Source organism: Gymnoscopelus braueri, assembly GCF_963280865.1.
Source record: "Gymnoscopelus braueri genome assembly, chromosome: 4".
Classification (NCBI taxonomy): Eukaryota; Metazoa; Chordata; class Actinopteri; order Myctophiformes; family Myctophidae; genus Gymnoscopelus; species Gymnoscopelus braueri.
Window position 1 is genome coordinate 25,159,031 of NC_137605.1, and position 109,041 is coordinate 25,268,071.

General features: G+C 42.1%; 1 protein-coding gene across 4 annotated transcripts; it reads right to left on the reverse strand.

Moving 5' to 3' along the window:
* Window positions 1–46,863: 46,863 nt before the first annotated feature.
* Window positions 46,864–100,143, reverse strand: map7d1a (MAP7 domain containing 1a). Of its 4 annotated transcripts, XM_080427596.1 has the most exons (19): window positions 99,751–100,143; window positions 80,685–80,876; window positions 76,144–76,212; window positions 75,392–75,412; window positions 71,015–71,178; window positions 70,447–70,552; window positions 66,921–67,025; window positions 65,188–65,310; window positions 64,641–64,786; window positions 64,042–64,172; window positions 61,859–62,109; window positions 59,793–60,075; window positions 58,131–58,311; window positions 56,016–56,120; window positions 53,825–53,872; window positions 53,681–53,741; window positions 51,471–51,552; window positions 50,868–51,103; window positions 46,864–48,281 (listed from the first exon to the last, which is right to left on the reverse strand). In XM_080427596.1, exons 1-19 carry the CDS (start codon window positions 99,818–99,820, stop codon window positions 48,271–48,273), a joined length of 2,385 nt encoding a protein of 794 aa, XP_080283722.1. In that variant the 5' UTR covers window positions 99,821–100,143; the 3' UTR covers window positions 46,864–48,270. The 4 variants fall into 4 exon arrangements, with proteins under 4 accessions (XP_080283722.1, XP_080283723.1, XP_080283724.1 ...); XM_080427597.1 differs by lacking the exon at window positions 75,392–75,412; XM_080427598.1 differs by lacking the exon at window positions 66,921–67,025.
* Between the last annotated feature and the right edge of the window lie 8,898 nt (window positions 100,144–109,041).

Genomic DNA, 109,041 nt, shown 5'->3' on the forward strand with positions numbered 1-109,041 from the left:
TACTTTCGTATCTACGATAGTCCTGACTGCTCCTGGCTAGCACCCCCCCCCCCCCCCCCGTGCGTCCTGCACTTTCACCAGTAAAGCCCGTACTTCTCCGTAGCCTATATATTTTATATATATTTTTTGTACATGTAGGCCTATATAAGGTGCTTACCCGGTTGACCCAAATATTAACTCTCGCTTCGGAGTCTTTGCGCAATGTATTTGTACGTATTTTTCAGTAAAGAAGTGTTTTAATACTATCTGTGTCGGATTCTGTCGGAAGTTCACTGTTCCTCAATGGGCGGTAGTGACGGGGCGCATGCGGTGAAAGCCGGAATTACACTCAAATGGCGTTTGGCGACAGACGGGATTAAAACGCTTCTTTATTGAAACATACGAACTAATACATTGCGCAAGACCCTGAAGCGTGAGTTAACATTTGGGGCAACCGGGTAAGCACCTTATATATTTTCTTTGTACATGTACGGAGAAGTACGGTGTTGGAATTTAATTTCACCTCATGACCCACACAAAGTACAGATACTTGTAGCACGGAGACAATAAGGAAAAAACCAAACTCAGACAGGCAGCCATTGGGTATAATGAAACAATTGATTGTATTCAGATCAGAGAGACAATAGAAGGTTTACAGTATCACAGGTGTCCGCAACATCGGCCGTCCGTCTCTCCGCCGTGTAACAGAGCAAGCACGAGCTTTTAACATTGTCCAGTAACATAAACATATGACATCATAGGATGTGACATCGATGAGGTTCCGGTCTAAGGTGGACTTCTCGGATTGGATGAGACTGATGGTTACGTCGTCGTCTGATGATGGTAGATGATGGTAGATGATGATTGTGTGACAGTTTATCTCTGGACAACAGCGTCCCCATGTCTGGGTCAAACACGTTTGACATCTGACTGCTCTGACCTGTCACTGGTCAGATGATGATTTGGTGACACTAAGGGAGACAGCTGTAGAAGAGAAGAGAACACCCAGATACCGTGTTCCCAAAACAAGATTGCCACAGAAAGGCTGTAGCATGGATTTGACCTTGGTTGGCAGACAGAGAGACTGCTAGTAGAGAGTACAGAGTACTTTTACCATGACTGAGGTACAGGCCCATATGGGACCATTAATAGGACATTTTAACCAGGTTAAGGACCCTAGACACATTATGATAATTAAGATAAGAGATCAAATGAAATGACTCTATCAAGCCTACATCTTATCATGATTTGGATAGGGTCAAAGGTCAAGTTGATTGTACCTTGTGACATTATTCAAAATCAAATCAGACAGGCAAAGATTTAAATGACTTAAGGGTAAAAATAAATGGTTATGGTTAGATAACATACACATTTATACTTCTTCAAAAGGACTGTATAATTTATTTATTCAAATAGGAAGCAAAACAGGGTTTATAGTTCATGAATTCCCAAGACACTCCACACGTGTCCAAGTTTTCCCTTACTTATAACTTTATTATAATTCAAAAAAATCTCAGCTAATGTCTCCGTCCCAAACAAATCTTTTCAACATGTTTTGTTTAACTAAGACAGACAATTTTAGCACAGTTTAAAGACCCATGGCAGCAGAGAGATTGTAGGGAGGGACAACTTACTAATCTGCAAGTTTTCACGTTCAGAAATAGAAAAGTTACCTTCCTCATTGTGGAGCTGCAGTCCTTGTGCTTTATCAAGATACAAGTATTTAAAATGGAACGGGACACTTCTGTACCCTATGTAAATTTGTACACTTTACACTTTACTTTGGGAAAAAACTTACGTGATATCGTCTTAAAACTCAAGAAATACTTCCTGATTGCATGTAGGCATGTGGCATCAAACATCTGTCTATCCAAGACATGAGTTGAAATCTGTAGGATGAATGGAAATCAAATTTACTGTTGGGCAGAGTTTAAAACAGTTTGTAACCAGATATAAAATTAAAGTTTAGCCCTGTATGTACAATTGTATGTACAATTGGCAGGTAATGTGACCTTATAGTTGTCCAGGAATTGGTTAATGGGGTGGTTTACATTCTCGTTCTAAAATGAAACACAAAATGAAAATGAAACACAAAACACAGCAATTAAACATTAAATCAAATCATATTTAAATCAAATATTCATCAAACTCCCCTCTATTTGACACCCATATATCTATAATATAGTGTGTGTCAGATGATTTGTTGATGAGAAAGGGGATGAGAAAAAAATTATGAAAAAATTAAAATTAATTTTTCCCTTTAAAAAAAAAAATTTAAAACGTTATAATTAAAACTTTTAAAATTAAAATATAATAATGAAAAATAAGGAATAAACATCTTTGTTCTGAAGAGTATATTGAAATGATATCAGTACAGAAAAATAGCTTCTGAAAATTAGCAAATCTACAAGCTCTTAAAAAATCTTAAGTTAAAATGATAAAATATTTTCAAAACTTTTTAAAATAAATCAAAAATGACTTTATAATAAACTTAATATTATAGTTAATGTTTCCCAATATTGATATAGAACAAATTGAATCTTATTAGGGTAAATTTAACGGATCTATGTTTTGAATGGAATTCAATAGAGACTGTAACCGGTAGGATCACGTTGTCATGGAAACGTGTCTAACGTACCACAAAGCTAACACTTTCTGCTGAAGGAATTATGGGAAATGGAGTCTCAGACCAGAAGGAATTATGGGAAATGGAGTTTTAAGAGACCAGAGTGACTTTGTTCTAACTGACTGGAGAATGACTAAAATTTTGACTAAAATGGTTAGAACTAGCGAGACAGACACACGCATTCATTCACGCATGCCTTGCATAGCTGAAATCGTTCATACATAGATAGTAGAAGGGACAAAGATAAACAGATAGACTTTCACTCCTTAGCTCTCTCGCTCGCTCGGACACTCACACACCGTAGACGACAGCTGGCGGACCCATAGAGAGAGAGAGAGATAGAGAGAGAAATCGTTCATTAATACACACAGACATACGAACATACCGAACATAGATATCTTCCAGCAACAAACTAATTTTGGAATGAAAAAGATTTTAACCTGACTGGGTTCAGTATTTCTTACTAGTTTAAATTATAAAAATATTTAAAAGAAATTAAAACTTATTATTAAGGCTAAATATATTTACTGGTTGAATGAACTAGAACAGAAGGTTCAAGTAAAGGAATATAAAATGTATTGTTTAAGGCATTTAAAACTTATTGTTAAAGCTCAATATATTAAATGGATGGATGATTTAAATCTACAGTGGTCAAAATAAAACAAACCATATAAGACAACAGGCCCCCACCCGTCAAACAAAGCCCTCTCAGTGGAGTATCGGACGAATTGGTAGAACACGTGCAGGCCCCTACCCGTCCCTCTTAGTGGAGTATCGGACGAATTGGTAGAACAGGCCCCTACCCGTCCCTCAATGGAGTAATTTGGATTGAATAATTGGTGGATGGAGGGGTTGATTTAACTACAGTGGTCAATTGTAAGGATATATTCATGCAGGCACACAGACAAACCCCCAGCACCTAGTGTAAAACTAATATTAGATAAATTCACCCGCACCGAAAACCAAAGCGTGAAAAAGTGGTATTTCGAGGTACAAAAAAATAAATCCATATATTTATATATATAGCCATGCATTGCTCGAACACCCAAGTTGAATTGTGGGTTATTCTAGACGCCTTGACATAAATATATATATATAAATAAAGACAAATAACTGTAAGGAACAGCTGATAGTCAAACATCAGTGTAAAAAACGTCGGGGTGTCTCCGGTGGTCTCATAAACATATACAGAGACAAAGACAAACTATATAATGACCAAGGTAGATAAGAGAATTTATGAGACATTCAGGAATGTTCTCCCAGGGATAAAAGTTGATAAAACATTTTTACTTGACTCACTCCCTAGCGGAGTTATGTTAAACAGTAATTTACAAACAGGCTGATAATTATGAGACACATGGTTCGGTAAAGACAATACAATAAAATAAAGAAAAAGGTATACTCATCAGAAGGTTCACAGGGAGAAGTTGTAGGTCCCAATCACTGGACCATGGTACAATAAAAATAAAAATATATACTCATCAAATCTGATGTTGGTTCAGGGATCCCGACCCCGATGGCTGGACCATGTGGAATTTGAGACATGTCCAGTCCAAAGGTCCAGCGATCGCGTCCAGGTCCAAAACAAAATAAATTGTGATACTGTTCAAAGTTAACCTTCATCTGAATAGAAGTGATAAGTCGTTACACCCAAGGCTGGTTCGTTTGATACGTATTAAAACATGGTCTGCCGGGGAGAGTCTGACAATAGCAGTTCCCCCCCGTACACCATATTTCAAACATATCCTGGCTCGTGGGACCAATTGTTGGAATTTAATTTCACCTCATGACCCACACAAAGTACAGATACTTGTAGCACGGAGACAATAAGGAAAAAACCAAACTCAGACAGGCAGCCATTGGGTATAATGAAACAATTGATTGTATTCAGATCAGAGAGACAATAGAAGGTTTACAGTATCACAGGTGTCCGCAACATCGGCCGTCCGTCTCTCCGCCGTGTAACAGAGCAAGCACGAGCTTTTAACATTGTCCAGTAACATAAACATATGACATCATAGGATGTGACATCGATGAGGTTCCGGTCTAAGGTGGACTTCTCGGATTGGATGAGACTGATGGTTACGTCGTCGTCTGATGATGGTAGATGATGGTAGATGATGATTGTGTGACAGTTTATCTCTGGACAACAGCGTCCCCATGTCTGGGTCAAACACGTTTGACATCTGACTGCTCTGACCTGTCACTGGTCAGATGATGATTTGGTGACACTAAGGGAGACAGCTGTAGAAGAGAAGAGAACACCCAGATACCGTGTTCCCAAAACAAGATTGCCACAGAAAGGCTGTAGCATGGATTTGACCTTGGTTGGCAGACAGAGAGACTGCTAGTAGAGAGTACAGAGTACTTTTACCATGACTGAGGTACAGGCCCATATGGGACCATTAATAGGACATTTTAACCAGGTTAAGGACCCTAGACACATTATGATAATTAAGATAAGAGATCAAATGAAATGACTCTATCATACGGGCTTTACTGGTGAAAGTGCAGGACGCACTGGGGGTGCCAAGACTATCGTAGATACGAAAGTAAAAGTCAGACTCGATAAATAATAGTCTTGATCCAAGGGTAGGATACTTGCTATAGTGTGAAAACTTGTTTTTTGTTTTTCGTGTAAGTGTTCCTTTTGATATTCCATAATACATTGTGTGTGTGTGTGTGTGTGTGTGTGTGTGTGTGTGTGTGTGTGTGTGTGTGTGTGTGTGTGTGTGTGTGTGTGTGTGTGTTTGTTAAATATCTCTAGGCTATTCGTTTCTCCAGCTCTTTAGTAAACATAATATACATTTTCTAGTCGAGATACGAATATCATCCAATCGAGAGAGATAATTCATACAGGATCCAAAATTGGAAATGGAACACTATAACATTGAACAGATAAATGGGATCTATCTCCTGATTGGATTAACTTGTTGTCCCATCTGAAAATGTATTTTCTGTTTAAAGAGATGTGAGACGGAGACCCCTGTTATTGAACAAACTATCAGAACAGAGCTTTAACTTTTTAACAAAAAAATGATTTTTGTTTAACCAAAAAATATAATCTACAGCACCTGTAATGCCACCAATCATGCAGGGAGGAGCCATGCTCAGAATGAGTAGTTCCGGTTGCCATTTTCTTGGGGTACTGTAAATAAATAATAAAGCAGCCCACAACAACATTGACAGTTACTAATTACTTTGCAGATTTGAATTATTATAAACAAAACATACATTAACCACTTCAGCCCTATTTTAAGTCCACGATCATCTCCTTGGTCTTACTGACGTTCAGGAAGAGCCTGTTTTCCTGGCACCACTGCGATAGGCCTGCCACCTCCTCCAGATAGGCCCCCTCGTCATCATCTGAGATTTGGCCCACCACCACTCTGTTGTCACAGCAAACTTTACGATGGTGTTCATTTCAAACTGTTCCTTGGCTGGACACACAATTGTGGGTGTACAGGGAGTATGGCAGAAGACTCAGTACTCAACTTTGGGGCGCTCCTGTGTTAAGGGTGAGTGTGTGGATGATGTGTGGTTGCTCCCCACTTGAGGTCTGTTAGATAGGAAGTCCTGGACTCAGTCATACACTGTACGGGTTCAGTCCCAGGTCAGCCACTTTGCTAGCCAGCCTGGACTGTGGTGTTAATCTGAGCTGTAATAAATAAATAAGGGCCTATAACATATACCACTTCTCTGTTGTTATTGAGGTGGGAGATGGCATCGACGCCGGTGGTTCTATTTGGACGGTAGGCAGACTGCAGTGGAGCCAGGGTGTTGGGGAGAGAGGAGCAGATGTGATCTTTTACTTGCCTCTCGAAGTACTTCATGACCACCATGTGCAGCGAAACCGGGCTAAGCATATTTATATCTACTAATTGTTCATACATTATGCAACCCGACCAGCCCAAGTGCAGATGGTCAGGCCAGACTTTAGTCTTCTTTTCTTTTATATTCTTATATATTTGTACCTTATTTTGATTAGTTTGATGATTACCATCATATCTGTCTTCACTTACTTGTATCTGTGTTTCATGCTTACTGTTTCATGCGTATGACAACTGAATTTCTCTCAGGATCAATAAAGGTCTATCTATCTGTCAATGAGTGCGTAACGTGATTTATATTTACCTTACACCCTGGCTGACATGTGTAGCTGCAGTAGGCACCCCCTCATGCAGTAAAATTAGATAATTGAAAAACATGAAACAACATTAGCCAACACATTAATCCCCATTACACAATAAAACATAATACAATCCCCATAATGCATTCCCAATACAAATAATAACACAATATAAAAGCAATAACAACTTACTGCGCCCTAGTGGGGCATTGCATTTTGGGAAATCTAATAGCCTGGTGTTTTAGGGGTTAAAATAAAGGGTGCAGTAATGAGGACATTCCATTGCATGTGACCCTGCATGGTCCATGTTTGCCATGAATCTTTACTTAGACCAGACAATGTTTACACTGTGATAACATTCATGAAGGTCTTGTTTTCAAAGTTTTATTTTTGCAAGGCCAAATAAAACCAATGAACTAATTTCTAGTCTTCCCCCTGGCAAGCAACCCAGCTGCTTGTGTGCATTTTGCAAGTTTGCTAACAATAATTGTATCTACAGTAGCCTACGGAAGAGATTAATACAATACTGTTACTGTAGCTTGGAGTGGTGTCCATAACAGTACTTCATACTGTACATGCATAGCAGGCTGCTACTCATTATATCTATGTTCCAAGGCCCTGTCTGTCTGTATGTTCCCTCAGCAAAAAATAAAGGGTATGTTCCTTTATATAGTATAACTTCGGCAAAAAAATAAAAGGATCTATCTTTCCTCAGCTCTATGCAAATTAAAAGACTCATTTAATTCCACAAATGGAAATGTTCAGCATTACAGATGGTTAACTTTGTATACAATATTTAATCGTGCTCAAGGCCTTAGGTTAGAGATGTTTTAAAATACTCCACTTGGGGTTGCTCAGTGGTAGATAGGCAAATGCTGGTGGTTACTCTTTGATTTTGATTGTAGGTGGATACAATGTCCTTATTAGAAGCTCCTATAGTTGGCTACAAGGTGATAACTAGGGGTTCTCAGGTGGTTACTTGCTGTTTCTAACTTGCTGGTGGATTACTTGTGGGTAGGCTATCTTCTGATTGTTGGGGTTACCAAGGTGCTACTACTGTAGGTGGTTATTAATTTCTACTAATTACTACCTGTGACCTTAGAAAAGGTACACAGAAACCGAGTATTGGGTGTGTATGATCAGTGTATGCATATGACTTCTGAATAATAGTAATATTACGACGACGACTACTACTACTACTACTGCTACTGCTACTGCTACTACTACTACTACTACTACTACTACTAATAATAATAATAATAATAATTCATATACAGTAACTACTAGAAACATGCGCTGAGTAGGGTGCAAGTATCCACAGGAGGCATGCCCTGTTAATATGCAGTTACTACCTGCAAGTACAGCCATGAAAGATAAGCGAAGCATGTGATTATATTAGCAGCAGAACATAATCTGTTCTGTCTTCCTTCTGCGATCACATTCATTGTCAACCTCTCTCCATCTTTTTCTCTGACTTAAGACAGCTCAGACAGAGTTGAATGTGTGCAGACATTCATGAAAGAGTGGCATGTTATTACCAGTTGTACATCATCTCTACCAGTGTTGGGTAAGCTACTTGGAAAGTGTGAGCTAAGATATTATTCTATGTTAAATGAAGTACACTACACTAGACTGAAGCTACTCCCCAGTAAGTTAAGCTACAGTAACATGGCAAAAGTAGCCTGCTACGTTTAAACTAGTTTTTTATTCATTTAACAAACTTCACTCCAAGTCAATGCTACTGTATCTCAGTGATCAATATAACTTTCAGTCAAACAGATAGGCAGGCAAAAAAGGTTCAGTTCAATTGTTTATTCTACAATGACCTGTGCTCCAAAAAAATAAAAAGGTATCAAGAGAGTAAGTGCACGTGTGTGTGTGTGTGTGTGTGTGTGTGTGTGTGTGTGTGTGTGTGTGTGTGTGTGTGTGCGTGCGTGCGCAACTGCGCATGTGCATGGTGTGCGCATGTGTATAAGTTTCCTCCTCACTAGAGAATGAAGTGGATGCTGATCTTTCTCACAAGTGGTGTTTGTTCACACGACACAAGAGAAGCCTTTCAAAATCTGAATCGGAAATACTTCTCTTTGGCCTGAAATGTCTTTTCCTACACTGAGTTGTTCACAAGCTCGTGTGCCGGCATTCCCCTGGCTGCAGCAGACAAGTATCAGGCATCAGCCCAAGAATTGGTAGGCCTACGTGATGTCACCATCATAAGGAAGTGCTTCTGTCACATCGGCTACTGAGAAATGTAGTTAAACAAGTAAAGGGCTGTCCATACCAAGCACTACTGTATAACTGTAATTATAACTACGTATACATATGTATATCGTTCATCATATTGGTTTAAACAAATGATACATTTTTCTTTTAAAATATGAAAGAATTGAGGTCCATGGCTTGCTGTTAACAGCCTAGTATATGTGCGAGATTAGATCAGACACACGCACACGCACACACACACACACACACACACATACACACATACAGTACACACGTGTGCGTGTGCGTGCACACACATGCACGCGTGTACACGCACACAGATACACAGATCAGATAATAACTAGAAAAAGGAGGTCTCCGCCAGGTCAGGTAGGTTATTGTGGGCCAGCAAAGTTCAGAATTCGCCAATCAGGATGGAATATGAAAAATCGGACGGAGCCATCTTGTTATACTATCACTTGACTATAGAGATAATGTGTACCGATTTGCATGATGTTTGGACAAAATTTGTCCAAACAGTAATATAAAAAGAAAAGTGTTGCAAAAATCGGCCTCCTGGTGGCGCTATAATAGGGCAATGTTAAAGGGTAGCATTTGTTTGTCAACGTAGTGCAAAGTTTGACCGCAATCGGACACTGCGTTCATGATTTGCGGCATTTTGTTCAAAACAAGCCACTACTGCAAACTTTAGATGTAAATCTTAGCCAATCAGGATGGAATATAAAAAATCAAACACATCCGTCTTGATCACATGACTATAGAGATCATGTGTACCGATGTGCGTGAAATTTGGATAAAATCGGTAGGAGTAATATAAAAAAAATTGTTTTACATAAGTCGGCCTCCTGGTGGCGCTATAAAAGGCAGATGTGAAAAATGCAGGGCAAAGGTTTTTCCTTGACCTCTAGGGAGTGCGCTTACAAAGCTTTACACAGATCGGTGCAGTTATAGGTAAAAACACGAATCGGCCTGTTATAGCGCCACCATGAGGCTGATTTGAAAATGTTCAAGTGGCATTTCTTCCTGGGCATAGTGGAAATATGCGTGGAAAATTTCAAGGAAATTGCATGCTGTGTTCATGATTTGAGGCATTTTTTTCAAAACGGAGCACTCCTACAAACTTTGGAAGACATTTTTAGCCAATCAGGATGGAATATGAAAAATGTGAAAGACCCGTTTCGTTTAATGACTATAGAGATACTGTGTACCGATTTGCGGGATTTTTGGACAAAATCTGTAGGAGTACTGTCAAAAAATATGTTTTGCACAAATCGGCCTCCTTAATGGCGCTATAAAATGCCCAAGTGAAAAATTTGGGGCAGAGGTTCTGCTGTGGCATCCAGGGAGTATGTGTGCACAGTTTCACTGCGAGCAAGCCAACGGTGTCGGAGATTAGCTGTACACAGACAGAATGACGGACACACGGACGGACACACGGACGGACACACGGACGGACGGACGGACGGACAGGGGGTAAAACATACTCTCTCGCCATGCCTTTCGGCCTGGCGGAGACAATAAAACAACATAAGATTAAGTGAACATAAAGTGAGCATAGAACTGAGGGAATATAGAGGTGAGGGAACATACATGCTGCCGCTACTGTATGTATATGGGGATAGCTTATACTAATTAAAAGATAACCTACCAATAAAATGTGTGGTGCTTCATAACAATGATTAAAGAACATACAGTACCTGCTAATGTACCGTACATACTGTACTGTATGTACATATCCCTGCCATACATGCAAGCACACTAACTAGACAAGACAGAAATTGTTTATTTTACATATAATAAAATATATTCAACCCTAAAAGCAAATGCTTCTGCAACCACCACTGGTAGATCCTGGAAGATGTACCAATACTATTTGCTTAATTCAAATTATGGCTTCCAGGAAAATGACATAGGTGACACACACAGCTACCATTTTAGGCATAGGGTATCAACAAAGAATGTTTCAGTCATGAAGAGGTGAAGGACTATTGTGTTTTTACTCCCTGCCAAAATACAGTGGTAGCTACAATGATTGGTCTACAAGGAATTTGAATTGGTAGGTTCTCTATGTTCACACAGCAAACCCAAACCAAGAAATAGACAGAAAATCAATACATCTGAAACGAAAAAACGATTAATAAAGAATAAGAGTTCTCAGAAAGTGAGTTATATGCTATCCTATATTAAAATTGGCTAATGGGAGGGCAGACCGGCGGGTGGGCGGACCACGGCCACCTCACTCTGACTCATAACCATAAACAAACCCGATACGCCCATATATAGGCAGGACCACGGCCATGTTACTATGACTCAGACATACCCATAAACAAACCCGATACGCCCATATAGGCATGTCACTATGACTCAGACATAACCATAAATAAACTCGATACCCCTATATACATATATGGAGATCCGGTTGTCCAGAGCCACAGATCGACCGCTCTCGACCGATCTCCATATATGGGCATAAAAGGGACAATGACTGACAGATACAGAGATATCCATATATGGCCATGAAAGAGACACAGGTAGACAGACAGATACAGATATCTCCATATATGGGCATAAAAGGGACACAGACAGACGGGTACAAAACCCCAAATACTCGACATATCTGTTGTATTGGCGGTGCGACGTAGGTGTTCGGGCCGCGTTATAGTAACACTATAAGGGCCTGTCTATGTGCTTTAGCTTGCAGTGTGCTTGAGTATACCTATTTACAGAGTCAACACAGTCAATACTGCATATACTGTAACTGTAGGATATGTGCAGAACGGGAAATTCCACTTCATTGCAGAGTTTACAGGATAAACAAGTAGTGCATTTTTCACGTCGTTGGCAAAAAAGCCAACGCACGTTCAGGGCCGGCGCGACCCAGGCGCCTGCATGGGTGTATAATTCTGAAATGAATGATGACACTTGAGCGATCGGTATTCTATCTCTTGTTTGTCGTTTGCAAGTCACATCACTGTTTGCATGAGTGAATTAACCTTGTGATACTGCTTGTCTGTCGTCTGCTGCTTGGAACTGGTAGAGTTGAGGAGGGGGGAGGGGGAGGGGCGGATATTAAACTGACGACACTCACAGCTCCGCTCCGCTCTCCCCTATTGTTGAACAGTTATGCAAGTAAAACCAGTCAGTCACACACTACAAAATGCTACCAAATAATCCACCATCAAATGGTGCAGTTTAGAGGAAAGAAGGTGAGAAATGCGTGCTATCTTTTGTTATATGTACAGTAGCTGTTGATATTTTATGAAGGCAAAAAAAAGAAAACATGTCATGCGCGCGAGCTTGCCTAGGGCGGCAATTGGGTCAGAACCGGCCCTGCGCACGATGAGACACAGACCAGCAATGAAAAAACACTGCCCAACACAGCACTCAATAAAGTGGTGTCCTAGGAAGGGGTGTGCACAAATATAAACATAGGCCTACCACTAACGCAAACAAATGATCAAAAGTGACTCAGTACAAATTTAACAAATGAAGATACTGGAAAAAAAATACCAATGAAGTTTTCCACAAAAATATAGCCTACAATTAATTAATTAAGGTGGACAAAATAACTCCAAATCTTCAAAATAGGTAAATGAGCACACCAACAAAATGTTACTGATTTCAATCAAAAGGGAGAGAAAACAATGAAAGGAAAAAGTAGAACTACTGGCCATTTCCAAGCCAAACTAACTAAAATGAGTTAACTGAAAAGGAAAGCCTCTCTAGGACTATTAACAGTGGGATTGAGGTTGTTGCTGGCTTTGTGTCTGACATGGAATTGAGCTGGCTGGTAATTGGGGCTGCAGCAATTGAAGATCTGCTGCAGGTGTGCCAGCCTGGTGGGAAGGGAGACAGTGGGGGTTAGGCTTAGGCACAGGGAACTATTATACAATCTTATTATACAATTGGGAATAAGGCGCATGCGCGACCTGGTGTGGACCTGGTGTGGACTTGGTGTGCCTCTGTAGGTCAAAGTTGCATCGGCAGAACTGCCCATGCGCCTGCCTGGATGCGCGCAGCAACCGCCGCTATTGAAATCTCCCCACAACAACAACAACACACGCGACCACTTCGCTTCACTTTAGTCATGTCTCTATCACACCACACTCACGGTAATATGTCCATCATTCACGTGCCATGTACATCCCAAAGACAACCAACACCACGGCACGCAGCCGCTTTTGTAATCTCCCCACAACAACACACAACTCGGCATCTGGGTTGCCACGTTGGGAAAAGACAAGCAGAGGTCAGTGTTACCAGATGTGCGCCAGAAACAAGCAACCACCTTCATGAAAAAAAAAAACCCAGCCGAAGGGGTCCGCGATGTTTCACGAGGGTCCGCGGGGGTCCCAACACTCCCAGGGGGTCCCCCATGTTTTTGTTTTGTTTTTGATTAAAAGAGCCCCGTGCGCGGCTAGCGGCCCGGGCGCCCGGACCTCTAGTTTTATACATTTGAAAACATTCTGCATAATGACTACATTTTGATACCAATACTTTTGTACTTTTACTCAAGTAAATTTTGAATTCCGGACTTTGCCATAGCTGAGTGGTTAGTGAGTCCGCCTGGGAATACTACATTACAGTATTAATACTTTTACTCAAGTGAAAACATTTTGTACTTTTTTCACCACTGGTCGTATGATGCAGCATAAATTGGCCACTCCTGGGGTGTCAGCTCTCCACTGTCCCCTCTGGTGCGTGTGGCCACTATAGGTGCCCAGACAAACTTAAAGAGTTATTTTTGGCGACCCCTCCCTCGAAAACACTACTTTCTCCTCTCAGCGCCGGGAGCTCTGCTTTAACTCCCCTACATCCTGCCCACCTGTTAGAGCCCTCTGCCACTGTCTGCTCCTCTGTGACAGGTCAGTACAGACAGAGTTTGGAGGGCGCTGGGGTATTCCAATGCCCCCCCCCCCTGCTATTTTTGCAATGATTCCACTGTCCGATGACTTGGTTTCAGATTCAGTGTTAATATGTTCTCTGATATTGTATGTGAGGCTACGCCGAAACCACCTCATCTGCTCCACCCCAGAAACATCAGCACGGGATTGGCACATTCCTGATTGCACATGAAGTGATTTTTGCTTTTTTTGTTCACTCACACAGACATTGAATTAGACTCGTCAAGTCTGAATGTATTGAAGTTGAAGACATCATTCTTTTTTAATGTCTTTTATTTGAATTTAATTGTTTAAGGATTGCTTTGAATCCATGTGAACCATATTAACTTAAGACTATAATTAAATAGTAAAGTATAACTGAAAGGAGTATGGTTTTGATTAGAGGAGATTTGAGAATGGATTATTACACAATTGACCTGTTGCCAAAGTTAAAACTAAAACTCTGGGATAAAGGTATTAGTGGATGAACAGTGGGCCTGGCGTTAGCAGAGGCGGGGTCATTCCTATGTTCCCCGGGTTCTATGTTCCCTGGGTTCTATGTTCCCCGCTTACCTTAGGGTTACGGTTAGGATTAGGGTTAGGAGTTGTAAGCGGGGAACAGTGTCACTGTATGCAATGTGCTGTCTTAACCAGACCATTTTTTCCAGCTCTCCACTGCACCGATATCGACCCGACTTGGCCTCCGAAAGCTTTGGAAAGCGTCTCCTGCCGACAACCTGCCGACAACCAGATAGTGCCGTGTCGTCGGACTTCTAGATTACCGTCGATGAACGACGAGCAGGTTCGGTCGTGTCCCGACCGGCAGAGCACCAAAGGTATAAGCTATGCAAATATCCAAAAGCATTTTCCTCAATACCCACAGCACTACAGTCACTTAGAGAACATGGATGAACTCAATTTAGCTTTTTTCCTGCCTGGTAACAATTGTGTGTAGTAAATAAGATGCAAACTATCCTCAAGTACGACGTCAGTCACAAATCCAGCCCCCTGCTAACTTTCCTACACCACCCAGCCTCAGCACCTGTTTCACCCGCTACAAAGCACCGATATTCAATTACCGGCCTTTTTATGTGAGCCCCCATGCAACCCACAAGCTCCAAAGGTCAACTTAAAAAGAGAAGATGAGAATCCCCCTGGTATTGTGAGGACTGCAGCAGACGATACTAGTAATAGTCTCCTAGTAATACTGGTAATAGCTTTACTGGAGTGTTTCATTGTTCTGAGATTAAGGTGGGTGTTTGTCACTTTATGTGTATAGAGAAATCAATTAATTAAATATAAATGCCAGGCCACTGCTCATATCATTATCAAAGCAAGTACACATACTGTTTACGATTGATATATTTTAGAGTTTATTGTGAGGTTATGTGAGTGCGCAGACTTTGTGATCCAACTTTCCCACCTTGTAAATGCTCATGTTGGGCTATAAAATGAAAAGTGACACATTGCAGTTTACCATCAGCACTATCCTTTCTAATAACCTAATAAAAGTCTGGTCAGTATTTTGTCACTGCACCAGGCTAAGCTGGATGTCTCTCTTGTCCTCTTTGTTGGTGGGAGAGAACAGCTGACCCAAACTCAACGTTAAAAGCACATGAAAGCGTCAGTAAGACAGCTGTCCGTGACTCCAGGGGGGTTCTGTGACCCAAACTGGACCCACCTATTATCACCTTCTTGAGGTTTCCACACGGCGCACCAGTCCCTATCAAACCCCAAGCCTGTGTCAGCACTCAGGGGGAAATGGGTTGAAACCCTAGAAGGTGCCACCTGTCAATGTTTTATCAAGGCTCTGATGATGATGGGTACCCTAATGGGATTAGTAGACTAATAAAGACACAGGAAAAGTCATGAAATGGACTCAAATATTTACAACTGAGCTGCAGTTTGCCACCAAATGGGGATCACAAAGTGAGTCCTTAAAATGATACTGTAGGAGTTTAGGGATTGGGTTTGAACTCATGTTTTTAATGTGGTTTCAGTTTACAAAGTGTGACGTATAATGCAACTACTGTAGTAGGTCTGTTGGTAGGACCCTGGGGAGCAGGGGAGGCTATAAAAAGTGAAGTAGAGGTTTGAGGTCTTCCTTTCTGCCACAAGTCTGGCTTGGGTGTTTGTTGAAGGGAGTCCATGTGCCTTGCAATCCACATGTCTGCCATCTTGTAAATAAAATATTGCGTCTGGTTTACGATACGTCAGCCTCTGGCCTGATTTATTCTGGTCCCTCATCTGTGCGGAGGTAAGTAATTATGTAGCCTTGGGAACCAATGGTTCCCGAGCCATGTGGCTCATAAGTCAGGAGCCTATCTCCTGTTTCCTTTGCCTGAGGCAGCTTGATGTACAAGTACACCCGCTGGACATGACGCTAGTATGTTGCAGGGACTTAACCCCAATCCAACCCTTGATGCTGAGCGCCAGGCAGGGAGGCTTTGCATACCATTTTATAGTCTTTAAAACTACGACTCGTCCGGGGATTGAACCCCCCAACCTCCAAATCTCATGCCGGACAGCGCCGAACACTCTAGCCACAAGGCCACTGCACAGGGTACCAGTGGTAATAGAAACTCATGGGAGGCCCTTTCACTGTACAGTATGTGTGGGAAGCTTATCCAACTACATGGTAATACGTAGGGATGTAACAATAGTTGTGATAGCATTAGCAATAACAAAAATTTCGAACAAAAATATTATCGTGAGCCCCTTAATAATTTATTGTGTCTGTGACAGCATCTACCATAGGATTTCAGACCACTAATTGTATTATTTAGTTTGAACTTTGAACAGCAGCAGAAAAACGAGAGTGAAACAGCCTGCCTCTGCTTTACAGCGACTCTCTCGCTGATGATCGCTTGGCTATTTAGCTAAACGTCTAACTCTTTGTTGTTGGCTGAGCAACATAGCCTTGCCATTTAGCTTAGAATAGCAGCTAACTTAGCTTCAGTCAAACAGTGCTGCCAGCTCTCTACCAAGAGACACAAGCTCCAACCATAGCATCATCCCTATTCATAAATCGATTGAAATTGATTTATTTTATGTTTATTATTTAAAAAATGTTGATAATTATTGATTGTTATTATCGTGATATTATCGTATCGTGAGTTTTTGATTTTTTTGAAGTTAATTAAAGGTTCTGTTAGTTATATAAATTATTTGTTTTCTATTTTGTTTGATGGTTAGTAGTGTGTGTGATCATAGGAAAGATATGGATGGGATTGTGTACTGGGCACTGATAAGTGTAACATGACCATTATTAAAACAAATTAATTGTGTCTTCAAAATTGAGCAGTGCCTTTTAACCACTTAACCCCCTGGGGTCTGTACTTGGCACCCTCCTTTTTCCCCTCTACATCAAATGTCCTAGGATGGTGCCGGTGTCATTGACTACAAACTTTATGTCTAAATTTCAAGCCACAAAAGAGGGTATATATAATTTGATAAAAGAGAGCTACTGATAACCTAGCCTCGCGAGGCTAGGTTATCAGTAGCTCTCTTTTATCAAATTATGGCCAGGGCAACTTTTCTTTTGCACTGGCAGATTCGTCTGGTCCCAGGCTACTGATAACCTAGTTAAGGCCCCTGCATGCTACCAAATGAGGTGATCACCCTCTCACCTTTTAGGTGAGAGGGTGATCACTATGAGCGCCTAGTATGAGGGTGATCACCTCATTTGGTAGCATGCAGGGGCCTTTACTGATAGCGCCATGCGACGCCCGGCACAAACGGCAAGTGACGCCTGGCTTGTCTCACGAAGCCCTGCCTATCACTCAAGGAGTGTGATAGACCTAGGTCTATCACACTCCTTGAGTGATAGAGAATCCCTGCCTATCACAACTTGACCCTATCACAACTTGACCCGTTGTGAGCTGATTGGATATTTTCCAATCGAATGTTGGGCTATTTTCAACAAATATGTACCTATTATGACATGCCAAGAATAGGTGACGATAGGATTCATGTGGTTAATAATTACTTTGTTTCTCTCAAAACTAGACTTAAAACTCAAAACTAGACTTAAAGAATAGCTGACCTCAAAATATAAGTAAGCATAGTTTAACTCAGTAAACACCACGGTAGTAGCATCCTCTAGCTAGCCCCCTAGCCCCCACCCCTCCTTTCTCTGTAAATATACCTGGTGATGGCGCTACCGAGTTTTCTACCTATATATTTTGCATTATAGTATGTATTACTGATGAATTGAGTACAATGGACCACAATGGAAACATGCCCCCTAGGGCTTTTTGTGTTATCCTTATAGCATAACCTTTGACTGTAAAGTATTCAATCAATCAATCAAAAGTTATCAAGACTGAACTATAGCAAATTTGTACTCTGCAACCTATTTCTGAAATAAGTTGTTCAATGGCATTGGCTTGATATCAACTTTGATTTTAATAAATGATGTCTTTCATGTGGAACAGCTGAAGAAATGCCATCACTTTTTTTGTACTATTTGACCAAGTAGGCTAATGTATTTTCCCAAACCTATTGCATTAGAAGCACATGTCAGACATTTCTTTCTTTCTTTTCTTTTTTTCATCTTTCAGTATTCCAGCAAGATACTCAATAGGATGGGTATTTTATCCACATTTCTTTCATTTCCTTGCTGGACTCGATGCACATTTGAAACATTTATCAATGTACCATGTAGCTGGATCATGGAGGCTAGGAGCAAGTAGAGTTACTTATTATGATAAATCTTTTGATTACCATAACAACCATAGATGATTGGAAAAGAAATTCTTGGGAGTTGTTCAACTTTCCCATTGCTGAGTCACCCATGCCTTGCAAGCTTCCCATCACAGCACATCAAGCACCACACAGTGGAAAATGACTTTCTAATATACAGTACTGTACATATTGATGAGCCAAGTCTTTCAGTAAGTTCTAAGATGACAGAAAACACAATAGCATAGTACAACTGAAGCCAGATCAATGACCCATTTTTGGATCCTAGACCAAAAAAAAAAGCTTTTAACATTTAACTCAAGCAAACAAATAAATAGAAATAAACACAACATTTTAATAGATATAACTATAATATATAATATATACTGTACAACCAATTATGAAGAAAAAAAAAGTAAATACAAAATGCACACATAAACTGTCTATTTTATTTGAGCTCACGTTATGAGCTTGCCAATCTGCTATTTTCGATCATTTTTTAAACTGTTTGAAAAATGTTTGCCTATAAAGACATGCCCAAATTAGAGACAGCAGGTTGAAAGTGGTTAAAAATTGAGACACATCGTGCCGATGCCGATATATGTACAAGTACAACCTTTTAAATACTTTCTGTCCTTCTCTCTCAAATCCTCAGCATTAACTTTAACTCTAGGAGCTTACCCATAATGGTACATTTTTACACTCTTTGAGTTAAATTAACACAAAGGATTTTACTGTGTAACGATCAGTTCAACCCAGCCAAACTTCTCTTTCTCCTCTAAGGTTGGTTCGTAAGCCCCTACTTAGAGGTCTCTGCCAGCAGCCCAGACTTAAATAGCCTACCCTCCATATGATGTGCCACAGCACCAGTCATAAAAGTGGAACTCTTTTATGACGTGTTGCTCATAGACCTTCAGCAGCAGCAGCAGCAGCAGCAGCAGCAGCTAGGGTCAGGTGAAGTTACTGTTAAAGAGCAGCCTTTACATCAATTTGGGGGGGCAAAGTTCCCTCATATGGGATTCTGATGAATCAGTACCTAAGGGACTTTGAGGGGAATGCCCTGTGCTAAAAGTGTATGACAAATGTGTGACAGGTCAGAGGAGCGGAATTGGATTCTAATGTTATTCAAACAGCCGCTAATGGCCAATAAATGATCGGAAAGTGAACTAAGCAGGGGTCCGAGCAAGGCACATGACACGCCCCTGGATAGGAGGCTATTTACTTGTCGATTGCCTTCCATTGCAGGGTACCGTAACCACACACGCACGCACGCACGCACGCACGCACGCACGCACGCACGCACGCACGCACGCACGCACGCACGCACGCACGCACGCACGCACGCACGCACGCACGCACACACACACACACACACACACACACACACACACACACACACACACACACACACACACACACACACACACACACACACACACACACACAGTCATGATCTGTATACTGTAAGTAATGTCCTCGCGTGGTTCCTGTTGTACTATGTAGCTGTAGCCTTTCTTGTCTGTCTACCCTGTGGCTTTTGGATAATGTTCACCTGTGTCCTGTTAGTCTCAACCTATCCAGTGTTGATTGTCTATAGTGTTGTTCACTGTGTCTGGTTAGTTTCCCAGTGTGTATAAATATACCTGTGTGTTTTTCGGATTGTCTGTTTTCGTTGCCTGTTTTGCCAGCCTATGAATGTTTGCCTGTGAGTACTGAAGAAGTAAACCGTGTTTTCCACTCCAAGTTTTTGCCAGCATCTTTCTGCATTAAGGTCTGACTAGAGAACCCCTGAGACACGCACGCATGCACACATGTACGCACGCACACACACGTCTGCACAACATTCACTCAAAAGTGAACGTTAACAACAGAGGCCTACATACAGTATGCCATTGTGACTATGGTAACATGTAATTTTGCCACGCAATATGTGAATAACACTGGACAGATGTGCAGGGTGATTCCACCCTTGCAGTAGCTGACACATGAAGTTTCCATCCATGTGCTGAAGACAGACATTCTGCAGCGCATGACGGTAGAGAAAAAAAACATCTAGCAGCTGATCTTTATTAAACTTCCACAACCAAACATCTTGCAGCTGATCTTTATTAAACTCTAATACAACCAATTAGAATAGATGATGCTGGCATACTTTTTTCATTGGTAAATAAAGGCTTCTGCAGCAGCCTCCAGCCTCCAGGCCCCAATGTCTGTCTGATGTTACTATACTTCTACTTGCATCTTGGAAATCCCCAAAGCTTTGCATTTCAACAAATGCCCTTTTGGTGAGATTCGAGGAGAAGAGCTTCAGCTTCTGGGGAGAAGCACAGCCTGTACAGTTACAGGGATAGTGTGCATGGTGCTTCTGTTAAAGGGAAAGTAATGATAAGAGAGCTAAGAAGAGTGTGCTCATGAGACGTACATTTGACTGTGTGTGTGTGTGTGTGTGTGTGTGTGTGTGTGTGTGTGTGTGTGTGTGTGTGTGTGTGTGTGTGTGTGTGTGTGTGTGTGTCTGTGTGTGTGTGTGTGTGTGTGTGTGTGTGTGTGTGTGTGTGTGTGTGTGTGTGTGTGTGTGAAGGCACAGGGGAGAGCATGTCGGCGCATAAGGAAAACACTTCAGCCTTGAAGCCAGCTGCACATCTCATCTCAGTCCCAGGAAGTCTCCCTGAGGGCAGCTTTGGTACCCAGAGGATGGTCTTTATTGGGCGGACAGCAGCTGAGACTTCAATTCTCAACTGAACAATCCATGTGCTCAGCTCAAGTCCGTAGTGAGGGAGTTGGTGAGTGTCCGTGTGTGTTTGTTCGTGCGCGTGTGTGTGTGTATGGGGTGGCAAGGAGAGAGGTGTGATCTGTTAAAGTGATACAAAACATCACATGCTCACCTTTTCTTCCACCACAGTAAACAGGACTGTTTATGCTTAAGGTGAAAATAGACATAGAGTTGGCAGCAGGGGAAGCCTCATCCACTTTCAAACCACGCATGGACTGTACACACAGAGGGATCCCAACACAGCTGCATATGTTAACCCTTATCTCCTTGTACCATGGGTAAAATTAGCGCCCGTGCAAATCCACCTAACCCTGGACGCCCTGCCTCCCTGGTCTGTCCGTCATTCTTACAGGCTGTTAATGGTCTCACTTACAGTTAGCGTTCCGGTGTATCACTGGTAACCTAAGAGCGCTACCAAGAGCTGGACCCACCAGTCGGTTCTATCATAAAAGGTACATATGGCTTCTGCTGTCACCCGAGAGGCCTTTCTGGCTCTCTCACCGAGTGCCTCTAATTCCCCTCTAAAACCCCTCTACTTACAACAAAAGGCAGCTCCATAGAGAAGATAGTGCCTGGAGTCAGGCTTTATGCAGTAACCCCTCATAGGGTTCATGTAAAGTTCAAATTTAACCTACAGTAACCATATTTTGTTACTGCCTTGTGTGTGCATGTGGTTTGGTTTTCATTATAGGTAATTTGTATTGATTTTTTTCAGAATTTTCACCACAGATCTTGTACAACAGATCTCATACATTCCTAGATGAGAAAACTTCTGGCCATCGTTTTTAACAACTGTGAATTCACACTAGGGTGTGGAGGTCAGATAAATCATGTTTATTTGTTGATCTTTCCACCCTAGCATTTATTTTTTTAAGGGGCTGCATTTCTCCCACAGACCATCTCCTCCACTGTAACTTAATCATAGCCATTATATATGACACCATATTTTATGTACTGTATGCCAGTCTTAGAAGTGAAGGTTTTACAGCCACACATTACACCCTGGCCAGTGAAGATCGTCATTGTAGACAAATGGGTGAATCAAAAAAATTGTGTCCTGTCGCAGTCCCATCTGTTATGTTTTCCAGACTGAAAAAGCAAAATATTGTTTTGCAATAGTCGATGTGGTCCTTCCCCGCCACAATTTGGAATAGTTTGGCTTGAATCTGTACAGTAAAAAAGTGAACCGGCCTTAAAGACATAACGTTTATTGCCAAACAAGCATTCTCTCTCTTATGAGCATTCTCTAAAAAGTGCAAAGACTCTTGAAGAATTTCAAATAAAACATGTTATGATGGGAGCACTAATGGGAAGATAGTGTGTCTTTAGTTTGCGGTTGTTTAATAGGAAAATGCATTGAGCTATTTGGTGTGCGGATGTCTCTGTTCAATCTAATACCGAATTAGACGTGATACAATTTCCTGTTATCTGCCTCTGTTTTTCGCCATCTGACAATGGTGTACCTTAATCCCTGCTGTTCTGAATTGTTCTGAACATGTTGTCCTAGAAAAGCATCACTCAGAGAAGCAAAAGGAAACCTTTGGTTGATTAAGTGGAGGCAGATGCCAGTTACCGCGTTTTGTCTTGCCCCCATCAGCAGCAGGAAATACACAAATAAAGACTAGGATAAAAGCATGGTACTCACAAACAGAAGAAAAAAAATAAAAAAATCCATGCAATAAAATAAATGCAACAAATAAGATGCAGCTGCTTTTAACAGCCATTGGCACAAAATCTATGGCGTCTGATATGCCTAGAACAATTGCAAATGTTTTTTTTTTTTTGGGGGGGGGGGGGGGGGTGATAGCAAAAAACATATTGCACAGTGGTTTCTCCCTTCTACAAAGATAGTGGCTTTTTGAAAAATAATAATGCTGGTCCCTTCAGGACATGCAGGGTAACAGAGGAATGTTTTGGGGAGACCACAATGAGTCATTTATAGTCAGCTATGCCTCTAACACCACTTTTAGAGAAAATGATGAAACTGTAGATGTGTCCTACTGTATATAGGAATGCTTCTCAGGCAATGAATATCTGCGTCTAACATTATGAGACCTTGCTTATACTGTAATCAAGAGAGCTTTCTGATTGTTCCAGCACTGCACATCTAATGCCTTGTGTGCATCCATTTTAGCCTGTGGCCAAAGTGGCCACAATACTTGTGGCCTGACGTGCCTTTGGAATGTTTTGACTCATAAGTCACAAGGCTGTGTTTCTGCCTCTCATCGACAGTGGCTGGCGAAGAATGCTCCACTGAAGACGTTTACAGGCTGCTAACTGACCGATGCTACAGAACCATCATCTACAGTTTCTACACGGATAATAGCCAAGCAGCTCTTATAAGTGCACAAATATCCACACTACAGTTTCTACATGGATAATAGCCAGGCAGCTCTGATCAGTGCAAACTTATCCACAATTTACATAACATTGGCAGCTGAAGACCTCAAAGCACACTTGCTAGCAGGTCTTAATTACCCCACAGAGGCTTAAAATTACTCAGCTACCCATTGCTTTCTGTTATACTCAAGGTCGACTGGGAATCACCAAAGCCTTCACAGTGGAGTATGCAGTTGCATGTTAACTTCAAAATAACAGCTCCATCCAAGAAGCTAAAAGTGACCATCAAGAGAGTTAAAACATCTGTTCAGAGAGGGCATTCAAAATACTTAGCCCAAGTTCATTTTGACACTATTCCATCCTCATTAGTATTCATTGCTGATTCTGTTTAATTTACTTTGGCTATAAAAAATTTTTATGTGGCCGGCTTACACTAAGGACAGGATGTGACCAGAAGATAGAACAGAGGCTTGCTTCACTCAGTAGCTAATTCACTGCCAAAGTAAAGTAGGTTCACCAGTAGATGCCAACTTCACCTCTGCTTATGCAAGTGAGTGACTTTTTTCTTTCTTTCTTTCTTTTTGGCCACACGGTTAACTTGTGTTTCCACAACATCTACAACCACCAGAGGAGCACTTGGAATGGTGGTATGATATCTTTGTAAGAGTGACTCTCATCAACATCCTTATACCACATGCAGTGAGTGTTCTTTGGCTATTCAACTTAGGATAGCGTGCTTCACACACATGCTCCTTTTCCCTAGCACCTTGCCCCACAATAATACAGCTACACACAAGTGATGCCCAGTCTTTCAGAATTGGTCACTGTGCAGCTCAGCTGAACAGTTGTTCGGGCAGGTGTTAAGTGTTTTCAAGGGTACCCCAATATATATATATATTTACTAAGGGGAGAGCATTGCCGACTCACCCAATTTTGAACAGTCAGACTAGATTTGAAATTGTGACCAACTAGTTCTAATGGCCAATTGTATAGATTGTAGGGCTTCCACCCTGAATGGTATTGTGGTTCAAATATAAAAGATTGTGAAAGACAGAAGCCTAATTTCTTTAGTATGTCAGTGATTCCTCTTTGACTGAGCGGTAGCAGTGGTTTTACATGCAGGACAACTTTGTTTCAATCCAGGTGGTTACACAAACATATTATATCAGATTGTGACCTATGACTGCAACCAAGGCGACATTAGTTTCAGCTGAGTGAAGTTGTTTAGAGTGTTAGCCTCAGGTCTTTTATATCCTCCACAGGCACCCAATGGAAACTGAGAGCCACCTCTTCGCTCTCTCTGATTATTTTTGAGTGCCCTCTGAAGAATTCCTTAGTAGTCAATAGCCCTCGTGTACCTAAATATCAGCTGGTGTGCCTGAGGCAGGGAGAGCTAACTGTACTACTGGGTACAAACGCTCGTGGCTACACATGCCTAGCTTCACTAGAAAATTGCCTGTGGCCCTGTTAGCTTAGGGATGTATGTGAACAACAACCATATAGTGCAAGCAACAAAGCAAGGAAGCAAGGTTCTAAGCCGGCCAGGAGCAGAGGGACTGATACAGTATGAATAATACTGTGTTGGACGAGGTATCCAAAACGTTTCCCCATTCGTTTTTGAGGCAAGAAAACTGAACCACATGGGTGATACTTTTTGAAAGCTCTCCATTTTTCTTGAATTGAGTTGTAGAAACCTACAGTACATCCTATAGTGTACCCTATATTATAAAAAATAAAAAATAACTGCTGCTGATCTAACAGACATGCTAGACACCTTTTGTGGTTCATTATTTAAACAGAGGACAACTATGACTAATTAGACTCATATGGCAACAGGGGAAAGAGTAGCAGAGCGTAGCAGCCACTTTAGGTACTGGCACTAAATTATATCCATGAAGAGGATTGATGCTATAGTCTAGCAGTTGGTAAATCTTCACAAGCATAATCATTTGCTTAAGTGGTTGTTGATAATTCCTTCTATAGTGAACGAATAATTTCTGTGGTAGGGAATTTCAACTGACAATCAAAGGAAGGGGGTGAAAAAAACCATTGTTTTGTATCTCAATCCAATGTTGAGCATCACTGTATAGAAAGAGGCAGCAGGTAATGTGACTCACCGTGTAGAGACAGTCAATAGAAACCAGTACAGACAGTCGCACGTCTCCAACACCCAAATGTGACAGTAACTCTGCACAGGAGACAAATAGGAAAGGAAATCATCAACATGAAGCACATGCAGACATCATAAATATCCAGATTAAAGCTGAAACGGTGCTGGCGCACTCTGTGGCACATTTGTAAGTAGACAAGCCTGGGAAAGAGATTCATGATGGTTCGAGGCAGATTTGATACAATACAACACTGGTAAACAAGTGGTAAACAGCACAGTGTGTTGATAGTTTTGCATTGATTATCAACTAGGATGTGATAGAGTTGATATTTTTTTAAAGTGAAGTCAGATTTTTATATATACTGTACTGCACAAGTACTACTGTGCAGTACCACTATCACTTGGTACTATATGTACTATGACGTCATGTCAGTGCCCGTTGTAAGTACTTTAAGGCCAGTCTATGATGTCAGTACTGTGACGTCAGTCTGATGTCAGTACTGTGACATCAGTCCCGTGATTGACACACACACACACAAACACAAACACAAACACAAACACACACACACACACACACACACACACACACACACACACACACACACACACACACACACACACACACACACACACACACACACACACACACACACACACACACACACACACACACACAGACACACATATTCCTGGAATTTTAGATACTGTTGATGTCCACAGAAATACAGCATACTATGCTATATTGTCAAAAGAATGTCTTAGTATTACATTTGTTTGCATTTAAACCTTCATTTATGTTTGAGAGGCAGAGGTTACCCTTATTTGCAGTGATGACGAATGAACAATACACAAACAACAACAGCAAACAATAAGACAAACACAGACGGGAGGACATATAAAAACAGTAACTTATCCAAACGCCTACATAAAAACTAAAATATTCAGTTGTAAAAATGCATACGTACTTACTGCCCTTTATATGCCGGCTGGGATGTAGGGCAGCATCCAATGACCCTGGAAGCCCGTCCCGTACTGTAGTGTAAATTTCCTCTGTTGCTGTTTCCGTAAGTATTTTTTACGGTACTGGTTTGTTAGCCCTGTGCCCAATCCCCAACCTGGAGGACCAGTGGATCGCTCTTTGACAGGCCTCTACCCTTCAACCTGTCCAGACCCTACCAGGAGGCCGCGGCAAGGTGACGATCCTCCGAGAGGTAAGAGTAAAAATACAGAATAGGCTAAAAACAGGCACAATGGTGCTTATCATATAAGATCTGCAAAAGATGGCATTGAATCAAATCTTAAACGTACAGTATTGGAGGAAATTCCAGCAGTCAGAGGCGTTAAAATGTAGTGAATGTGTCACTGTGTGATTGTGAACCAGGCCGTTGCTGAAAAAGAGCATTCTACCCTGGATAAATAAAGGAAAAATAAAAAGATTTGTCAATGTCAGTGTAAAACCACATTGTAAAGCACATTGGATAAAGGCGCTATAAAAAAGCATCACAAAATACACACACACACACACACACACACACACACACACACACACACACACACACACACACACACACACACACACACACACACACACACACACACACAATTAGGTCTGTTGCGCCTCTCTGTAAGAGAAGGCCAAACAACCATATCATAAAGTACACAGTGATGAGTGTCATATTTAGCACCCGTAATAAATCTCTAATAGCAGTGTGACAGACCGAAACCAGAGGCTTTAGGGTTGAGGCTGCAGCATTCCTATAGATGTCACCATAATCCAAAAATGATAAGACCACTGCCTCCACAACCGTTTTCCTACAACCTAAGGGGGAACTGAAATGTGTACACAGAGATGATTTTCCAGCGCAGCTTGGAGGCAAGGTTATCAATATGGAATGTTTTTCACTGATCCACACACCAAGGTACTTTCGTAGAATTAAATTGCTGTTCGTTCCGTGAAAAAATGCCACAATTTAAAGATTAGATAAAAGAAATATATAAATGATATGTACTTGTATAAGTATCCATAAATAATATTTACAAAATACTATAAGTCTAAAAAGATGACCAGGAGATATTACCCATAATATATCTCTTTACATGATAAATTGCATTATAGCACTCTATTACGCATTTAGCCCATGACCTAATACATTGCACATGAAACCCTAGACCTATAAGATTTCACATATAGTAATATTGCACAATTTTCGGTTTTAGGTGTATGTATTTTCAAATGTGAATAAATCAGAGATTGATTATTTTGTTCAGCAGTCTGATGGCCGTCAGATAATGGCTCTTATTGAACCTGGCCATGAGACTACGCAGACTCCTGTATCTCCTGCCAGAGAGCACTGGGCAGAAGGGAGAACAGGCTGTGAACAGGGATGAGTGTGTCACCGTCACCGATGATGATGCTGCTAGCTCTGGACTCTCTCAATACCAGACTCAACAGAAGAAGAGATATTGCATTGGCAATTTAAGGGACACAATAACTGCTGTGTCATTATTATCTGTTCTTTGGGGAGACTGCCATGGAGACTGAATTTCCCTTGTGGGATCAATAAAGGTCTATCGATCTATAGTAAAATATTTAAATATGAAAAGTCATACACTGTCGCCATACACTAAATAAAAAATTTAGTGCTAAACTGTGTCATTACAAATTCCAGATACAGTCATAATGTAACGTCGTCAAAAGATATCTGTATATGTATGTACACAATACACAATGGCAATGACAGTGTGTTGTGTATTGTGTAGGAAAACTGTACCTTTGTTGTCAAAGGCCATACTACAGTATGTTACCAACAAAGGCGTATGTCGTCCAAAACACATGATATAATACTGTCATCAAATCATGCAATACATCATCCAAGACAGGTCATGCTATGCTATGTGTTCAAAAAGTCTAAATAAAGTCTCTTATGAAGTAGAGACCTACATGGATATATGCCTTAAATATGCTCTGGGCATCACGACACACAACAGGATATAACCGTTTTAACATTAGAATGTTAGAAGGCATAATTATTGTTCAGTGCCCAAATAGTTTGTAAGCTTACTGCATCTCCTGTATTTCCTACTCATATTCAAACCCAGAGTGGTTGTGACAATCAGACAAGATTATTAAAGGTAGGGTAAGTGATATTTTTTGGTTAAAACAAAAAGTATTTTTTTAAAAGGTTAAAATACTATATTCTGATAGTAATCATTGCTATAGAGTGTTTTTTCAGTAACAGATGTCTCCCTGTCTCTCCAGCTCTTTAATAAACAGAAAATACATTTTTCGGTAGGTGTCAAAATCTCAGCCAATCAGGAGAAAGTACCCATTTTTAAGCTTAATTTGTATAGTTTTCAGTTCAAATTTTGCATGCTCATTTCTTAGTGTCATCACTTCCAATTTCACTTGTTTAATCTGTGTCCTGATTGAGTTCTCTGTCCTGGTTGGATAAAATTGGAAATGAAACTACAAAAAAAAAAAAAAAAACTACAAAATACATTTTCTGTTTTATAAAGAGCTGGAGAGACATGGAGACTCCTTACATGGACAGGACACCCTATAGTAACGAGTACTATCAGAACATATACCCATTTTGCAATTATTTGAAACTTTGCAAATCACTTACACTACCTTTAATTTAATACCATTCACTGGTCAAAGTCTTATTTAATTAAAACCAGGCAAGACATTTAAGATATGCAGAAAAGGAACCTAAAGTATTCACTTTGGAAATCTGTTCCTTTCCTGGAAGTGCTCCGACCCTGAGTGGAGAGCCAGGCAGTCCCATCTGGGTTTGATTCCTGTCCACATTTTGTTAGGCTACTTAGCTGAAAATTGCCATTTCCCATAGACACACAGTTCTAGCACAAAGAGTACACAGTAAAATTTTACATTCCAGATTTGACCTATCGGAGTCAAATTAACACTCCAGATTTGACTGTGTACTGTATGTCCTAACAAGGTAGCGATGGATGTTCGTCGGAGTCAAACACCTCATTAGGCAGATGGGGCCTCTCTGATGGATAGGCTCAAGTTCAAAGACAACAGTGAGAATGTTTAGTGGTTGTCTTTTGGGATCTTTGCCTTAGTGTGGTTTGTGAAGAGCAAGTCCAATATGGTCCACAAGCCATTGTTTTCTCTCATGGGGATCATTGAAGCAGGCAGGTTGACAAAAAACAACAAAAGAAAAACAACCACATCGTCGTATAAGGCACGGCCTGCTGAGTTATTCCTAGGGGAGGGATTGTCACGTAGTGCAGTGTTTCCCAAACTGGGGGTTTGATTAGCTAAATGTGCAACATTGTTTTCTCACTCAACAGTAAACAAACCAACATACGGTATAAGTGTATACAATCTGCACATTTCAAAAGTTACAATTTAACTAGTCCATACCCGGGGATATGCACACTCAAAGTATTTGCAGACTTTGTGTTATGCACTGTGTACATAGCATTTGTATTGCTTAACATCCATAACAAAGTAGTAGTAGCAACTATTAGCACCATTTAGGTGAATGTTTTTTTTGTTTTTGTTTTTTAGGCCCCCAGACCCCCAGCGAATGCTGCATTACCCGGGCGGGGATGTGCGGGGATGTGCGCAGTCAAAGTATTTGCAGACTTTTAATTATGTATGGGCAAGGCGTGTGTTCCAATGGGTCGATGTCTGCTTAGCTACGACAGTCACAACACACACACAAACAAACACACAAACACAGTTCACATCCACTGAAGTTTTTCTCTGCAGCCGTGAGGCAGGTCGTTGACTCGTTGCGGAGTCGAGGACCCCAGCGAATGCTTTGGGGTCCGCGGACCCGGAGTCGCAGACCCCCAGCGAATGCTTTGGGGGTCTGTGGACCCGGAATTGCGGACCCCCAGTGAATGCTTCACAGACCACTTGGGGGTCCGTTGACCCAACGCTCTGCTACATGTCGTCACGGACCCGACGCTCTGCTCCGTTGCGCTGTGCTCCGTTGTATCAATGTCAATGAGTACAACAACACAGCGCTAACGCTGTTAGCAGCGCCAAGAGTTAACAGAGTACATCCCATAGCCTGGGGGAACCGTAACCGTGACAACAGACCCCGCATGGGGTCACCAACATGTCCGTACACGGACAGACGTGTCCGTACACGGTCCGTACACGGACAGACGTGTCCGTACACGGACAGACGTGTCCGTGGCAAGACTTGTCCATGTCCGTGGCAATGTTTTGATTTTGAGAAAGAAATTATGAAAAATATATACATTTATTTAATTATAATGTAAATAAATGTTCACAATCTAATATTTCCTGAATGTGTATGAATTAATTTGGTAAAGTGTCGGGATGACGTATTACATTCTAGTAATTAATTACCCCGCACCAACATCAAAGCACTGAATTGTGTGCCCCCATACCATATGTGCTGGTAACCGGAAGACTCGCCCCAAAACACGCTCACCCCCATTTTTTCGGGGACCAGCGGTTCTTGTATGGTTGTATTTGTTTTACTGAGGATAAGGTTGGAAATACGTTTAGGGTTAGGTATAGTTTTACTGAGGTTACGTTTAGGAACAAGGCTAGGTTTATGAATAGTTTACTGAGGTTAAGTTTAGGAATAAGGCTAAGTTTAGGCATAGTTTACTGAGGGGCGAGCGTTTTGGTAGTCACTGGAGGAAGTGGAGAGAATGATGTCTGACTTAATGTGTGGGAAAGTTAAATGTCAAATGGATATGAAACTAGGACAATTAGCTGACCCCAAGTTCATTATCGCATTACAACTTTTAATGTAGTCAGCACGAGTCACGACTGCTTTGCTCGCTCTTTGTGGTAGAGAGAGAGAGAGAGAGAGAGAGAGAGAGAGAGAGAGAGAGAGAGAGAGAGAGAGAGAGAGAGAGAGAACAGAGAGAGAAATAGACAGAAAAATGGAGAGAGAGAGAAGAGAGGGGGGGGTGGAGAGGGCAAACAGGTAACTTTAGTTTGCATCATTAGCTGTGCATTATTGTTTACAGTCAATGCATTAATTGCTGTTATTTAGCCTACATCATAACATTGACCATGTGGTCCTTAAAACTAATTGCCTATAATAGTTGGTCAAATAGACGGTAATAGGTTGGCACCAAGGAAGAGTGGGCACCTTGGTGTTAAACTGGCAATTTTTTCCAAAATGGAAAAAAAAAAGAGGAAATTATTTTTGTAAATTAAAATATGATTAGAACATGCTTAAACATTCGACAATTAAGGTCTATTTCTAGCCTGGTAAAGCCCCTCCCTCCGGAAATCTCAAATGGAAATGAGATTTCTGGAGGGAGGGGCTTTACCAGGCTAAAAAAATGCTACAAAACCTGTATATCTAGTCATTTTGGGGCATAAAAATAAGTTGAAGGATACTGATAAGGATGTACCGTGCATGTTCACATGGATTTTCTTTTGGACAAAATAGACAATTTTACATGGAGGTGCCCAGATGTCCCTAGTGCCCACCTATCCTGTATCCAAATAGACTATTAGCCTTCCCCATTCTCTGCCTATGGTTTTTGGTTTTGTATGTCCGTGGCAAAAATACAATTTTGAGAAAATGTCCACCACAAGCTGGCATGGTGCTGACCCCTGCCCAAGAGCTAACAGAGTACATCCCATAGCCTGGGGGAACCGTAACCGTGACAACAGACCCTGTGGCCAAAACTCCAGCCTTAGAGTTAAATAGTTTCCCAAAAAAGGCTAATAAACAGCTTGAATTTAGGAAAAGTGAAAAATTGTGTCTGCACATGGTAATCATGTTCATAATCATTGCCCATGTGCAAGTTCAGATCAATTGCTGAACGCACTGAGGAGAAAAACCTGGTCAGACAGAAGGAATGCGGTTTAGACAGAAGGATAGAGGTTTGGAGAATTAAAGACCTTTTTAATACCAAATTGGCCAAATTGTTAAATATTACGTAAGAAAGAGGCAAACATTGTGAAAATAGCCGATCTACAAGCTCACAACGCCTCGCAATGTGAGGCGTTGTGAGCTTGTAGTTCGGCTATTTTGTATGGAACCGAGTCAAACTAAATGTAATCTCTCAAGAACAGATTCTGCTCTGCGTTTGAATCTGTCGGGGGGGTTCGTCATATCGCGTACGCACTGGCCTACAAGTGGGCGTGCCTTCAGATCAGGAAGCAGGCCGCGCTTTACCCAATCAAATGTAGTGGGCGGGATTTACGTCTCTGCCGATCCTTCCCCACTAGAAACAAACCGAAACTCATTTAACAATAGCGTCCTCGGAGCAGACAAAACCACGGAAAGATATTCACATTTTAACTTGCTCTTTCATCATAGAAAGAAGTGGGCTTATAACCAAAACGATCCATGTTCTCTGGGAGAAGTGGTGTTAGTGTTCTGTGTAGAAATATTGTTAGTGGGAATGAAAACATAGTCGCACCACCGGAAGTGAAAGGCTGAAGGCAGACCAAAACCCTGGTTTCCTTGCGCACGTATGCTACGTCGACTTCCTCCCAGAGCCAAGTGAGATAGTAAAAAACAGCAGAGGGCGCTGTTTTTCCTTTTCATTTGGCGATGGGTTCCCAGATTGAACTAAATGTAATGCCTACAATTCCAAGTGCTTGTCAGGGTGGGAGGTCCCCAGTTCAAATATGATTATTTTGGGGGGTCACGGCCTGAAATGTTTGGTAACCCTTGACTAATAGGCTAGCACAGTACATGCACACCTGGGCAATGTTACACAGAAATGTCACTAACCATGCACATCCAAAAGGTCAAATCCCAGATGTTGGACAAAGAACACATTTAAAATAGAACTGTAGAGTCTGCACTCAGCACTCTGCACACTGGATCATGCTCCGAGTGTATTTATTTAATAAAAGGCAATCTGGGAACCCATCGTCAAATAAAAAGGAAAAACGACACACGTTTCGAGCGTCTCCGCTCTTGCTGGCCTGAGGAAAAGTGGAAAGGGGCGGAAAGATTTGATGACACATCTTGCACAAGAGGGCGTACACTTGTACTTTGGGGTCCAATGAAATATTTGTATTGCATTTTTATTGAATATTTATGTCCCGCTCCCATTTATAATACACACCACACCACACCAAAACCAGGAAATAGACCTTTACCTCTACATCGTTTACTCCACCACTCTGGTTGACTCTTTTTAGTTGTTAATCTAGGTAAATAAAATATATTTCTCAACAAATTTCTTAGTTACACCAACACAGTTCTTGCTTATGTGTTCAGTATTATTATACAAATCCCTAGTGTTATTTTGCAGCTCCATGCTGAGCATGTCAGACAGCTGTTCAGGCAAAGAGCTTCACTCGGACAGTCATCTCTCACTGCATGCACTAGCAGTCAGACAGACAGACAACTAAACAACATACATAAACATTCTGCCCGGTGTTGTAGCAGGGACCGGTGATTCACAAGACCTTCTTGTTGCAAGCCTGCTCCTTTAACTACAGCAAAAAGTGGTGTGACAGATGGAACCGGGGTAAGAGAGGGTCGAAAGGAAGTCATATAGACGGGAGAATTTATCCTGTCACTCCCTGCTCCGGTGAGGAAAACACTTGGTGTCTCCTCCACTTCCAAAAAGAAACAACCAGCAAATTAGGAGGCCCTGTCAGGGTCACATCAGTGATTTACTGTACAAGAAAATGAAACCGGCTCTTGTTTCTCTTTCTCCGTTTAACTGTATGGTTTTTACTAGCGTCAAGAAGACACAATAGCTATGCCTACAGCTGCTGCTCTGGAGGACGGAAAAAAACTTTTCCATTTTCCTTTTGAGTTTGCTTTGACGTTTCTCTCAGTGAAAAGAAAAAGCTGTGATCTCATTTTATATACCCATTCAAAGTCATGCCAGGGAAAATGGTTTGGTTTGAATAGAACCACTGTTCTGTTCTGCTCTGTCCTGCTCCACATCGCAACAGGACTGTGTGGATCCAGAGCGAGCTGCTTCTTGTGGCTGTTGGGTAGAGTCCAAAGCTCAGTTAAGCAGCGTTACCCCACCTCCCGTTTCAGTCTGAGTTGCAGACGCATGTCTGCACATCCAGTCTCTTTACAAACACATAATGTAAAGTACATATGTGCCTGTTTCACTGGCTTTTTCTCAGTCTTAACGCGCATGCTCACAAGCACACTCCCTCTGCTCGTGCTCGTGTGTGTTTGACACATTAAGCCAACAGACATTCAGAGTTTCCTCCAGCCCTTTGCTGAGAGGCGCGAGCATCGGGGGCCAGAGCTTCTCTGGGCCTGTGGGCAATGTCAACATCCCATCCAAGTCTGTGGGCCTCAGAAAGCCTTTTGGAATTTTAGGACTAGTGGTGGCGACATGCAACACGGTCCTAAATTCACCTTTTGAAGTCTCTCCACTCGTAAACATTCTAAAGCTCTGAATGACGAAATCATGTGAGGTTCAGCAGAAGGGCAGATACTTTACCCCGTCCTACATTTTCTCCCCCCCTAGCACTACTTCAATACTTCATTTTTCCTATATCCTCAAAGCAATACATGGTCAGCTCCTCAGATACAGTCCTGTAGACCTCATAACTGTCAGCAACAAATGTTTATGTGTGTGTATGTGTGTGAAGTCAAAAGTATAGCCAATGACTCCAACACTTGCAGCTAACATAATAACACATACTGTACAGGCATTGCGCAACAATCTGATCCCCCTCTCAAGTGTTTAACTCTTATCCCTTGGTCCTAATGAAATACACAATGTTGGATACTGTAAGTTGGACATCTCTCTGGCCTAACAAACGTGTCCTTATTCAGGTCTTTTACGCAATATTGCAGTTTAATGGTCATTGTGTGCAAAAATACTTGGCTTTGTGGTGGGAAATTGGGAATGCTATAATGTCGAAGCACCCTGGCACTGAACCTACAGTTCTCATCCTCATCTAACTACTTGCATCGAGTGGTTTGATGTTTTTTTCCCTCTAAGGTTTATTTCAAGTCTCAAAGGTTATTGAGATCCTCCTCAGTACAGAATGCTGATTTAGTGGCTCTTTCACACCAGATGAGGAACACATGTCGAGGACTGTCGATTCCGGATTTACTCTTTCCACTACTCCTCCTTTTTTTGGATAGAAAAGACAAACAGAACAATTCTCTCTTGTGCAGAGTGGCACGCTTGGAACGTACTCATGGCCGTTTCTCAACTCAGAGTAAATAAACGTTGATTTAGGCTGTTACAATTGCTTCCGCAGAAACTTATCAGGCTGCCACACATAAATTGTCCTGTCTCATGAACTAGAACTGGACTAGGCACTATTGGGTTTGATGTGCCACTTAGCTATGGTCAGCTCAGACGGATCCTTTCCAAAGAATAATGAACTTTTATCTTCCCAAGACATGGCTGGCGACATTGTAAACCTTTATGGGCAACTTAGTCTACTGCTACAGGTCTCATCAGAATTCATTACCAGTTGTATACATGGTAGTTTATTTTAAGGCCAGCTTCCAACAATGCAAGCCATCAAATAAAAGCTCTACAAACCTCCCTTAACCCATAATCAGCCTCCTCTTGTTGCATGTCGTTTTCTGTTTGCTGTGTTAGGACAGTCAGATACACATGTGGAACACACTGTGCTGCTCTTTGTGATCTACCGTAAATTTCTGACTATAAGCCGCGACTTTTTTCCCATTTTTCGACCCTGCGGCTTATATAACGGTGCGGCTTATCTATGGATTTTTACAGCTAACGGCCACTAGGGGACCTCCTAAATCTATGGATTTTACACCCGCGGCTTATAGTCCAGTGCGGCTTATATATGTTCCAAACATTCAATTTAGCTGCTGCGGCTTATAGTCAGGTGCGGCTTATAGTGCGAAAATTACGGTACTGTAATGCCATGCTGAACTCAGTTCAAGCTTACTGAGAACCCGTTTTTTATTAACAAATGCCCTTCTACCAACATGGGGTGAGCCAACCATAGATATATATAAAGGCTAGATGGCTCAAGGGGGCGTCGCAAGCGTAGCTCAACCGCGGCCATCTTGCAACAGTCATTCATAACATTATGTCTATGGTGCATGTACTATTGAAATAACCATAGCGTGCTCAATTTTCATCCGATTTTCAAACGGTTTGGTTTGTTGTAAACACCAAATATGTAGTTATGATACTGTATGCTTATAATTATAATCATGGATTTTATATGAAAATAACATTAAGTGTGCAGTATCATAACTACGTCTTACAACAAACCAAACCGTTTGAAAATCGGATGAAAATTGAGCACGCTATGGTTATTTCAATAATACATGGCCATAGACATAATGTTATGAATGACTGTTGCAAGATGGCCGCCATGTGGCAACGTCGTTCTCCATTGGCCAGCAGCGCGGGTGAGTCATCTAGCCTTTATATATATCTATGGAGCCAACACCAGGGATCAAATCTGAGCACCAATGTGTGTGTCTGTGTGTGCGTGCGTGCGTGTGTGCGTGCGTGCGTGCGTGCACAAGCACAAGCACAATGTGAGACACCATTGTTCAGTGCTCTAGACTGGCTTACTGTGACTTCTGTTGGCCGCTGCCACTGCTTTTGGTTGTGAGCCATGCCAGTTCATGGAGTAAATTAGGTCCAGAGTGATTTCAAATAATAAGAGCCAGTTTATTGTAGGATTACTGTAGCAGTCCATGCCAACCACACTGCCTTACTGGTGGCAACCAAAATAATTTCTTAGCCTGGCAGTACCAGCCATAGAATTTATTATAGGCAAGTTTGAACCCTCACACTTTGTTATGTAAGTTACTGTTGACGCAGGGTCAGCTGGCAAGTTGCTGAACAAACATTGCTAAAATGAGAATTTGAGGACATAGGTGTTTGTGTGTGTTGGTGGGGGGGGGGGGGTATCGGTTGCTGACAGAATTGAAAAACAAAATAGATGGCTCTGGGTTGAACCCCTGGAGTGGAGGCCCTTGCGGCATCTCTATGGAGTTTTTGGCATCGACCAATACCCCTTGGAATATAAAATAAGAAGGCAGCCATTTTTGCCAAACCCGGCTGCAGGAATTTTGTGACTAGTGGCCCCAGGAGTCTCCTGAGAGCAGCTGCTGTTTATTTTTAATTAGGTTCGGTCTGCCAGTATGAGGGATAAAATGGCTTAAAGTGCTGCTCAGATGGCGTATGGTGTGGACAGGGCTTTTCAATGAGCAGTCAATTTAGCCCTCCAAGACAAAGTGTTTAGATTTCTACAACCAATGGTTTACCTGAGGACGTCATCCAGCTGGCCTAATGAAAGATAGATGGAAGAACAGATAGCAGTGTATATATAGTACGTATAATGTATGCCATTCTGCACACAGCACAGTACCATATACTGTACAGGTCTCTTTATGTACAGAGTAGTGTCCATGATGTTCAGTGAATGTATTGTGTGGAGACATCAAATCCGTGGCCCTTGTTTCTCTTTCCCTGTTTAACTGTGTGGTTTTTACTAACATCAAGATTACTGTGGGACTACTGCAGTACCCGTTGTCAGAGTACTTAGTGCAGTACCCTTTATCAGAATACTTGGATGCCAGTCTATAACGTCAGTACTAAGACAGCGGCATAAATGTCACATGTAGACACACACAGGCACACTGGCACAGAGATTCCTGGAATTTATAGATAGATAGCGGTGAGTCAGCGACAGATACCTCTATAAATCTTCTGTCCTCTTCAGTCATCTGGACAGGGCCATATGACAAAGAGCCCCAGCCACGTCACACACCAAGTGTCACACCGCCACACCAACGAGCCAGCCAGACGGTCTCCTCTCCATCAGTGAGCCGTTTCCTCTCACATGTCAGAAAGAGAGAGGAGCAAGAAACCAAGAAAAGGATGAATGCAGAGGTGCTAGAGGGACTTTCCATCTCAAGAGTGAAAACCATCTGTGTCTCGTAACTGTCCCCATAGGGAAGAAAACTGAAAATGTAAATCAGGGAGAAGGACAGAGACTGAGACTGAGACTCCATTGATCGGTGGAGGAACATGACAAGGTTTAACCTGGTTTGAAACTCTGTTTTCCCCATGAAATAAATTCTTGTTTTATTAACGGTTGCGGTACATTTTACAAGCTGGAATATTCAAAACTAAATTAAAAACACGATTAGAATCTTCAGCGTTCATGTAAATAAAGACAGATAACTGTGATTCAGGAGAATCCATCTGTGCTGCATTACCGAAATGTGGTTTGATTAGATAAGAACCGTTTATTGTCCATTATATTTACTGTACATTAAATGGATATTTATTTTTGGTATTCTGGGATTCATCTCAATATCAATCAGAGGTTGTGTGTAATAAACATTCTACACTCTCTTACCAACACCTAGGGATCCTTCAAGCACTTACTGTATCTTTCCATAAGCTCTACTGTCCACTGAATTTGATCTGTGGTCAGTAGTATACTGAGTTTGCACTGGACAAAACTTGGGTGTGAATGTGAATTTGAATATGAAGCAGCACATGGCAATATGAATAGAAAATAAATGAATGAATAAAAACATGATTTATGTACAACGTACTTAATTTTGTTATTTTGTATTTGGAAGTGATTTATACCAACGTTATTTGGATCTTTACTAGTGTTATATGGATTCTCAGTGTTCATGGGAATCTAGTGTGCATTTCTGATTTGTGAGAGGAAACTCATGCATTCTGGCATTCTTCCAAACAGCAAAAACGGTTGTTTGTCTCAGACTTGTCACGCTACGGTACAGTATGTCATGCGCATACAGTATACAGTATACATGTGCACACAAAAGCATGCACGCACGCACACAAACAAACCCAGATCAAATCTTTCCTATTAGCCCTGCAGCAGCACAACTGCAACAACTTCCTGCTTATCAGACACATCGGTCAGAATCAGTGAAGAAGCAAAAATAATACCAGCCATTGAGCTAAAACACCCACAATTCTCCATGAGACCTGAGTTGACCGAGTAGCTAAACCGGTGAAGAATTTGGAACAACAGTTTAAAAAGCATTTAGTTCAAAGGCCGTCCACACCAGAGTGCAGATGCTTTAGCTGGGAGCTTTTTGTAATCTTGTGATCCACTTCAGTAAACGCTCACCTTGAGTTTTATGGTAACTCAAGCAAATGTTCTTTGACTTTCATTCTCTTTTCTCACCTCTTCCCCTAAATAGTGTCGGACATTCACCTGTGGTTATAACCTTCAGAATGGTTCACGCTCGCTTTGCTCCCTGATTGCACACTGTATACACGTGGTACAGTATGTAAAAGCTATCTCTATTGCATTGTCACTGTCTCATTGTATGCAATGTGAGATCAATACCGACATGCCCTTGTGCAGTCCCTGACCTGGTCTGGTGTGAAACAATAAGGATCACAGTAAAATCCAGTGTGTTGCGGGTTGATTTTTACACTCCCAGAGATCAATCAACACTCGTGATTTTCCTGTGCATGTCATTCGTTCTTTCAGTATCACAGGTGCTTTCACTCTGAATGTATAGTTGACAGCTCAGGGCCACTTTGACCAGATCGCCGGCTGTTAGTTTCGACCACCCACCTTCTGTTCTCACGTCCTCCCCGGGGGTCCCACAGTGGTGCAGTTTGTCACCCAATTAAACTGCACATACACATACATTTACACATGCATGCACGCCCGCCAGCCCGCGCACACACACACACACAGAGAAACGAATGCACAACACTGACTATTTTACATAAGCAGACATCTGCACGTTTAAAAATACACATGGGCAATACAGTACACATATCCCAAAAGGTATACTATAGATATAGATACATTCAAAGGAAAAAATTCACACACTTTCCTTAACCCTTTTACAGTAAATGAATGCAACCGTAAGATGGCAGGCAATCTATTTTGTGGCTCATGGTAAGAGCAACATCAGCTAAGCTCTCAAGTGTGTTGTGGGACCATCATTTTAAAACAAATGATCATTACTCTCCCAACAAGGTCATATTTTGCTGTGATGTGGGCTGAGAGGTCACATTCTATTTTCAAACAACGGCTTAAATTGTCACACAACTGCACAACAATTGTTCCAAATAGAAAATATCTGAATGATTCAGCGTGTTCTTTAGCGATTAGCACCGTGGTTGAGTGAAATGTTCCATGGCGTCACTGAAACCGAAACCGAAGTTACTCTACAGGTGCAAACTATAAAACAGAAAATCTCTTCGAGCCTCATGAAATAGAGCTCCTACAGTAGAGCTCAGACAATATCTATCCAATAATAACACAGACCCATGCCATGGAGGATCTCCTTTCTACTTTACATGCATTTGGCTGCTGCCGTTATTTTTCATAATCCCCCTTCCTAGTCTTTTTCTTCCGAATGGAAAAAAATTAAGGAGAATAAGCGAGATCCAAGAGGGTTCAGCTGTAGCTGGCTACTGGTGTCGTGCAGCAGGGATTAACTCTCAGATATCCCTTGAACTGAAAATAACCAGGTTTGCAAGCTGGCAAAATTGAAGCCTCTGTGTGCTGCACTGATGGTCGGAGAGGCCTAGGTCATAAAACACGTCCACTGTCAGCTCAGAGATGAAGAGACTATGCAGAGGATCAGGCAAATGGCGGCTGTGACATTATATGAATGTGAGACCTTTGAATACCATGGTATGGAATCCTAGGAACATAATTTGGCACCCGGTCTGCACACAAACCTCTGACCTCTATGTTTACTCAAGACCATGGAGACAAAATGTTCCCAACACGACCACTTCCTTTTTCTTTTCCCCACAACAATTTGAGTCTCTTTTCATCCCTTTTCAGACTCTAGGCAGGACATTTAGGAAGGATGTTTGTTGAATTGTCCAAATAAAAGTTATGATCCTGGTATCAAATATCTGTGACTGGTGTAATAGAAGAAATATGGCGTCTAATAGCGGAGTGGCTGTAGTTCTTGGATGTCATGTAGCCTGGCCAGTCTATGACGTCACTCATCTGATGATGTCATCACTATGAAGTCAGTATTAAAAAATGAATAAATAAAAAACTAGAAAATGTGCTCCTCGGAGCACAAGTCTCCGCCAGCAGACTATAGCAATTATATTATCATAGCAATAACTAATGAGATACAGTAGAGTAAAAGATATATACTGTAGTTAAATAAAAAGGTGTATGTTAAAGAAATATTTATTAAAAAAAAAATGATTTAAAAATCATATTTTGTCTTCTAATGTTTAAAAATATGTTTTGAACAGTTTCAGCAGTTGATTGGTGTGTTTGATCAGCTTTGGCCTTCTGCGCCTTTGTTTGACCAATGTTAGGTGTTCTCAGAGGGACACACACACGCACGGACGGGTGATTTGGACTAGAAGATACTGTTCCAATCAAGACTGATTGATCCTGTCTTACCTCGCTTCAAAAACGTAAACGGTTTTTTGAAGTGACACACCTATTTATAGAATTGTATTTCGTCATGCATTCCTCTAGCCAATCAAAGGCATTGGTGTCAACATATTAATACGTATTAAGATTTCGGTCTTGTTGTGGGATCAATTCAACTCTAGTCCTCTTCTGTGTTACTGTTGTAGATGAGTATGCTTTCTTAGCTTTGGCCTTCTGCGCCTTTGCTTGACCAATGTCAGGTGTTCTCAAAGGGACACACACACGCACGGACGGGTGATTTGGACTAGAAGATACTGTTCCAATCAAGACTGATTGATCCTGTCTTACCTCGCTTCAAAAACGTAAACGGCTTTTTGAAGTGACACACCTTTTTATTATAGGATTGTATTTCGTCATGCGTCCCTCTAGCCAATCAGAGACATTGATGTCAACATATTGACACGTATTAAGAGTTCGGCTTTGTTGTGGGATCATTTCAACTCTAGTCCTCTTCTACGTTACAATTGTAGATGAGTATGCTTTCTTAGCTTTGGCCTTCTGCGCCTTTGCTTGACCAATGTTAGGTGTTCTCAGAGGGAAACACACACGCACAGACGGGTGACTTGGACTTACTGAAGGTACTGTTCCAATCAAGTCTGATTGATCCTGTTTTACCTCACTTCAAAAAGTAGGAGCTTTTTGAAGTGACACACCTATTTATAGAATTTTATTTCGTCACGCGTCCCTCTAGCCAATCAGAGGCATTGGTGTCAACAAATTGACACGTGTCACGTGGAGCTTGCCCAATGTTAGCTTGGCTAACAATGTTTGCTCACACAAAGCGAAAACATATTCTCCACCTTCGGCGGAGACAATAAAAAAGCTCATTAGCAGGACAGAGCCAACATCTGTGGATGCCAGTTTAACAATAGTCATTAACAAATCAATGTCAACGCCAGAAAACTGTCAGATAACAGATGAACTAATAAAGCCGTCTTCCCTAATAAATCTGTTCCCAATTTCCTTCAAGCATGCTCTTATTCACATTCACCCAAAAAGAGACATTCCATGTGCTCAGCTCACAACAACGTTCAACCCAAAGGGCTAAATGTTGCTTGATGTCAAGAGTGCTTTAATACTCAAGGGTTTCATGCAACATCAAACACCTCAGAAGGGATCTTCCTCAAAGAGCGCTGCTTGTCCACATGGGTATCCAAGATGTTGTGACCCAGGCCCAGCTGCTGACCATTAGACTCAGCTGCTCTTTGTCCTTGGGCAACCTCTCAGTATCACCATCACCACCGGATATGTGGTCCCTGAGTCAGAGTTATGGACTCACGACTTGAATGACCATTTTGGTGACTTCAGACTTGTAAAAACAAAAATGACGTGAGACTTGCATGCATGTCTATGACATGGACTTTAGGTGGATGACTAAACAGATTTGTTTAGCTGCACATACAACTATAATAATGGGTAATGGCCCATATACATTTAGGTGGGTGGAAAACGCAAATGCTCTGCTCTAATTAAAGATATCATCATGTCTCTCAAGTTTCAATCCTAAGATCAGGACCTTGCCTTTTACAGAAAAAACATAACCTGAAATGTTACATTTATGTATTGTATGAGGAATTGATTGTGGGTATGAAATAAAAAATGTTGTTAAAACATGCTAGCGTTCGTCCTAGGATATGAGGCAGAACCTGACCCAGTAATGTCAGTGTTGGGGGTTCCGTGAGATAACAGTCCTCTCAGAGGACGGAACTATGGCAAGATTTGTGACCCTCTTGGCACGTAGACTAATTCTATTGAACTGTAAACCGGTCAATGATGTTATGCAACACCTTAAATTGTAAAAACGTAAGATTTACATTACGGGGTTCCATTGAAAAATTCTTTAAAACTTGGCAGCCCTTCATTGACTATGTAGAGGCCAGGCGATGAATGTCCTCTGGTTTATTGTGGTTTTAATCTTTCAGCCACCAAAAAAAAACTAAAACAAAACAAAACAACAAAACAGCCTTTGTGTGTTGGTTTTATTTCTGTATTTTTTGTATTCTTATGTTTTAAAAATATGTATATTTAAATGTTTGTATTGTCTGTCTAATGATGTATTGTAAGGGTGAAGGTTGGGGTGTGGGATTGTGTGGTGTACACATATTTACAATAATTTGTCATTTATAATCATACATATTTTTTTCATCTGGACACCACAGTGATGTCATTGATTTCTGATATTATGTGTGCCTCTATTTTATTTAATGTCTATTAAAATTGTAGCATTAAGACTTGACACCTGAAATGTGAGACTTCACCTGAACATGGTGACTTGGCACTTTACTTGATACTTGCCCTTACGACTCGAAATGTAAGACTTGGGAGTTATACTTATGACTTGCATAACAGTGACTTCGTAACAACTCTGCCTTGAGATGTGTTGGTCACTCCACAGGGCAGCTCCATGTCCACTTACTCACACACAGACCCATGCACACGCACACGCACACAGGCACTGCATGGGTCCTGTGTAGCAGCTATTAGATCTCACATCTCTCACCAGAATAGTCAAGAGCTTGGCTGCTGGGACAGCTCCGACAGGGGGATCAGGAAACAGGGCGCGCTCTGAGTGCCTGCCATTCTCTGGCCCCCAACTAATGTGTTGCCATCAGATAGCAACTAGAGTAGAAGTCCTGTTGCCGAGCAGATAAACAGTAGTTCAACGTGAGAGTGCCCGTTGGGGGCTGCGTGTGTGAGTATAAACACTAAACAGAGGCTGGCCTCGCACTCTTTGATGGCTGTGATGTGCACATACTGTATCTGTTGCCACGGTGGTTTCTCTGCTGAGTGTCAATTTATGGTGTGACCCTGACCACTGCACTGACCTTATGTTGACCCAAACGCCTTGTTAAAAGTGGTGGGGCAGGCGGCACACTTTCCATAGCATACATCGTTCCATGAGGCCAGGAAGACCAAACTGTGTAAACTGTAAAATCCTTCAGGTTATTTAACTCTGGAGGTGTACAAATATTTGGTTACAAAGGTTACACTCCGAGATAAATTAACTTTATACCATGAACCAATAGCACAAAGTCATCCGTCCTCACCCAGGCAGCGAGTAACCCAAGAATAGGGTTAAGTTGGCAACTGCTCCAACACACCTATCAGCACGCTTCCAGGATCTGACTGAGAAGATAATACACCCATCAATCAAAGTGACGTGAACGCGGGGCGCTACCACGCCAGCAATTTCAGAGCAGTCTGATTGACAGCCACCATTATTCTCATCCACGTCTATCAGAGACTCATCAGTTACAGACCTTCCGGTCCCCTATTCTTCATTTCACTCTTCATTCTTTGTGAATTAATTCAGTGGATTGGCCCCAGCCAGCCTGCCATTGCTCACTGCCCCGCCGACACCTTCCTAAAAATAGTGCCCACTAAACCCTACAAGTCCCATCTGGGAACTACACACAAGGAGGCCTTTTCAAGCAGATCAACTGGGTCAAGCACGAAGGCAAGAACATGAATTTTTAAAAAGGAAATAAAGAACTGCAGAAACGCTGTCAGATTTTATGAGGGCACTTGGACTTGCATCTGAGAAATCTCTTTGTCAGGCTTGAGCATGGATGTAGGGCTTGAGTGGGAGGGATATGGTCCAAGGAAATTTGATATGACACCTCAATGCTACAGTAGTGCCCCCTCCTGGAGTGGATGAGTACAGCTCCTAAAAGGTTTTATAGAGGCTATTCTAATAAGGGCAGCTGAGACGCCCACATGTTAAACCAGTGAGATCAGGTTAATCATGTTCGTATGAGCACATGGAGAGGCAAATCTTTCCATTTGATACTATAAAGGGTAAAGTTCTATTAGTCTTCAAAATCTTGGTTGTGTAAAGTTTGAGGTTAACAAAAAAAATGTCACAGTAATCAAATTTCACAGTAATAAAATGCAATGCAGCATATAAAGAGGAAAATGACATGGGTGCATTAAGTCTAATTTATGCTCTTATGTACAACGCATCTGCGACGTGCTGTGAGCTTGTAGGTCTGCTATTTTTAGTGCGCGACAGCATCGTACAGCGAAGTATAAATGAGGATATACAGGTAGTAAGTCATACGGTTCCATAACCGTCCAGTAGGTTCCGTCATATATCATATAGTCACACCGCATGACAACTTAATCAAATGAGTTACACACCATCACTAAAGCATGCTTTTGCTTTAGGGAGAAGGCGTACATAAACTGTTTGTAATGGACTGCAGCTGGCTTGAAGAACTGACAAGCAAGCTGCTTCATGCAAGTGCCAGAAACACCCCCCCCCCCTCCTTCCACCAATTGGCCACCAGAATGAATGTGGCGACAGTTTATGTGGGTAGATAGTTCAGCACGGACCTCCTGCTGGGTTTTTGGAAAAGGAGACCCAATCAGGAAAGGACAGCTGAGGGCAGGTCTTTTGCCTCTATAGTATCTTCAGAATGTTGGGCCCCTCTGGAACCATTGCTAAATCGGTTTTCTGGTGGTTAGGTTGCCCTCCGTCTCTAATGCAGCAGCCGATGGGATAGACAATCTAAATACCTTTGGCCGAGCCCAAAAGCCTCGTGGGTAAACACGACGGAGTCAATGTTCAATCCCATTTCCCAACTGTCCTACTTTGTCAAATGAGTCACACTCCAAGTTCAATTTCTCTGTTTTATGAATGACCGGAGACTGAGAATCACAGTGAGTTCAACAAAAACATCCTATTCTGAACACATGTGACTCTCTCTCTCCATTCCCAGCGACCACCATCCTCAAATCGATTGACGACAAACAGATGAGACCACAGATTAATTGGACAGCTTTGTCTTTAATCAGACTCAAGATACTCCCGTTGACCCTTAAACACACATCAAAATATTTATAGCATATACACGCGCCAGCATTTTCAAATACATAATGAGTCTGTGGAATTTCGATGCAAGTGACAGCAAACTGAATCATGCTTGCACAGGTTTAGGGAAAAAAAACAACTGCATAAGGTAGTGGGGGAGAAACCCCCCTAGTTTACATTCTATTTCCAACATTAACACATGATGACTGGATCTGTTTGGTGGGCAGTGTCTCAGGAGATAAGAGCAGTTGTCTGGGAATCAGAAGGTTCTCAGTTCTATCACCACTCCTCCTTGCATCATCTCAAAGGGTCCTTGGAGATGATGCAGGTTGGTGCCTTGTATGGCTGCCTCTGCCGTCGGTGTGTGTATGTGTGTGTGAACGGGGGAATGCATACATTGTCATGCGCTTTGGAAAAAGTCGCAATATAAATGGAAACCACTTATCTCCCACTTGATCGTAGTTTTAATCCGAGTTAGGGAATTGTTTTCTTTCTTTTTTCCCCTCATTTATCATGACATCCACAATCAATCACGATTGAAGAAGGGATGAGTTTCAACAAATGAAGCGAGCACACACAGTAGCAATCCACTGGAACTTCAATTTCATCGGTCAAATGTTTGAGATTTTAAATGGTGCACATGGTACAAAAAAAAAACAGGTAGCTTTACACAGACCAGGTTGCAACAGATATGTATTACCTGGACTTGGAAAAAGGCCATCTCAGAGCAGAGTTGCCTCAATGTCGACTCCCTTTCATATCAGCTCTATTCCACAGACCCCCTCCCTCGTTTGTCAAACACACAGGTTTCATTTACATTATTCACATAGAACACTGTACCCAGTCGTTACATTTCTCTTCAAGTTAAATAACTAAATGTAAGAACAGTAGAAGAGCCCACTCAATTCTTTTTTTTCAGCTTCGTCATAATAACAGTTACAGTAACTGTCCAATAGTGTACTCGTGTCCTCTTCCATTCAGCTGTACTGGGTTTGTACAAAGGATGGTAGTGTGGCGTCTTAAGGTGCATGGAACTGCTGCCATGATAATCTTCACGCACAGTATGTTATCACTGTTATGCCGTGCACATGGCAGGTGTCAATGTCTTTCGTCCTGTTTTGTGTTTTGCTTGCCTATTGTTGCTGATTGCAGAGTTGCTTCTTCTTTTGCAGTTTATTTTTTTCAGCCCCTTTTTTGGGGGTGGTGAAAGTTCTAGAAAGCAGTCAGTGATAGTTTGGCACAGGTCACACAGGGGCTGTGGGTGTTGGTCTCCCCCAATGCGAGCATCGGCTGTACCTGGGATGGTCGTGGAGATGGGGGGGGGGTGATGCTCATCGTCCTCACTGGAATGGCCTGGAACATCTCACAGGACCTCTAGGGAAGAAACATGGCGCACGGTAGGGGTTAGGGGTCAGGCATTTCTTGTCGACACTCAACATCAGCCACCACGTAACAAAAACACAGACAAAATGCTGTCTGGTCATATTGGAGGCCACCCTTGTTGACCTGAGTAATGTCATAGCCTCGTAAACCTCTGACCCAGTGACAATACTAAGTTCCAAAGGTCTTTGGCACGTTGCCACGGGCAGGAACCCATAAACCTTCACTTGTTTGTGTAAGGAAAACAAAACGCTGCCTTATCAGACAACAGGCACTCGTAGGGAAAAATCCCTACGAGGATTCGTACCAGGATTACAAAGCTACAGTGACAAATAATCCAACATGGTGAATCGGCAGGTGATTGATGATGCAGCACCCGAATTTAGACTGACAGCAACACATGTTAGCCAGTCTACGGGGTGAGGGCAGGGGGGTTCAGTGTCGTTATACGTATCAACATTCGTATTAGCCCTGACGGTATGCTTCAAAATAACATCCACCATCTCGCCTTATCGTCAGCAAATCAGATCATTCAAGTCGGTTTCAAGATAAAACCATGATCACGTGCCAAGAGTGTGAAGTTTTCCAGACATAGTTACTATGATGGCATATGATCCGCTGGAATGTTCATGTTTTCAGTGACTGAGGCAAGGTGGAGAGGAGCGAAACTACATTTGTGATGTTTGTTTTGTGTGATTTTAGCTGAGACAACGGCGGAGGTTCTGACATGGCAGGGCCATCCCCAGTTTGCTTTAGATATTATTTATGACCAGTGACCTGTCTGCAGGCTGGCAGATGAGGGCTGAACCCTGGCAATAAGAGAGAGAACGGGTGAGACGGGTAGCGCTGCTGATGTCATGGCAAGGGTGGCAAGGAGGGGCGGGTTGTGTGGGCTGCATAACTGTGACGGAGTCCTGTTTCTATCCACCGGCAGACCAACACCTGTGGATATGGGCCTCCTCCTCACCGCCTTGGCTTCCACCATTCGAGGAATTTGACACTGGGCGCGGGGCCCACGTCAGCGGGGCCGCTGAGTAAAAGCTGTCATCGGTGTCAAAAGATACCGACTACCCCCTTCTCTCCTCTCCATTCCTTCCTGGCACTTTTTTCCTACCATGTTTCCTGCCATCTTTGCTCTATAGTCCCTCTGGGAGTGACAGATCAGTTCTCTCACTTCATTCCCCAGCCTCGCATGTCTCTCTCCCCAGGGGGGTACTCCCGTACACAAGTGATAACCGGCACCCGAGACGGGAATTACACCCCACAGTTGAGCTTGGCAGGGTTTCTATTTGGATTAACCAATGGCGCCTCACCCTGCGATTTTTATATAGCGCAAACAAACCGTGCTGCTAGCCTGCTAATATGAAAAGTCAAATGATAAACCAGATGGGCTCATTACTCTCGTTGTAAATGAACCAAGGCTGTGCTGCGAAAAGGGTCAATAAATTACTGGTTTTCTTCTGCTGGAAGACCAATTGGTTCAATACAGCAGTGGTTTTCAAACTTTTTGTGCCCAATACAAGGCACACCAATGGGCAACTACAAACTCACAATGTGTTTATAGAGTGGCTATTTTTGGACATTACCTAAAAATATGAATTTCAATTGAAAAAGTTCCTCAATAATGAATGACATGCCTAAAATAGGGACACCAGGTTGAGAAGTGGTTCAAATATATAGAATTTGTCTCTGTAATGGGAAACAAAGTACTGATTGTTATTGTAATTTAATATTATGAATAATTTACTATAACAATGTGTGGTTGTCACAAAATCCCACAGTACTCCAAGACTTGTCTCATATACTGCAATACAGTATACAGTCACAAGCCATATTATAGCTGGAGTTGAGGTGAGACTCAGATGACACACAGAAGTTATTTTTGTTTTTGTTAAGCCTCTTTCACACATGCACTGTATTATGGAAGTTTCCCAGACTTTATACAGTGTGGCTGTATGCATGAAAACAAGTGTCCAACTCAGTCTAGGACCCGACATGCAACAGAATTTATGTTGCCAGCTCCCTTGAGTTAAGTCGGGGTAATGCCCGATTGCGCCCAAAACGGTTCAATGTGTGAATGGACGCGGTGATTGTCCGATGAATTTACATTTAGCGAGTGGACGTGTTGATGTCGCTTCTATTGTTGACGAGTGAGGAGTCTCCCCTCCTCCCGAGGCGTTTGGAGAGAGAGGCATAACTGAAAACCAGTTTAATCATTCCGATTTTTATTAGTGTTTGAGTTGGAAATATTCGCAAATCGAACATAAATGTCACTTTACTACTGCAGTAATTATAGACAACGAACTACACCTGACGGTTCCCTGCACAGTGCGCCTGTACAGACCAACGTTCTCTGAGTTGAGTTGAGACTCTCCAGACTTTCCAGCTAGTTTTGATGAAATGTCTACATTAGGCCTACTATGGTAGGAAAGAGGTCTTGTTTGTGTTTTGCATGGGTACATCAATGGGAGACCGAATGTCGAGAAATTCAATGTATCGGTCATGTTCTGTGGAAGGAAATAAAAATCTCCCTCATTTTCCAGAGTAATCATATTACAAAGTGGCTTTACTCCTATGTACCTGCAACGTGCTGAGGCTTCATCGGACCTGCTTTTTTCATGAAAGGCTCCTCATTTTCGAAAGCGAGAATTGGCTCGGCGGGCATATCACTCTCCGACTTGTCCCGCCCTCCATTGGTGCTGTTGCCGTGATTAGTTAGCTGGATGATCTCTTCGAAGTGACTGCCATCTCCCTTGGTGGAAAGGCCGTTCTCATGTCTGGCAGGCTGGATGCCATTAACCAGAGGTACGGAAGGGCTGTGGAGGGGAGGTGCAGGGTAGGATGTGGTCAAGACAGGTCTGAAGATCAGTCGTATTACTGTGAATCATACCGCTAAGATCCCATTTAAGAGACTCTTTTCTAAATCCACCCTCAGAAGCTTAAAATTCTGGGTAAACACTTTGCAACAAACAAATAAAGTCTAGTGGTAACAATTGTTTATAACCGGCCTGAGCCTTCTGGCTCCTGTGTTTGACTATGAGGTTTGAAAGCATGTAGTTTTCCTTCAGCCTTGATTAGAAGGCGACGCTTTTTATAGCATACAGGATTTATACTGTTCATGGTGGTCTTGCATCAGCACAAGCATAGTGTACGAACTAAAACGGAAAAAGCTTTATACTGTACCTTTCTATCTCACCACTCTGTCCATTTTCCATCTTGTTGTCGGACGCGCTGACCTCTGTCTGTGGCTGATAGTCAGCAGATGCTTGAGGAAACGAGGTGAAACAGATGTTAATCAGGTATGAAACTCTACTGTTCCCCACCGCAATATCCACTGGTGTCATTTCGAGCAATGGTTATTGCTTTTCAACCTGAGGGATATTGTGTTTGACTGATGGAACCCTTGCTTTGTGTGGTCAATGCAAATGTGAAACGGGTGAAAAAAAAAACAGATTTAGAGCATGTCATCCAACCTTTTTTTGCTTGTAATCCTTTCTATATGTTGCTCGTTTGTAACTTTCTGAGGTAATATGTTTTAAAAACTCTAGAGAACGATTGTTCACAATTTGGTTTTCTTTTATAATCATGCAAAATGCTGATTATAAACTACATTAAGCTAATGAACACAGGAATAAGCACCCTCCCGCCTACCCGTTCCTCTCATTGCTGCACCATCACCCACAAAGTATGACTCACACCACCACCGCCAAGCAGCGTGGGATTTAAAACAATGCCCACCCTAGAGCTGAGTCAGGATGAAGTGCAACATACAGAGGCGGGGATGCTGAACTCAGTTTTCCTATATGGGGCATCCTTCCTCTGTGGTTAAACTACCCCCTGCCCCCGCCTCAACCCAACAAGGGCTGGGGACGTGGCTGTGGATGAGACTGCTCTCCTCTTCCCCTGATTGGAAAGGAGGCACGCCTGCCAATTGCCTCTGGCCTCTGCGACCACATCAGTGGCGGGGCTAATGGCTTCCACCATGCTTGGGGAGCACGCCACAAACACCCACATATCTCTCTGACCACACAGATCCATATGGTTCCCCTTCGTCTCTCATCAACATGAGATGGAAGCTGGGCCGGGGAGTTTACATGATATCTCCTTGTTTAGGGGAGTGGAATATATTTATTTCATAATTGGAGGTGATGGGGGTGCGGGTTTAGAAATGGATAATATGTGGGTAGTGAGTGATATTGGGCAGGCAAGTTATCTGGAGTCACGCATATTTCTATTTCACAATGGCTCGTGCATTGGAGGCTCTCCCGCTGTGATTTGGCACAAGCAGAGTCTTCCTCTGCAGTCTCAGGGCCTGAATAACAAACAAGGGTCCTATTGTTGTTGAGAGGAACCCCTCAAACTACAGCTGTAAGTGATATGAGGCAGAGATATAATCTAATAGCCAGCTTTATTGAAAACATTCTAATGTGAATCCGACTCAGATGGCCTGGCTCAAACAACAAACGCACACCAAATACGTGTTGTTGTTTTTCTGTTAACCACATTATTCCTGGTATCCCTACTGGGCATGTCATTGTAGGCAATGTTTTTGTTTTATTTTTTAAGTGTCCGGGTGGCACAGGGGTAAAGTTTCTGCCAACCACCATGGAGTCTGGGTTAAGAATCCTCGCCGTATTCACGGGTGGGGAGGGTGATCTCTGTTGCTGCATTAGCGACTGTTCAGCAGAGCGGAACTGAGAGGGACAGCGTGTTCCTCCCAGTTAAACTTTTTATTGCATTTATTTTGGCTTATTCTTTCATTCTATTCCCTTAACTATTTTTAAACGTATTCAAACAACTTTTTCACAATTCATTTGCTTTGCACTTTGCCTTAATGCTTTGTGTAAAGCACATTTAACTGTATTGTTGAAATGTGCTAAACAAATACACAAATAGACTGCTACTGGAACAATTAAGATACACAGTGTCCACAAATCTATCCAACCCCACAAATCTACCCCCCACAAAGCTAATTGAAACGGTCTGTGTTATTAAAATACAATCTGATAAACAACTGGTAACAAAGAATAGCAGTTGTTTTAGATCCCTGCCCTGATATCACAATAACAAGGGATCAATACTTCACTATTTCTACAAGATGGTAGAGCTTGTAGATCAGCTATTTTTGGCAATCTTTTGTGAAAAACTGTCCGTAGAGAAGGAGACGAGATGGCGTGAGATTGTGAGGTTCGCCACTATTACTACAACACAGAGTGACGTCACGTTCTCTTTCTTGATAATGACATGCACAAAATAGGGACGCCAGGTTTAAAGTGGTTAAGCCTCTAATCACCAAAAAGGATTGACTGAGATGAATTGGACGGAGGGAGCAGCAAGTTCACTGTAATGCATCAGGTGATGACGGATGCAGTCCAGACTGATTCTCTGCTTACCTTTGCTGCTCTCTGCCTCTTTGCCATTGACCTGGGTGGGTGTGGAGGATTTGGTCTCTTTCTGTGGAGAGAAATAGAGTTTATTCTTAACATAATATAAAGTCACGGTCCAATGTTTCGGTTAAAACAGAACAGTAAGTGTACCTTGTCTCCTTCTGTTTTGCGTGTCCTCTTCATGATCTCTTCAAGGCGCTGGGGAACAGAGGGAAACAAAAAGGTCAGAGAACCAAAAGGCCTGGTTTTCACTCTTTAAACCTGCTTGTGAACTGAGGAGGATCACATACAAGGTCTATCTATCAATAAAACCTAGCCCTCATCAGCTCTCAAGTATGCCAAACCCAGCCAGCAAAATGCCTGAATACACCAGGAATCGTTTCAAATTTTGCCCTACAAGGCAACAGAGACCAGAATGGGGAATAGAGCTGAATGAATACAGAATACACAATGTTTGCTGTTAGAGAGTTGTTAAAGAACTGATTCACGATAGATTCATAAGGCAAGACCAGCTCACACACTGAGAAGCTTACACCTTCTGTGCTGGTTTTCACAGAAGACTTCACTATACTGTTAGAAATGGAGGCCTCAAGGCACATTGTTCATCAATTCTTGTCATCCCTGAACAAATGGAGTTTTTGTATACGTTCTTTAGTAGTAGTGTAGTTTGAGACCGGCTTTAAGCTTCAAGTGGATGCACACAGCCTCGCAGAGGTACTGTTGTCCCAAGGCAGACAGCACTGTCAGTAATTGTTAAGCAACACAGCACTTGTGCTTGCTGCTGGAACAATGAATTTAGGACGGTCAAAAGGTTAACTGTAGAATTACTTCGTAGCTCACATTGTCAAAACCGACAGAAGTGCATGCACTGTATTATTTTGGTGAACGTATACCGAGCTTGGTTTCTTTCTCTTAAAGTCAATTCTCTGAATGGCTTTTTGGATGCACAGTTTAGCAAAAATCGAGGCAACCTTATTCTGAGGACACAAAGCTAGCACAAGATAGGGAAACTCACGTCAATAGCAGCTGTCCATCATAAATGTGAAGTGTTTATAAGAGCCAGTATGGCGTATCCATGAAAAGAAAATGAAAAACTCACTTTGGTATTTAACTTGGCTGAACATTTCCCATCATATTATGCGACTGAAAAGTTTTATATCAATTGGTCTGTCCACAGGCCGTCAGGCCCCCAGAGTTTTTAAGCCACCAATGCATATCTATTTCTTCATCGTTCAACACATATTTTTGTGCTCTTAGATTACTACTTGTTAAAGTTCTTCAACCAATGGAATAAATGGAGCCAATGCAGGTACATAGAGAGGAGTGGTGCACTGGGCCTAAGCTGGAGCCTTTGGGGTAGAGGACACACTGTTCTAGCAGGCTGATTCCAGTGCAGAGCCAGGCTTTGGCCAGCTGAGCCAGGCCTGGCAAGCCTAGATAAGAGCCTTTCACACATGGAGAGAAGATGAGGGGAGGGAAAGAAAGGCTTCAAGCTTGGTGTACAATGGCACAGTTTTACTGTGGGGGGTACGCTTACTGCAGATAGCAAGTCACCAGTCACATAATTAAGCTTAAGTGCACACGCACACACATAAAGACATCTGCACACACACACACTTGGCTCAGCTACGGCTCCATCATTATGGTTTATATATAGTCCGACCTCCCTACACACACACAGGCTGTAAGCCCTATTTAATCATAACACACAGACGGCCTATTTGGGACAGGCTAAGCCAAAAACATCATTCATCTTGGCTGCAAGGACCAAACTTGCTTTAATAACAGTGGCAAGTTGAAAGGCAGCTAATAGAGTAATAGATGTTTCTGATTACTATGTCTGAAGTGAGTGAAAGGGAGAGACGCTCACTGCTTGGATTGATCCAATTGAATTCATTTGTTACTCAGAGATGTGTGTCTCTGGATCATTAGACGCCGAGTTGGAGGCAGTTCAATTAATTCAGGAAGCAGTTTCTTAAAAATTCAATAACAGGAAAGTCTCATAAAAAGTTGCTTTTATCCTATCTAAGAAATGATTAAGTGTCTGTCCATAGTTGAGTGGTTAAGACTTTTTTCCACCAGACTCCCATGAAACGTTCTCCTTCCTGTGGCTCGCTTCACTTCACCATGTTTCATAAACCGTCTAAATAGAATGAAAATATACAAAGAGGGGAGTCGACCGCCCACTCTCTTTTGTATATGTAAGAGATATACTGTATACTGTAAATAAACACCTGAGAATGAAGTGAGAATGGACGCTCTACAAATGTTATGTTAAGGATGAATCGAGCCCAGCCCTAGCTGGAAGAGCAGTGGATGCGGGGCAGATGAAGAGTCCTACCTTCTTCCTCTCCAGTCTTTCCTGCTCCTCCTTCTGAAAATGTTTCTCTCTCTCCAGACGCTGCTTCTCTGCTTCCTCCCGGGCTTTAGCCTCAGCCTCCTCTTTCTGCAACACACACACGCACACAGGCGGTTATCCAACAACTTTTTTTAATGTCACGCGAAAAAAGAAAAGGGTGGGGAGGGGTGGGCGACTCAACCAAAATAAACATGTCAAGGGTGTGGTTGTCCTCTGCAGTTATCGTTTGACCACAAACGTAATTTTCCTGTACCTTCGGGCCAAAGTATCCATTTTCAACATTTATGGGTCTCACGTGGGGCATTTAAAAATGCAATGCGACACTCGGCATGCAGTGTAATTGAACCATGTTCAACCACAAATGGCACTTCCTTGACAGTCCACAAGGGGGTGGCAAAGGGTGGTTTGTGAGTATGAGGTCAGTGGGACTGTGTACTTGTTAAGGATAATTCCCTTCCACTGCACCTCAGCAACATCCAGTCAACAACTGTGAGTCAATATTGCAATTCTCAGATGGTTTTATCGACGCCTACTGAAAAATAAAAGGAATCCATTCAATGTTGACCATTAGCTCAACTGTTTGGAATGACTGTATATCTACTGTCCCAGACAACAAATCACATTGATGAGGACAAAGACTGGGTGGTGTTTCGGAGTGGGGCGTTGAGACAGTGACTGAGGCAGTAATGCAGGGGACGGGGTAATGTCCTATAGAGAAGTGCAGAATGAATGCCCTTGACAGGTTGTGTGCTAAAGATAATAGGGCACACAGGTTAGAAGAATATAACTGTATTGTCAACATCAAGGCAATTGGAATATCCCTAAGTTCTACATACACAGTTACACACAGTCCCCCATATATTTCATCAGAGAGGTCAGAGGCTAGCGCAGGTGCCCAGTGCCCTGGGGCAGTTTGGGGGTTCAGTGCCTTGCTCAAGGGCACTTTGGGCAGAGATGATGGGCACTGCAGATATAATACCAGTCGACCTACAGTCACCAGCTCACGACTGGACTACACCCTCCTGTTGGTGCTGGGGAACGAACCAGAGACTTTTGGGTTACTGGTCGGCCTCTTTACCACTAGACTCTCCAGTGGTGTTATGGGTAACAGCTTAACCGCCTGGGGATGTTGTGAAGATACTTGATGTGTTTTGTGTGTATGCATTCTTGTGTGACCAAGGGCGTCTTGATCCTGCTCGACAAGCAGCAACAGCTGTCAAGGAAGTGCCTGACATCTGTGTTGCTCAAGCAAAACTGCCTTCAATTCCACCATTATCTGAGCTCCTGGTCACATCCAACGGACTAGCCGCTTATATGAATGTCATTTAATCTTCCCAAACAACCTCACAGGGCAACATTGTCTGCTAAATGTTGACATTTGAATGTTTTGCGTCGTGTGACAGTTAAGGAATGACACAGATCTGAAAGGTTGTCATGTTTATGAACTTGGTCCAGACTTAAACCCAGTTCACTCAGGTCAGTATATTCTACTGATACGGGGGCACCGATGGCCAAGTGGTTAAGACGCGTACCACATAGACTACGATGCCTGACAGTGTGTCCCGGGTGCGAAATCTCTCCTGTTTCCTGTGTCTCTCTCTCTACTGCTGTCCTATTGAAATACGGCAAAAAGCCCAAAAACAAATCTTACAAAAGAAAAAGTATGCTCTACTAATATGTGTGCTGCATTAACTCATTCAGTGCCAATGACGTCGCCGACGTCACGTTTTCATAAGCCCAGAGTGCCAATGACGTCGCCGACGTCATGACATTTTTTTGAAAAAAGATGTTCAGAACCCAAGATATGATGATTTGAAGATTTGCTGCTCCATTCACTTCTTGTTTAACTTCTTACTGAAAAAGGCTGTATCTCGGCTCCTAAGCACTTTTTTTTTACAATGTATTTTTGGCTCTGGCACTCTGGCATTTTAGCCAAACTGCCAGAAATAAGTCAGGCACTGAATGAGTTAAGCTTATAAATGTTAATGTAACTCAGAGAGTGTAAAAATGGTAAGGGTCCATTATAGTGTAGGACCATTAATAAAGCTTGCCTCAAGATAGTTCAGGGAGCTCCTGGAAATTTGAACGTCCGTTTACCTGTTTCTGTTGGCGTTCATTCTCCTCCTGCTCGGCCTTGGCTCTCTCCAGCTCCTCCTTCTCCTCCTGCAGGCGTTGGAGCTCGTCCCTCTTTCTCTGTTCTTCGGCCATGATGCGGGCCTCCTCCTCCCTGAGTCTACTCTCCTCTGCCTCCCTCGCTATTCGCTCCTCTCTCAGGACCCTGGGGGAATAACGGAAGAGGGGCAAGGGGCATTAGGCAAGGCTGACCTATAATGCAGCGAGGTGTTTCTCAAGCATACGCCAGAGCCGGTGTGGAAGGGACAGCCAGTGCCCAAAACAGCCGGCTCACATCAATTTGGAGCTTTCAGATCTGCTATTTTCAAACTATAAGTGTGCCAATATCAAAACCGCTGGACTGTCTGAATGTGGCAAACAGATTGAAGTGCATATCAATCTCTTGTAGCAGAGACACAAACAAAAGCACACAGTGTACTGTCCATTGTATTGAAGCTTGAATTGACCTAATAGTGCAGCACAGGCCAAGGAAATCAGGAAATGAGAGTATCTAGGGAAACGGAAATGTGGATATGTGACATGATAATAGTGAGTGACAACAGGAGCCCACGCTGGCTTTGTCCACTTACATTGTGACACAAGAGGTCTGGCACACGCCATGGCCAATGCTTTAAAGCTTGCCAACCTTATTGGAGAGAGGAACTTAAGCTGTCATATTAATGTCTACCCCCCACGCCCCCAGGGGGATATAAATGTGCATACACACAGACATTGCCTCCGCTTTGTGAGGTCTCATTGAGGGGCACACATGATTGAACATGGCATCACGGTTATGTGGTAGGTCATACACTGAAGTCATCGTCATTTGACAATAAATCTTTAATGTCTGCAATGGGGTAGTTTTCTGTACTGTATAAAAAACAAAGCAGACAATGTTTATTCCACACATTGTGTAACATAGAAGAATTAGGATTAAACTAAAAGTACATAATAAAAGTAAGTATTTTATTCACGTTTAAGTAAAAGTAATGTGCTATAATATTGTAATCAAATTGGGCATTCTCTTCTGTAATTATGGGTATGACAATTATGTTATACAGTAGTATTATCTAGATGCACAAACCATCAATAAAACAAGGGATTAAACCCCTTCAGCATTGCAATCATTCTTTTTAAATAATAGCTAAGTCATGTGCATGAAGAATGAAAGAAAAGATAATTAACTAGTTCCCTGACTACCACGAGTGTGTATCTGTGTACACAATACACAGTGAAGCACAACTAGATGGAATTAACAGCACGGCTGCAATGTCTCTTTGACTAATTGGAATGCTTGGCGCAGGAAACTCATTTTATATGGTGTGAAGGTGACATGATTAATATTGCATTTTAATGATTCATCACATGGCTTGTTTTTATATGCCATAAAGGACTGCCTGTCACGTTCCGAGTAGCGAGGACTGATGGAAAGACATCTTGGTTGGAAAGCACACATTTGGTAAAGCAAGCATGAGAACATACTGGAGGGTGAATTGGCAGCTTGCACTGCGGCCTCTAAAACTCCTTTCATCTACCCAGTCTTCTGCCGAGTTGGAGCTTGACAGTTGTGTGATTGGCCAAGGTCAAAGCTTGCAACTGCCCCCATTTGGACATGTGTGTTAAAATGCATTAAGGAACTGCTCTGACCTCTCCTTCTCTTCCTGCTCGCGGCGCTCCTGCTCCTCCCTCTCCCTCTGTTCGCGGGCCTGCCGTCGTTTCTCGGCCAGGATGCGCCCGGCCTCCTCTGGGTTGTTGGTGCCAGCCATCGGCTTGGTTGCTGGGGAGGGGGCGGGTGATGGCGCAGGAACACTGGCCACTGATTGGACCTGGTCAGGCGTTGAAGGTGTGGCGGGGGTAGTGATTGGTGCACTCGTCGGAGAAGGTGTGGTCGAGGCCAAGGATACAGCAATGGCAGGAACTGTAGGAGAGCCTAAATCAGGAAAACACAGCATGGAGAGGGATGGATATTAAAGGCACTTTACATGTAAATGTAGGGTTATATTCAGATATAGTTGATTTGTAGATGAAAAATATGCTATTTGCAATTGTCTAACTCCATTATAATTCAAATTTAGCTCTGTTTTACTCACATAAAACACATTACAGTAGACATACATCAAATTACAGTAACAAAAACCATTACAGCTTCAAAATACAGGAAATACAGTTTAAAATAATCATCACCTAGACCCCATGTCCTAGAGAATTAAAGGCCACCCATTTGTGTACATTAGTATCACTAATCGGACCTTTAAGTGAGACAGTTACAAGTACAGATACTGATTCTACATGCATATTTTGGCTCTCAAAGGAGACAACAGCAGCGACCATTATTACTACTTTCTCAACACATCTGTGCAGATCCATCTCTCAGCTTTTAAAGTCACTTTATACTTTTCTAACAGATACGCACATCATGTATTTGGACAAGCTATTGCTTGTGTTTGAGGAGCTTATAATGGCATAATTAAGGCTGATTAGCACAGCCTCTTGGTGCTTGTGGGACAGGCTCCGACTAAAGAGTGTGCGGTACCATGCATAATTGAGTCCGATGGTAATCTTTGCTTGGCTCTGTTGCAGCTCTCCGACAGATATACTGAGTTTCCACAAGCTCATTCACTTTTTCCAACAGGGGAGAGATCCAAGTTCAAATCCATTCTTCCCCAGTCATGGGAAGCAAAGCCAAGGCCAGTATAACAACTCCCAGTGTATTAAAATATTACAGTATGACTCAGCCACAAAGACTAATGTCTCTTATGAGACAAAGTATATAGAGTCTCTTAAGAGGTGCTGAATAAGATGGTTCCAAGTGTAGACCAAAGGACCGTTCACACCCAGCACGATAACGATATAATTATGTGAGCGTCCGCACGATTTGTTCTGTAAACAGTGGCACCAAACAGTAACAAGCAGTCCAGCTGTGTTGTGAGCCTGTGTCTGTGTTAGAGCCCACACGGAGGGAGCGAGAGAAAGAGATCTCCATCTCTATGGTGCTGAAAGACGCATGGAACAGGATATAATGGATAATCTGACTCTAATCTGACTATTAAATCATAAGGAGCCAATAGTTGTAGCCTACCTGAGGTAATGACAGCTACTAGCTAGCCTACCAGCTAGTGTCGTTAGCTATTCATAATCGTCTCCTCATCTCCATTAATAACAAATCCTTCCGAGGGTGAGTGAGACCGATTGCATCCCAGATGTCCTTCTGTTGGATTTTGAATGGCTGTCAATGTTTCTATCATTCATAAAATCGTCCTGAAAGTGATCCAAACGGCATCGCTTACAACAATCTTTGTTGTTACAGTTGTGGTGTGGACTCGGGCCATCCACTTCACAACTTTTAAAATGACATATTTATAGTTATCATGCTCAGTGTGAACGGCGCTTAAGATCTAAAGCAAAAGTATAGATCCTCGAGTGTATCGGCGCTTATCCAATGTACAATGTTAACAAACGTTAACAGTATTCTGGAACTTCTGTGCAGTATGGGAGTCCGTCCTGATGCAATGATGCAATCACGCTAGTGACAATTATCTCTGACCAATCAGTACACTGCAGTGTTTTCATGTCACCCTTTGTATTGCCTCAGCTGGTACAGGTACTTTTGTCTAATGGACAACAAGTCAAGTCGAGATAAGTTGATCCGGTACTATGCAGTGAAAAGACATACTGTCTGCAACCACTTATCACCAGCTCTGTCTTGTACTCACTCCTACTGTTCTCTGGGGTGGAAGGCCTGCGGGTGCGGGGCTCCCGGACTCTCTCTAAGGGGATGGGGGAGGATGTGCGATTGTGGACTATCCTGGCAGGAGTCCTAGCTCTCTTGGGCCTGGCCTTGGGGGTGGAGGGGCTGCTACGGGCGGCCAGGGGCTTGGGGCTCGGGGAGGCAGCGGGGCTGGGAGACGTGGTTCTGCCCTTAGGAGTCGCTGGAGAGGAAGGCCGTCTTGATAAAGGACTGGGGCTGGAGAAAAAGGAGAGAAAAAAACATTATTTATTGCTATAGGGAAATTCAGCTAATTGTGGATAGGGATGGAAAACTCTGTGGAATTTAGTGCAGTTATTTATCATTAATTATTACATTGTTTTATGGCTAAAACATCAACAACATACCACAAAAAGTTCAATAGAACACATTCTTGATGTCTACCACATACAGACATCCAGTTCTAATATAAGTATACAAATACATACAAATGATAAAATGTACCGTTGTCCTTAACCAGCACTGAAAAATCATGACCTCAACCCAACAAATTCAAAACACACAAAGCACTTGGGACATTGCATCATTCCTCTAAGTGCATTATGGGTCTGATTCCTAGCAGTAAGTGGGCAGAGCAGCATTCAGCAGCAGGGAAACATCCATTACTGCAGAGAACACGGTTTCCCTCCACGCCTCTGCCACTGCCAGCTCCTGCTAGACCGTTTCTGTTGAGTCAGAGGCACTCCATTCTCCCTCCACTCTGTCACGTAGCCAATTAATTCCTGCGGCCTAGGGGTTGACTATGACCGATCTGTCCCCCTCAGACTGGCATGCCATGCTTTTAGCTCCTTGCCTAGACTCAATTAAGTGAATGAAATAACCATAAACCATAAACAACGTCACACCTTCACTGACCTAGTTGTTGTTGGCCTTAGATGAGGTTATCATTGGGAAGTCATGGGAATCTAACGCTGAATTTATACACCGTCCCACATCAGTGTGACACGCTGAAAATAGCCAATCTACAAGCTCACTGCTTTGCATGAGCTTGTAGATTGGCAATTTTCACCTAAAGTAACACCAATAGTAAGTATAGGATATTATTGATTTTTTTCTTTGTGTGGAGAGTACAATATATACAATTTTCTTCAAATAACCAGCCAGCATACATTCAATGTGATGAGTTGTTAATAGTTGTACTGATCTCTACCGGGCTTCATGCTACTCTGCCTTAAATAGCTTGAGTGGAGAATTGAGAGCCAAAGGACAAAGGAAATTATTTGCAATAGAATGCAAGCACAACTCCTTCCTTCTAACTTAATAGTTTCTTACCGGATGCACAATCAAAGAGAATACCACGGAAATGTCCACGGAAATGTCCTGAAGGGGATTTTATTTGGTTGTCACAGGCAGCATTAGCTGTATGCTACCCGTGCCAACTAAATAAAAGTGCCTCAAGCACTTTTCTGTGAGTGCTGGTGTTCTCTTTGATAGTAAGACAATTATTGACATTTCTTGGAAGACCAAAGAGGGGTAAAGGCAATTAATAATTTAATCAATAATTGCACGGCACAAGCCTGTGAATACTAATTCATCTTATGCCTCTATTTTTTATCTATAATGGTTCATACATTATGCAAACCTGACAGTGTGCAGGCGCAGATGGCCAGGTTGGACGTTGAGTCTTTTATTATAGTCATCTTATTTTGATTAGTGCTACTACTAAATCTGTACCCTTAAGTGTAGCTATGTTTCATCCTTCCTGTGGTGCTGCTATGACAACTCAATTTCCCTCAGGATCAATAACAGTTTTATCTATCATAATCTTTGCTGCAGATAACAAGCTGAGACAAATTATTCGCATTAGCAGAGTTAGGAAAATAATGTGAATATTGGTGCTATACTATTCTCAGTCATTATAGCAATGATCAGATTTGAAGTTTATTGCCTTCATTCAATTCCTAGTCTCATATAATAATGCATAATGATACAGTGACTATTACCTACTTTCAGTTTTCATTCTCAAGGAAGCTACTGTAAGGTGTTTTTGTTGAAGTTGAAAAATGTACAGCTGTTGAAATTGGAAGAAAATCCATTTTTCGTAAAACTGACAACGATGACAAAGTGAACTGACCCCGACTCTCATCATGAGTGTGTAATGAAGAAATTCAACATTTGTCAAAGTCTTACCTTGGATCGGGTCTGTGTCTCATACTTGGTAGAGACTGTCTCTTCTTTAACACCTTCTCTTTAGTGAGGGCGATTTTCTCCTTCTCATTTTCCCGCTCCTTGTCTTTCTTCTCTTTCTTATTTTTATCCAGCTATGAAAACAAAACAAAAACAAATCATAATCTGATCAAAATGAGCAGATGACCATAATATTACTTACTCCGTGTGGTATCTGTTTGTTTGTTTTCATGTTTCCTGTGTCTGTGCAAAATGACAAAAACTACAGGATACAAGGCTGCAAAAATGGTAGAGAGATTAAGCAGAGCTGGGCATGTTTTCGTTTTGGGATGTTTTTTCTCAGTGTGTCAAATCCAAATATCACACAAAACAGAACAAAAATTCAAGGTCAAGTAAATGATCAGCCTCTTGGCAGCAAACGAACCATATGTCTTCAGTCTGGGTGGATACTTTGTGTTGCGGGTTCCTGTATTACATTTCAGGCTGTATTTCATATTACATTTCATATTGCATGTGTTTGGGCTCTGTTTGGCTCTGTATTCTCAACATGGTACCAATGCAGCATTAAGGGACCATAAAACAAGCCAACAAGGCGGACATACAGGTGCAGAGCTACGTCTGTGCTGGCGCTGCGTGATATCTGGCGTGCTGGAAGTCACCCTCCAGCGGTCGGAGCAGCGGTGATGGGGCCGGTGGGCACACAGGGTCAGGGGGCTGGCTGAGGCGGAGCGGGGGCACAGGGGGGATTCTGGGGGACGTCAGACAAGTAACGTCATTATTCATACATCGGCAGTGAACTCACAGTAGTGAATGGTCACGACACAATGCCAAAAACGCACAATTCCGTACAGCAGGTGGTTCTCAAACTGTTTCATGTCAAGGACCCCATATTGATATATTTGGCTGCGGACCACCATCTGAAAATATCTGATCAGGGACCCCCATTAGAGAAGTTTTGGGTTAATGTTCATGTTTGAAGATTTTTCAAAATGTTTTCAAAAACAGCCATTTTTATGATTTTATTATTAGTATAAAATAAGGCTAAAGTGGTTAACCTGTTAACCCACTAGAACACCCTTCAAAGACCCCTGGGGGTCCCCGGACCTCACTTTGAGAACCACTGGTGTACAGTACTGCATGTCTACTTACGTCCATCCTTGCCGTTACTGAGGACACTGGCCGCACTGCGGCTTCGAGCCAGGAAGGACAGGGTGGGCGTCATCAGTCGATCCACAATACTGCTCTCCCATGGGCTCAATGCCAGGCTACGGTCTGAGGGAGGGGAAACACAGCACGGTGTCAATGCCAGGGTTCAAATCACAGCTCAGGATTAACTGCAACTGGCAAGAGCTTATTAAGATGATCAAAACAGTGGACAAAAAAAAAGCGATACCCTGAAAACAAAATAGAAACCCCATGCTCAAATTCAAGTCATGAATACATCTGTGTCTACAAGCTGCAATGAAGCCCAACCGTTAGGAACCACCATTCTTCTGTAGATCAACCACTACCCACCAATAAGAGTTTAATGACACCCAAAGAGATTACTACACACGAAAGAGAGGTAGAAAACGAGATCAGTAGATGTCTTCCAAGTTCCTACATAGCCCTGAGCTGATTTGTTATCACCCATGGGAGACATGAAGATTTGAAATACTCGTCTAGACAATGAATCAGTTATTTATAACTCCAGCCTTGAACAGAGAATCAGAGAACCGGGGCTTTGTGCCGAGACTAGTCAGCAGTTTTTTGGGGTAGTGAGAGAGATGCTTCTTGGACTACTGAGGAACTGCAAAATGCAGTGACATCCTGTACTGAATACTAAGGTTGCATAGCATTGAGAGATAAAAGAGAGAAAGAAAGAGAGAAAGAAAGAGACAGAATGATTCAAATATTGTTTTGACCGGGGAGGACAAAAGAGAAGGAGAGAGCATAATAAACATGAAACAAGATGGAAAAAAAGGGGGCAAGAACATGCTTGCGAGGAAGAAAGTAAGAGAGGAAGAAAGAGAATCAGAGAGAAAAGGGGAGAACGAGTCTGGCTGGGAGGGACATATGAAGGCTGTGCTTTCACCTTTTGTCTGTTTTCTAGCAGTGTAGTTGTTGCTCCAGGGAAGAACACATTAAAAAATGTCGACTCACCACATGGGCATCGGACTTTACTTTCTCAAACTCGTCTTTCTCATTTTTGCATGAGTACACAGCGACCTAGTTCACTTTCTAAAAGAAGGGACTCTGCACCTGCACTCTGCTAACACTGTGAGGTAGACCTGTGGACAGCTCTGACATCTTAGTCTGTACAGTATATAACATAAATAATCTATGGTTGGATTTGCATGGTTGCCGATACAAAATCCCACTCACCTCCACACCTTCAGAACGGATAAAATGGTTAGCCAGCAGGGCATGATGCAAATTAATACAAATATAGACCCATGTGACAGTATAAACACACCAGGAATGAAAATGACCATCACCACACAAAATGAACCACCAAGGATATGACCCAGACAATCACATAAAAATATAATGACATTGTGTGTATTAAAACATATTCATACAAAGTTATGAACATGAGAAAAATGCAGAGGAAAGATGGCCCCCATTCACCAAAAAAACAAAACAAAAAAAAACACCAACCAAGGACAAAATCTTGCGAGAATAAAAAGTCAACTCATAGTGGATTTGGAAGGTGGAAATGATTCAGTGGTCAACCATCAAGCACAGGAGAACGACTGAACTCAGGAAGGGAAAAACGGAAAACAACTGAAATCCTAAAAGACGATGGAAGGGTGCTGAGGTGGCTGACGGCGGTGAGGGACGGAAGACAGGGAGGCGGGAGGAGAGGAGGGCGGGTGGACGTTCCCCGGACGTTGTCTTACTTCTACTGGGCGAGTTCCAGAGGGTGGCAGAGGACTTGGAGAGACGCTTGTTTATAACCGAGTCCACGTGTTTGGGCAGGTTGACCGCCGACACGGAGCACCTGCCTGAGAAGCCAAGAGAGCGCCAACACAGATGTTCACATGGGTCACATGATGGTTACTGAGAGGGACAAAAAGGAACCTTCCTGTGGAATGGTGCTTCGGTTTCAAATATACTGCACCATCACATGCACTATTAACCACTTAAACCCTATATACTTCATTGACCAGAGCCCCCCAGGCTCCATATTTGGTACCCTTCTTTTTTTTTCCTCTACACCAAATCTCTGAAAATAGCCGATCTACAAGTTCACAAACTTGTAGATCAGCCATTTTCACCCCAAAAGAATCACCAAAGATCCCCAGAATATGGATACTAGGGTTCATGTGGTTAACATATAGCTACTGTCACACAAGTAACATGTAGGCTACATTATACACAATGACACTCCCCCCCCAGTATTTTTTCATTCATCTTTTATCCCACCTTTGTGAAAGTGGACATTAAAATATTAATCCAGACAGTGTCAAAATAAAATGTATTCAGAACGAACCTCCAGGAGAAAGAATTTTGAGAAAGAAAATGAAAAATAAAAGTAAAATAGAGAAATGCTATCAAAATCTCAGAGCAAGGTGTGTTGCAAGATGTTGGAAACTTTCCATCTAAATTAATTGGAATAATATGGAAATACAGAGGTTATTTTCACAGGCTGTAAACCTTTTACCATATCAAAAGCATACTGCATACATAATGTCAACCTTTCTAACAGGGGGGGGGGGGGGGGGGGGAGTGTTGAGTTGAACTTTGCTTAAATGAGTCAATTCTTTTCATTGTATTCTTCACTTGAAAAATACCTTTTCAATATCACTCTTTATATAAAACTGAAAGCATGTAGTGCTATGACAAGTACTAGTAGCTCATAGTGTGGTGTGAGTGCAATAGTACTGCATTTCAGTAGTATGCAAGATGCTGAGAATAATCTGTAAATGTGATGGAAGATACTCTACAAATGTAATGGGATAATGCACTGTTCATGCGGGATGCTGGCAAATTATCCGTACATATGAAAGGTGAGTGCACTGCACTGAAAGCACAGTGCATGGTTGTATATTTTAGCCAAAACATGCCACAACACCTAGTACTACTGTCGTATTATGTGTATTTTCACCCAAAGAAAGTTCATTATATAAAACGATTTTATTTACCCTATTAAAAAAATCTCCAAAATTGTTAAAAGTCATAGTGTGTAACATTCAGTTCAGCAGTTTAGTTTGTCAATATGGAACTACCACTGAAAAAATGCTGTAGTGTCCTATACTAACATCCAAGGATATTTTGTAATGCACCAATATCATGGAATGCACGTCATCAGAAACGGTATTTATTAATGCTAAAATACATCAATAAATACATTTCCGGTACATTCCCGGGCCTACAGTTCGTTATTCGGGGGCAGACACTCACAAATAAAAAGGATTTTTAATAGTGCTGAAGTCGTCAAAAACACATTTATGTGGAATGGTCATTGGGAAAAGTATAACCGTGAAAGATTATACCAAAAATTACTTTTGTTTAATAGAAAAAGTTACACAGTAAATTTACTATAAGGTTTCTGACCATTTGCAACCCTAGTTGAAGCGTAGAACAAGCTACAAACGACTGTAGGGAAATAGCCTGCTGGGCAATGTAGTATTAATTTCACGGTTGAAGCGGTTTGCTGACACTTTTGGAGAGGGGAATTAGCCTAGATTCAGAATAATACAAGTATTTGCATCTACTGTATCTAAAACTTTCTATGACAAACTTAGAAAAGGTCTGCAACAAATTCAGTGCACTGCAGATTTAAATCCTTTCTCCCCGTCTTCCTCCTTTTTCACCCATTCATCGTTTTCCAGTTCTATATCCCTCTTAATGCACTCCAATCAATCAATGATTAACTGACCTCTCCCTAAAACACCACCAGACATTGTTCAGAGAACATTACCGTAATGGAAGTATTAAGTCTGGCCTGGCCTCAATGGCTTTATTCTGATACATGGGGCTGGTAAAGAGGAAGCACAATGCTCTTTTTGTCTGCAAGCCAAGGCGACTGGCTCTCTGGAGTATTTCCTAAATAACTCCCTGCGGTCCACAGCAGTCTACTGCAGCCTGTTTACACCCGTTTACTGTCATCATCATCTGACAGACAGGCAGGAAGAGCGAGTGTGAGATTCATAAATTTGACTGTCCATAATTCCCATGGCTGAGTTGATTAGATGGCATAAGACGCAACGGGTCTCTTTAGATTTAGAGCTGCATGTGTGGAGGCTGGCACACATTATTTTGACACCATCCATCATGCAACATACCTCCTCTACATTTTCTGCAGCTGTACCCAGACACTAAGGACACTGAGGACCCTGGTCTGGGGGCCCTGTTGACAGGGCTAAGTCAGGACATTAATCAATGCCAGATAAACATTAAGCAACCACATACAGTATTCTCTGTCGCCGGTTGATAGAACCTGGCTTACTGCAACTGCTGCTGCTGCTGCAATAAAGCAGAATACATATTTGCAATGTGCAATCGATAAACGTCTGGACATGCCAGGGGCTAATGAGCATGGAGTAATATTTAAGAAGCAAACAAATCTGCTGGCAAAGAACTAGCTAATATCAGGGGAAGTGGTCAACTAAGGTGAGCAGAAACTCAGAAATGCAGAACAAGAAAAAAAAAAGTTTAAATAAAATGTTCTTTATTTAGACAGCAACAATGACTATCACCATATCCAAAACCTTGCACATTGCATTATATGACTAACGTAGGCCATTTTGTCTGTTGCCTGGCTTTAGGAGATAGAGAGCCATTACCCAACCAAATCTTACCAATTGGCAATTCGTCCCATGTAGGTCATTTTTTTAACATAAAATATGACCTACATAGCTCAGTTATGCAGAAAAATATGTACCTAGTTCGTACTCTACAAGGTCAATTATTATATTGTCTGCTTGTGCCAAGCTCTTCAATGTAATGTCTATAGTCATCGGTGATACCATGTCTCATGAGCTAACCTTCCACTTTATCTTACAATCAAGACCAAATGTCCTCTAAAGGGAAATTAGACTACTGTAGTAGAACATACCTGAGACTGAGACATGTCATGAATGCATGTGATTCAACATGAGTGATTTAATCAAACAATATTAATGTATCATGTCATGAGGTAATGAGGATGTAGTGAGCTGTACGGAGATGATTGAGGTCAGCACAAGTGGTAAAAGGTAAATGGACTTGAAACGCAAGAGTCCCCAAGGTTCTGAAAAACACGACTGTCTGTCTGACTGGTTGATTGATGTACTGCAGTACATACAGTAGCCAGATATGGAGCTTAAATGCACTACCATCGATGTCAGGAGCTGAACTTGTATCCCTTGACAGGAAAGTAGTCACGCCCCTACAATAAGGGGATGTGTATTCAGCAGGTTATTGTTGGAACAGGATACTCACTCTGGTTGGAGTTCTGGCTGAGGGCCCCAGCCCAGGACCACCTCTGCTGTCGGATCTCTGCCCAGGTCTTCTTGGTGGACCTTTGGATGGCTGCCTCGTAGCGCTCCTGGACAGGGGCAACAGGGAGTATCGGTCAATTACAGAGCAGAGCACACAGTGAATATATGAGCATGTATACTGGGCAATGGCACAGTATATCGATTAGACATGTGCTGTGTGCAACAACAAAGGTCAAGATACACTTACAAATCAATAAAAACTTTAACAGGGGTTAACGCTTCACTGCCCTATAGATGCAAGCTCCAGCATTAGTTTTACAATTGTTGGAACTTTACCTCACATAAACAATCCAACTCTCAATACTGTTATGATGAGTGTGCATGTCAGTGTTTGTCTGAAGCTGTCTCGTGGGTAGGATTGGGATTGTTGACAGGGCAAAGAGTTCTGGGACACTATTCCACACCGTGGGACTCCTGGTAGTATGTAAGTTAAGCCTGACAGAAGGACTAAAAAGTACGGTAATGCAGATAGAAAATTTCAGAACTCATTCTGAATGCTTCCACCATACCTTGTTCTTCTCTAGTTTCTGTTTCTGCCTCTCTTCCAGGGTGGCGCGGCGCTTCTCCGCCTTGAGCCGCTGCTCCTCCAGCCTCCTGCGACGTTCCTCCAGCTGCTGCTCTCTCAGCTGTCGTGCCCTCTCCTCCTTCTCCAACCACTGGTTCTTCTTAGAGGCTAGGGAGGTGAAGGGGACAGTAGAGGGAGTCATGAGGGCTAGACAGGGCAGGTAACAAGGGGTACCAGAACCTCTCTCTCTCTCTCTCTCTCTCTCTCTCTCTCTCTCTCTCTCTCTCTCTCCTCTCTCTCTCTCTCTCTCTCTCTCTCTCTCTCTCTCTCTCTCTCTCATCTCATCTCTCTCTCTCTCTCTCTCTTCTCTCTCTCTCTCTCTCTCTCTCTCTCTCTCTCTCTCTCTCTCTCTCTCTCTCTCTCTCTCTCTCCTCTCTCTCTCTCTCTCTCCCTCTCTCTCTCTCTCTCTCTCTCTCTCTCTCTCTCTCTCTCTCTCACCACTGCATAGTCCAGTGCACCTCTTCATTTTCAATTAGATGTTTTTATAATGCTGTGCTGACATCAGAAAAGTAACTTGTATATCAAGAAAAATACTTTCTTGCCACATGCACTAATAATTTATCCAAAAGTTGCTTCTTTTGTACCATTTCCAAAGCATTCTTTATGAGAAAAAATAAATTAAATTACTTGACTTTTTTCTCCACAGAACGCTCCATTGTGCTATGATACAATCCTCCTAAACTGACACGTTATCCGGCTAATCGTATCAAGCTCCAATGTCGGCCGCAATAAACCATGTGCTTTGATATGGTAATAACCTCCCCATCCCCTGAGCCATTCAAAGTGGGTGTAAAGACGGTATTATGCAGTATTCAGCGGCGGCTTCACTGTATGCACAGCCCTCCATATTTCTTTGCAGCCACAAATTTAAAACCTCCATGAAGAAGCAGCTTCTGTAAAGAGCCGTGGCTTAGTTCTTGCTAGCAGTTGATGCTACAGAAGCGACTAGTTTGCTAGTGCTTATCAGATTGTAGTGTTCAGCGTGCGGTGGTTGTGGTGCTGTTGGATCATGGAGTAATGCAAAGATTTATCACCAGGCACACAGCTGGACTTTTCATGTGATGCTACACCCTGGTGCAGCGCGCTAGGGGGGAGAAGCACAGTAATTTCCTTACATCTTATCAGCTGCACTGCAGATTTCAGCTCAGGTTGCAAGATCTTGAACAAAGCAGTTTGACTTGACAAAAGCTACACAATTAACTTCTGGCGGAGCAAAGCTTTAAGGGGTTAGAAGGAGGGCAGCATGGGGGGGGACTTGGATTTATCGTTTGCACTTCACAGCTTTACATAGCCTGCAACAAGGGCAAAGGGAAGATGAACCAGCCTCAGTGTTCACAGTGACGACGTTCAAGGCTCTATATGAGAAATTCTACAGCTTTCTGTCATAAAAGCTCCTCCCCTCTCTCCTCCATGACGACTCCCACTAGTATGTGGTGGCCGTGTGCAGCACTGATACATTTTAAATAAGTACTGACTTCTTTTGAGGAAAGCGGTGTGGTGGTCAAGCGCTGCCCAGGCTATAGGCCACGTGCATTGAGGCTAAATAGAATAGGGCGATGACTGGCTGGCTTGCGTTTTTTAAAATGCGAATATGCTCCAAAGATACATCTCTGTACATGAACCTTTATACTTTCTATCCTATCTATATTGCTCTACAGTACATATATGTGCACAGGGATGACATCTTTTTGTTGGCCAACCCAGAAGATACCTCCGCCATGGGTTCCCATGGGATTTTCAGAAGACTTTTTGCATGAGAGTTAATTAAGAAAATAAGCTCTATAGCGTAACAAAAGGGCTTATGTGAACTATATACCTTATTTTACAGATAAATGGAAACCCCATGGGAAAAAGCAATGGAAACATGGCAAGGGAAACCATTTCAACTACCTTCCAGGGTTTAGGACAACAAACTGTATATATATTGCTTAGAAGATAAAAAAAAATACATGAAGATAATATTAGAACATTATGTTCACTCAATCCTATCAATGACAAGTCGTCTAGCCAGTGAGAAGTATTTAAATGCACATGATCTTCTATTACTTACAGTTCAGAATGATCTACTTCCTCCTCCTGGTTGTTCTATAAATAAGTTCCTCCTCTCCCCTGCAAGTTATCAACTTTTGACACTCGACTCAACATCTGGGCTTTCTATAGTAAAGGCCATTAAATAGTCATTATCTCAGTGCTGCTCCCACCCTGGTCTCATGAAGTATGCATGTCCGCCCCACCACAGACAGCCACTACGAGAAAGGTGTCTCAGCCCAAACTCTGATTCAGCTCTCTCAAAATTGGTGAAGAAGGACACACATGTTGGTCAGCGTGACTTGAACACAACAGGGAATATCCAACAACATATTTGCATTTTTCATGTTTAGGCTATACTTTGGATTGATGGCTGGCGGCAAGTGTAACCATGGAATGGGGCTCCAATTATGAAATCACTAACATTACAAGCAACCTGTGATAACCGAAGGAATAGTCAGTTCCAATAAATAGGGGAAAAGCTAAATATGTTTAAAAAAAATTAAACTCTATATACTTTGTTGACGGGGGTCCCCCAGGGATCTACACTTGGTCCCCTCCTTTTAACCCTCTAAACCAAATCTCTTTACCGGCAGCCGATCTACTAGCAATGTGTTGCAACGCAAAGCATTGAGAGCTTGTAGATCTACTGATTCTCGCCAATCGTTAACCCCAGAATAGGGTTCCTGTAGTTAAATGTATGAGCCAATACTTCCACTACAACTATTGATCATTCATAAGCCAGGCCTTACTATCTGAGATCCCTTTCAAGCTGAGATTGTAAACACAAGCTTTGGCAGAATCGTATCTCTTATCCTGATGTGAATGAGCGAGGGTATTAGATCAGGACCATACCATCTGGCAAACCCCATTGGTCTCCCAATTAGTCTGATCCATGATATTAAATAGCGAGCTATCCCTCATTTTACCATATATTCATTGATCGATTTGACGCAATGGGCGTGCATAATATATGACTGCAAGTGTTTCAAGATTTGTAGAATAAATGTGAAGGGAGGACACTGTTCAGTGCTGCAAACACGTCTAGCAAGTCAAATGTGATCAGACTGCTACAAATTAAGCCATAATTCCAAATATCCTATACTTTTCTACATAAATTATATAGGCATATTTCTAGACATCTACAGATGCTAGTATTACTGGTACTGCTCTAGCTTTATGTTTTAAGGAATGATTAATGATCTGGCATTAACGTGTGATACTTGGACGTGCACACCAATAACGCAACAAATCAGATACAAACGAGAAAAATCAGTCAGCACCTCTGAAAAGAGACGCTGATTCCACTTGCCATGGAAGTGAGGCTAAGTGAATTCACACGCATTTCTCATTCTTGATATAGCCTTTTTACTGTTGGTAGCTGTCATATTTTTCTTTTAGTTGTTGAAGTGCAAATTCACAGCCAAGCTAAATCTGTCTGCCAAGGTTTGTAAAACCCTCTAATTTCTGCAGGAAGATTGTAATCAGAGCGGGTTTTGTGGTGTGTATGTTATCTTCAAAAAGAAATGGAATAAACTGTGTGGACCAGTGGTCTCTGTGGCTGCCTGCTGCATAGCACACAAGTTCAAACTAGGGGCATCTAACATTTTGCTTAATCTGAATCCGAGTGTTTGCTGCAGCCTACTGCTTGTAAACAAATGGAACCACTTATTTTATGAGAAAGGATGGAACATGTTATCAGTCTGGTGCTACATTAATTAGATGAAACACATGTAGGCTTAATGTAATTCAGAGAGAGAGAATTCTAAAATAGCCATGATGATATTATATCACAGTATGATTGGAAAACTCAGGTGACTTGAGCCACGAGAAGCACCGCTGAGCAAGCTTAGGCGAGCGAGTCGCCGTGCAGAGTGTTGCGAAGTCACCTTCAGCCGACTATGCGCTGTCCGAGTTATGTCCCGACAGGGACAGAATCGTAAATCATCATCCCCCCTAGTCTCGGTAACTCCGAGACGTTGTTTCTTTTTTTGACGGGGGGGGCCCCCTCCGCGGGGGAGCGCTGGAGGTGAACTCGAAGAAAACGAGCACTCCTTTTTCAATCTGACTGGTTTTACAATCATACTGTAACCTATATATATATATATAATGTATGTATGTATACTGTGTGTATATATATATATATATATAAATAAGTGACATAAGTAAATGCACTCAGAATTAATTAAACCAGCGCATCAAATGAAAACAAGACAGTTAAAGAGTCCTCTCTACCACCACCACAACGATAACCACCATCACCATCACCACGACACATAGGTGAGTGGCTTACCTTGTAACTGGCTGAGCTCTTCTGCAATGGGAGGGGGGAGTGAAAGAGAAGACAAAGGCAACTGTCAATCATGCAAAGCAGTGCGCCAGCGGTGTGTCACTTTCGCAGTGTGTGTGTGTGTGTGTGAGAGAGACAGCAGTGTGTAGTGTGTGAGACAGCCATGTCTTAATCCTAAGTGAAACTTCATCGTATGACGTGTTGCTCGCTTACAATAAATGATTTTCTTCCTGCTTGAAAATCAGTGGTTGACAAGCGACACGTTACACAATGACGTATAAATTAGACTTCATAAATGAACAGTGTCGTGCAGTGACAACAAGTCAACAAATAACTCAACAAACGAACATGTCAAACATTTTATGCAAAGGTTTAGTGAAATCATCGTTGCATCAAGGCATTTTTGGTTAAGGTAACGTTTTAAAGCCAAGGCAAGGTAAAGCACATGTGAGTCAAAAGACAAACACAAGAAGCTATTGTTTTAAAACTGCAAAGGAGTTGCTGAGCATGCATGCAGAAAGATTAATGCTTTTTGACAGTCACTAGTAAAAATTGGCCTTGGTTTTAATTTATCACAGATGCAATTATATCTAAGCCAAAATTATCCCTTTATGCTTTCCCAAAGTTTCTGTGCTAAATGTGCATGCCATATGTAACTTAGAGCCAAAATAACAACCCTTTCCGCCCCAAACACTAGGGGGAGCTCTCTCCCTGTGTAAAGGATCTGTGTAAAGGACATCATTGCCTGAACTTACCCAGATATTTGGCCTTCTCTTCCCTTCGCTCCTTGGCAAGCTTTTGCCTGTCCTCTAACTTGACCATGTCTGGGATGAGAACAAGAAAAAATGGAGAGAAAAACAGATTTGTGAATTGGAGGTCACACACACACACACATACACTCGACAATCGACAAGTTGTGAGCTTGTAGATCAGCCATTAAGGGATAAGATAGGGCCCAACATTTCCAACAGTCAAATCTGCAGGTAGAGATACACCCTAGGAAAACTGGCAGGCGGGTGGGTCAAATATAATTTGCAGATAATTCTTAAGCCTGGTTTATACATCATCGTACAGCGGAGGTGCATGCCAAAAATAGCTGTTCTACAAGCTCACAACACATTGCAATCATAAAAAAAGTATGCAAATAAAGTATTCAAATTGATTCAAATTGCTATACCTACATAACTTAACTTCTGTAGATTTCCCTGATGCAATATACTCCAGCCATCTGGTAATCCAGCCAGGTTAAAACAAAAGCTAGAAATGATTTGTTAAATGTAGCCTATTTGACTCAAGCCCATTGGGAATATCTGTTCATGGAGCGCATTGAGTCCTTGTGGTATTCACACCCCATTACCCTGCAGATGAACAGGAAAGGTGGTAAAGACTATAGCTGGTATTAGTGTGTCTCACCTTGGCTGGGTTCTTCTTATATAATGAGTTATGAGGACAACATGAATATTGAAGACTAGGTTACTAAAACACAGTAAAAACTTTCAATGTTGTGGGTCTAAAGGTCTGTTAAACTGTAATAGTCTTATTTTGGAATAAGAATGCACAATTTAGCCTACCTTCCTTTTCTTAATCATGATTATGTGAAGTTTTATTTTTTTTATCTTACAGTCCCACACAGAAATACTTCCTACAGGAATGGGCAATGTCAATATTTTAACACTACTGCTATACAAATGGCAACTGTGAACTGCTGTCTCCAAGGAAGGAGAAAGGACAACAAGTATGGTGATATTCATGATGGCTGCTTTACAGGCCGACTAAATCTCAAGTTGCCACCTTGATGTGTGTGTGTGTGTGTGTGTGTGTGTGTGTGTGTGTGTGTGTGTGTGTGTGTGTGTGTGTGTGTGTGTGTGTGTGTGTGTGTGTGTGTGTGTGTGTGTGTGTGTGTGTTTACATCTCTTCCTCCTGTGACATCTTTGCGTCATGGTGTCTGTGCATGAATCTTTTGCCTTTCAGAACTGTTCAGTGACTGAGTCATTAGGAGGATGGTCAAAGGATGAAAAGTTTCCAACTGCAAGCTTTTAAAAAATAATATACTGAAATAGTACTTGAAGAATATTGCATTTACATATCGTGACGTATTTCATAGGTGTGTCTCCAGAAGCCGCTCAGATTAGCATCTTTTAGCTGGCTATAAGCGCTTATTTGGGGCTTTAGCGAGTACCATGACCCGCCTGGATGTCACGTCAAACCACAAAGTAAAAAATATCAAACAAGGCAGCGCTGAATCAAGTTTCTGCATTGCTTATTTATCACCTTAAATGTTTTCAGAAACATATTTTGGAGTACTGTTGGGTTGATATCATGATATTAGTTGGTTACAATTGGTTAGTATCTGCTGATGTAATGCATGATATATTTGTTTGACATGAAGTAATTAAGATTGGACTTTTGAAATAAAAATACACAAACATTTTGGCATCTATTGTTAACTTTATCCCCATTATGGCATATACCACAGGTATTCTCTAAAAGCTCATCTTTCATTAACACTGGGCCTACTTCCCCATGAAAACACTTCCCTTGATCCACATCGACTGAAGTTGGCACTTGGCAATAATGCATAAATTGCTTTTGTGTCATTTCCAGAAAATGGTATATTACATTGAAATCAATTCTTTCAATGGCTGCATAATAACACAAGTAGTCACATAAATGATGCACCGCTGGATGTATACGTTCATGTGTTCTGCACACATGCAGGCAACAAAAATATGTATGTCCTATTGTCCGTGCATTGTAAATCAAATTGCTGAGAAAAATGGGTTGCTTTTGTAAAATGTAAAATGAACAAAAAAGAATTGGTCACAAAAAAATAATAAGTATGCACTGCTCTGGCCAATACAGAACTTCTGTATCATGATAATACTTGTATTACGTTACGTATGCAACATTCTATTTTTAGAACAGCCAACAGGGGACTCTATGTGGGTCAGGTTCATGATCATTTCTGAGCAACTTGCCTTCTTGCCATAACATCACCCCCTCAATCCAAACAGACCATATGTTCCACATCAAAGGCAAAGCATCTCGTTCTCTAATAGAGTGAGGTGCTAATCATTCCACACGTGAAAACAATCTGCCATGCAGCCTCCTGTAATGACAATCTCTGACCTACTTTTATGGGGTTTCCACTGAACATGCACCCATTCCAAGCCTACTGTGGACATGGTACAGTATCAGCGCCCTTTGGCCTTCCACTGGAACATTGAGAAGTCGCCAGTGCACTTGCACTAACAAAATGACAACATCTCTGGCTTCACCCAATGGACAGCATTATCAGCACGCTGCTACCTGAACTATATGCAAATAAAGCATAATAGAAATATATGGCACTCTAGTATCAGTTGAGCTGAAAAGTAGGCCATTTCAGTATAACAAGGATATTTGACATCACCAAAAGACATGCATCGCGTTAGGTACATACTCTTGCCATCGCCTTTGACCAAGGTACTGGCATTGCGACTGGAATTGGTCCCCAGTCACTACACTGTGGCTGCTCGCTGCTCCCAAGTAGTTAAGACGGGTCAAATGCAAATACAAATTTCCCCACGGGGATAATAAAGTATAACTTAGATAATCATATCAATATCGACACATTAATGGCTGAACCCGCACTGCCATTAAGCATCGTAAATCTCATAGTGTCTAGTAGGATCAACTATGGTGCTGCTATGTGCTATTTGCAGTTCCCCATCGTGTCTATCATGAGTTGAACACACAAGGCAAAAACAGAGTGACCCAGAATAAACCTGGAGCGAGAGCTCCACATTCTGTGCACTCTCTGGCACCTAGTCATAATAACAGCTATGTGTTAAATCAGAGAAAAGGAGCAAGCAGCTTTGTGTGTTATACAGGTAGTGTAGGCAAAAAAAAGAAATAACGAATAAAAAGACGAAGGTTTTACGGTGTGGATGTAAATGTGTTATTTTCTATTCACTATTGTTGCACACAAAATCTGACGGAACAACCTGTGCTTTTACAGTCAATCAATGGCATCTGAATATAAACAAATGAGGCTAAACTGAGGAAATGAGACCCCTGTCCGACAGTGACACCACGTTCCCGAGGGGAGGCTTGAGGGATAGTAGCCAAGTGCCATCTTCGCAGGGAAAGGTGGCTGAGATTTATGCCACAATTTATCTATACAAGAGCAAAAGAAGTTATTCTCTCAGTTGAGCCACAGTCCTCACCATTTCATTTGACTAATAGTTTGAGTAGCACTTAATCCCCTCTTCTTACACCTCTGGGCAAAACTCTGCTGATAAACATTAAGTGGAAAAGGAACTCAAGAGGACAAAATGGGAAAGTGTGTCACTTCTGGAATCAGGACACTCAAGAATAAACAGTACATTTCTTTCAGAAATAGACCAGACATGACCATTACTGGGGGGACACATAAACTAGGAATCCCACGAAGGTCTTGAGCTGACAATGCAATAGCAAGGATTCTATACCGACAGTTCCGTTATGATTTCAGAAGCTATTAGGGATATCAGGGTTTTTTCCCCCGTCACCTCACGCTATGGGCATAAAGAACGAGGCCGCGGTATGTGGATTAATGGACAAAGAATAAAGGGGAGAGAGAAAAGAGGCTTACAGTCACAAAAAACCCAAACACGTTCCTTAGCATTTGCATTGCACTGCTTGCCAATGCACAAGCAGTGGTATTATGGAAACACCCATGGCACAGATCCCAGGTCAGGTCCAATGCCCTCTTGGCATCACTTACTGAAATGGGATCCCGATTCCCGCTCTGTCGGCCCACAGTTCACTGGGGACCGGAGGTGATTACCATACTAACCCCAGACACAAGGGAGATAGACAGCGATTAGCACTCGCGCTCACTTATCAAATGGGATCAAATCATGTCCACATTTTATTATACATTTTCTTCAGAAATTCAATTTTGCTAGAGCTTTGCAACATTGTTCTCACTTGGAAGAGTGTGTCTTGTGCTAATGCTAACAAAGATAAACTAACAGCAGACTATTGGATTTAAAGCCAGTCCTGAAAGCATGTGGTCACTATTATTGTGGCATTGAAGCATTTCCTTTCCCCCAGAGATTTGACCCGAGTCCTTTGGAGTGCAGAGATGTAATTGCTCCATTATCAGGGAGCAATGCCTTAGATCTTCAAAGCCCAGCTACAGTATGTCCGATAATTGAAGTTCCATTAGGGGTTTCACCTTTAAGCCACTCAAATCTATACTAGTTACATTACAAACGCTGTACAGCAGAGCATGAAAATGTATCATCATATCAAACATTTGAGTGCTTACCCCTTTTTGACTTGGGGCTCGGCGAAGCAGGCAATTTGGAAATGATGTCAGGTTTTGTGGGCGTTGACACTTTCCGCTCTGTGTCTTTCTTTGCAGGGGACTCCATTCTCTCGGTTGGGTCCGTCTTTGGGGGACTACTCTCCCCCTCCGGGTCGGGCCGTGTGGGGTTTGTGTCCAGTGCTGGATGGGGAGCTGGTTGGAGAGACAGAAGAGGAGAAAACACGTGAGAAAATGACACGGTGCGAATCAATGCAGGCGAACAGAGAGACGGAACTCAACCCGTTTGTCTTCATTCCTCTTCTGACTGTAAGGCCTTTGCAGCTCCGCCAGGGTGACGTATATGTCAACATGAGTTTCATGTGTCATGTGTAAAGGGTGGCGTCTAAGTGGCTATCAGGACACAGCTATACTGTACTTCTTTTGATGAGAAATGCTTCTGCTTGATACATCAGAGATTTGTATTTCATTTAACCTGGTCAGATAAAAAAAATCTGCTTTGCAGGGAGAGACCTGGCTGAAAAAGCAGCACAAAGTTAGTCACAACAAAATTACATTATTCATATAAGTAATACACACAAATCCCCAACAGGCCGCTAAAGAGTCACACTAAGGTCTTGTGCTGCCAACAAGGTTTTCCTCTACTGTGAAGCCATATCATCTACAGTACTATGCAAAAGGAGATTACACACTTTTGTCGGTGGCACTGCGGCATAATATCTCTTAAGGGCAGCTCCTCTCCTTAAAACCACTTCTCCAGTGTTTCTGATGTACTACAGACATCAAGGCCCAGGGGAATGGCCTGAACAAAACACTATTATTGCTTTTCAGCTTCTTGATGATTCCACTGAGAGGAATGAACGGGTCTCTCTGAGGAACACTGTTAAGCCACTCTCATCCGTCATTTTGGATTTCCAGAAATGTTAAAAGGTGTTTTGATAAAGGAGCAGTCGGGCTCTCTACTTTACTTTGTCGGGAGGCTGACTCACAGGATACAGAGCTTGAATCTCCTGCTCAAACATAACTTTGCCTGGGGAGTAGCAGCCTAACAAAGACCCTCTATGGGGAGGAGAGGGGGGGGGGGGGGTGAGGGTTTTCGGCTTTGTCAACTCAGCACTGTCCCCAATAATACCCCACCCATGGTTCCCTATGCAGTCCTCTGGATGAACAATTTCTTCCACACAGTCTCTGAGGGGAAACACTGGGGCAACGCACTTTAAATTATTCACACATAGGCTAAAAACAACACAAACAGTCAGTGGGTGGGCCGTCGAACAGAAGACAGTGACCGAACATGAGATTTACTATGTAAGTGCTGTGCTATTCAATGCAGAATGCTGGCGGGGAATTGGGCCAATGCCATGCAACTTTAAAGATGGAGAATTGGTTACAGCATTCTTTATCAAATATGTCTCCGCCAAACAATGCACTTGTGGTTTATTTCTAAGCCAGCTGCTCTCACGTGAGTGAAACTTACAGGATGGCTAGACTAGAAATCTTAGAAGCTCTGTATTGTTTTGACACACAGACCAGACAAAAGGTGGCGGTGAACAGCAAACAGTCCAACAAAGTTCAGCGGAGCCAACCTCTCGCTGTTTAGTTACTGATCCACTGCACACAGTAAGATATCAGAGCTCATGGAAAAGTTAGCCTGAGCTCAGCTAGGCATGGAAAAGCTATGTCATCAATCTGGGAAATGGAGGCTGGGCTGTTACTGTGATGACCCTTACTTGGACAAGGCACCAGGGACAGAGAGACGAAAGTTGAGAGTGAGTGAGAGAGAGAGACAAAAACAGAGTGGGTCTGGTTGCATGAGCTGAGCAGAGTCTATGAAGGCGCATGCTTGAAAGACAAGACACTGTGGTCCCTCTGTCAAAGCCTGCCGCTGTTAAATAACCATTCCTCCAGCATGGATATTCTCATAAAGAGAGAAGCCATTGTTGTGCTCTCCACAAGGCAATGGGACTGCAGCCAAAACACTGCGATGACAGGGGAGAGAGGGAGACAGGGAGGCAAAGGAGGGGATGACAGTGAGACGAGGGAGTGGGGAATACATATTGGAATCTGCTATTGCTGTGTAATTTCCCTAACAATTTGGGGGCTTGTCCAATTATGTATGTAGAAAATGGCAAACTTTTAATCATAAAGCTGTACAAGATTTGCACAGACAATGAAGTAATATGGAAATGTACTTCCACAGTTTTTCACAATTTCTGTCAAGTTACAGTATATACTTAAAATATTCTAGCTCTATGATCAACATATAGAAAAAGGTCCAATCCAGGATTATGGGCTAACATATCAATAAGGGTAACATTAACATGGATTCTTAATTCCAATTAGTATTATTATTGATTCGTAGAGGGAAAATATTCTATTAGGAACAAGTTGGTCATAACACACAATCTGATATGGTGTGGTAACTATATACCATTGGCATTGAAGACTAATGTACAGTTCTGGATCACTCTGTGGCAAAGAAAAAACATTAGGCTGCGTGCTATCTGTAGGTCAAGTTGAAATCTACAACCAAATTTAAGGTGAATTTGGATCGCCATGGAGGCTTGATAGCTAGAGCAATATCATCTAAAAATGATGATAGGAAGAGCTGCTAAAATCCTCAAGGACCTCCCAACAACCATATATATACTGTATGTCACAGTAAATTAGTCAGTCAGTCAAAAAGCTGACACTGATGGAATGTTAATATTTAACAATGATCTTAATGAAAGATTTAGTTAGTTGCGCGCCAGCGTCACGCCCTGAAAATAGGCGATCTAGTACAATCTCAACATGTCGCAGCACTGCACGACAATGCATGCAAGAAATGATTTCAATGTGTGTAACAAAGTATTTCAAAACCTTAACAGTCATTATTTCATTTCAAGCTTTCCCCCCCCACACTACACCTGTCACCTATCACCTAATAGTTCAAAAGATTGTCTTAAATTTGTTGTTGTTTGAAATATCATTGAAACATGTTTTTGATACATTTAACAAAAAGGTACGATATAGTACTTTTTATAAAACATTTTCACATGGACCACCTGTAATTATGCAATGGCCCACGAGTTGTCTGTGGATCACTAGTTGAGAAACAGTGGCCTAGAGAGTAATAACATTTTGCCACTGCTATTTTTAGCCCGATGTGGTTCCAAGGTGTCTTCCTGTCCGTCAGTGCACTCAAGATTCTGTATCTCAAATGATTCAACTTAATCATAACTAGATCTGTTCGTCAATTTACAAAATCAGAACCAAGTCAAGAGATATACCAATATTGTAATGAAAAATTTTAAGAATCTCAAACAATCCTTCTCGTCTTTGTACACTGATATCCTACAACTGCAGTGACCCACTGTGATTAGATCAGTGGTTCTCAACCAGTGGTCTGGGGACCACCAGTGGTCCTTGAGGGGGTTCCAGGTGGTCCCCAGCTTAACACATTGCGTGCCAATCGCGTAGATCTACGCAAACCTAAATAATTGCGCAGCGTGCCAGTCGCGTAGATCTACGCGAAGTGGTCTTTTTTTTTTTTTTTTTTCTCGCAGGTTCACATTTCATTGTAGGCCTCCCTCGCAGTGACACATTTAATTGTAGCACACCCGGATATGGAAATATCCGTATCCGGAGATTTTCGTTCCCACCCGCCGTCGCTCTAAATCTTCCCCTAATTCACCATTATCTCGGTTGTTGTTTTTCTCCTCACTGATCGCTGTTTAACATAAACCGCGATAACTGCAAAATGGAAACGGTCTTCTCACTCACACAGCTACCCTGTGTGTCTACAAACAGTTTAACGCGATCTTAAGGTATTTAGCGAGGTCTGTGGCGACGTGAAAAAAAAAAAAAAAAAAAAATGCATCGCTGGCACTGGTGAGTACATTATGATATTAAACTCTGGCGTGGAATGTGTTATTGATGGAGTTGGTAACTTCGTAAACCAAATGGACCCTTATAGATATTTTACTCTCGAGTGTAAAATGAAACCAAATGGACCCTTAAGGGTCCATTTGGTTTCATTTTACACTCTCAAGAGTTAAATTATTGTGAAACATCTGCATTACTTAATTAAATAATTGTTATTTTGATCAACGTTTGCCTGTCATCTCTCCTATGGTACCAACATCAATACAGCATGGAATTGTGGACAAAATCTTATCCAACGATAACAAAGTATTCTAAGTCTTGGGTCTGAGAGGCTAAATCTCATCAAATGGTGGTTCAAATGCCGAAAAAATAATGGACCTTGATATGAAAAAGGTTGGAAACCACTGGATTAGATACAACACGTAAGGGTCCCAAACGTGAGAGCAGCAAGTGCAGAGCTGACAGACAAGAGTATCATACTCCCTCATACCTTGGTGAGCCGCGGGCACCTAGGGAATTGAAGTCATAAAGCAGTGGCTGTGCTAGCAGTGACCGTGGGTGACTGATCACACAATCAGTCATGATCTCTATACTGTCAATGACAGACCCCTGGCCCGGAGGCAGCACCATTTTGAATACCAATGATATCTGATGCTCTTGAACAGGAATGGGAACTGAAGGGAGAGGAGAGGACTGATGGTTGAGGTTCATAGACCAGAACGGTCAAATGTACATAATAAAAATTATCAGTAATAAAACTATATTTTTTTTAAACATAGGACTTTGAACCATCATGAGATAGAACTTGGCATTCTCACATGTGGGCGAAGGTCTTACGACTGTTTTCTATTGAAGCCTATTTCCACCACTGAATAAATAAATAAAAAAAGAGCCTAAATTGTGTGTTGTTTTTTCTGACAATTCTGACTTCCATGTTTTATATTTGCAATTGCAGCATTATATCTCAGAATTCAGATATTAGATATTTTTCTCACAAATGTGAGCTAGGAAAATTGAGAAAATACATTCTGAGATATAAGGCACATAAAGAAAAAAGATTGTCTCAATCAGGGGGAAAAACTAAGATATAGGCCTAGGTCACAATTGCAAGAAGAAAATAAACAAATTCTGAATTCTGAGATACACGTCACAATTGCAACAACAAAAAAAACTCATGCAATGGAAATGGGCTTCCATGTTTTTCTATATTGGGAAAGAGTACATCTGGTTCTAGAGATGTACTACACACACTGGGCACAGAGGCCAATTCAGGATAACTCCTGGACTTTCTGGTATACTGACCTGTTATTGTTATAGATCAGAGGAACAAAATTTGTAATCTCTGGGCAGTGACCCCTCAAAGCAAACAAGACAGGAACACATAAGCATACAGCACTTTAAACAAGAAAACCTAATGCTATTTGCACATGTACTAAAATGCCATTTCGACATCTGTTCAGGAACGCAGAGTTGTGAAAGACAATTTGACTCACATAAAACGAACATACCAGTTTCTTCTGTGATGTGATGTGTGCGTGTTCACGTTTGAGATCACCTACACAATTGTTTATTACACCATCATTCCATCACATCATTCCAAATAATACATGGGCTAACAGAAGGGCTAGACTTCAAGGTTAGACGATTTTTTTGTTGTTGCTATAACCATTATTTAATATTTTTGGGCTATTAAAAAATAGCAGCTCTTTTTCTTTTCGTGAAAATTTGTGCAAATCTTTGAATATGTTTATTTTTTAACTCTTTGCTTCTGGGGATTCTACAAATGTCTTCTAAATCCTAACAGTTTTTTCTTCTTTTCTTTTCTTTTTTAAAACCTTATGTTGCTAAAATATCAGAGGTTCTCAAACTTTTTTCATGCTGCGCTTTGAGCTTGTAGATCTGCTATTTTTGGATACAGCCAAAGACATCTAAAATGACACAGAGGTGTTCCCGGATTGAATGGGTTAATGTTTAATCTTGCCTAATCTCTTCTCAGTTGGATGGAGTGAAGGTTTTGGACATACAGTACCCTCACCATCTTTACATTTACAATCCTTGTTCCTAGAGGGGGACGACTAAGATCAGCCCACCTGCACAAGACATGGCACTCACCATTTGCATTATTCATTCGCATTAATCAATCTGCAACAAATCCACTCCGATACCGCTCAGGGTCCACTCAGATACCTCTCGGGGTCTCAAGTCTCCTTGCATCTCCACCGAACATGGAACATTACTTTGGCACAGTCCATTAAGGGGCAGTGAATGGTGAAAAAGGATATACTGTAGCAATACAGTACATGCAGTCTACAGATACTGTAGACATTATGTGGCCATTATGTGATTCTCTTTTAAAGGAGTAGTTCACCCCAAAAATTACTTATTTTCTATCAATTACACACCCCATGAAGCCTTGAATTCATGGAGATTTGTCTCGATTTTCTACGTCAATAATTTGATGACCGGAGGAGTCTAAGTAGGAGACTGAAAGAGTCAAAGACTCAAAGAGTCTCCTACTGACCGATGACCAGGTCATGATCAAATTATTGTCTCAGGAATGCGACAAAAACTAAAGAAATCTCCATGAATTAAAGGCTTCATGGGGTGTGTAATTGATAGAAAATAAGTATATCATTTGTTTTGGGCGAACTACTCCTTTAAGACTTTAGAAGACTGCACACTTGATCGTACAACTGCTCAATGAATAAACGTTGGTCAGATAGATAAATCGCCACAATCTGAGCAGTTAGGATTTCCTAGTATTTAGTCTAGTTTCTCTGTCCAAAACCTTTCTCTAGCATTATGTAAACATATTTGTTTTTTCCTGCAAGTGACAACCGAATAGTTACAGGAAAGCCCCACAGAAACAAGAGGAGCGAGCAAGGGGGGGGCCTGGAAATTGGGTCAGAGGAGTTTTAGGAATCTGCGGCATGCATGTTGTGCTTGTTCACTATGTTGATCATCATCACACCGTCAGTGCTGCTCTGCACTCCTTGACCTGGGCAGCCCCCTGGCACCCCCCCCCCCTCCCCCCCATGGGGCCTCCATTCCTTCTGTAGCTGCAGGTGTCAAAAACCGAGGCACTCAGTTGATCCCATGTGTATAACAAAGACTACTGAAATGACAGTTATGTCCAGAACTCAACAGAAATACCGTAGCGAAGAGACACCCTGCCGATGAAAATGCATGCATGCATACGTGAGCACAGTGTGGCAACAGAATTAGCAGGTTGGGAATCCACAGGTAATTAGCTCAGACTCAGCACCATCTCCCTGTCAGAGGGAGATGTTGGTCCAAAATATTAGCCTATTTGTGAAACTATCAAGAGGGCTGTGATAGCTCAAAATGCTAGGAGAGAACACAAGAGCTCTTTGTGTATTCAAACTGCTCTCTCCTTCCAAACCACACTCCACTAAATGTGCGTTAATTGGTTACAATTCCGCTGACAACAACCTGAGTGAACAGAGAAGTAAAAGCTGTTTAGAATGGTGAATACATATCGCTGCAGAATGTGATGAAATCCAATTTTTCACAGCACGTTAGATTGCTTTTGTATATCACACAGACCTAGCAAGAAATGCAAGCCTGCTTTTCTGTGATAAACTGTACTTACTGCCCCAGCCTTGCATGATTACACACTGAAGAGACACTGAATACATTTCAAACATTATTATATTATTATGGATGCACGGTATTGAAATTTAGGCCAATATCCAATTACGATGTAATTGCATGGTCAAATCGACCAATACCGAATTGCAAAACAAGTTTCCAGTAGGGTTTACCTACACCTGTTATACAGGAAGGCGGCGTTCGATCCTCTCCATAGACTATGCATTGAACCTCGCCGCTTTCTCAGAACGTGGAAGCAGCATACCACTGCTGGTGTGCTGTATCCACTGAACGAGAGACTCACTCCAGACAATGAACCACACCTATGTTTACAACAGCACTCTATGATGGAACTGCCAAAGCATGACAAAACATTATTAAAGAACTTACACAATGACAGTTTAGTCTTGGTCGAGAAATGCCGTAGGAATGTGAAACTAGGAAAACGATACTTCCCTCTGATACAAACATACACCAACACAGAGTACAAGGCAAATGCACGAGTACTGGGTTTAAAATGATCTTGGTCACATGACTGCGACCAATCACAATGTATTCATCACTGCAACACCCAATGCATTGCCAAGGAAGGTACTAGTCTGGATGAAAATATAGGACAAGCACTGGATTATTTATGAAGCCAAGAAGAACTGCACTCTCAAATACATCCCTGCCAAATGAAGCAACAACAATCAAGGATTGTCTCTGTTACAGGGCTGCACAATTAATCGAAAGTAATTGAAAATTGTGATTTTAGGTTTCACTATTATGTAATTGTGAAACAAATTTGGCAATTAATTCAAACATCTGATTTGATCTGCTGTTGCACCTTGCCCTTGCCTCCTCACCATTTACAATTTAGAGAGACGGCTCTTTATCCATAGCGGCTTACAAAAAGCAAGGTAAACACATACATCAAATGCAGAGAGACAGTGTAGTAGTGCCTCAGTAAACAGGTAAACCAAGAACCTAGAATCAGTCTAAATAACATGCCATCTAGTTACATTTTAACCGTTGCATAAGTCTGCATGGCTAGGTCAAGTGCTACAGGCTAAGGTGGAGTCTGAAGAGGTGAGTCTTCAGATTACTGCAGAAAATTGGGAGTGAATATGCAGTTTGTTTGACCAAAGTATTGCTAGTAATAAGCACAATGAGCAATGGCATTGAAAATAGTATAGAATTGTCTTTTCCCACCAAAAATATTTGTAATCAATGATTGTGATCAATAATTGTGAATACAATATTCAGCAAAATAATCTGAATTATAATTGTTGTCATAAACCCTACTCAGTTTGTTATAGAACACTACCATGAATAACTCAAGGCTTCTGATACAAGGACTTTGAACAGTCGCAAAATCACAACCAAAACAACCCATGCAGCAGAAATAAAAGACTTTGGTTAACTTGCCAAAAACCTGATCACTTAGTAAAGCAGGGTGGAAATGCAGTACATTCTCTTGTAAAATGTAAATGAGGCAAACAAGACGCTAGAGTAGGAAGTCGCACAGAGTGCAGGCCATGAAATCAAAAGAGTGGGAAGGGAAAAGGGTGGCACCAAAAAAATAAGAAAAAAGTAGGGGGGGGGACTTGGGAAACAGAAAAGAGAATGGATCTGCATCTCATTTGGGCCGGTACAGGGAACTAATGAATTACCTCATCGGCAGCCCCCTAACCCCTCGCCCATTTGCCCTGCTTCTCTCTCACCCCGGATGGGGTGATGTAAGAGGCAGAGGGGGCCCAGACACACTGGAAGCGCAGTGTAAACAACAACCACTGATTCTGCGCCAAGCCCGCCCATGTGGATGTGCACGCACGTGTGTGTGACTGGAGCTCTTGCAAAGTTTTTCATGAACAGCTGTTTCCTGTCCTTGCAAAAAAAAAAAGAGCAGTGTGATTTTCAGTGGCCATTGAGAGAAATATCATTACATTATGTGCGGTCCCCTGCATAAAAAAACACAATCACGAGAAAATAATAACATATTTGGTTACTTTTTAACTGTGGAGGCAGATGTAGCCTGACACCTTGTCTTTGACCATGTTATCACAGACAAAACAAGAAGTGAATGAAACAAGAAGTGAACGAAACAATGGTCATTGATTTGTGTGGCTACAGTTGATCTCATTCTCATAATAAAGAATATTTTTGCATACCAACCATGGGGCTGAAGACGGCATTCTTATGTTGCATACCAATTGGCCAGTGAATAGTAATGTCTCTGTTGGTGACTGCCACAGCTTTCATTCCTGTCACCTGGCCCAGACCTTGGGACAATGCCTGGCATTTAGCTGCCGCTCTCCTCCCAAGTGCCGTCGTCCTTCTCAAAGACATCATGGGGATGAAATAAATGCCCTGCCTATCTGAAACAGCAGTGATCCCTGGGGTCCCTGTGAGTTGTGTTTGCAACACTGACAAACTTGCAAAGTTGAGTGCATGTGCACACACACACATACACGCACAGATTGATATGGTCCAAAATGATATGGTCCAGCACGCTCATTCTCAATTACATCGGGGCAGTAGCAGTACAGATATCATGGCTGGACAAGCTTCCACACATAGCCAGCAATGATCAGCATGCCGAGCCGTTGCCCCAGGCAACCTGTTCCACATCCCCTTGGGGGTTGGGAGTGACGGTGGTCTAATCCTCCCTGGTCTCAGACGGGGAGGGAGGGGGGTGTGCTTGGTCCCCTGTCATAGCATGGGAGGGACAAATAATAATTTAGCTATAGGGAGAAGGAATGGTACCGTCTCCTAATAATGGGTTTTTGGACGGCCCAAAGTTTTGCAGCTTTTTTTGTTACACTGCCACCCACTCGAGACAGATTGATTATATCAGGAACTGCCTTGCTTGAAAGATCAATATTTAATAGATCTTCTCAGTTCTCACACAGGCAATGTTGTCTAGATTTATCCCTGTCTTTAATGGATTATATTGACTAGCCCATCCTCAGAGGGTTCTGTGTAGAGCCCAAACGATGGCAGATTTCTGAGTTCGATCCCGATCCAAGTCCTGGACCACCGATTACTGACGTTTTGAATGACATTCTATTAAAAAGTGCAAAAACACAGATTTGACTGAAGTTTCAAATTGAGAACATTTAACTTAAAAGCAAAAACGAAATAGCCAATGTATAAGCTCACAACACTTCACATTGTGAGAATTTGTGAGCTTGTACATCAGCTATTTCTACCTCTAGTTCTGCGAGTGGGAAGAGAATGTGATGTGAGGCAAAAGGAAACAGGATTGTGATGAGGTTAGATATTATGTGCAAATTAGATTTCAATATCTATTTAATTGAAAACCCCTGCAAGCCCAGTCTCTGTATATCTCCTCTGGCAACAGAGGTACGGTGTGTGTGTGTGTGTGTGTGCGTGCGTGTGCGTGTGTGTGTTGCATAAGGTTGTTTGTTCATTCCAGTGTACAGTAGTCATTTTCAGAACCATTGCTTTGAGCAAACATCAGCCCCAATCTTGTGAACCTTCACCATGCCATTAAGTCCAACAGCCCTCATTATACCCTTGGGTGATTTATACTTATAGTTGTGCACTGGTGTTGCACTGCAACATGTTGTGAGCTTGTAGATTGGCTATTTTCTGTGTGCAATACCGGCGCGCAACTAAGTATAAATCACCCGTGTTTAGGTTCTGAATGTCTCTACCCCACATTTCTGAGGTTTTGTGCTGGCCTGAGATCCAATTGGAGGTTCCACAAGAATACACAAGGTTAGGTAAATGTTTAATTTCAACCCCCTTTGCAACTGTGCATGTTCAACAGCTGACATCAACAACGGGAGGAAATCAAACTGTCCAGACTCAATGGCAGTGGCACTATTTAAAAACATTTCCCTGGCTATGGCTCAGTTCACTGAGTTCAGGGATGAACACCTTTACTAAAGGGAAGGTGAAAGAATGGCTTGATCCTTAAATACCAACTCTGCATATCTCCATTTTACAACTTCAGACTTCAGTTTTGCGTGCATACCCTTGGATCACCTAAATTCTGTAGACTCAAATGTATGCATAATTTATTGGATATGGACTAAATGAGGGCAAAGACAGAGCAAAGAAAACGGTCCTGTAAAGCTCATTTAGAGATGATTTGGGGGGGAGAAAAAATATTTACAATATGTACATGTATCGACCAGAGATGATTGTTCTGAGATTTTAAACAACACCAAGGGATATGTGGACAGGGTCTTCAACCCACGAGAGTTGTCCAAATGCAATTGGATAGATGGACCCTTTTGCAAGGACAGCACTGGCAGGTCAAGGTGTGCTCAAGCCAAGGAAAACCAAACTGTGCCCTTTAGCTGAACAGGGTCTGTGTCTAATATTAGCAAATGAGTCTGGTGGTGGTGACCGAGTTTTGCAGGAGGACCAGTCTGGGGATATTTACAGACTTGGTGGAGGTGGCAGGAAGCGGTCACGGTGTTGTAAGCAAGAGTTCCCTCCCTGTGTCCTTACTGCCATGGCGTCCCAGGCAGAAAGGGCACCACAGCCGTTTGGTAATAGAATTAGGGCACACCACCACAGCATGAGCCCTCAGCCCAGGAGGGCTAAAAGAAAGTCAATCAAGGGCATACATGGCGAGGCAGAGGTTGAGGGAAGCTCTCTAAATGACTTATGGGAATGTTACAAGGGGTCTCATGTTATGAAAGTGAAGGGTCATTTGTGAGACAGCTTGTGGCTTTCCTATTTAGTGCAACACCCCATTGCATTTCAACTCCTCTGCAGCCCTGTGGAAAGATGTTCCACCAACCTTTGTCCAAACGTTTCGATGAGGGACTCTTCCTATATCTACAGTCCTAACAATGTGAATCATGGAAAATACACCATGCACTTTAAACTTTAAACCAATGCCTAATTGCTATGTGATAAGTTGTCTGTGTCCGATGTTGAAGCACCTTGTTCAGCCTGGACTAATCTTTAAAGCCATACTCCATTGTATGACTGTGTCGCAACTCAAGTACCAAAAAGAACATTTCTACAAGCTGAAGCTAACAACGCAGCACATGTTTTTTTTTGGCGCACATCACCCACGCAAGTGTCAGGCATGGTTATATAACCTACATGTCTCACACACATTTCAGTTCAATAAAGCAGGATTTGTCTTCAATGCAAAATACTTAGAACAAATGTTGTTTGTTAATATTAATACCGTATACTGTGGTATTTTGTTAACCTACTGCAATGTGAATTTTAGAAATTTAGATCCTGGAGATTAATCAAATTGCTTCATATCATACTTTATTTCATACTGTATGATCGCATCCTGCATACCCTATCTTAGAGACAGCATACTGTAAGCTTGACTTGATACACCTACTATTGTGCATTAAATGACTAAGCTTGAATACTAGCCTTTTATCCATTTAGAATGAAATAATTAGAGGTGGTCCCGTCTGTATAATATCAACGGTATCTTCCTTTTATAATAATTTAAAGTTGTCTTTTATTTTTAGTCTATTAGTTATGCCAATGTATTCCTCCCACTACTTGCCACTGCTGTTCTACCCAACTGGATCACCTGCCAGTGAGGACACTCAGGAAAGTGTCCCCAACGGGAGGACATGGCGCCTCTGTCCTACTCCTCCCGATCAACATTCGCCGCTGACAGGTGCCGCCCCAGCCTGTAGGACTGCATGCAGTGAAAGTTCGCCCTCCCAGCACAGCTTTGTATAGACGCTCAGAAAACCGGACGCACCGCGGTGGATTCGAACCTCTAGACGGTGGTGGGACTGTACTTTACCCATGCACCACTCGAGCTCCCTATCAAAGGCATATTCTATCAAAGGGGTCATATCACTTGTTGAGGTGACCACGGTGATGAAAGCTGTGAAACTGGGACATGTGTCTAAAACTATTCCTTCAAATGTAAGTTATTCAGAAAGGAAAAGCAAAACCCACACTAACGCCTGATTTATGCTTTGTAGCGCTGGTGTCACGCACCACAAATAGCAGATCTACAAGCTCACAACGCGTTGCAAGGAGAGTGCTGTGTAGCTATTTTTGGTGTGCGACATTCACATGCAACTACCTACAGCATAATTCAGGCTTAAAGGTGTGACTAATAGGCCAACACATGTAATGGATTGGGTTTGTGGATCAACATTCATTCTATACTATTATTACACTTATTATCACTGCAAAGTGGTAGTAGAAGTGATAGCTAATATAGACTCTGGGTATGTCAATTACAAAATGTCAAAGGCAGGCAAGTTCAAGGGCATGTTATCAAACTAAACATTGCTCGTTTTTCTTTTGCCTTTTCCTCCCACTCCCGACTGTCCTGAGAGAGAAATGTTTCCGTAAAAAAATCAACAGAATTCACTGTGTTTTGGAGGGGTCAAATGTTAACAAAAAACAAATGGCTACATTCACGTAGTGTTCACTTACTCTGCAGCTATCGGTTGAACCAGGGAAAATACTGCAGACGGAGACTGAAAGAGTTTTTGAGTGCTGGTTAAGACAGGCTTTTCCCACTATTTGTATTTCCAGAGTAATGGGGTGGAGACTGGAGAGAGCATCCTCTGTTCCCTCAGTGAGAGTAAGTGATTTACACCAGCTGGGTGCTGTTGACGTCATCCTTGCTCCTAGCAAGGCTTCCAATAAATACCCCTTTTCCAACGGTTCAACTTCTGAGGCCAAAACAAGTCTATAGGCCGCAATTTGTTCTATTCTGTTCTGTGACAGAATGGTGTGAATGGTTATCATTTTTGTGTTTCCACTGCAGTGGACCTTGAATCACGACTAGGGACGTGATTAGGGCGTCCCGACAACAGCATATTACTAATGGCATTTGGGCTGCAGCAACACAAGTTAACAGTATTGGCATGTAGGATGAGATTTAAACATCTATGCACAATATATTGCCAAAGTTGTGAATAGACAATGGTCTGTATTGATACAGGTACTGTCCTTTAATCTCTTCCACTGAGAGGAAGATAAGAGTCCATGAAAATAAATGCGTTAAAAAATATAAAAAATAAACACTCTTCTTGGCGCACACACACACACACACACACACACACACACACACACACACACAATGCCACAATAAAGAATTCCCACCCACTCAATGTTACTACCGCAAGAACACTGCAGTCTCAACAAAATAGTCTAGTTTTCAAACAGCACAGTGTTGCTGGCATGACTTCTGTCACTTGTGTGACTTGACTTATATCTTTCCCAATTTTCTTTCATCTCAAAGTCGTTTCCCACGATAATAATGTGCTGACTGCTGAATGTGGGCTTTGAACATCTTTGAACATGAGGCAAGTGAGAATCATCCCATTTCATTAGCCTGGGCAAATAATTAAACAAGTCACAAAATACAGGCATCTGTATCTGTAGTAGTAGCTTAATCCTTAGTCTGCACACAAGATAATTGCATCTTGAAAAAGGGGGTGGCAAAGTATTAATATCTCCAGCTTTCTCTGTATTCCCATTAGGCCTATTCTAATATTTTTGGCATATTTGGGATTTGTCTAATCCCTTTGGTCAAGCATGGAATTCCCTAAATTCTTCTAAAAGGATTAACATGCTGGCAAATAGGCATTTGATAGACATAATAATTATGTGTTTCAGGCTCAGCCATACGTATTGAATTAAGCCATTGTGTTGTGGGATATGGCCTAGAAATAGGAGGTCTTCTCTCTGCGTCATGTGTAGTGTAATGGAATGAATATAAATAATATTATTATTCACTGTGGCAAAAGAAAATAAACCTGGACATTTATTTTTAAATAATCTCTTTTGTGCCACACTGTTCCTTCAGTAACTTAGCGGTGAAATTAATGTTGCACTTGTAAATGTATCTATTTTGTACTGCTGCAAGCTCAGCACACAGGAAGAGTACATTTCTGGGACAGCTGCTTTGATCTTGAAAGCAGACATGGGAATACTGCATTTGAATTCAGCCTGCTTTCAGCATCCATACAGTAAGGCATACAGTATGTGCAACATGGATATGGTTTCACAGATTCAATAACGGAAGAATTATTATGGTGACGAACCATATTCACAAATTTCCAGTATCTTCCAACAGTGAAGGATGAGGCTTATATGTCGCTGCCCTGTTTTTAGACTCCTGAGCATTTTATTGTCTTCAAACTAAGGTAATTTCAAAGTGGCAAACCACTCAAGTTCATATTTCATGCCAAACCCGATTAGCCTCCAATTACAACATGGACGCATCATCGTCACATAATACTCATAATAAATCCTGCACAAAACCTTGTTTTCTACCGCAGAGTAGACAACTGTGCCTATAATAAGCAAATGAATCTAGGACGATCCTGAGTTTCTGCCCACTACCAATTTGTAAAGACACTATGCCATTTTGTCCCGAAAAAAAGGGGGACACCGGTGCACATTTTCCCCAATTATGTGAGAGCTCCAGGGGCTCAAGAGTAGCTGGCTGATCCCATTCACTGCACGCTTGGCAGTCGGGGCTGGTGAGTTCTCCCTGTGTTACAAAATAGAAGACGACCTGTCAGTCTGCTTAAGCTCTTTATGCTCAATGTGTCTATGCCTGCACAAGCCAGGGTGAAGCAGCTTGCCTTGGCTACTGGGGACATTTAACATCACGGCATAACAGCATAAAGAAAAGAATAATGGATCGATAACTACAGCTTTAATGCGATTTACAGCCACATAGCCCAAGCTTGCAGATTTCAATATAATGACTTTAATAGCTATGCTGATTAACACTTTAGGTAACACTTTATGTAACAACGCCATTAAGCATTCACAGTCAGGTAATAATTATGTTGCAACAACAAAGACGTGTTTTGAAGCATAGCTTCACTACAAGAGGTTAATGAAACACTGAAGATGGAGCAATGCAAGCCAAGTGACATTTACACAAGACAATATGGATAGACCAAACCCATCCATGTTCAAACACTCTGTACCTCACCAACTGTCACATTAACCAGTCACCTGTCACATTAGCTCGTATTCATCCTGTTCAAGTCACCCTGAAAAGTTCTTGAGAAGGGGATGGCTCTGAGTGTACAAATGTAGGTCCTTTTACTGTGTAACCTAACCTACATGTATAGCCAATATGTTCCATTGCATCTGTCCATCCTTCATTTTAGAAAGCTTACCTTACCAACTATATTTCACTGAGAGTTTTGACAGAAAAATGGCCACCCATAGTTCCATACAGGCAAAAATGATACTTTATTCATCCGAGAGGGCTGGCCTCAGATTCTCAGGTTAACAGAGCAGATGAAAGAGTAGAGTCCCGACAGCAAGGACACACACAGGATGAGTAGCGGAACGGAGAGCTCAGAGGGGAGAATGCCTGAATGCAAATTTAAAGAAAGGGAGGATTAGAAAATGGTCTTCAAAAGTCCTGACGGGGCAGAATTCCACAATGCCCAGCCAGACCTTTTTCTACAGATCCACTCTAAATTTAAATCTAAGGGCCTCTGGTTGGACATGGACAGATCCAACCAAATTGTCTTGTAGCTCTATGTGAACCACAGAGAAGTACAGGTGAGGTACTTCCAAGTGTTTTGAAATGAAGCAATATGCTGGGGAATGTTTTTTTCTTTAAAGAATTTAAAATCGGGGCACCGCTGACCTAGCAGTTAAGGCGCATACCACACATATAGGCTCTAATGCAGCCTAACAGTGTGTTGTGGGTTCGATTCCCGAGCCCGACTATCTTTGCTGCGTGTCACTCCCCGTCTCTCTCTCTACTGTGTACTATCAATAAAAAGGCACAAAATCTCAAGGGAGACAGGACAGGGAAATAATAAGTTACTTTATCAATCAGTCCTCTCTTCTTTTGCGGTTGTCAACTGCAAGGCTATTAAAGCCTTCACATGACATCCTTTCTGTAACTTTGTTCAGAGACATGCAGTAAAGAAAAGAAAAACATGCATGTAATGGCACAGTGACATCAACATTGACAATAATGTCACTCAACTTGCTCATGTTATGCAACAGAGATCGATTGCAGGCACCTATCCCTTGTCGTGGTCTGGTGGTTGCAGTCTCTTTTTCCATTTTTAGCACCGGTTACCATGAATCATCATAGTCAGCTGTAGAAACATCTTAAGCTGAGTGACAGACATACTTCACACAAGAAAAACTAGATTCCTTATAATAGTGCTTCTGTCATGAGTCATAGACCATGAGATTGATGACAGTCCCTCCTGGACCCATGACCATGTACAGTACACGGCTGCTTCATACAGTAGAGACCTCAGTCTCACTGGACAATGTTCCCATGACTAGGGAGGAGCTCTGTTGTCCCCCCCCCCCCTTTGACATAGAGCCAGCAGCCCACCCCTAAACCCCCTGTCAGCAGGAAGGAAGTTTTCTGTTGTCCCCAAGAGGAGATCACATTGTGTGTGCGCCGTTGCCGTCCTTCTATTTCCAGAACAGGACAGTGTATCAATGCACAATGGTGGTGAGGCATAGATGTTCTAACATGATGTCTGTCTAGCAGACCAGCTCACCATACATGCAGGGGTCCACCATACAATCATCGTTATTCTCACAGGTAGATGGAGACAATCTCTACAAAATTATCATACATTTTCTCCTATGGAGACCATCTTAAAAAATATATCATGGAGTTCAATGAGCACTGCAGGCTTGAAATCATTGGGGTTCAAGATCCTATGATCACACAGTTTGCACATGAAGGCCAGGCCTATACTTCCAGAGTAAATAAGTCGATGAATTTCGCTTGATGCCCTGTTGTAGAGCCTCTCGTTTCCCTGGTGCATCTCTGCACCAGTTTCAAGAGGCCAATGGCACCTGTGGATAGGAAAATGTCTGTCTGTGCATTTGGAAAACAGGTTGGGCTTTGGGGTGGATCATGCATCACTCGTTTGACGCATGTATACAGTCAGTCCATCGTTCATGGGACGGCGGGGGAGACCGCTGGTGTGAATGAACGCATCACGTTAGTCATCATAGGTTAACCATGATGAGGGGGATGGGATCAATCAGATTATCTCACCTAGCGCTGTGTGTTTTATCACCATCCTAAATGGTTCAGTGATTTATTCTCCTGAGGGCAACACAACTGAGAACCGTGTAGTGGGAAGCTGTAATCAGTTAACTCATCGCGCAATAATTGTCAATGACATTGTCATGCGAAAGCTGCAAATATTGACAAGTCGTCTTTGTCATGTGGATTAAAATTTGACCCAGTGGGGTGATGAAAAAGAGCTTATGGACAACATCTGGTAACATCTACGACTGACTGTTTCTGTGGAACAATCGCACCTCTTCAATGATTTATCTATTCGTTGTTTTGGCAAAGCTCAAATCAGCCCCTGCACACGCTTCTAAAAACCCTAAATGGTAATACTTTTGCCCACATTATGTACAAATACTTGGGATTGCAACATTGTTTCTGAAACCCTCCACTGAGTTAATATGAACTATAGCGATAGTAATTATCTTAAAATTGGTGCATTTTACGATCAAACACCCCCAAAAAATCAAACCAAAAATTCACACAAATTAAACACCAAAGACAGCGACTCAAACAATAATAACTTGTACAAAACGACACGTCTTCAAGCATTTAAATGCTGGTTGTAATCAAAAGACTTACATGTTGCTTCGGGTCCAGCCTTGTCTTCCACATCAGTACCGATGATGTCCTTATTGTTATTGCTTTCCATTGTTGCTCATTCAATCATGCGGTTCTACTACTGGTTCTACTGGGCTCTGCTCTTCCTCTCCGACCCGACAGTCCGTCCTCTCATTCCTCAGGCAGGAGGGGAAAACTTCTCGCTCCTCCGCTCCTATGTGGTCCAAACCCACTGCAAAGTCACCGTGTGGTGTGGACGTCTAAATAACGATGAATAAAAATGACCCCCGAAAAAAAAAGACGCTTAAAACAACCGGTACTAGTGAACAAACCGGCCCGTTGTTGCGTCAATTCCTCCTGAGAGAAGTGGGAGAGAATGGTGTGAGAGGGAATTTTGGGGAGTCGTGGGGGAGGAGTGACTGTGACTGGACTGACTGGATGAACTCACACTCCGGCACACAACAGCTGATGATGAACGCCAGCGTTGCCAGGTTTTGCGTGAGAAATAAGCAGCCAGGTCTAGGAAAACAAGCCCAAAAGAAGCAACTAGGCCACATGAGCACTTTTATATACTTGAAAATAGCCAATCTACAAGCTCACGACGCATCGCGATGTGAGCTTGTAGATCTGCTATTTTCCCCAAAAAAATAGAATAACATTTTGGAATATTTTTGTAACATTTGAACAACACAAATCTTGTATATTGGGGATCCTTAGTTGGCATACAATATTTTCAGATGGGGGTCCGCAGACAAATACATATTAATTTGACTTGAACATGTTTGAGAAACACTGGTTTAAACAACATTAGGAAACAAAGACCAAATAAGCAACTACACTTTAGAAACAAGCCCAAAAAACCGCAACCCGCAACTACCAATATTATTTACAAGCAACTTTACAGAAGAACAAGCCACAGTTGCTTATAATAAGCAGACATGGCAACCTTAGCTAAAACGCCTGCATCGTCGCGCGTTATTGGTCGCGCGCGCCGAAAATAGCCGATCTACAAGCTCACACCGAGCTTGTAGATCGGCTATTTTGGGCGCGCAGCACCGTGCGGCGCGCCACACTGACTCGTATGGACGGTCCCTCGCCGGCCTCCGGATCGGACTGTACCATTATCGGGCACGGGGGGGAGGGGATTTTACTGTTATTGTGGAATATCCTCTCTCTGTCTGTTCATAATATTTATGTTTCATGTGGTGGTGTAGTAGCCGATACAATCCTTCAGGCTGTATATGTGACAGTAGCTCACACAGCTACATGAAAGAAATATAAGATATATGAAGTATTCACCCACCCAATAACCACATATTCACCATTTGGTCCATTCGCCTTTAAACAAAAATACAATGGTCATTTGACTCATTTCACAGTTCACACGAGTGTAGTCTAAAGTTTAAGACAGACAGACAGACAGACAGATAGATAGATAGATGTGTATATCTACCATTAGATATACAGGCAAGGGCAAAGCTATATCATGTGCAATCTATCACGACTCTCACGAGTATGCTAGTATATGGGCATATAAAATAGAAGACTTACAGTATTCAGTAGATGCAATAAAGAAAACCTAACCCCAAACCTTGGACACTGCATGGGAGAAAGCAGCATTGTCACTTTGTCTTTGTCTGACTGAAGGTGTGCAGGATGTGTAACTTAAGGGGTGCATAACTGACATATTTGCACTGATTGAATACTTTATTATTATTATTTTTAGAAGTTTTCAGAAAATGTGCACAATTGGCCTGACTTATAATGACATGGATGGTTGTACACAGGGTACTTATGGGCTATGACAGCTCTTTTTTTGGATTAAGTTGAGGCACACTTATAACTGGTCATAACAGTTAAACAATCGCCTAGGGTAAATAATTAGCTGAAATTACCAGTTTGTATATGCATGTAATTGCAGGTTATATGGGGTTTCCTGTCAGCCTGTTTTCACCTGTGTTTCAGCATAATAGATGGTTTCACTGATGTACCAGAAAATGTTTAAAGAGTTAGGATTATAAAGTTATTATTGCAAATGTCATCATGTGAGTTATAAAGGATTCAATGTTTTAAAAAAAAAGAAGAAGAGAGAGATAGCCACACAGCAAAAATGATAATTTATCCATTTGTAACTTCATATGGTTCCATTTGTACAAACCTGGGAGTTAAATTAACACAATTCACATAGCTGGTTCTTCAAACTAGCAATAATGTTTGCATCGGTTGTACTTAAGAAAGTACATTTGAACTGCAAGTGATGAGGTATACCATCTACCACCTGTGGATCTCCGACAGCATCTGCCAGGAGGAGGGGGTTGGGGGCTAATCGGCACGCTTGAGAAGGGACATCCCGTCCCCCCAAAAAGACCCCAGTTGGGCTCCTTTGTGCAGCTGTTGAGTCCTGTTAGCAAAAACCCCCAAGAGCCACCTGTCACTGCAACTGGAATGGAAAAGTGGTGGCTGAAGAACATGGGGGTTGGGTCTTGGGGACCCCGTATAGTGTGTGTGTGTGTGTGTGTGTGTGTGTGTGTGTGTGTGTGTGTGTGTGTGTGTGTGTGTGTGTGTGTGTGTGTGTGTGTGTGTGTGTGTGTGTGTGTGTGTGTGTGTGTGTGTGTGACTGAGAGAAAGGGAGAGGGGATTGAGTGAGGGGGGGGGGCGGGTTTAGCAGTTGATTGCATGTGAACACAAAAGCCCAGAATGAGTTTAAGATTGACATCATTTTAGATTGTTTATTATTATTTATAATAATAATAATTTATCATTATTATTATTGTTATTATTTACCACTAAAAAAGTATGTTTTCAAATAATTTTGCCATCACGCAATTGTGAGATAAGTAATTGCAATAAATAAAAAAAACTATTCAAGCCTATTAGACACTTTCTAACATATGATTTAATTATTCTATTCTGCACAGTATAAACAAATACAAACAGACCAGAAAGGGCAGTGGGAGATGAGAAATATAGAATATTGTGAAATTACAAAGAGAGTATTATTGCATTTGTTGTTCAAGAGCTTGCAATCTTTGGTTGAAACTTAAATACATTTCTTTACATCTACAGCCTTCATTAGCTTAATTTGTCGATGAACAATAATGTAATATTATTCATCACATCCCAGCCATTATTTGTCCTGGGTGAGGAGGTGATAAAGGAATGGAGAGGGTAATGAGAGGGTCATGCATGATAATTGGTCAGATGCAGTATCAGCCCTAGGGATAAGACAGCAGCTGACCAATCAGTGTAAGCTAAGGCTGTATTATTCCTAACGCACCGAACCCACCAAAAAAAGCATCCCCACACACTTTACGCACGCAGGTTTGCGCAAGACTCTAGCTTTCGCCAAACCGGGACATCTGGTCAACCTATATACAACCTATATACAATTTCTATGAGAGAGGACAAACTTTTCACGCTGTGCATGTTTTGAACTTGTAGAACAGTTATTTACTGTGTGTGACTTCACATCATGCAATGAAGTAGAACCAAGCCTTCAGTGTGAGCAATGCTGCTGAAGGAACTCTCAAGCTCTGGAATGACCCCACACCCCCCAAGTCAGGACTGCAGGCTCACTCCACATTTTCCGCTGCAGTATTTGTAAACTCACCACCTCAGTCTCCAAGTCACCCCCTAGCACTGTATCACTACTAGTAGCCTATTTCAATGCTGTTTGCTTCCCCACAAAGGCTGAGAATAGTTTTTTAAATAATATGTTACTTAGATATATGCTAAGTTTGAGGTTTACCTGCTATCCTATTTCCTTGCTAGAAGTTAATTGTTTTCTTGGCACTTGGTACCTCTGGTTAAGAGCGTCTGCTAAATGCCTAAATTGTAAATTATAAACAATGTATGAATATGGATGAGACTTGCCAAATGAGAGAGCTGCCAAACACAGTTACCGCGGATGGTTTAGTAAAATTCACAGCTGTGGAGACTGGCTGTTTATATGGATGCAAAGGAAGCAAAACACAGAGTGGAAAAGAGTGACCTTTGATAGTTCACAGAATGGCTGCACAGTGCAAAGGCTGGCCATGTTTTCAGCCAACTCCCTCCCCGGTCCTGTCAGGGAATCGCAGAGGAAAAAAAAGGTTTATTCACAGGAGCAGTTCCAAGTTGACGGTAATATTAAACTGCTTATTCATCGTTGATGCTCTCAGTCAGTATCCATCCTCGGGCACAGCTGCATCAGCCCTTGTTTAGGACCGATATGCCAGCCCTTGGTTGGATAACCAACAACAAATACATCTATGTCCATATCTTTGATCTATCTATATCTTTCTCACTCTTACTGGGCTGACAGTGTATACATTTCAAGCAATGACTATGAAAACCTTTATTTTGGGAGACAACCACTTCATTTTATGCTTGATAGAACCGCGTTAGTTCATTTAGCAGAGAGTACAGATTTGCGTGAAAAGAACAAGTTCACGAAACCACCCATTACACACCAAAGCACAATTTGCACTCCTGAAATAAAGGTTTTTCAAGGACCTTTATATATCTTTTTTTGTCAATTCTCTAAGGCTCCACTCCCACTCCCTTTCATCTCTCCTTAAAATATCCCCCCCCTGTTGTTTTCTGGGCTAATCCCCTAAAACACACACACACACACACACACACACACACACACACACACACACACACACACACACACACACACACACACACACACACACACACACACACACACACACACACTTCTAGCAGGTGCAACATATTGAAGAATAAAATAAAATTTGGAGAAATATTGTGGAAATAATTGTGCCGGCCCAGTCATATAACCTTGATGACAGTAAGCTTGTTACTGTACATGCTCAGTTCATGATGCATGATGAGAAGCGCAGGAGTACGATTAGGTCATCAGTACACAAAGGAGACATTAACATCACCTGCAACAGTGGCCTTCAAGAGTATAAGCAACAAGTGAATGGTACAAGCCAGGCTGACATGGCGACAAGGCTCAGCGCTCGTTCAACAGCCTGATGGTTGACAGGTGGAACCTGTTCCATGGTCTGCTTGTGTGTCTTTTGATACATAGGTATCACTTGCCTGGCCTGCATGACATCAGTGGTGTGAACGTCGCTGGGGTGGTGGGTGTCATGCAGTTATCAACATTTGATAGTGGAAGTGGCAGACTTCATAAGTACATTTTCACGTTGAGTTAAACTAACACTTAACTGGGTTTTTGCTGTGTATTTCGCTAGAGGTGACTAGAGTAAATTTTAAGCCATGCAACACTGTCTGTAAATAACACTATGGAGCACTATTGCTGGGATCTCATGATTCATGTCACATTTGCATGTTAAAAGTACATTTCGGTACAGACCTGGCATCCTGCATCTTTATTTTCTTGTGCAATCTGATAGCAAAATGAAAGGCCCAGGAATAACAGCTTACTGCAGAGTCAGGAGACATGTACTAATTTAGGAAACAGCACTGTACCGTACAACATTAATGAGCCATACAAACCAAGGAGGAGGCAGATAGAAAGAAAATACACTGCTGGGTCTCCATTAGCAGTGTCTTTGATGTGTACAGTATGTTGCATCACTGGAGAACTGCTGACAGATTTAATCAACTGCATTCTATACGTACTGACTCGTTTTAGTCAGAGTTCATTGTTTATGTGTCCCGTTTATGCAGGCTGTGCAGGCGACCTGTGAATCTGTCATTTCCATTAGCTATATCCACAAGTGAGACCCCAATGCACACAAGAGAACAGGGGACCCCCACCTCGCCTCTTAACACTCCCTCACAAGCTGCAGCTGCACTCATCACAAACACCTGACACACGCACACAAATGTACACGCACGCACGCACGCACACACACACACACACACACACACACACACACACACACACACACACACACACACACACACACACACACACACACACACACACACACACACACACACACACACACACACACACACACACACACACACACACACACACACACGGAAGTGAGTTAATACAGAACTTTGGGAATAGGTTAGTACAATAAATACGTTACTGCCACTGAGAGGATGTGATTCAGTTAAAAAAAATCTACATAACAGGGGGCGTCAGTCAAACAAAGACACAGGAAAGCACAGGATACACTTTAAGGGAGATTAACAGAGAGATATAGAGAAGAGTAGCCCGTACCAGAGGCCTCGAAGCAACTGATACACCGCAGCAGAAATGCGAGCCACACTAGGAAAGAAAGCTCTCTGCAGCCTGAGCTTCCTCTTTCTTTGAGCCCATTTGGGCTTTGTAATGTAAAAGGAACCACCGGTGTCACTCCCGCTCCCGATGGGGGAAAAGATACAGACGAGCAGTTAAAAAAGAAGAACATTGAAACCAGCACACCCCATGAGAGCTACAACAGATTTGTAAAGCGCCTTAAAAAGTGTGTGTGAACTGTCGCTGTAGTAGTGTGGGTATGCCGGTATTGGCTCCCGTCTCTTGTGATTTCTTTTTCAGGGAGCCTGTCCACTGCCACAATGAGTCTAGAGGTCAGCTGCTGTGTATGGCCTGGGTCGCCATCAGCCCCTTAATGAAATAACAATAGGAGGAATGTTCAGAATGTCCCGCCTAGAGGAATATACTACGCCCAGTCAATGTATAGACTGTGAGTATGCTATCTCTGTCTATCACAAACGGGGTGTGGTGGTGTAGCCTTAAAGGGCAAGACCACTTTGGTAGAGGTTTGGGTTGTGTATTTACCTTGCCATGATGTAACTCCAAAGGTGGACAAGAAATAAAAAATTATTGCTCCATTGATTAGAAATTGATAATTCAAAATATGCTCCTCATTGACTTACATTGTACGCTGAAACAGCTCTCAAAGTCACTATTTTAGCACGTAAACTAACACAATCAAAGCTAATTCAGACAATATAGAACATCACCAAACCCAGTACTGTTTGTTTTTTTAATAAAAATGTCAACTTCCTGCTGATTTTACTATTTGAAGATCCGGATCCGGATCCACGGATCCAGTCCTGGTTTTCTTCTTAATAAAAATAGCAAAATCAACAGGAAGTTAACATTTTTATTAAAAAAACAAACAGTACTGGGTTTGGTGATGTTCTATATTGTCTGAATCAACTTTGTTTGTTTATGTGCTAAAAGAGTGACTTTGAGAGCTGTTTTACCGTACAATGTAAGTCAATGAGGAGCATATTTTGAATTATCAATTTCTAATCAATGGAGCAATTATTTTTGATTTCTTGTCCACCTTTGGAGTTACATCATGGCAAGGTAAATACACAACCCAAACCTCTACCAAAGTGGTCTTGCCCTTTAAGGAAGGGTGGTTATGAGGCCATTAGGCGATGATGAATTTGGTACTGTTGATGTCCTTTACACTTTTATAATCTATTGTATTTGGTCAAGTTTAATCACAGTAACAAATGGTAAGACAATTACTTCATAATACTGTGTTCTTTGTTAGGGTTGTCAGAAGAATGCATAACCAGTGACGTTCTTTTGATTCGAGTATTCCTCCACCATTTCCCAGCGATGTGACGATGTCATTTTGCCATTTTGTCACCGTTATAGGCTATATAAGTACTTTTAAGTACTAGAAGTTCGGGGCCCGAACACCTAGGTCGCACCACCAATCCGACCGATATGTCCATATGGAGATCTCTGTATCTGTCAGTCCTTGTCCCTTTTATGCCCATATATGGAGATCCCTGATGTCATCGGGCTATACGGCCATATATGTGCATGCCCCCTTCTGTGCCCACATATGGAGCTGACTAATTTGTTTGCGCCTGATGCCATGACGACACATAGAGGTTAGACAACACACTCCATATTCGGGCGTAGCTGCATTTGGAACTCCTTATATGGTTATGGCTGAGTCATAGTGACATGAGCGTGACAATGTGGTCCGCCCGCCGGCCGGGCCTCCCTTAAGCCAATTTTAATATAGGATATGTTGAGTTTGCAGTTTATCTCCTGTAAATAACAAGGTTTTTTATACCTCCATAATTTCTCTATTGCTTTCTGTTTGCTACATCAGTGTCTCTGAGGCTTGCAAGGTCAAAGGCCATTTGCACCTGTAGGGGGTCTGCAGATTAATCTGATTTATGACTGTGTTGTCTTTTGTTGCCTTCAGTGTGATTTAATAAGCCACTACATAACATGTCATGCTGGATAAAATGAGTGTGTGAGCACAGCCAGAGAGATAGTGTGGGAGAGTTCTCCATCTCTTTGTGTTTCTCTCTAGGGTGCAGTGGAAGGAGACAGATAATCTTCCTCTGTTTAATCTCACTCTCAGTGGCCAATTATGGGCTCAGAACTGTAAGGAGCCATCTGCATTCACAATACATACTGCAGTGCACAGTAAAATCCTCATATTGTACATATTAATATCTCTATATTAAAAGTGTTATTTCAATTTTGGGGGAGTGTAGTGTACAAATGGAGCAATTTGTATATTTTGCCAAAAGAAAATATATTTCAGGGTAAAGCTAGTAGTACAGTATGTCTTCCTGACTCATTAAGCAACAGGTGGTGAGACAAGGCTTCATATCTTCATTGTCTTATCCACCAGGAATGAGATGCCACAGCAATATGTCACAGAACCGTCCGGCAGACGATGACGCAATGATGGCTAAAAAAACAAAAAACAAACGAGCTGTCTGTTTGAACACGTGAGGACATGGCTCCCCTCTGCCTGCCTGCGGGGTCCCAAGCCATTCTACTGTTCTCTCTCTCTCTCTGCCTCCCTTCTGCTCCATTGCACTCACTGTTTATGACCATATGCATTGCCATTTCGCTACACTCCTCACTCCCCCCCGCCCCCCCCGGCCTCGACACACAACCACCAACACCCACCCATTTCTGACCGCAATCGCTTCATAACAATGAGAGCCTCTCCCAGTGCTTTCATTTCCATGACAAACCAAAGTGGGAGCCAGGAGAGAGAAGCAAAATGGCAGAGGGAGGAAAAAATGAATGAGAATGAGAGAGTGGGAGTGTCTTCACTAGTTCTCGTTGACCTCTGATGCCATTTGAAAGGAGGGGAAGCTCTCGAGATCCTGCATGAGATTCAGCCAGATTCAGACAGACGGACATGAACACAGAAGCAAACATACACCCAGTAAAATAATCAGTGTAAAATCACTGACTTCTAGTATACAACTAGAAATATCCACCTGTGGAGAGAGGATGGACTAAACCTATAAAGGGGTAAAAAGTTCAGTCCATTCTGTGAGAGAATGTATTGATTTAATGTCATAAGGATGGATGGCTCTGTCAAAGTGATACGCATATTTGATAAAAAACAAAGGGCAAAAGGTTAAGAGGTC

What these genes read in the sequence shown, in the direction of transcription:
- map7d1a (XM_080427596.1), bottom strand. Translation starts at nt 99,820, where the DNA reads ATGGAAAGCAATAACAATAAGGACATCATCGGTACTGATGTGGAAGAC. An exon ending in CAGTAACGGCAAGGATGGAC is followed by an intron (nt 64,787 to 65,187) that starts GTAAGTAGACAT and finishes GACGTCCCCCAG; the next exon opens with AATCCCCCCTGTGCCCCCGC. An exon ending in GCAAAACAGAAGGAGACAAG is followed by an intron (nt 53,742 to 53,824) that starts GTACACTTACTG and finishes TTCTCTCCACAG; the next exon opens with AAAGAGACCAAATCCTCCAC.